General features: G+C 44.9%; 2 protein-coding genes across 3 annotated transcripts; one reads left to right on the plus strand and one right to left on the minus strand.

Moving 5' to 3' along the window:
• Positions 1–9,194: 9,194 nt before the first annotated feature.
• Positions 9,195–28,369, minus strand: Gvqw3 (GVQW motif containing 3). Its single transcript, XM_070035346.1, is given in 5 exon segments — positions 9,195–9,442; positions 27,289–27,396; positions 27,399–27,693; positions 27,937–28,002; positions 28,259–28,369. Coding segments are annotated over 5 exon segments (828 nt in total).
• Positions 28,370–28,526: 157 nt separating this feature from the next.
• On the plus strand, positions 28,527–49,421 carry Thap12 (THAP domain containing 12). 2 transcript variants are annotated; one of them, XM_070034981.1, is made up of 6 exons: positions 28,552–28,755; positions 38,051–38,171; positions 40,297–40,404; positions 42,598–42,634; positions 44,769–45,250; positions 45,644–49,421. In XM_070034981.1, the coding sequence occupies exons 1-6, from the start codon at positions 28,667–28,669 to the stop codon at positions 46,697–46,699; spliced, it is 1,893 nt and encodes a 630-aa protein (XP_069891082.1). In that variant the 5' UTR covers positions 28,552–28,666; the 3' UTR covers positions 46,700–49,421. The 2 variants fall into 2 exon arrangements, with proteins under 2 accessions (XP_069891080.1, XP_069891082.1); XM_070034979.1 differs by having other exon boundaries at positions 28,527–28,755; positions 44,769–49,421.
• Positions 49,422–137,575: the final 88,154 nt, after the last annotated feature.

Raw genomic sequence — 137,575 nt, forward strand, 5'->3', positions numbered from 1 at the left:
CACTTTGGCTGTAGATCTCCAACAAAAAAGTTCTTTTGGTTGACTTCACCCTGAAGAACTCAAAAGAATACTGATTAGAAACATTCCATACTTAGTGTTCTATAATTGTGAATCTGCATATTAATCTTCCAGACCCTAATCTTGGCAATACAGTTGTGCATGTCCAACAATTCTCCTGATATATTGTTCGTTTGTGCCAGCCCTGGGGCTTAAACTCCAGGCCCCTGTGCTGTTCCTGAGCTCTTTTTGCTCAAGGTTAGGGCTCTAGCACTTGAGCCACAGAAGCCATTTGAGCTTCTGGCTTTTTTGGTGCTTAATTGGAGATAAGAGTCTCATAGACTTTCCTGCCTAGGCTGGCTTTGAACCATGATCCTCAGATTTCAGCTTCCTGAGTAGCTAGGATTGCATGAGCTAGAAGTGCCTGGCCAGTGAAACAATGATCTCTGCGAAGTGTTCCACTGATCCTAGCTCCTAGAGATCATTTTAGGCAATCCTGCCTCCTCTACTGAAGAACTTCATAGCCTATCCAACATCAATAACTGAGAGCAGATCTGTTATTGAGTTCTCGACTCAGACCAGGAAGTTGATGGGCAAGAAAGCATAGATGCCCCTTACTCCTTCACAGATTTCAGGACTATGGCTATATCAAGTCATGGTTGCCATCCCAGCTCTACCACTTACCAGCAGTGTGACCTTAGGCAGAGTACCTCTCTTCGAGTGCTACTTCATCTTTTATCCCCTTAAACTCAGACCTCCAATTACTGTTCCTGAACAACTATACCTTCTTTCCCATCCTTTACCTATACTCTTCTACCAGGATCATTGCCAGTCCTCTACTCTGTAAGCCCTCCCCCCTTACCATTCAGGAAAGTACTTCCACCCTTCTTCTGCAGTGCAAGTGATCCTAAAGTGTCTTGCACTTACTTCTATTAAAATGATCTCCCCAAGACTGTAACTTTATTTACTTCCCTGTCTTCCCCATTGGATTATGAAACCACAAGTTAAAGCGAGGTCACCCCCATCCTGATTTATTCATTTACTCTAAGATGAGTAGAAAATGATGAAGTACCATCACTACACTGAAGTCAACCAGTGAAGGGGGAGAGCTTGCAGTGAAGTTTCCATGAGTGTTATGCAGAGCCCCAAAGAGCACCACAGTATCATTCACCCTCATTCCCTAGTCACTCCTGGAATCCCAACCATGACGGAATAACATGATGTCTTACTTCCTGGGGAGACTATCCAAGCAAGTGGATCATTTCAATAAACAAATAATAGAAGCATGGAATGAATGGGAGAGGGAAATGTAGGCCTCCCAAAAGGAGGATTGGAATCAGACTTGGCAAAAAGCTGTGAATACATTCAAAGCCAGTAGATTTACAATTGGGAATTTTGTTTCCACCTGGACTTCGTCTGCCTCCAATATAGTTAACAGGCAGGGTCGAACATAATGCCAGAGTGATTTGGAGGAAGTAGGACACCTAGATTCATTTACTTGGAAAGAGTTCTGAATTTTTACTTTCCATCTTCAAACATAGGTGTGTGGTTAGCTTAATGTACATGTTCTCTCCCTTTCCCCCCAACCATACACAACTATTAATATTTTAAGTAACCAAACTCCTGTGCTTCCTCAAGAAATTAGTTAGAAAATTAAAAAGATACTTAAGATAATTTTTAAGTTATTTTTCTGGAGTGCAGGAAGATTTAGGCTTTTTGGATACTCATATTTGTCTGAGTTGAGCCAAACTTTTGTATCCTATTCCTTTCCATTCAGTGCCCTAACTTCATATAAGAAACCTGAGGCATCTGTGATTTCTACTAACCTTATAATTCTGTGCCCACAGTATCAGAGTTTGATTCTGGCTTTTAATTATATTAATCCTATAACTATCATAGTTTTGCTTTTTAGGTTTGTGTGTATATATGCATGTATGTGTGTGCATCTATATGTATGTGTGTGCATGTGTCTTTGTATGTGTGCATACTGTTCCTGGGTCTTGAGCTCACTGTCTGGACACTGTCCCTGAGCATTTTTGCTCAATACTAGTGCTCTACCACTTGAGCCACAGCTTCACTACCAGCTTTTTAGTGATTAATTGGAGATAAGAGTCTCATAGACTTTCCAGCCCAGGCTGGTTTTGAACTGCATTCCTCAGATATTAGCCTCCAGAGTAGGATTATAGATATGAGCCAACATTTTTAATATTTTTAAAAAGTATTTACCTATCTAATATTTTTAAAAAGTATTTAAAGCTATAACCAGCGCTCTGATTCTGCCACTGACACCTGGCTAGTCTTTTTAAAAAATTATTTAGAGCTATAACCAAAACTCTGATTCTCTCAGCATACCTAGAACTCAGATTTTAGAATTCTTTGAAGTTTAATATTTTACCTCCCTTTTTAAAATTTTTATTGGCTTATATAAGTTATCAGGTGGGAGTTTCATTGTGATATCTCCAAATATGTTAAGGTTGTATTCCAATCAACCTCACCCCTTCTATCATACTCTTTTCCCCCTCCTTTCTAAGAAATAACTTCCCAACAGGTTTCCTGGTTCCATTTTCATAGTTGTAAATGGTCTAGTTCAACATTATTGGAATTTTATTTTGATGAGACCCTTAGCACAGTGAGAAGATAATCCATCTTAAAATCCTTTCAGTCATCTTAGTTTTCATCTTAATAGTGCCTTCCAGCAGTCATTTAGTTTTCCAAAGATGCCTTCAAAGGCATCACAGGTATTAACAGGTGACAGTTTAACTTTTTTGTGTGTGTCACATGGCATATAGCATTAGTTGCTGGGATATACAATCTACCAGAGGCTCCCAGTATCCCTGTACATCTTTGTCAAGTATGCCAAACTGCAAAAACCAACCAACTCTGCTGGAGTTATTCACAGTGGAATTAGAGCCTAGAACCATATGATTCGTATTCCAACAATTCATGCCCAAGGGGGAGGGGACTGAATTATTGACCACTTACTATAAAAGCTTCTAAACTATTGGCCTAGGGTATCATTCAGATAATTATATTGCCCTCTGAGACTTGGGAGGCAAGAAACTAGTTCTTTTTTGGCTTGAAACCAGAACTCAATCTCTGTATCTCTTTCACTCATTGCACCAGCCAATGGCTCTAACACCTGAGCTATGCCTCCAACCCCAAGAAATTATTTGTGTCAAAAGGTGGCCCAGCCATTTTCTATGCTGAGTAGTAAACTGTCTTTTTCTGATTTGATCTAGTGAGCCTTGGTGTGTACTTCCAGTACCAGTATGTTGAGCACCAGTGGGATTGTGTGAAGCCAAGTTAGAATTCCTCTTATTCCTTATCTCCCATGATACTGAGATTCTTCCCTGACACAGTATCCCATTTTCCAGTCACAATGAGATCATCACTGAATTCAAGCCCACTCAGGTCATGTTACAATTTCAGATTCCCCATTGTTAGGAGTCAGTTTTTCACAATCATTAGCTCTGTATCAGCAAATGTCCTGTCAGGAAAACCAATCATTTTAGGTCTGTGTTTTTCAATATGATAGCCATTAACCACATGTGGCTATTAGCATTTAAATTGTTACAAGAAGTTGAACTTTTAGTTCCTTAGTCACACAAGCCACATATTTCAAGATTTCACTGGCCAATATGGATCAGAGATACTGTACTGGTCAGCACAATCAGGTCATTTTTGTCATTACAGAAATGATAAATTATATAGCTGAAAATGATAAATTACCTAACAGATTTGGTTATTTAACTGATCTGTCAAATAGTTTGGGAGATTTAGGGTTGGGTATATAGAAACTAAGCAATGTAGTTTCCTATTTCATCTTGGATTTTTGGCAGATACTGGTGTTTGAACTCCAGGCTTCTGTCTTGCTATGGCAGGGAAGCTACTACTTGAGCCCTGCCACTAGATCTGGAGCTAAGCAAAAGAAAACTACAAGGTAATTATTAACTGTGGAAAAAACTAAAATGTTAATAAGAATGGAAATGTAATCATAGAGCCCTATACAATTTCGCTGAATTACATTAGACCATAGTAATTATGAACAGCTGAAATATTTCTATACTTGTTAGTATAGTATGATACCTAAGCTCTTGGAGAACTCTGCTGCTACCACTCTGTCTGCCCCTACTCCTCCATCTTACAACTCTCAAACTTTCAGGATCTTGTTTGAGCTGAAGAGCTGAGGGACAGTATCCAGGCCCAGAGTTCACACCCCACAACCAGCCAAAAAAACACAAACAAACAAACAAAAAAGCAAGCATTACCTGTATTGGTGGTGGGGAATCCAGAACTCTACCCAAAATAACTGTCTGATTAGATTTGTCAGTGCCTACACTGGTTAACAGTCTCTAGTCCTTCATGGGCTTTGCTTTAGGCTCTCCAAGAAGACTTACTAAAGCCGACTTGCTATGCCCACCTGCCTGGGGAACTCTATGCAAGCCATCTAGAGACTGTTCTAATACCTACCAGCTGATAGCCCACCTGCCTGAACTCACATCATCTCCTGTTCATGAATGTTCTGGATACCCCCAGAAGACTCAGGCCTCACCAAGAGCAATAGACTAAAGTTCTTTGTTTTTTGTTTCGTTTGGTTTTGTTTTAGTTCCAGTCCTGGGGCTGGAACCTCAGGGAGCTATCCCTGAACTTTTTTGCTCATGGTTAACTCTACCACTTGAGCCACAGCTCTACTTCTAGCTTTCTGGTGGTTAATTGGAGGTAAGAGTCTCACAGACTTTCCTGGCCAGGCTGGCTTCAAACTGCAATTCTCAATCTTAACTTCCTGAGTATCTAGGATTACAGAAGTGAGCAAATATTTTTAGTAGTATAAAAATATGGCACAATAATTTAACCAAATTTTTATATAATTATAAATCTAGTTATATTAGAGGATGGGGGAGGGTGTGGCATTAGAGAAATCTTCCATTGTTTAAAGTCAGTAAATCATGTTTGATCTTAAAGAAAAATACCAGTATATGTATTTTATAAGGAGAATAGAAGCACATAAAGGAAATAGCTGAAAGTTGCAAGTGATTAGTTTTCTCTAAGAAGCAAAGCTTGGGGAGGAGGAGGAATGTGAAAGAATCTACTATTTTCTGTTTTAAGCTATAAAGAAAAATTTGACTTTTGGACCATCTACATATATTGCCACTAGTGCTTCTGCTACTATTGTTGTTATTGTTATTACTATACTATTATTACTAGAGAGGTGATAACTAATAGTGATGGTAGTAAGAGAGAGATAGTGGTTCCAAGAATATTTAGGAGATTAATTGACATAACCTGGTGCTTGCCTATATAAGAGACAAAGGAGATAAGATAGGGTTTTGTTGCCTGACTTAGAGGAGAACTGTCTCTTAGTGATCACTTGGATGCCAAGGTACTACATGTAGGAAGAATGACTAACCCTACTTAGGAATTGACTCACAGAGAATGGGATACTCTTGAGCTGCTTTTGAAACAAATGGATATAGTTCTGTAGAGGTTAAGCTGTGAGGTAAGAGGATATCTTAATGAAAGGATACTCTTTTTTTTTTTTTTGGTCGGCCGTGGGGCTTGAACTCTGGGCCTGGGCGCTGTCCCTCAGCTCTTCAGCTCAAGGCGAGCGCTCTACCACTTGAGCTACAGCGCCACTTCCGGTTTTCTGGTGGTTTATTGGAGATAGGAGTCTCACGGTCTCTCCTGCCCGGGCTGGCTTTGAACTGCGATCCTCAGATCTCAGCCTCCTGAGTAGCTAGGATTACAGGCGTGAGCCACCAGCGCCCGGTGAAAGGATACTCTTTTACAGAGTTGGCAGAAAATAATAGAAAACACAAAAAGACAATGCACAGGAGCATCTTTCTGAGGGGAGACAGATGTCCCATGTGGTATAAGAATTCAGATGCATGCTGGGAGAAGAAAACAGGTAGAAGTCAAGTAAAAGCAAAAGCTTTCAACCAGAGCCAAGGGCCTCTCTTGTAGCCAAGTTGTCCTCTCCCTTGAACTGGTGACAGAATAACAGGTACAAGCCTTCTACAAACCATTTGGACCTTTCAGAAACTATCCAAATGTTTCTAACTTATCCTACTATTTCTACTCCTAGGATTGTTTCTAAGGATGTAGGATTTTTAAATGATAGAGTGAGCAATATATAACAATATATTTATTGTGTCATTATATTAGAAATAATGATAAGTTGGAAAACAACCAAAATTTCCATCACAGGAGAATACTAATGTAATCACTGAATGAATATGAATATGCAGACTGGTATTCCTGTCAGTTTAGATAAACTCACCCAGGAGGCCTAATGGGCCCAGAATTGGGAAATACGTTAAATTTGGACAAGAAAGGAAAAACCAAAGTGGACTCTAGGTCAGTTACCCAAAGGGAGTTCCTAATAGTTGAGCATTTCTATTTCGGTATCAACAGTTTTCACTGCAGTCCCATGAAGAAGAAAATAATGCCATTTTCATTTTGCAAATAAGGGCCTGAAAATGAAAGTGATCTTTTTTATATTGTGTTTGTTAGCTTTCCATAGCTGAGACCAAAAATACCTGAGAGAACAACTTTAAAGGGAAGAATCACTTATTTTGACTCATGGTTTCCAGGGGTTTCTGTCCATGGTCAGCTGACTCTGTTACATTGGACCTTTGTTGAGGCTGAACATCATGGTGATGGAAACATGTGGAGAAGGCTAGTCTCCTCATGAAAGGTAAAAATCAGAGGGACAGGAAATGTACAGGAACAAGATACCTGCCACCAAACACTTGCCCTCAATTGACCACTTTCTCTAGCTAGGCCCTACCTACAAAAGTTTCCAAAACCTGCCAGAACAGTACCAACAGATGGACACCAAGTATTCAATATATGAGTCTTTTGAAAGGATCCTTCATGTCCAAATCATAACATTATTTTAGTACTTATTTATTTTTGAGACTGGCATCTGGTTCAGGCCAAATCTTCCTGCCTCAATCTCCCCAGTGCTGGGATTGCAGGCATGTGCCACCACACCCAGTTTAGGGAAGACCTTTTTACCTGGGACCTTAGTTCAGTCCTGAGGGAATACAGCTAAACTTGTGTGGACACCATTGATTGCAAAGTTGAAAACAAGATGTATGATACAATGCTGAAGCAATAAAAATAGAGTGTGTAGTTATATCCATAATAAAAACACCCAAAGACAATTATACTCAGAGACAAAAGCAGGAAGGGCAAGAAGAAATGCAAACAGATAATGTGTGAGTGGGTGCTCTCTTTCTCTAACTTGTAGAGTTTCTGTTCTTATCACTGTATTATTTGCACCATAAAAAAAAGATTCACAGTGAAGGATGGAAAGACTGAGAAAATATGAGTCCCTGGGGTAGATCAGAACATGCCTGGAGTCCAGCTGCAAGCTTTGGGTCTGCCAAAGCCATTCTGACAGCAGTACTCATAAAGAATAAGCTGGTTCCTTCTGGACAAAAGGGAAGGAGAAAAATACAGAGCATGACCCAGGTCAAGAGGCTTCAGTCCTCTGTGGTCGTATACACCAGTGTTAGTATCCTTGCTGCATCCCGTATGGATCTCTTACCTAGGCTGAGAAGGCAGGGCTATGACCCAACATTTTTTTTGGCTAAACTTTTTTTATGTTCCCTGGTCATATGTTGTTGGCGCTTCTGGCTGGGACATCATGTGGCCCTGCTGGAGAAAGAGTCTGTATGAGATTCTGATTGAGGGATAGCAGCCAAGCTGACCTCAGCCAACAAAGAGAACAGTGAAACAGCAGCATCCCTGCATGGGTAATTCTGGTTTAAATTACCATTCCTTTTCAGAAGCCATACATTGACCTGTGTTGTTCCCTCAGCTGGAAGTGCTCCTTCTCATGCTTCTTCCTGAGGGAGCCAAACGCTACCAGTGTCTTAGTACCACTTCCACTTCCGTGATGAGACTTTCCCCACTCACCATTTGGAAAATGAATCATTCCATCCTCTGTACCTCAAAAGCACTTCATTTGTATTTTTTCCTGTGGCAATTGTATTTTTCTGCAATGCATAGTCATTTATGTCCATGTCTGTTTCTGCCACTAAATAGTAAGCTCAAGGTGGACAAGAAACATGTTTTATCCAACTTTGATTCCCCACACAGCATGGCCAATATCTGGCATATATGGTAGGTACTCAATCACTGTATGGACTAACATAAAATTACAATGGCTAAGTTCTTCCTCTTTAGGACTCTGGGAAAGCTGTTGAGATTATAGGCAGATGACCAATTGGTTTTATGTCCATTTCTTTCCCGTACATTCTGAAAGAGGCAGGAAAAGGAAAAGAGTTAAAGCTGTCTGTGGATCCATATTCCAGAGATTTCAGCCAGTGTTCCTTGGAGTAATAATATGAATAATAACTAACATATGCAGGTCTCTGGCTCTTTTCACACCCATTAAGGCTGTGGAGTCTCACAAGGATTAGAAAGTCAGCTGGGTGGGCAGAATTGGCTTGTTCTTTGTTACAGCTGAGAAAACCAAAGCTTAGAAGAAAAAAAAAAAAGTGATTTACTGAAGATTGCATCCACTTAAAATAAGGCTGAAACTCACTACCAGATCCGTTGACTTCAAATACTTGGCTCCTGGGACTTCTAGGGTGACAAGAGCATAGGCAACCCTTCATCCTGATAAAGGTTTATTGAAAGAAGGAAAGAATTCCATGGCTTAACCCCTGATAAGATATATTTGTGTTAAGTCCTGTTGTTACCTTCATATACACTTAACCAGGTTTAGTTCCTCAAGACCATGATTTTTGCCTTTCTTTCTCTCTCCAAAGTTCAGGTCTTTGGCAAGTCCCATGCTTTGCAGGTTTTCATCTTTGTAAAATGAGAAGATTGAGCTAGAAGTTTAAATTGGGTCACGTTCATGCTGGCACTCAGCACAGAACCTAACCCACAATTTCCACCAGCCCTCCCCCCCACCTCTTCTCCCCCTCCCCTCCCCTGCAATGGACAACTCCAAGCTCCAACACTAGAGGCCTCCAGGACTCCAGCTGACATGATGGAATGCGTATCCTGAACACTGTACGAACACTGTAGCCTCTTCCCAGGCTGGCTGTGGAAACTGAGCCTCCTCCAGACAGTAGGGCTGCTCTGCTCATAAGGATCAAGTCTGGAGCCTCATTAGTCATGTCAGATGACATAGTTAACACTTGGGGCCGGCACAGCTAGTTCATCAACAAGGTCCTATGTGCCTAACTCCATCCCTGCAGCTGAGGAACTACTGTATCTGGAGCCGGCAGCACATCAGAGGAGCAGCACCAGAGCGCTTCCAAATTGGTTTTGATTAATTGCATAGACATGTCTTTAATTGGTGCCAGGGTAGCGGCCAGAGAACTTATGGGAAAGCAGGATGTTATGCTTTCATTCCCTGAAGTCTCATAAAGCAATGAAAGATGAGGAACAGAATCACTGCTCGTTGAAAATTTATCGACCATGCAGACTCAGAAAACACAAATAACTATCTGAATAAAAACCTAACCTCATTTTCCCAACTCATTGGAAGCTATACATGTTCCCTTCTGCCCTGCTGCCTGCCTGCCTGCCTGCAGAGAGATGCAATTGAGGAAAACGTGTGATTTCTAAGAAATGCATGCTTTAGCAATGAAACAGAGTTCCTCAGCTCTCCTCAGCTGCCTTGGATAGACACCTGGGCTTACTTAGAAGTACCTTCCTCTCCAGCCCTCCACCAGACTATGAGTTGATATCAGAAGCATTCATTCCCCACATTTGTTCTCCCTTTTATACTCCTTGGAGATTTAAGACACATGTATTGCGTGTGTACTGAATACAAAACACTCTTCTGGTTCCACAGGAATACAGAATTAGAGTCAAGTACAGAGCCTCCCTTCAGGGAATGGTAACCTAAGAGAAAATAGGTCCACAAGTGAATTAATGTCAGACTAGTGGCATCACATAGAAGACAAAGCACTGGATGTGGCATCAAGAAATCTCAGGAGTAGGGATAGTTATGACATATACCTATAATCTCAGCTACTCAGGAAATAAAAGTAGGAGGATTGAGTTATGAGGCCAGCCTGAGCAAAAAGTTATCAAGGCCCTGTCTCAAAAAACAAGTCAGAGCAAGGTGCTGGTGGCTCCCTCTTGTAATCCTAGCTACTCAGGAGGCTGAGATCTGAGGATCACAGTTTAAAGCCAGCCTGGGCAGGAAAGTCTGTGAGACTTTTACCTCCAATAAACTATTCCCCCAAAGCAAGAAGTGAGCTGTAGCTCAAGTGGTAGCCTTGAGCAAAAAAAAGCTTAGGGACAGTGCCAGCTTAGGTCCTGAGTTTAAGTTCAGACTGGCAAAAAATAAAAAAGCCAGGTTCCAGTGGCTCATACCTATAACCCTAGCTGTTAGGAGGCTAAGAGTAGATGACTGAGGGTAACCCAAGCAGAAAAGTTAATAAGACTCTATCTCAAAACAAACCAACAAAAACGGCTGGACTCATGGCTGAAGAGGTAGAGTGTCAGCCCCGCAAGTTTAAGGCCCTGAGTTCAAAGCTCACTACCAAAAAAAAAAAAAAAAAAAAAATATGCACCAGCATGGTGATGCACATCTATAGTCTCAGTTACTCAGGAGGAAGAGGTAGGAGGATCACAGTCCCAGGCTGGCCCAGGCAAATAGTACTAGACTTTATCTGAAAAACTCTGGAAGCATGACTCAAGTAGTAGAATGTTTACCTAGCAAGCATAAAGCCCTGATTTTAGTCCCCTCAGCTCTGACTTGCATTATTGACCTGCTTCAGATACTCTATCTGATGGTCTTAACTTTACTATAGAAGAACATAATAATTCTTTCTTCACATGGCAATTTTGAGGCCTGGAAGAGTTAGCAGGCTGGAAAGTACCCAGCACAAAGCCTGACACTGATCAGTTGCCAAGTCTGAATAAACATCACTGGCAAAATTTTTAGAAGAGAGCTATGTGAGAGTTCATATGTTCCAGAACAAATGACTACTGATTACAGATCCTCTGCTGAGCATTGAAGACTTACCCAGAAAGCTGAATGTCATCTCTGGGATGACCTGGATATCTACTAGAGAGTAACTATGATCTGGTATGATAATAATGGCAAAGCAGCTATGTGCAATGTTGCACATATGTACTTCAAGCACTCAGAGGGCTACGGCAGGAAGATCAAGAGTTTGAGGCCAGCCTGGGATTCATAGTGCCACCTGTCTCAAATAAATAAAAGAAAAAGGAATAACAAACCATCCCAGTTGTGGTGACACAAGCCCATTCAGGGTTATCAAAGAAGAAAGAAAGGTGGCAGTGGTCACTTCTAATCTAGGTCAGCCAGGATATATTTGCCTGAAGAGGCAATTTTGAACTAAGTCCTAACAAAAGAGTTTATTTTGTAGAATAGCTCACATCCAAAGCCACAGATTATATGGCATTGTAAACTGTATCTGCTATGGTTTGGATGTGGTTTGCCCCCAGGTTCTTGCACAAGAAGCTTAGTCCCTAGTGTGGTAGGTTTAAGAAGTGGGCCTCTTGGGAGGCTTTTTTTCAACATTAATAAACTGATACTTTCTTATTTTTTAAGTTAATTTTCTCCTGCACTCAAATGACAGCTCATGAGAACCTGAGGTTCTGCCTGTTTTTTCCACCAAACTTTGTAGATGTTCAATATGTTTGTTACATGAATAAACAATTTTTTGCAAAACAGGAAGCACAGTAGGGCATACTATAATTGGTACAGTACCTATCACACCGTAGGCACTGAATTTTTCCCATAAACAATAAGGTTACCTGTCATATAACTATTACCCCTCTATATGTCACTTTTATAAAAACAATAAAAAAATTAAACAATAAGGATTGTTCAAATTATAGGCCAGAAGAATTAAAGTGGGAGGTGATGGACGATAGATGTTCAGAGCTATACCCTGAAGACAGACACATGACAATGATAAGGTTGTTGGGAAAGAATCGGAAGTATTAAAAATCTTTTTAGTGGGGCACTGGTGGCTCACTTCTGTAATCCTAGCTACTTAGGAGGCTGAGATCCAAGTATCCGCAGTTTAAAGCCAGCACAGACAAGAAAGTCCTGAGACTCTTATCTCTAGTTAATCACAGAAAAAAGTGGCAGTGGCATTATGGCTCAAAATGGTAGAACACTACTAGCATTGAGCAGAAAAGCTCGGAACAGTGTCCAGGCCCTGAGTTCAAGCTCCACGACTGACCAATGAAATAATAATAATAAAATAAAAATAATAAATATATATACACACACACACATACATACGTGTACATATATAAATCCCATCCCAATCTTGACGCAAGTACAATGGTATACTACTATAATCTCAGCTACTCAAGGCAGAGATAGGGAAGGATTATGCTTTGAGGTCAGCCCATCAAAAAGCAGGACATCCCATCTCAACAAAGAAACTAGTGACGCATCTCTATTACTCCAGATACAAGGGAGGTTTAAGAAGAACATGACTGTCATCCCAACTACCTGAGAAATATAAATAAGAGAATTACTGTCCATCCTGGCCATGGCAGGGGGGCGGGGGAGACAAGCCACCCTACCTGAAAAAGAACTAAAGCAGAATAGGCTGGCATAATGGCTCAAGTGGTATAGTACTTGCCTAGTTAGCACAAGGCCCCAAGTTCAAGCCCTAGTGCTGCCAAAAAAATTAAATCCCTTCCAATCTTAAGCTTCAGATCATCTCTTGCCACCCTTCCTGGTCCCCTCACTCACACCTCTTCTTTCCACTCCACCCTGTCTGGAGTCAGTTAGACATCTGACACATCATTTCCTGCCCATGTAAATCACACACTAGGGTGTGATACTCAGCTTTAACCATCCCCCAGGTGGAGATGGCCCCATCAGTCAGGGTGGAGGCCCCAAGCAAAGGCTTTCCATGGGGAGGCAAGCAGGGGACTGTTTACCCACCAGTACCTCCTGGCTGTGCTCCCAGATAATTTTATGTCCTTTGGTCCTGGATCTGCTCCTTCATTGGATGCACCTCAGTTCACTTGCTGGAGCACTGAGGTGTGACTGTTAAACTGCTGCTGCTTCCTGTCCCAGGGATCCTGGGCTTTAGAGAGCATGAGAAACAGACAAGAAAGAGGGCTTTATATGAGGTAAACTTTGACAATGATGATAAGGCCAAAGACTTGCACTTATATAGTGCCTAACAGTTTACAGAGCCCTAGAGAACTCTTATTCATCCTTTGAGACTGAACAAATGTTACTTCTTTTCACCAAACTACAATACTGACTAGAGGGGCCAATTCTTTGCCTTTATTCTTCGTAAAACTTCTATTATCATCCTTATTGCCCTGTAATAAAGTTTTTTTTTGTGTACATGCCTCCTTTCCTCCTTTAAATCAGCTCCTTGGAGACAGATCTCTTCCATCCAAGTAAAGAAAGCACTAGGGGCTCACATTGGTAAATCCTAGCTAGTCAGCAGGCTGAGACCTAAGGATCATAGTTTGAGGCCCACCCAGGCAGGAAAAAAAATAACCAGCAAAAAGCTGGAAGTACAGCTGTGGCTCAAATGGAGGAGCACTACCCATAAGCATAAAAAGCTCAGGGACAATATCTAGGCCCTGAGTTCAAGCCCCAGGACCAGCACACACACACACACACACACACACACACACACACACACACACAAGTGGCAATAGCTGGGTACTGGTGGCTCAGGCTTATAATCTTCACTACTCAGGAGACTGAGATCTGAGGATTGCAATTTGAAGCCAGCCCAGGCAGAAAAGTCTGTGAGAATCTTATCGCAGACTTTAACTAGCAAAAAGCCAGAAGTTGAGCTGTGGCTTAAATGGTAGAGCACCAGCCTTGAGTGAAAAAGCTAACTGAGGGTACAAGACCCTGAATTTAAACTCCAGCACCAACCCATATATCCACCTACACCCACCCCCTGCACGCGTGTGCATGCACACACACGCACATACCTGCACACACACACAGAGGCTTGAGTTTAAAAAAAAAAACTACTTCAATATCACTTAAAAAAAAAAAAAAAACAAGAAAGCAACCAAAATAACGAGAGCTCAGCAACAAAAGATGAATAACAAATAAAAAGTGGGCAATGAATTTGAATAGAAATGTCTCCAAAGAAGACTTAATAGCAAGCACATGCCAATATGTTCAACATCAGTAGACATTAGGAAATGAAGTCAAAAGCATAAAGAAATACCTCTTCTTAATCACAGGATGGACATAAGAAAAACATAAAAGGAAAATAACAAGTGCTGAAGGAATATGGATAGATAAGAATGCTTACCTCATGCATTGCCAGTGGGAATGTAAAATGGTGCAGTTGTTATGAAAAATAGTCTGTCAATCCCTCAGCAATATAACAATTACTATACAGTCCAGCAATCCCATTCTTAGGAATATACACAAGAGAACTGAAAGCCAATGTGAAAATATGAGCATGCACATATATATTCATAACACCACTACTCACAATAGTAAAAATTGGAGACAATCCAGACTGCCTTTCATAGTTGAAAATAAGCAAAATGTGGTACATCAAAACAATTGGATACTGTTCAACCCTAAAAAGAGATGAAGTATTGATATATAGTACAATGTGAATTTTGAAAACATGATGCCATTATGAAAGAAGTCAGAAACAAATTATTGCATTTGTATGAAATTTCCAGAATAGAAAAGTCAGTAAAAGTAAAATTTGATTAATGGTTGCCATGGATGAGAGGTAAGGGGATGGAGAGGAACTGCCTAATGCATATGAAGGTTCCAAGTGAGAATGTTCTGCAATTACAGAGTGATGATGATTGTGCAACATTATGAACATACTAGGGGAGAGGGAGAAATGTACACTTTAAATTAGTGAGTTTTGCCACAATAGGAAAAAGTTACCATAAAAGTTCTTTCTTCATCCATCAAACATGAGCAATTCCAGGCAAATCTAATCCTGGATGCCAGGAATACAGAGAATTGTATGAGGTTGGTTGCCTTTTGAGTTTGTGGGCTAGTAGGGCAGAAAAAAAATAATCCTATAAACATTAGATTCAGTTAAATGTCACAGTTCTTTAACAAAGGAATGTGCATTGCCCACAGGTAATGGCTGCTTTTCCATTAGAGATGACAGGACATCAGCAATGGCAAGTCTGAAGGTAGAGTACAGAGTAGTGGTTTTGCCAGGTATCCAGCAGCAGATAATTCTGGGAGTAGCTGTACAAGCTCAAATAGTTGTCTGTGTCTTGTTTTCAGCAAACTCCAAATAAATACCACATGTGCACTGTAGGGGATGAGGCTTGGGTGACCACCTGTCCAGTTGCAGTAGGATATGTTAGGGAAAAGAAATGTGCCTGCTAGAGTATTAGAGCTACTTAGAGGTGGTGAATACAGCCAGTCCTGAAGGTAAGCTTGCAGAACACTGTGCTCTTAAGAGTATTTCAAATTAGAATAGAACATACAATATATAACTCCCTTACTCTACTTTCCTCAATCCATCTTATGTGTTCTACTATTGTTTATTCTCTCTTGCTTTCTCTGTCTCCCTTATTTCCCTCCTTCTCCCTCTTCTCTCTCTTCCTTTCTCCCACTTGAAACTTCTTTTTCTTGAGCTTCCTCTGTTTTCTGTTTGAAATTTGTTACCATGGCAATGTCATGGCACAATATAGTGGCATTTCCAAGTGAAGTGTAAAGAATTTTCGGGACATGTAGAAATATAAGACTGGGGTTTAGGGATACAAGCCCTAATTATGGGATAGAACACATGATTTCAGACACTGTCGTGAATACAAACACTCAGAAATTTGAGATAGCACACAGGAGATAGTTGAAAGCTTTATTAAGATTTATGTGCCCAGATTTTTAAACAGTATATGAGAAATATTTAAAACACAAAACATAACACTCTACTTGGGAAGAACATCTGGGGAAAAAAAGTGACAGAATGCCAACTTTTACACACACACACACACACACACACACCTCTGGAAAAGAAAAGGACCTGAAGACTTAGACACCCCAGAGAACTTCGGAAAAACCTTCTATACTATGTTTTATGCTATAAATATGCTTCTTGAAAATTGCAAATATATCTATTGCTAGTAAATCATTTGTTATAGGTATGAGTGAGCAGTATTTTTAAAGTATATTAAAAATGAGCTGGACACCAGTGACTCATGCCTGTAATCCTAGCTACTCGGGAGGCTAACATGATTGCAGTTCAAAGCCAGCCCATGCTGGACTATTACCTCCAATAAGCTACCAAAAAGTCAGAGCTGTGACTCAAGTAGTAGAGTGTTAGCCTTCTGCAAAAAGTAGCTCAGAGGCAGTGGCTAGGCCCTGAGTTCAAGCTTCTGGACTAGCACAGAAAGAAAAAAAATAGGAAAAATGATAGCCAGGCACCAGTGGCTGAGGCTTGTAATCTTAGCTACTCAGGAGGCTGAGATCTGTGGATCATGGTTTGAAGCCAGCAGGGACAGAAAAGCCCATGAGACTCTTACCTTCAATAAGCTACTAAAAATCTAGAAGTGGAGCTATGGCAGAAGAGCTTAGGGGTACCCAGGCTATGAGTTCAAGCTTTAGGACCACTACATGCGCACACACATGTACACACGAAGATTAAGAATGAACATTTTAGTTGGGTGTGGTGGCACATACCTATAATCTCAGCTATTCAGGAGATGGTGGCAGAAGGATTACAAATTTGAAGCTAGTCCTCATAAGGTTAAGGAAACTTAAGTGGGAGGGGCACAGCTGGGTACCAGTTGTTCACACCTATAATCCTAGAGAATTGCAGATTGTGGTCAAGAGTTAGTCCAAGCAGAAAAGTTTATGAGACTTATCTCCAATTAATAGCCGTAAATTGGAAATGGGGCTGTGGCTCAAGTGGTAGAGCACTAGTTTGAGCTAACGAGGTAAGGGCTGGTGCTCAATACCTCAATTCAAGCTTCAAGTGATGGAGGGCCCCCAGCAAGCACAAGGCTGTATGTTCAATTCCAGATCTGGGGGGGAGCATTTAGGCAAAGGAAATTATTACCAGAGACATAATAGAAAAACTGGATTAAGAGGTTCAAAGACATTTTTATCCTGACTCTGTCACCAACTAGATGTGTGTTCCAGGAGATGATTTCCTCATCTTCTCTTAGCTGTACTTATGAATTCTCACTTAAATTCTTAAAGTAAGGTAAGGTGTTTTAAAAGTATATTTAAAAGGGAACAGTAGGAACACACCCTAGTGTTCAATTTTCTTTCAAGAGGTAATATTCCAGACCTAATCCTTGTGAATGGAGCTCAAGGCCTTTCTACATAAAAGGAGCTAGGTATGGCACAGCCAGCTGACTACTACTGTGTTGTGCATTTTGTTTCTTCATGCCCCACTTTCTCATTTCCACAATCAACCTGTGACATTCCAACATTTTGTTCCAAATTCTTTACAAAAGCTTATTCCTTAGAGATTCCTTCTGGGAAGGATTGAGTCAGGTCATTCCTGGCCAATCTTAAACCTCTTCCTGGTTCATTTTTCTACATCTCATCCTTCTTCTCCTGTCCCTTTAGTAGGGACTGTCTAACCAAAAGGTGAACCCTCTATGCCTAATCTCGGGCTGGCCCAAAGAAGGAATTCAGTAAATGACTGTTCACAAGGTATTTTTGAGGCAAAAAGCTGAGGCAGAGAGATGAGTCTGGTGAAAGACTTATATACTAAGGTTGAACTTCTGGCTGCTTCTTTGAGCACTTGTGAACTTTCCAATTTTCTAGCATGAGCAAAAACATCAACAAACCACAAGTGTTAAACCCTCCTTTTCCTGGCTTTTTGTCAATGCCCTGGTCTCCCATAAATAATGCAGTAGTCAGTCCCTTCTAATACTGGAAATTTGCTCAGTTCTCCAATGTCTGGCACAGGATGCAGGGCACACAGTTTGTCTTTAAGAGAAACAGGCATTAAAAGTCTTCTAGCTTGTTATGCTTAAAAAGCAATGATATTCTACATCTGTCTTTGTGGACCTAACACCTGCCATCCAGCCCCACTCAAGGACTCCTGCCAACTGGCTCCAGAAAAGGCTGTTTATAACAGTGTTTAGACACTACTTTGGTTAATCTGTCATACAGGAAATACAAAACACAACTGTAAGAATTCATTTGTCTTCTTAAGCAAAAACAGGTTCCTGCCTTATTAGCTAGCAGAAGACAGAAAGCAATAGTGGATTCAGCTTTTTGCAGATTATCATTTTGCAAAATAGTTCAAGAGTTGTCAGGAAGACTACCCAGGAAACACCTTCTATGGGCCATATCTGTGCCATGCACCTTCTATGCGTTAATGTGAGCTTCATGCTTCACATATAATCACTAAGATACCCGATTTTGACACATTTATTATATGCTCATGTGGAAGTAGTTTGTGGCTTGTTTACTGTTACATCCTATGTCTGGACCTGTGTCAGACATACAAGCATTCAATAAGTATTTGTTAAAAAATAAACAACTAAAAAAGCCGAAGTGGCGCTGTGGCTCAAGTGGTAGAATGCTAGCCTTGAGCTGAAGAGCTGAGGGACAGCGCCCAGGCCCAGAGTTCAGGCCCCACTACCGGACCCCCAAAAAAAAATTAACAAAAATAAACAACTATGAAATAAATAGTATTATTTTCTTCTTATAGATGAATCACTGAGTCACTTAGAAGGTGTATATGAACTGTCAGTTACATGGCTAAGGAGTATTAGCAAAACCACAAGTCTTACTGTTCTTTAGGGATTTCTTATTTTTAATACACAAAAGGCTGTCTATGGAAGTTACAGCTTAACCTATCAATTTATATGTACAGTGCATCTTGACCTGAGTCCCTTCTTCAGGAATTTTTTTCCCTTAGATCTTAATGAACCCAGTTTGACAAATCTATAACCAATATGCCTATAAAACATGGATTTTGCCAACTGCTTGTAGCTCATGCTTATAATACTAAGACGGCTGAGATTAGAGGATTATGGTTTAGTGCCAGCCCACATAGACAAATCATCCCATGAAAAGCTGAAACTAGAGGCATGAATCAAGTAATAGAGAGTGAGCCATGAGCAGAGAGAGGGGCTGGGAAGATGGCTCAGTGGTAGAGTGCTTGCTTTGCATGCATGAGGCCCTGTGTTCGATTCCTCAGCACCACATAAGAGAAAAAGCCAGAAGTTGTGCTGTGGCTCAAGTGGTAGAGAACTAGCCTTGAACTGAATTGCTCAGGGACAGTGCCCAGACCCAGAGTTCAGGCCACACGACCAACAAAAGAAAAAAAAAGTATAGTAATTCTAGACAACACAGTAAGATTTGAAAACCTTAAGGGTTTTGTAAGTTGCAGCATTCGATGACTAATGATCTTAGTGTCACTTTCTCAATGTGGAATACCAAATATTTCAGTGTATATGTTCAAGTATGGGAGGAGGTAGACTTGACACATTGAAAGCTATTCCTAAAGAAATTAAATGGAATAGTCAAGAATTCTTCAGAGATTCAGCTGTAATAAAATTCATCTTAAGAATTCATTTTGTATGAGAGAATGTGACAGTGAAATCTAAAGGAAGTTAATTTTACCCAGGAGAGAATTTCATATCCTTTTTCATTTGTCAGAACATATTTCATTCTTAAGTTCTCTTTTACCTAACTAAAGCCACACAATTGTAGTATGTCACTCATTGTCTTTTTCTTCTCTTTTCTTTTTTGTCAGTTGTGGGGCTTGGGTGCTGTCCCTCAGCTCTTTATCTCTCTACCACTTGAACCACAGCACTACTTCCGGTTTTCTGAGTGTTTTATTGGAGTTAAGAGTCTCATGGACTTTCCTGCCAGGGCTGGCTTTGAATCTTGAGCCTCAGATCTCAGCCTTCTGAGTAGCTAGGATTAAAGTTGTGAGTCACCAGGCATAGTGTCTTCTTATAATCACTGGTTTCTTCTCTCTTTTTTTTTTTTTTTTTTTTTGTAGAGATTCTGGTCACATATTTGAGGCAAATCCTTTTTCCTTCTGTCCCACTCCAGCCATCATCACAATATCTTACACACTCCATGTTGACCTAGCCAATTTATTCTCATGGATCAATGATGTGGTCTCAGTCTCACCACTGCCAACTTTTTCTTTTTTGTGCCAGTCCTGAGGCTCAAATTCAGGATTTTAGCACTGTCCCTGAGCTTTTTTTTTTTTCCTCAAGGCTAGTGCTCTACCATTTGAGCTACAGCTCTAGTTTCTGGCTTTTTAATGGTTAATTGGCAATAAGGGTCTCATGGACTTCCCTGCCAAGATTAGGTTTGAACCACAGTTCTCAGTTCTCATCCTTGTAAGTATCTAGGATTACAGGGATGAGTCACTGTTGCCCAGTAGAAATATTTTAATATTTTCTTAATTTATTTTTATTACAGAAGTGATATACAGAGGGATTACGTGAATTAGGTAATGAGTGCATTTCCCTTTCTACAGTGTTTTCTGTTCCTCATTCCTTCCCAGTCCCTCCCTTCCACCTCTAACCATTCATTCTCATCAGTGTCCACTGCTGCACTTTTTCACCCTTTTTCCCCTCGTTATCCTCCCCCCAACCCTTCTGAAGATGTACTATTGAATACATCATATATAAAGACAGAATCATCAAAAACTAAAAAAAAAAAAAAAAAAGAAAGTGAGGGGGGGAGGAAGTCTCACTTTTTTTCATAACATATATTTTATTTTTTATATAACTATCAAGAGGCACTTTGGCATTGCAACTTTGTGTTTCTCTCCTAAGAGTATCCTCTTTTGGTCTCACTTGTGTGTGAGTATCTAGATTACTGTATACTTCTTTATCATATCCCCATGCATTTTAGATCTAATTTCCACATTAGAGAGAACATGCATGTCTCTCTGAGCTTAGCTTATCTCACTTAACATGATTTATTCTAGTTCCATCCATTTCCCTGCAAATGACATTTATTTCTAATAACTGTGTGAAATTCCATTGTGTATAGATACCACATTTTTCTGATCTACTCATCTGTTGTGTGGCATCTGGATTGGTTCCCTGTCTTGGTTATTGTGAATAGTACAACAATAAACATGAATGTACAGGTGTCCTTATCATATCCTGGCTCATGCTGTTCAGGGTATATGCCCAGGAGTGATATGGCTGGGTTATAGGGAAAGTCTATGTTTAAAAATAGTTTTTAAATATTGTAAAAATATTTAAAAATATTTTTAAATTATTTTATTTTGTGCTTTTAAAAACTATTTTTAAAGCATAAAAACAATTTTAAACACCTAACAACAAAATTTAAAACACTTGTAATTCAACAAGCCAGAGTTTGTTTATGTTTTGGATTTATATATACATTAGTGTGTGTGTATGTACCTGTGTATGTGCTGGTATTGGGGCTTGGGGCTTGAACTCAAGGCCTATGTACTGACTCAGCTTATTCACTTAAGGCTGGCACTCTACCACTTGAGCTCATAACTCTACTTCCAGCTTTCTGTTAATTGGAGATAAAAGTCTCTTGGACTTCTCTCGGACATCTGCCCAGTCCAACTTTGAACCATGATCTCAGATCTCAGCCTCCTGAGTAGCTAGGACTAAAGGTATGAGCCAGTAGTGCCCAGCACAGATTTGTAAGTACAATTTTGTATGGCTCTTGTCACTAAATATTGTAAGCATTTTTCCATGCTGTTAAATAGTCTTCACTAACATTCATTATGTTGACTATATACTAGTCTATTATTGTATAGTTACAAGTTTTATATATAGCTATAAACTACAGTTTATTTAACCAATTTTCAACAGTTGAACTTTTAGATTATTAAGCATAAATTTTATACACATTTTTGACTGTTTCTTTAGGATGGATTCCCAGAAGTGGAATTAGGGGATCAAAGGATATATACATTCTTAAAGCTCCTAAAAGATACTGCCAAATTGCTTTTCAGAAAGCTGTTGCCAATTTATACTTCCAACATTGTCCAGCATGTTTTTCTACCAATATAGATTTGTATAAAGTATAATTAAAGTGGAACATACAATACTTGAATTATTGTTGCAGTTGGAGAAGCATGATGACTACAACACAGACATATGACAAAGAAGTGAAGCGATACACTTAGATTTTTAAACTTGTCAAAATTAGCCTTGTTATAACCTCTGTTTTCACTGTATTTGATGTTGATATAATTTGGGGAAGGGAAGGGGAAAAAAACATTGTTTAAATAGGGATAGGGATACAGGTAGACCCATTGCAACAGCGAGATGTACAAAATGCTATGTTGAAAAACGAACTTTACAACTTTGGTGGGGGGAGTGTAGTCATGGAGATGGGAGGGCAGGGATGGTAAGGGAAAAACAAAGGAGGAAGCAACAATGCTTGATAAGAAGTGTACTTATTACTTTGCTCATGTAATTGTAACCCCTCTGTATGGTATTTTCACAATAAAAAAAAACTTATTAATAATAAAAAAAACTAAGTCTTGCACCTGTTTTGTCTATTGCTCTATTCCAGCATGCAGAACAGCATCTGGCAATAACTTTCACTTAATAAACATTTGTTGAATGAATTAACACAGAATCTTCTCTTTCAAATGGTTTTTCAGCCTGAAGTAGGTTTAAACACTCTTAGTTCAGAGGAAATATGGCTAACTGATCAACAGTCAACTCAATCCTGAAATTCTATTGCAACTTTGCAAACTCAGTTTTAATGGTGATACAGAAAGAGAGGCTGAGCTTAAAGATGAATAGACATACTTACATGTACATACCTCAGTACTAGTTACCAAATGTGTTTCTGTGAGTGTGCGTGTTTGTGTGTGTCCATCCATTCTGGTTGCAATTTGTCAACATTTTTAGTACTGCCCAAATAGGTGTTTTGTTTCGTTTTGCTGTTCTGGGGATTGAACACAGTGCATGCCAACCCAGTATTCTACCACTTGACCCACCTTGCACCACAAAAAGCCTTTGATATATTTCATAGGAAGTATGTAGGTAGCAGTTTGTGTAATACAATTTTTTTAGTCAAAAACAGCACAAAATTCATTTTGTAAACCATAATATGATCAAAACAAAGTAGTAGTCAATCATTCAGCTTTAGTTCATTCTCCTGGTCTCATTAAGATTCCCTCGAATGTTCCACAGTTTCTATGTAGTACATTGTGGGTACTGCCCGATCAACTTGGCATTAACAATGCTATTGGTGGAAAGCAATCAACCATCTGTTATTTTTATATACACACTTGAGCTACACGAGATGAGGGATAGGCAAGTTATATTCCATGATGTAAGTCATTTTTAAATGGTTGGGGAAAAATCAAATACTTTGTGAAATCTATGAAATTCAAAATCCAGTATCTACTATAAAGTTTCATGAGAACACAGCCATGTTCATGTTTCCATACTAGCTATCTGCTTTTGGACTAAAATACTGAGTTGTAACAGAGACACATGACCCGAAGTGGCGCTGTGGCTCAAGCAGTAGAGCACTGGCCTAGAGCTGAAGAGTGCAGGGACAGCGCCTAAGCCCAGAGTTCAAGCCCCGTGACCAACAACAACAACAACAACAAAAAAAAAAAAAAAACAGACACATGACCCACAAGTTCAGGATATATATCTTTTATGAAAATCTGCTGACACCCTTAAATGGGTCCTTGGAGGCAATGAAGCTCCCTACTAGGTTGTTGGGGGTTTTTTTTGGTAAGTTTATGGATATTAACACAGGGAGGATGATACATCTTGCATAGTATATACAAGGATCAGATAAGGCAGAGACATAAATCCATGAGGGTTGCCTTAGAAAGGATGTACAAGCCTGGAAAATATGAGGGGGCTAATTCAACTGAAGCTGCACCTGAGGAATGCAAAGCAACATACATTTCAGAAGCTAAGGGATACCTACTGGATACCCAGAGACCTAAAAGCCAAGTGGAGCATGACCAATGGTATCTTTGACAACAGGCAAACTGAAGTGTATATGATTCAGTGCCAGACAAGTTCCCCATAGTGCTCTATTCCCTCAGTAGATATCCACATAATAAATGCAGACTTTGATCAAGACTGGATCTGAAAGGAATGCTCTAGGAAGGAGGTACAGGTTAATTTCTTCTCAATTATAGCTTTTTTTTTATTTTATTTTTTGATACAGGCTCTTACAATGTAGCCCACACTTCCTTGTAACTCGCAAACCACCTGCCTTAACTAGCAATCCTCCTGCCTTATTACAGGCATGTGCCACCATGCCCAGCTAAATGATGCCATTTTAATAAGGAATTCAGAGCCAGGGGTAGAATTCAGACACTGTAGAAACATCCTCATGTTTTTCTAAGTTAAAGATTTGGTGAACATTTTTTTGTCTTTCTTTGATCATTATTATTGGAGTAAATGGAACAAAGTAGGGTGGAATGATGGGAGACCAGGAAGAATTACATAAAATCAATGATGGATGTTGTGACCTAAAAGGTACTTTCAGTCATCTAACTTTCTATTTGAATTTTGAATAAGAATAGGGTGAGATGGAGGTGAAAAGGAAGACAAACCTGAAAGCCAAAGAGAGCCCCAGGTTACATTAAGCTTGAGAATTAGTCAAGGTTTACAGATAGCCAGCTCTCCTCCTAACATTCCATAGAAATCCTGGCTTTATGTTCTGCAGTTAGGTGGAACATCTGCCAGGCAAAACAGAGCTATTGAGAGAACAGTGTCAGTGTGTTATAGCTCTGTATCTCTTCCTTGAGAAACTGGTAACAATGGTCCAATCTAGGGAGTATAACAAAAACAAAGACAGGCGCTGGTAGCTTAAGCCTGTACTCCTAGCTCCTCTGGAGGCTGAGATCTAGGGATTGATGTTGGAAGCCGGCTCGAAAGTATGTGAGATTATTTCTATTTATATTTTTTGGAAGTTCATCAGAAATGGCATGCATTTTAGAATGGCCTAGGACTGGCCAGCGTGCGCGCGCGCACACACACACACACACACACACACACACGACCAAGAACATAAGAACAGGTCATCTCTCTATGTAACCCTCCTCCACTTCTTGAAGCTAGGAAGGCAACATGAGGCTAAAGGTTCCAGTGGACCACAGATGAAGTCAAGAGCTGAAAGGACAATCCAAAAATCCAAGGAAAGAGGAGTTGTGAGGTGGATGGGTTAAAAAAAAAAAAAAAAAAAAAAAAAAAGGCAATTCAGTATAGCCAGTGGTCAAAAGCAGCTATTGGAGGTAAAGTCTACAACCAGAAAACAAAGTACCAAAGAATCAGAGAACAGCCAGCCAACTAACTGGTGAAGAATAAATTGACAGATACCTGCAGATCCTATCATGAGAGCCACAGCTGGATCTGCAGATGCCTGGGAAACAAGGTGCAGATCGGTAAGAAAGTGGATTTGGTGGGTGGCACATAAAGAGCACTTTTATAAAAGAACTCTCCTGTTTGGGGTTATTCCTAAGAGCTCATATTTAGCTTGGGTTTAATGATTCGTAACATCCACAATGAGCATGTTTTTCTCTAGGTGAATATTACAGCAGTTATGTTACTTCCCCCAAATCTGAGATAATTATATAAGTGAGTTATTATAAACCTATTCACAGACTCAGGGGAAGCAATTATAAACTATTGGTATAAAGACATAATATCAGTGGCAGAAGACAGGAAACAAATTATCCCAAATTGCTCATCTCCAACACCTTTATCTTCCTCTGGGCCAAGCTGGGCTTAACTCATGATCTTTCTGTTTCATCCTTCCAACTGTTGGGATTACTAGTGTGCATCACCATGTCTGGCTCTATCTTTCCCTTTAAAACTTCACTATTTTAGCCGATGATGCCATCATTTCCTACTGATAAAGTTCCAAGTTTCATGCTGTTCCACTTCTTGGGAAGTTCTCCTAATCTCAAAGCCCTTCTTCATGAATCTGGTTCAAGAACTACCTCCTCCATGAAGCCTATACACCACTGGTGATCTTGTTTCAGAATTTTACACTGGATGCCCAGTAGTGTTCTAAAAACAGCACATTCTCAAAAGACACTTCATATTATTGGAGTCAGTTACTAAAACCAGGTCATTGTGTGGGAACTGGTACTAGACCCCAGATTTCCTTACATCAGGGTCTGGAATGTCACCTGGTCTTTCTCTTTTAAAAAAGAATTTTATTTTATTGTAAAGGTGATGTACAGATGGATTACAGTTACATAAGTAAGGTAATGAGTACATTTTTGTCAAACTGGTCTTTCTGTCCGTCTGTCTGTCTGTCTGTCTTTTTTTTTGGGGGGGGGTGGTTGTAGGGCTTGAACTCTGGGCCTGGGCACTGTCCCTGAGCTCTTCAGCTCAAGGCTAGCACTCTATCACTTTGAACCACAACACTACTTCCAGTTTTCTGGTAGTTAATTGGGTAAGAGTCTCACAGACTTTCCTGCCCAGGCTGGCTTTGAACCTTGCTCCTCAGATCTAAGTCTCCTAAGTAGCTTTACTGCTAAGTAGGATTACAGGTGTGAGCCACCAGCACCCAGCTGGTCTTTCTCTTAAAATACCACAGTGTTGGCCTATAACCTGACTTACATATTGTAGAGCCTTCTCTTCCAGCAGAGGGGACACTCAAGTAAATAGAGGGCCAAAGCACAGAACTACAGTGAAATAAACACAGCTCTTCTGTGAGAAGGTCTGTGAGAAGATCAGTATTGGAGGGCAACCTCTGGGTTCTGGGGGGCTTCCACTAAGTCATTTGTGTCAGATCAGCTATTAGGCCCAGCCTGGTTCAATATACCAGCATATTACTGTCTTCTGCAATATACCTTGGGCCCTAACTTCAAAGCAGACTGAAACTGTAGGCCTTCTTTAGGCATCCTCCCAGAAGAACCAGGACTCTAGGAGATCCAATCCCCAACTTCTCACTGGCATGGGCAGAATGATGAACACAAAGGAACAAGACATCCCTGGCAAGCTGAGGAAGGAGAAATAAAGAGATTCAAATTTTGTGAAGCCAAGAAAATCGAGAATAACCAAACCCCAGAAGTCAACCATCAAAAACATTCCAAAGTGGAGAAGGATGAGGATGGCCCCATAGTCCAGCACAAATTAAGTAGCAGGTTCATAACAGGGAGAACAGTAGATGAGGGTGCCTAACAAGAGACAGCTTCCTTGTTGGAGGTTCAACTACCTCTAGTTCCTTTCACCAGGGTGTAAACCAATCCTGAGCAACCTTGTGGGAAGGCTTGCTGCAGATGACCCCTGACGACGTCAGATGGTAGGGTAGTAGGTTCAGGGATGTGATAACAGAGACATTACCCCATCAGATCCGTTCTGCAGATAACTCAATGCTCCAGAATTTGTCACCTTTCCCCTTACACATACGTTATTTTTCCTAGTTTCAGATCCGATCGCGTTTGCCAGATGTAGGCTCATCCTTCAAAATACCTGCCATAACTTGGTAAGAAACGTTCATGTTCAAGTTTTCTTTCAGGATGAGTCCAACAGTTTATCTAAATTTAATTCTTCAGTCATCATCCGCATCATTAACTGCCTGTTTAAACAAACCAAGTTTTTGACCTTCCGTATGTTTTAATCGGTCCTGTGGGTGACTGGACCACCAGTGCGTACTTCAAACTCGAACATCTTCTTGCCCTTCTTTAAATGCCAATCAAAAACTCGGGCCCATGTCATAACTTCATCTCCACAGGCTTCTTTTAAAAGGTGGTTGTTCTCACTCTCAGATTTGTTCAATTTCACACAAAATCTGTTACTAATCCTTTGCTCTAAGTAGTGGTCACTCTGGCACTACACAACACAGGAAGGTTAACAGGCCACGATGGTGAGCAGAAAAGAGAAGGTAGGATCAATCTTTAAGGTGCTGTAGGTGTGATCATGTTATTCTTGCTCTGGAAGCCTCACAAGGAAAAAGTAATTGCTTTTCTGAGTTTTTCGTCCTTCAGTGTCTAGATATCGCTAGGGAGGCCCCGATGTGAGAAGCCGATAGGGCCAAAGGCGATGTTGAGGAAAGTAAAATCCCATACAACCCACGTCTGTGCGTCCTGGTGCAGCCAGCTCGGCCGCCAGTTTACAAGTCGTCCGGATTCCGCGGCCCGCCTAAGCGTCTTATGGAAATTTCCACAACAGATGCCTAAGTGGTGGCAACTTAAGCAAACCAGGAGAGACGCAACAGCTTTGCAATGTGCACGCTTGCCCCAAATCTGCAAAAACCAGCGCACGCCAAACCTACCGAAGCAACGCCGAGCTCGCCCACTAGCCTCTGGAGACTGACCCGCGTGCGCAGTTCCGGCCCGAGCTTGGCGCAGGCGCACTGCTGCAGCTACTCCAGGCCCCGCCCTTTTCCCCGCCACACCCCGGCAGGCGTTCCTCTGTGCGCGCGGCCGCCCGCGGAGAGGTCGGCCCAAAGGAAGGCGGAGGAGGAAGGCTGAGGGAAGAGAGGGCACCCCCGGACGCCGGGGTGCATTGTGGGAAGGAGGCGGCAGCGTCCCGGGCGGGCGGGAGGTGCACCAGCGGCGACGGCGGCGGCGGTGGCGGTAAATCCTCCCGGCCGCTCACAGCACTGTGGAGCTGCGTCCCCAGCCCGGCCTCGGACCGCGCGCCCCTCCTGCCCCTCGCGGCTGCTCACGCGCCGCCCCTCCCCGCGCGTCGCCCTGCCGAGCCTGCCGGCCGGCCCGGCTCCCCTCCCCGGCCCCGACGGGCGGGCCGACGGCCCCGAGGCGGCGGGGAGGGGAGAGCGGGACCGGCCGGCGGGCGAGCGACGATGCCGAACTTCTGCGCGGCCCCCAACTGTACGCGGAAGAGCACGCAGTCCGACCTGGCCTTCTTCAGGTTCCCGCGGGACCCGGCCAGGTAAGGGCGGGTCGGAGCCGGCCGCGGGGCCCAGGGCGCCGGGCGCGCTGCCGGCCGCAGGCTGGAGCCGAGGGGCGTGGGGAGCGGCTGGGAGCACGTGCGCCCGCGGGGGGACCCGCGTCCAGGCTGCCTCCCGGAATGTGAAGCCGCTGGGGGGACGCGGTGGGCTCCCGTCCTGGTTCTCTGGCGCTGTGACTTCGGGGCGCCGTTCTTCTCCCCCCCCCCCGGCCTCAGTTTCCTCAGCTGTCAAAGAAGGAATTGGAATCCAGCATTGTGGTCTTCAGGGCCTGGCGCTGCCCCCTCCTCTTCCCCCCCCCTCCCCCGACGGTGTTTCTGTCTGCAGCCGGGCTGCCTTCCTTCATCTCAAGTCTGGTCACAGCTGCCGCCTCCCTCCGACTTGTCATTTACACAGTGCTCAAATTCAGGCCTTGACCGTTACTCATCAGCCTTGGTTATTGTGAGGATAACGGAGGGGGACACTTGTGAGGGCGTGGGAATCGATGTGAAAATGAGTGAGATAGTTTCCTAGGAGTGAATTCGGAGCTTAGAGGCTTTTACTTTAACAAAATCACTGGCTGGTTATTAAATGCAAGGAAGCAAAAGTGAAAGCAGGAAGATCAATGAAAGATTAGTGCAGTAATCAAGATTAGTAGAAGAGGAGGTGTAAATTGTTGCATTTCAGATAAGGTTTGAAGGTGAGGCCAACAACTCACTAAAGATTTTTAGATGTGGATTGTAAGAGAAAAAGGAGTGAAAAATGGCTCCTAAGATTTTTAAAGTAAGCTTTACTGAGATAAACTGAGAAAAGCGGGCTCGGTGAAATGTTTACAATTTGATCTAGGACATGTAACATTTGAAGGGTTTGATGGACTCTCAAGAATAGATGTCTTTTTTCATACAATATACAGAAATGGATTTAAAATATCCTATAGTTAGGCAGATGACCTAAAGCTAATACTGAAACACAGTGAAAGGAAAACAGTTGATTGTCATCAAAACTACTTTTGTGTATCAAAAGATATACCAAGAGAGTAGAAAAGCATGAACGCGATGTTTGCAAATAATACAACTTGATAATGATCTAGTACCCAATATATAAAAATATGTATATTTATTTAAAGACTTCTTACAGTTAAGGGGAAAATAACTTAGTGACTCACAGCACATGAAAAAATGCTCCACATCATTAGTTGTTAAGATAGTTCAAAATCAGAACCAAAAGCAGAATTACCATATCACCCAGTACTCCCTTAGGTGTACATCCAAAAGCATTGTAAACAGGCACTAATAGAAAAAACAAAAGTATAGATATTCATAGCACTACTCTCAATAGTCAAAAGATGGAAATTGTCCAAATGTCTATTAACAGATAAATGGATAAACAAAATGTATACTAATCCAATAGAATGTTCTAAAAAAATGAAGTATCAATATGTGCTACACCATGGATGAATCTCAGGCATTATTTATACTAAGTGAAAGAAATCAGATACAAAGGCTTCTATTTTATATAATTTAATTTATATGAAATATCCAGAATAGAGCAATCCATAGATAGATTGGTGGTTGCCTGGGGCTAGAAGAAAGGAGTAACAGGGAACACTGATTAAGGAATACAGGTCATTTCTGTCCATTTATAGTTGAGTGCCCTTTTCATCATCCTGGGGAGATGCATGGCCTATATCTACTCAGGCTGCGATCTGGAGGATTGCTGTTTAAAACAGTGTGGTTGGAAAAATCCACTAGACTCCATCTCTAACCAGCAAAAAAATGAATTAGGGGCATGGCTTAGGCAGTAGTGCAGCAGCTAAGCAAGCAGAGTGAGCTTGAGGCCCTGAGTTCAAACTACAGTACTACAAAAACAAAAAGTTGAAATTGTGGGGTTTGGGTATCATCATAGTTCTTACTAGTTTGGGGCCCTTTTTTGTGTACCTCTCTGGGTTTTGAACTCAGGGCCAAGGTTCTGTCCCTGAGATTCTTTTTCTCTAGGTTAGTGCTTTACCATTTGAGCCACAGGGCTATTTCCAACTTTTTTGAGTATTGGAGAGAAGAATCTCACAGACTTTCCTGCTTGAGCCGGCTTTGATCCACAATCTTCAGATCTTAGTCTCCTGGTATCTAGAATTATAGGTGTGAGCCACCAGCACCTGGCATAATGTGCCTTTAAAGTGAAATATTATAAGGGTTAACTCAACTTAGGGCCATGCATGGAAGTCATTCATACCTAAAATTGGTCGTTGGTTACCAACCTATTATCCTAGGGTGGCTTGCCTAATAAAAAGTCCTGGTGGAAACATGTGGGCAACTTACTCATTCCCAAATCAGGTAAAAATTACTTGTGGAGCTAATTAATTGCACCCAGAGTAAGTTGGGCAATTGAAGCTCTTTTCCTCCTTAGGCAATTAATGCTACCTCAACCTTAAGAGTAAAGACTTCCAAGGTTCTTTTTTTTTCTTTTCTTGGTGCTGGTCCTTTGGGCCTGGACACTGTCTCTGAGATTTTGTGCTTAAGGCCAGCACCCTACCACTTTTAGCCACAGCTCCATTTCTGGGTTTTTAGTAGTTCATTGGAAATAAGAGTCACAAACTTGCCTGCCCTGCTGATTTCAAACTGCAATCCTTAGATCTCAGCTCCTCAGGTGCTAGGATTACAGGCATGAGGCATGGTGTCCTGCTCTTCCAAGGTTCTTTGGTAGATTTAATCAAGATTATTTGAAATTTGTTCTGTCTTGTAAAATGAAAAACAATAGCCTTTATGGGGATTTATGAACATCTTTATCTTAGTCCATGTGGGCTGCTGGAACAAAATAGCTTAGACAGGGTAATTTATCAATAACAGGACTTTAATTTCTCATAGTTTTGGATGCTGGGAATTCTGAAGCCAGGTCTTCGACAGATTTGGTGTCTAGCCAGAGGATTTGTTCTTAGCTTCATAAAGTACCTTCTTGCTGTTTCCTCACATGGCAGAAGAGGAAACAAAATCTCTTGGGCCTTTTTTTTTTTTTGGCTGGTCCTAGAGCTTGAACTCTGGGCTTAGACACTGTCCCTGAGCTCTTTTGGCTCAAGACTATCACTCTACCACTTGAGCCACAGCACTACTTCTGGCTTTTTCTTTGATTAATTGGAGATAAGAGTCTCAAGGACTTTCCTGCCCAGATTGGCTTTGAACTGAGATCCTCAGATCTCAGCCTCCTGAGTAGCTAGAATTACAGGCATGAGCCACTAGAGCCTGACACTTTGGCATCTTTTATACAAGTATTAAACCCATTTTAAAGGACTCTTCCCTTTTGACCTAGTCTCCCTGCAGATGTCCCACTTCCCAACACCATTGCACTGAGAATTAAGTCTCAACATGTGAGTTGGGAGGTGGGGAGACACATTCAGATCATAGCCGTTCCCAAGGTCCTTTAAGAGAATTTGCAGTGTCGAAGCTATTTTCATAACAGCACTGATGTTATTTTTTTTTTAATGTGTGTCCTTTCAGGAGTATATAGGGTGAGTTGGCTGGGGTGGGGGTGGGATAGAAACATTAAAGCATCATTGCTCAGATAATTTGAATATTGTGTTTTCTAGAGTTAAAAAATATATATGATCAGATCTGGTTGTTCGATAGACATTTTCTCAAAAATATATGAAGTAAGCCTGTTGCTTTTTTTTTTTTTTTTTTAGACAAGATCTTGTTATATAGACTGACATAAACTCTCAGTCTTGCTTCTTCAACCACCAAATGCTGGGATTACAAGCAGTTCCACCATACCCAGCTAATAAGTTTATCACTTAAGGAAAATAACTAACATTGTAGAATTGAGGTGAAAATTACAATGTTGGAAAATTGATATATGCTATCACGAACTTGACAGCTCTAATCCTAAATAATTTTCTGATGAAGTCATTGACAACATTGAATCTAATAATTTTTATGTTGTATGTAATGTTAGCCATTGGATGGTTTGTATATTTAAGTCATTGTTTAAAATAATAATTTATGATTTTATTTATTTTTTTTGGTCAGTCATGGGGGCTGAACTCTGGGCCTGGGCACTGTCCCTCAGCTCTTCAGCTCAAGGCTAGCCCCCTACCACTTGAGCCACAGCACCACTTCCAGCTTTTTTCTGTTTATGTGGTGCTGAGGAATCGAACCCAATGCCTCATGCATGCGAGGCAAGCACTCTACCACTGAGCCAACTTCTCAGACCTAATTTATGATTTTTATAGACACATGAATAGATAAAAGATCTGTTGAAACTATAAGATAGAACAATAACCAAGTGTGAAAAGGCTGATTTTGAAGATACTGTCATTTGTGTATTTTGATGACTATCTAAAATTACATTATAAAGGGGAATATATGTGTATGTTTATGTCTTCATTTTGTGCCATTTCTAAAGGGGCTTGAAGTGAGGGTCTGGGTGCTGTCCTTAAGCTTTTTTTTTTTTTTTTTTTTTTTTAAGACTAGCTATCTACCCCTTGAGCCACAGCTCCACTTCTAACTTTTTGGTGGTTAATTTGAGATGTCTCATGGACTTTCCTGTTTAGGCTGGCTTTGAAAAGCAATCCTCAGATCTCAGCTTCCTGAGTAATTAAGATTACAGGTGTAAGCCACCGGTGCCCTGTGGGAAATGTGCTTTAATAGTCTTAAACTGGCTGAAACTGTCAGGCTGGATTTATGGCAACTGAGTAAATACAAAAGCAGATATGAGAATCCCACTTTTTTTCTGTTAAGCTAGACTTTAAATTTGCAAAGATGAAAACTGTCATTTCTTGTAAAACATTGTTTATTTTGAAAATGCATTTTTCATTAGAATATTATGTTAATGGACAGTGATGTTGCTTTTTTTTTTTTTTTTTTTTTTTTTTGGTCAGTCATGGAGATTGAACTCAGGGCCTAGACACTGTCCTAGAGCTTTTGTGATCAAGGCCAGCACTCTACCACTTTGAGCCACAGCTCTACTTTTGGTTTTCTGGTGGTTAATTGGAGATAAGAATCTTAACAGCCTTTCCTGCCCTGGGCTGGCTTTGAACTACAATCACTCCTGAGTAGCTAGGATTACAGGTGTGAGCCACTGGGGCTGGCCAATGTTGCTGTTGTTTAATGAATTAAATAAAAGATTGTTCAGGAGAGAGAGAGAGAGAGAGAGAGAGAGAGAGAGATTCAGGATATCACTCTACAAAAGGAAAAGGCTAGTCTAGAGTACATGGAACAGAGAATAACAAGGGAGAGACATGGGTAAAAATCTGAGAGATATGTAAGTGTGTACTCTATATATGTATATAAATAACATCCATACATGCATAGAAGAAAGTTACTTGTTGTCATAGGTAACTTAAATCTTATTGATGCAAAAACATACATACACTGGTCAGAAATCATAAATGTATATGAAGCACATTGGGTTTTCAGTGACATGTGAATGAAATTTTTGAAAAACACTGTTAGCATCCCAACCTCCTTTTCATACCTCCATTGCCTTCCCAGTCATTATCCCACTACCCTCAATAGTGTGACTTCAAATACCTTATATTAAGTTTTGGAGGTAGGGAGAAGAATGAGGGGAATCTTGAATGTGACCTAGACCTCAGAAACTACTTTGTACCTACTCTCAGGTGATTCTCCCTAATGTATCTACTGTTCTATCACTATATTGAGGAGTCTCAAGATCAATCCCTATTTAGAAGTTCACTAGGACTCTAAGACTCCTTATCTAGTTGCATTCAAAGCTAAGCTGTATCATAGCAATGTAGTAAAGTTACATATACCTGGATTGTCAGGGGCGGGAATCGGGGAGTTAAGAGATATTCATTATACGCTCTACCTCCTGTCACACTTAGCCCATTTTTTTCCTCAGCAATGAAAATGGAGCTGCCATTAGAGACCCAGAACCCAGGGTTTTTAATTGGGGCCTAGTCAGCTAGGCAGTTTCTGCCTAGCATGTACTAAAACTTCACATTCCCAGAAGGAAGCAGTTGTTCAATATTGTCTATACAGTCTAGGTACCTTACCAGTCAGGAAATATTTTATGTCTGTGTAGGAAACCATGTACCAGCCAAGTTCTCAGACACCTTCCAAAGGCCCTTAACAAAGAGGCCTTTCCAAGGATACCAATTTCAAGCCTCATGTGTTAGCTCTTTTTTTTTTTTAGTATCTTTTAAAAAATATTTTTATTATCTTTAAGTAGTTGTACATGGGAGTTCCATTCATGTGTTAACTCTTCAACTGAACAAAACCATTGCTTCATTTGGCTGTTCTTGAATTTCATATAATAAGAATCATAAAACATTTTCTCTTGGCTTCTTCATTTTACGTATTTTTGAGCCCATAGGTAGTTTGTTATTTCCATGGCAGATAGGATTCTATTGAACACTACTACTTACCTTTTCTACTATGAGGGGCAAAGTGGATTGTTTTGTTTCTGCTTAAGGTTGGTGCTGTGTACCATTTGAGCTACAGTTCTATTTCTGGCAGACAATCTGTTGGATTTGTCTGCTTGAATTGGCTTTGAACTTTTAATCTCATATCTCAGCCTCCTGATTAACTATGGTTATAGGCATGAGTCACCAGCATTCGGATGGTACTGGTTTCTTTCAGTGAAGGAAAATTGCTGGTCTTTTCTGCACTTTTTTTTTTTTTTTTTTGTCGGTTGTGGGGCTTGAACTCTGGGGCTGGGCGCTGTCCCTCAGCTCTTCAGCTCAAGGCAAGCACTCTACCACTTGAGCTACAGCGCCACTTCCAGTTTTCTGGTGGTTTACTGGAGATAGGAGTCTCTCAGTCTTTCCTGCCCAGGCTGGCTTTGAACCTCGATCTTCAGGTCTCAGCCTCCTGAGTAGCTAGAATTACAGGCATGAGCCACCGGTGCCCGCCTTCTGCACTGTCTTTTAAAGGCTTTATTATTTTGTATTTATTTTAAAACTCTGATCACTTCGAATTTATTTTCATCTTCATAATTATATGTAACTGACCGTGTTTATTGAAGAAAATCCATTTTCACTGCTTGTATTTTGTTTCATTGTTCTATCCTTGGACAATACTAAATTTTCTTTTTTCTTCTTTTTTTTTTTTTGGCAGCATTAAGGTTTGAACTCAGGACCTCACACTTGCTAATCAGGCATTTGAACCACACCTTTACCTTACTTTATAAGGTTTTCAACTTAATTTCCTTTCTTGTTTGTCTTAACTATTTTGGGGCCTTTGAATGTCTGTATAAAAAGTTGTAGAATTTTCTCTCAACCCTCCCCCAATTTTGTCCCTTCTTCTCTTTCTCCTACATACATATGTTCACTCATGAACATACTGGGATTATTTTGAATTAATAAATCAATTTGGGAAGAATTGATGCATCCTTTGAAAGAGATCTTGTATGTTTCTCACTAGATTTATTTCTAAGATATATATATACCTATATATATATAGGTATAATTAGTTGGGCTGTCCCATAATCAACCTGTTCTTTTTGGTTTTTGGAATTAGTTGTTATTAGTATCAAAATCCATTTTAACTTAGTTCAGAGGTAGTAGTCTATGTAGAAGATCTCCAGAGATTAAGAATTTAAAAACTGTAGTAATTAACTGTAGTAGTATAGCATGATTTTATAGTAAGACAGGTTTAATACTTAATATTTGGATTTTGAAACATGAAGTGTTTATAGTGTTTAACTGTAAAATGCTAAGATACATCATTATACTGAGCAGTATAATACTTCTTGGTTAAATGAAATGTATAGTTTACATGTGTGATTGTAGCTTAAAAATTATATATATATATATATATATATATATATCACCATGATTTTACATATTTAGCATAGAGGAAATGAATGTAAGAGTACAAATGGGGGGACAATAGTGTTAAGACATGAGAAAGTATACTATTATATAATTATATATAAATATATTCAAATTTGTGACTATCCATTGAGTGAAGAGTATCTACTTGTGACTTTTCGCTAATCAGCATTTCTGTGCCTTGGTTTCTTCATCTGTAGAGGTCAGATAATAATATCCACCTTTAGAGAGGACTTGACTAGTTTCTTAGCTCTTATGTGCTTAGTAAGCATTATTATCATTATTTTTCTGAGTAAATTTAAACACCAAGAGTGTATGTATTCACTATCAATATTATGTATTAGATATGTAAACAGCCTGCATTCCTAGAGCTTGCAGTCTCATTTGTATATTTATAATTGTAGATAATAAATAATATTTATGATGAGTAAATGAGTATAGCCTTCATGCTTTCACCAGAAACTCTAGTCATTAGTATAACTCTACCTGCTAATTATCTGCAATGATGGTATTGCTTCATTTGATTAATTCCCATGAGCAGATTCCCTAAGGGAAGGTTAGCTTGATGGCTTTATGGGTTGTGAAACTTTTCATTTGTTCTGCTGATCATTGAGTTCTTTCTGGTGCTGGGATGATCTGGGAGTTGAGATACAAGTTTAAGTTCTAGTTTTGCTACTGATTTTATACATACTTTCAGCAAGTTTTATTAACTTTGTCTGAAATTAAAGAGTTTATATTGAAAGAATCGTAAGGTTTCTTCTAAATCTCATTTTGCTATTCATCAGCTTCTTCAAATTGTTTTAAGGAAAAGAATCCATTGCAGAAATTTACCTAGTTTTTGTGCATGTATGTATATGTGTGTATAATCATAGGATTTTGAACTTGGGGTTTTGCTCTTAAACAAGTGCTCATTTAAGCTGACTTCAAGCCCTTTGTTAGTTATTTTTCAGATAGGGGTCTTAAATTATTTCTTTTACTCATGTTTTTGTTTTTTTATTAGCTTATATCTGTTATGTTGGGGGGGGGGGAAATCATTGTTATATCTCCACACATTTACACTGTGTTCCAAACAATTTCATCCTCTCAACATGAACTTAGGATTTTTGCTTGGAACTGTCCTTAACCTTGATCCTCTTTACCTATGCCTCAGTTATACCTGGGAGGTATAGCTAGAACCTTGGACCTAGGACCATCATACCTAGCTTATTCATTTAGATAAGAGTTTGCTCACTTTTTGTCTGTGCTAGCTTGAACCTTGAATGTCCTGATTTCTGCCTCTTGTAAAGCTGGGTTTATATGTGTGCTCCTGGCTGTCTTGTTCTCTCTCTCTCTCTCTCTCTCTCTCTCTCTCTCTCTTTCTCTCTCTCTCTCTCTTTGACAAACTCTTGCTTGGTGTGTTCTAAGCTTGCCTCAAACTTGTAATTCTCCTTTTACCTCATGCTAGGGTTACAGGTGTGTAATCCAAATGCTGAAATTTAAATGTTGAGCTCATATTCCATATTTGGTTTTGCCTGTAGATGCCAGAAGTGGGTAGAGAATTGTAGAAGAGCAGATTTGGAAGACAAAACACCTGATCAGCTGAATAAACATTATCGACTATGTGCCAAACACTTTGAGACCTCCATGATCTGTAGAACTGTAAGTAATAGAAGGACTCAGCTTTTCTCCCTCCCTCTCTCTGGTTGGAAATGCAAATTTTAATCTATTAATTGAAGGTGTACCTATGTCCTGACACTCTAAAATGAAGATAAATTTGAAACTGAGTATTTACTTTTATTTTGTTCTTTATTTTGTTTTAACCTCCTATTCTTGATATCCCATTCCCACTCAGAGATAACCATTTTTGAACTGACAAAAAATTCTAGTGATTGTAACAGTGTAAGTTTAAGTTAATGTCTTGTGTTTTTATTTAGAGCAGTTTATCTAGAGGTTTTTTTTTTTTAATGAATGATGTCTTCGTTTAGGAATAATACTCTTTGCCATTTTATAGATTTAGTGTTAGAACCAATACTTTTGTGTGCTACATACAGGAAGAAACAAAATCATACAGATAATGTGAAAACACATTTCCATCAGTAATTTTTTTTTTTTTTTTGGTCGGTCATAGGGCTTGAACTCTGGGCCTGGGCATTGTCCCTCAGCTCTTCAGCTCAAGGTGAGTGCTCTACCACTTGAGCCACAGCACCACTTCTGGTCTTCATATGGTTAATTGGAGAATAAGAGTCTCATGGACTTTCCTGCTCAGGCTGGCTTTGAAGCTCAGTCCTCACATCTCAGCCTCCTGAGTAGCTAGGATTACAGGCATGAGCCACTGGCGCCCAGCTCCATCACTAATTTTTAATTTCATGCCCAAACCTTCCCTTTCTAGACGTCACTTTTTTTTTTTTTTTTTTTTTTTTTGGTTGGTCGTGGGACCTGAACTCTGGGCCTAGGCACTGTTCCTCAGCTCTTCAGCTCAAGGCTAGTGTTCTACCACTTGAGCCACAGAGTCACTTCCAGCCTTTTCTGCTTATGTGGTGCTGAGGAATCAAACCCAGGGCTTCATGCATGCAAGGCAAGCACTCCACCACTGAGTCACCTTCCCAGCCTCTGTTTGTTGTTGTTTTTTTGTTTGTTTTTGTTTTGTTGTTTTTGTTGATTTGGGTCATGGGGCTTGTCTTGAGCACTAGGCTAGTGCTCTACCATTTGAGCCACAGTGCCACTTCCAGTTTTCTGGTAGCTGATTGGAGAATAAAGCCTGGGCTGGCTTTAAACCTTGATCCTCATATCTCAGCCTCCTGTGTAGCTAGGGTTACAGGAGTGAGCCACCAGCACCCAGCTATGGATCTGTTTTTATATTAGAAAACTTGTAATTTGTGACAATATAATTTAGACTACCAGAGATGATGATGATGATGCTTCTGCTGCTGCTGCTGCTGCTGCTTCTGCTTCTTTCTTCTTCTTGCTTAGGACAATGTTGATTTTAAAACATACATAGCCAGGTGCCAATGGCTTATGCCTATAATCCCAGCTACTCAGGAGGCTGAAATCTGAGGATTGTAGTTTGAAGCCAGCTTGAGCAGGAAAGTCCATGAGACTCTTATCTTTAGTAAACTACTAAAAATCCAGAATTGGAACTGTGGCTCAAGTGGTAGAGCACTAGCCTTGAGCAAAAGAAGCTCAGGGACTTCAAAACTCCTGGCCCAGCACACAAAAAAAGATAAGAATATTATATAAAAATACATACGGTGATATAATGGAAACAGTTATCATTATGATCATTATTGGTATGTGAATGTTTTCATTTGGGGAAATAATTATCTCAATACTTGAATGAACAAAGGAAACAGGTCTAAAATGAGGAGGAAGCACTAGTTAGTCTTTTAGGTGTCATTGGTAGGGACTGGACTAGTTTCTCGATGTTTGGGTTTGGATCCCAATCCAATATTTTTATCTTCACTAAGCCTTGATGTTTCTCAGTAATACTGGCCACAGTGGTGTGAATAGCAGGTAATGAGGGAAGCATTGCTTTAGGACATACAGTAGGGTAGCTTATTGGGAGACCTGCAAGTCCTCTAGACTTGATAGATTCTAGAAGTACAGAATAGATAAAGATTGCCAGAAGGACAAATGCAGAAACAAATAGTAACTGACCTGAACTGACTCCATTCCCAGGAGTAAGATTAAATTTTCAAGTGTATATATTTTAGAGACATAATTGAAATACTGAGGAGTTCACTTTTTGGAAGGATCATTTCTGAATTAACACATTTTTCTTTTGTAGAGTCCTTACAGGACCGTTCTTCGAGATAATGCAATACCAACAATATTTGATCTTACCAGTCATTTGAACAATCCACATAGCAGACATAGAAAACGAATAAAAGAATTGGTATGTCTTTGGACCTTCAATTTTCATAATACTGTGAAATTAAATATAAGCACATCTGTGTTATAAATTGATCTAAGTTGTCCTCTGTTTCAAAGATAACATGATGGGAAATGTATGCTGTGTTTATTAACTATCCTGGATATAAGATGATTTGTTTACTTTAGTACTATTCACATTTGGAAAACTCCCTCAAATATAGCCAGTTAATACTTGTTGACTTGGGCCAAAGTGTACTGTTCTTTTCCTTGGGATCGGGGGCAGGGAGAGTTACCTTTGTTTGATAATAAAGGAAATGGAATTGAGGTATAGTTCTAGAATTCAGCACAATTTTTTAAAATAAGAATGCTATCCTTATTAAAGGTTTAGAAAAATCTTTCAGTGCTGATTATTGAAACCTGTTTTTTTTTTTTTGCCCTTAGGTAAAAAAATTTCTTAGCCCACTTAGTCCATGGTCTTCTATCCTCTTTGCTGCTAGCGAGGCTCTTACTTTCTTTTACTATTTTTATTTCTTCCACTATTACCATTCTTACTCTTTCCCTTCCTGTTTGTACCCATGTCAGTGTATTTAATTTACAGCATATTAATCCACATACTATATATTTTTCTGTGCATATGTGTATGTGTGTATACACCAGAACTGGGACTTGAACTCAGGGCCTCATGTTCTCACTTGACATGTTCTGCTCAGTATGCACTAGAAATGTTGAAACTATGAGTCACAAAATAAAATAAGTCCTTTTAAATTGTTGTTTTAGATATTTTGTTATAGAGACACAAAGCTAACTTACTATGTGTGCTTTATTCAAATTATTTTTTAGTTTTTGCCTAATATTTTTTTTCTTTTCCAGCATCCTATTTGGATGCCATGTTACATTTAGTGATGGCTTTTAGAATCATATAGATTAACTTCTTTTCTCAGTTGTCCTATTTATTTGGTATATCATTTCAATATGACAGTCTGTTAAGACATCATTATTGATGTTCATCTTGTTCACCTGGCTGAGGAAAAGGTTGTCAGATTTCTCCAATTTTCCTTGTTTTTATACTGCTCATTTTGGAAGGAATTTTCTCTAAGAGTCCACTCCCCTAAGCAACTTATCTTAAGTTTTTTGGAATTAAGCTTCTCATCTTCTGGAAGACAGGATTCAGAATTATTTCGTACATATTTATAGCTTTATAATCTCCTACAACTTCATTGGGGTAATTGGACACAAATTGTGTGTGTGTGTGTGTGTGTGTGTGTGTGTGTGTGTGTGTGTGTGTGTAAGTAGAATGAGGCATATATCATGAAATAGTTGTCAAAATTAGGTTAATTAATAGTTATCACCTCATCTAATCTGTCCTGTTTACTTTCTTATTCAACCATTTAAGTATGGGTCCATGGAAATTTATTTTATGTCTCAGGTTATAATGCAATACTTTCTCTTGTCTTTCAGACTTTTCTAGGCTTTGATATGGAATTGCCCATTTCTTTACAGATTAATTTTTTTTTCTGTTAATAATGGTACAGGAAGACAAGATCTGAGTGTTGGTTGTGTTCATCATTTTTAGGATCTCTCAGCAGATAGCTTTCAAGCACATCGATATATAAAGACATATGTGTATAGATTGACAAGTACATATAACTACATAGTTACTGACGTTACATCCATCTAATGTATATTGGTATATGAGACATGTACAGATTGATAAATACATATAATTAATATTACATCTAAATTCATAATAAACATTTTTTTAATTATGGTTGGACATGGTAGGTCATTCTTATAACATTAGTTATACAGGAGGCTGAGATTGGGTGGATCACAGTCCAAGACCAGTCTGGGTAGAAAGTTTGTAAGACTCCCATCTTAACCAATAACATGCTAGGCATGGTGGTTCACTCCTGTCATACCAGCTACATGGAAAATAGATAAGAGAACCACGGTCCTCACTGGCCCAGTAGAAAGAAAGACCCTATTTGAAAAACAAAAATAAAACAAAGTAAAAAGAATTGGGTATGTGGCTCAAATAGTAAAACACCTGCCCAGCAAATGCAAGGCCCTGATGAGTTCAATCTCAGTACTAGCAAACATAAAGAACTTAGGCTCTTGAATGAGTAAAATTTAGCTCGAAAACAGGCCTTTTGTGATTGTATAATGATATACTAGAGGTCAGCTTTCTTAAAGAATTTTTCTTCTTATTATTTAGAGTGAAGATGAAATCAGGACACTGAAACAGAAAAAAAGTAAGTGATAGTGTTAATGACTGAGCTTCTGAATGTCTTTTTAAAAGGCCTTGTCCTGGTAAGGACAAATAAATATGTTTTGTATCCAAAACCTAATGTGAAAATGGATGTAAGAGTGGTTGGCTTTGTCCTGTGGCTAGGAACTATGAAAGACTGAATTCTTAGATTATTTTGTCTTTTCGGAATGCAATTGTGCCACACACACTACCACATACAGACAGTGCAGAGTTGACTACTTCCTTCTGGGTGCTCTCTGTGGTAAGAGTGGCAGGTCACAGAATATTCTAGGACAGGGAAGGAAGAGTAGCAGTTTGTGATGCAAAATTAGTTCTTGGTAAATGTTTAAGAAATAAATGTGATACATTGCTCATAGTGGTCATAGTAGTCTTAACTGCAGGTGCTGAGTCACCAAAAGATGAGCACTGGAAATTATTTTGTTCTTGTCAGTTTGACAGGTACTCTTCATTATCTCTTCCTTTTGTTATTAGTAGTCATACAATTCTTGATTAATGCCAAGTCCTTAACATAAATTCATATAAATCTCACAGGCTCTATGTTCAACAATATTGTTTGGCTTCTTTACATATGAGGAAACATGGATTCAGACAAAGAAGGGAGGCAAAAGGTATTCCATGCAGAAGTAGACTGGTGCTAGATTTAGGGAATTATACTTATTTGGTGTTGGAGTTTCTGGTAACCCATGGTGCTTAGAAAATGAGCCAGAAATTAACTGATTGCAGGCTGCTGGTGGTTGGAACTGTTGAAGGGGGGTGTAAGTAGGTGATAACGTGGGCCTAGTTTCCATGTTATGTGGTTACGTGGAGCACTGTTCAAATCAGGTAGGGAAGGCAGCAATGCAAGGTGAGAGAACTCAGTGAACTTGCATATGAATGACTTCTACATAGAAAGATAACCAAAAGTAGAGGTACTGGCTTTATACTTGATACTATTCTATGCTCTTTAGTAAACATCTTTATGGAAATATAGAAATGGTAAACTTGGCATGTGTTGATAGCTAGTAATGGAGGAGAGGAAAAATAGGAAGGAAGTGGGGAGGAGGCAAGCAAGCAGGTGTCCAGCATAACCTTGCATTTTGGCTGGGAAAACCTAAAACCATAGAATACTTGCTTCATTGTGTGTGACGAACAGAGGTGTCATCTGAGCCTAGGGGAGTGTGGGAAGGGTGTTCCTCACTTTTTCTGAAGTTCTGAGGACCTGGATCACCTGGAAGCATAGCTTACACGGACTCCAGCCAGACTGGACTTAACTGTATATTTGACAGCTTTCTTCTTTTCTCCCTCAGTGCTTTTGCTGGATTACTTTCTGCTATATGATGTCCTTGCTGTGTCTTTCGTATCTGTAAAAGAATAAATTTTTCTGTTCTCCCTCCTTCCAGTGAAACCCTACCATTTTTGATGGCCTGATTGTAGTCTATGAGAACTAGGTTCTAGCCATGACTTCAGATTTAAATTCTTTGCCTGGTGCCACCAGTGATCGATATGACTGTAAACACTTAACCTGTAGATCTTATTTTGGATCACCATCCAAATATGAAGAGATAAGGCTAAGATTTCTAATATACTAATATTAAATTGCAAATTACATGAATCTATATTACATTGGCTTTTGTGTAGCCATCTTATCTCCCATACAAAAGTGTGGCTTAATGGTTTGATAGAAAAATCTTAGAGCTAAACAAGTTTGGATTTGAATTTCACTTCTATCTTTCTTACCCCACTTTGGCAAGTGGGGTCAATAGCATCTGCCTGAAAAAAAGTAATGTGATGCATATGAAATATTTAATGCCTTAGTTAATGTCACCTATTCACCTTCCTTTTTCTGGGGACATGATTTGTTATTGTTCCGAATGACAGGTGAAATGCCTTAAATTGATATGAAATTGTTCCCACTTTATTACTGGATTTTATTTGTAGAACTATATATGTTTATAGTGTTTGTCTTCCACACTAGTGTCTTACTTTAATCTTTCTATCCTGGGATCAATGGCTTATGAATGTTGAATGAATGAGTTTGTGGATTTTAATTATTTACCTAATCAAAATTGTGAATTTCGTTGTTGTTTTTGTTTAGTTCCTCAAGAGTCTATTTGTCAAATTAACTCTTTGTTTTTCAGTTGATGAAACTTCTGAACAGGAACAAAAACACAAAGAAACAAACAACAGCAATGCTCAGAACCCCAGTGCAGAGGAGGGTGACCAGCAAGATGAAGACATTTTACCTTTAACCCTTGAAGAGAAGGAAAACAAGGAATACCTAAAGTCTCTATTTGAAATTTTGATTCTTATGGGAAAACAAAACATTCCTCTAGACGGGCATGAGGCTGATGAAATCCCAGATGGTCTCTTTACTCCTGATAATTTCCAGGCCCTGCTGGAGTGCCGGATAAATTCTGGTGAGGAAGTCCTGAGAAAGCGCTTCGAGACCACAGCAGTGAACACGTTGTTCTGCTCTAAAACACAGCAGAAACAGATGCTAGAGATCTGTGAGAGTTGCATTCGGGAAGAAACCCTCAGGGAAGTAAGAGATTCCCACTTCTTTTCCATTATCACTGATGATGTGGTGGACATAGCAGGAGAAGAGCACCTACCGGTATTGGTAAGGTTTGTTGATGAATCACATAACCTAAGAGAGGAATTTGTGGGCTTTCTGCCTTATGAAGCCGATGCAGAAATTCTGGCAGTGAAATTTCATACTACAATAACTGAGAAGTGGGGACTAAATATGGAGTATTGTCGTGGCCAGGCTTACATTGTGTCTAGTGGATTTTCTTCCAAAATGAAAATTGTTGCTTCAAGACTTTTAGAGAAATATCCTCAAGCTATCTACACACTCTGCTCTTCCTGTGCCTTAAACATGTGGTTGGCAAAGTCAGTCCCTGTGATAGGGGTATCCGTTGCATTAGGAACAATTGAGGAAATTTGTTCTTTTTTCCATCGATCACCACAACTGCTTTTAGAACTTGACAATGTAATTTCTGTTCTTTTTCAGAATAGTGAAGAACGAGGCAAGGAACTGAAGGAAATTTGCCATTCTCAGTGGACAGGCAGGCATGATGCTTTTGAAATTTTAGTGGATCTCCTGCAAGCACTTGTTTTGTGTTTAGATGGTATAAATAGTGACACAAATACTAGATGGAACAACTGTATAGCTGGCCGAGCATTTGTTCTCTGTAGTGCAGTGACAGACTTTGATTTCATTGTTACCGTTGTTGTTCTTAAAAATGTCTTATCTTTTACAAGAGCCTTTGGAAAAAATCTCCAGGGACAAACTTCTGATGTCTTCTTTGCAGCCAGTAGCCTGACTGCAGTGCTTCATTCACTCAACGAAGTGATGGAAAACATTGAAGTTTATCATGAGTTTTGGTTTGAGGAAGCCACAAATTTGGCAACCAAGCTTGATATCCAAATGAAACTCCCTGGAAAATTCCGTAGGGCCCAGCAAGGTAACGTGGAATCCCAGCTAACCTCTGAGAGTTACTATAAAGAAACCCTAAGTGTTCCTACAGTGGAGCATATTATTCAGGAACTTAAAGATATATTCTCAGAACAACACCTCAAAGCTCTTAAATGCTTATCTCTGGTTCCCTCAGTCATGGGCCAGCTCAAATTCAACACATCAGAGGAACACCATGCTGACATGTACCGAAGTGACTTACCCAACCCTGATACCCTCTCAGCTGAGCTTCATTGTTGGAGAATTAAGTGGAAACACAGAGGGAAAGATATAGAGCTCCCATCTACTATATATGAAGCCCTCCATCTGCCTGACATCAAGTTTTTTCCTAATGTATATGCCTTGCTAAAGGTCCTATGTATTCTTCCTGTGATGAAGGTTGAAAATGAGCGCTATGAAAATGGACGAAAACGCCTCAAAGCATACTTAAGGAACACTTTAACAGACCAAAGGTCAAGTAACTTGGCTTTGCTTAACATAAATTTTGATATAAAACATGATCTGGATCTAATGGTGGACACATATATCAAACTTTATACAACTAAGTCAGAGCTTCCTACAGATAATTCAGAAACCATTGAAAATACTTAAAAGACTTTTAAAATGGGCTTTCTCTTATTTGATATTTGGAAGAAGAGTGGTTTAGGTGTTCAGGCCACATTGCCTCTAGGCCTCCAAATGAATATACTAGCCATTGATAATCTGCTTATATAAGTGGCCCCTGTTTGAATTTTCATGCTTTGAATACCTGTCTCTTCTTCCAGAAAATGGCATTGGAAGTGCCGTGCTTCACCTCTCAGTGACCTCTGATAGTGTCACTGTGGAACTGTTTTAGTTAAGTCATTTTAGATACATCATTATCACTGTGGATCTAGTTGCCAGGTAGTTACTCATCATTTGATGAAAATGAATTTGAGGAAGTATGGAAAAGGAAGGAATTCATTTTATGAAATGTTAAAATGAAGCTCACCATTGGCTTTTGACTGATAGGAGTTTTAAGTATAATGTTAAAACTCTGTTTTGGCAGCACGGGGTAGATGGAGGCAGGAAAATGTCAAATTCAAGACCAGCCTGGGCTACATATGAGATCCTGTCTCAAAGAACCAGGGGCTAGGGATGTAGCTCAGGGGTAGAGCACTTACCTAGCATGCACAAAGCTTCTGGGTTCAATGCCCAGCACAAAGGTAAAAAAAATCTTAACAGATAGTTAAGGGAATTACCAGAGAGGGAAATGTGTAAGCTCACCCAAAGGTTTCCATGTAGATTTTTGTCTATCAAGGGAACTCAGAAACAAGCCACAGTTGAAGTTTGAATGGAAGAGCTTGCTCTTGCTGCTTTACATCTGATTGTTGCTGTTTACATTCCTTTGTTGAGCCTACATTTTCATAAGCTTTTCAGCAGGTAAATGTTGAACATTTCTGCTTCATGGTCAAGACAGAATCCAAGGCCAGCTACACAGGCAACTGACTTGTCTGTTTGCTTCTGTCTTTTTCCGTGATTATATCTACTGCCTCGTCTTGATTTACAAGAAAAACCTACAAAAATAAATGTTTTGTGGTTTATCTAGAAACAATACAGAAAAAGATTGCTGTTATTTTTGGTGAAGAAAATCAATTTTGTATAGTTTATTTCAATCTAAATAAAATGTGAATTTTGTTTAAAGTTCAAATACTTTTTTTTCCCAGAGCTGAGGACCAAACTCAGGGCCTTTACACTTGCCAGGCAAGTGTTCTTCCACTGAGCTAAATCCCCAGATACATTATTTTTGATGAGTCAAAACACATTCTTGTAAATTCTCTTACAATAATCAGTTATACAATTCAAATGAAGTGTTTTGTGGCTTTTTTTATATGAGGTGTATTACTCAAGGTATATAAAATATTAAAAGTAAGAGCTTATTACCATTTACCTGACTTTAAATATTATGTATTCTGTGGCTCCTAATATAAATGGTCTTAAGTTTGTCCTATTAGTGCTAGTTAAATGAATTCAGTTGCATGGCTACCATTGGATTACTTTGTGTTGGGATAAGTTAGTGTCATTCAAACTGCAGAAACTGCACTTAGTGTTAATGGAGTGCATTTACTGAAGAACTGAATCTTAGTGACAGTTGGCAGAGCATTCCTGTTGTGGGTAAATTTAGTAGATATGTTAACTCAGGACACAGAACCCATGCAGATTATAAAAAGACAGCAAGATTTAAAAAAAAAAAAATCATTTCCACAGCTCTGAAAGATGCCTCTGTCCTTGGCAGAAAGAACTGACCAAGTTCATGATGACAAGATGACAGTGAAGGAGAGAGCTGGCCTTTCAGGACCTGCATCCAGTTCTTAGGAAACTTGATGGTCATAGGACTTTGACAGCCTACATACTCGGTCTGTTTCCTTAACTACACAACCAACCTTAAGATTGTGCTGTGAGAATTGTGTGCTGTATGATTAGTAACCTCATCACAATCATAACCTAAAGCTTCTTACTACCATTCAAATATGGCGTAAGGACTTTTTTTCTTGAGTTTTAAAACAGCATATGAAAGCCATACAAAATTATTAATACAGGCAGACTGGCCATGAGCAGCTGGTGTGTCTATCCTGTAATGTACCAAATGATTTTGCAGGCCATATATGACTAGAGCTAGACATTTCCAACCCTGGAAAGAAACCATTTAATCACATCTCACAGATTTATGGTTTTGTAAGTCTCATCTGGGCTTTTTGCATTGGCAGGTCAGCTAGGATCTGAATGGGATACTTACTTGGCCTTTCCATGTGGTCATTTATCTTGGGTTTATGAAATGGTAGTCTTAGAGTACTAAGAAGACAGATGAAGCAGTAGCTTTAAAACCTGGGCTCAGGAACTCACAAAATGTCATTTAAACCACAGTCTTCTGGTCAAAGCAATCATTTGGCCAGCCTAGATTCTTGAAGGATGAGGAAATGAAGGAAGGAGCTGGTTTTCAGGTACCACATTGTGTGCAAAAGTGTCTATGCAACAAACACTAAACATTTTAAGCTTTAAGAATATTGAATGCTTAAAAGTACTAATTTATGAATTATCTATGGATGAAAACAGTTATGAAAAGTTTGATGTAATTTCTGTTTAATTCCTAGAAGAACTAGGGTGAGGTAAGTAGTGCTTTGAGTTGAAAGAGCCCTCCAGAGACCAGCTTCTCTGCAGTAGGTAGAGTCTGGTTTATTTTTTGTTTCATTTTAAGAGCAGACTTCTTAAGTACTGTTTAAAGTAGTCATTCATAAGTCACAGGAAAATTGTACTTACAGTGTTTATTAATATTTATATGATACTTCAGAGCTTACAGAGCATCTTGATTATCTCATTCAAGTTTCCAGAAAAACCTACGCAGGCATTATCCTCGCTTTTCAGTTGAGAAACCAACCCTGCTTAGAGGTAAATTAATTCCCTCAAATTACATAGCTAATGAGTGCCAGAGCCAGGTACTTCAATCCAGGCCTTCAGTTTTAAAATTGATTATGAAAGCCACTTCATTCTTAAAGGTTTGTAAAAGAAATATTTGCTTTGGGAATAGGCTTCTTTTATGTTCTTGCTTTATCCATTGCCAGCTTTTCAGCACAGCATCTAAAATGTACTTATTATAGTCGACATGGGTTCCCTGAAAAAAAAAAAAAATCACAGCCTGAAACTTCTGAGGCTTTACAAACTGGGTGTAGAAATGCTGCCACCTTTGTTTGGCTGCCAAGACACTACCACAAAGGACTGTAGATCCAGGTCCATTTATTTCACAAGAGTGGGTGCAGCTGTCTTTTTGCCATAATCAAATGCTCCTCTGCCGCCAGCTTTTTGCGGCCAGAAAAAACAAAGTCATTTTTAGTACAGATTAGCATAAAAATATCCACTAGATCAGTTTCAGGAAACAATTACTAGCTTAGAAACAACAATAAGTGTGATCTATAGGTTGGCTAAAGTAGTAGTAAGTTTCCAGACCTTTTTATGCACCTTATTTCTTACCATAAATACTATATAAATAGAATACATGCCACTGTATTTGGTTCCATAAATTATTTGGACAAAGTGAACAACAGACTTCAAAACTAAGTAGAGGTAGTAAATCTGCCCCGTTTTTAATGAGTTTAAATTTACAGTAGTACTTTAAACATCTGGAAGTTTAAAGTCTTAATTCATTCCAAATGTTCAACAAGGATACACTGCAAAAGAGGATATTGTAATTGGGGGATCAAGAACACTTTTAACTCAATCTAAGGCTTTTCTACTTTTCTCCATATACATTAATCACATAAAACTTGAGAGGCTGACAATTCAGAAGGAGAAGAGATGGATCCAGATATCCAAGTTGGCATGCTTTTATAAAGAACTTTCATGAGAATTTTTAGGAAACGAGTGAGGTTTAAATGCTGTTAATTAACAACACTTAACATCTAGGATACAACCAGAAAGTTCTGCTGTCTTCTGTAATCTGCTTAGGAAAGTTGTGAGGTGGGGTTTGTTTTCTTTTGTTTTTTAAGTACTAAAACTAGACTTAGAGGAATCAAAACAATTGGCTTCTAAATTGTAATTTTGATGAATCTTGTAATCTAAAAAAGGTCTGCAGTCTGCAGGTCATACTAGACTACTTGTATACTCACACTCCCTATATGTTTGTTTGGAGCTGATTTGGTCGGTCATGGGGCCTGAACTCTGGGCCTGGGTGCTGTACCTCAGCTTTTCAGCTCAAGGCTGGCACTCTACCATTTGAGCCACAGCACCACTTCCGGCTTTTTCTGTTTATGTGGTGCTGAGGAATTGAACCTAGGGCCTCATGTCTGCAAGGCAAGCACTGTACCACTGAGCCACCTTCCTGGCCCCTGATTGGATTTTCTTAAAGAACAGGATGTGACAGAAGAGTCCCTGTCCACAGCAGCAGCTGCTACTAACAGTGCTGTGTGCCAGGCACATGCAAAGTACATCATATGACATACCTCATTTAAACCTCTGCCCTATGAAGAAGTGTCATCCCAATTTTTCAGGTGAAAACCTAAGAATCTGGAGGTCACACTGCTCACGGCAGAAACAGGATTCTCACATGTTTCTTGTATTTATTTGCTTTAGTCAAATTTCAAATATAGTTTTGCATGGTTTTGGTACTCCCATCTTAATGAGCTTAATGCTAGGTCCCATGGATACAAAGGTGAATAAATGGAGTGTAAGCCCTCAGCTCAGTCAAGTGGGTTCATGCAAGCTAGGGACTGATTACAGTGGCTTAAAATTGATTGTTCTAACCAAGATATATTTGAAAGTATCCGGTAAACTGGGACTGTTCAGAACAGACCAGCACTTAAGGTCATGGTCACCTTAGAAGGAACCCCAGGTTATGTGTGAGAAGGGCCTAAACTTACCAAAGTGCATGAGACAGGTATAGTGGCTCACCTGTAATGCTAGCCACTCAGGAAGCAAAAGTAGGGTCATGGAACAGGGCCAGCCCTAGCAAAAGCCAGCAAATTCTGAAAATAAAAATGCTGAGGGCATGGCTCAAATAGTAGAGTGCCTGCCTAGGAAGCAAGGTCCTGAGTTAAATCCCCAGTACCACCCAAACCCTCAGAATATAAGCATGTAGCATATCACTACTCACCCTTCATACCATAACTGGGATGTCCCTCTGGGAGCCTCTTAAGCCCTCCCTCTACCCCCCCCCCAAAAAAAACTGTCAAGTGACCCTTGTATATACTTCCAGATTTGCCTCAGTCTTCACTGGAGGTCAGCCCTGTGAGAAACTGGTTCTCCAGTGGCTACCAGCTTGAAGTTCAGAAATAGTAGACAATATTCAATGAGGTCAAAGGAGTGAGCTAACAGTAGGAACCTATAAAAATAGCAATAGTGTTTCTCCATGTATTACTTCATTAAGTTAGTAACGGTGGTGTTTGCATCTGCTAAGACTAGATAAACTTTTGGAAATAGTACAAACTGTATGACTTCATGAACCACATGTCTTTAAGTTAGGCTTATATTTCCTCAGTGAAAAGATGGCAGTTACTTTGGTATTAGATAATTGTCCTTAAGATGTGTAATTTATTTCCTCCCAAAGGACATAATAGGTGATAATTAGCATAACTCGATATGCTCATTTAGGTTCAAGACACCTGCCTAACAGGTAACATTTTATCCTCATACCAGTATTTGGCATGATAAACTATAAATTCTTCATAGTGGTAGAGATTGAGAGCCAGGGGAGTCTTGGAAACCTCATAGATGGTCCCCCATTTTATAGAGAACTGGAGAGGACAACTGGTTGAGGATCACACTGTTAGATGGTGGTAGAAGCCATGGTTGACCAGAAGTGTCCCAATTCAGTGCTGTGTGCTCTGTCTACCACAGAACTAAGTGAAGACAAATTTGAAGTAATCATTTCTTGGCAGGTGAGCAGTGTCTGCCCTTTAAGCCATTATTAAAATGTAAACAGTAATTCTACAAGTATGTCAGCTTTACAAGAGAGAAATTTATTAAACACACCTAGGTCTGGGGTGAGTGCTTGGCACATACCTAGCTTTCCTTTATCATAAAGTTTGGGTTTTAAAAATACCTAGTATTGGGGCTGGGATTTTGGCTCAGTGGTAGTGCTTGCCTCACATGCCCTGGGTTTGATTCCTCAGCACTACATAAGCAGAAAAAAGCTGAAGTAGTGCTGTGGCTCAAGTGGTAGAGCACTAGCCTTGAGCTGAAGAGCTGAGGGACAGCGCCCAGGCCCAGAGTTCAGCCCCCATGACCAAAAATAAATAAAATCTGTTATTGCTTACATTTGATTTGGCAAATTCCTACTCTTGGTAAAATTACCTTTAGAAAATACATGTGGTAAGATTGTAGATATACAATAAGCCTCTTTCCTAAGGAATGAGATGTTGATAGTTTCTTTATAAACACAGTTTGTATTTGGACTTCCTCTTCTTATTAAGAGCAGCTACCATATATTGAGCACCTTCTAGGTACTTTAGCCACTTCATTTAGGTTCACAGTAGGATGCAGCAGATGCCTTCACCCCCAACTTGTGGATCAGAGAGTGTTAAGAATACATGGTAGGGGGCTGGGAAGGTGGCTCAGTGGTAGAGTGCTTGCCTTGCATGCATGAGGCCCTGGGTTCGATTCCTCAGCACCACATAAACAGAAAAGCTGGAAGTGGCGCTGTAGCTCAAGTGGTAGAGTGCTAGCCGTGAACTGAAGTGCTGAAAGACAGTGCCCAGGCCCAGAGTTCAGACCCTACAACTGAGGGAAAAAAAAGTTCATGGTGAGTCTAACGCTTTTCAGTGTAGGAGTTAGATTTAAATCTAACTGGTAGGCCAATTCTGGTAGTCCAATCTGTTACTCACAGTGGAAATACCCACCTTTTAAGAAAGGAATATGAGGAGCTAAGCTCCAGTGGCTCACGCCTATAATCCTAGCTACTTAGGAGGCAGGTACCTGAGGATCATGGTTCACAGCCAGCCCAGGCAGGAAAGTCCATGAGACTCCTATCTCCAGTTAACCACCAGAAAACCAGAAGTGGCCCTGTGGTTCAAAGTGATACAATACTAGCCTTAAGTAAAAGAGTAGAGTGTCAGTGCCCAGGCCCTGAGTTAAAGCCCCACAACCAATAAAAATAACCCCCCAAAAGGAGTATGAGGCAGAATGCAGTGTCCCTTGCCTGTAATCTTAACTACTCAGGAAGTAGGGATTGGGAGGATTGTGGTTTGAGGCTAATTGAGGCAAAAAAGTATCAAGACCTTCCTCAACCAATAAAAATCTGGGCCTGCTGGTACATGCTTGCCATCCCAGCTACAAAGAACACATAAGTAAGCAAGTCTCGGTCTGAGCTGACCTAGGCAAAAAGCAAGACCTTATTTGAAAGATAACACAAAAAGGAGCTAAGGAGCTGGAGGTGTGCCTATCTAGTGAGTATGAGGCCCCGAGTTCAAACTCCAGTTCCACCACCACCACTACCCCAAAAAAAAAGCAACAAACTGTGAAGGAAAAATATGCCAAAATATCAATGTTGTCTCTGGGTGGTGTGACTATCAGGAATTATTAATTTTCCTTTTTGAGCATTCCTATTTTACCTATTTTCTATAATAGTTGCTTTTCCCATTTTGAAAAGCATCAGCATTCTGAAATTGAGAAGTCAAGATTACTTACATGACAGCATTTTTCTTCCAGAATATTTTTTCCTGCTTTTCCAGTTCATTTAATACACATAACTACAGTTACTATGCTAGATGTTTCACCTAGAGATAAGACATTGATTCTAGAATGGCAAGTTGTTTTCACTGCTAATTCTTCAAGGTCCAGCTCAAGTGTCTTATCCGGACACCCCTGCCTCTTGCCCCCAGTTACCACCCTAGTCCAAACCTCCCCCACCTCCCACTTTTCCTTTCCCTCTGAGCTTGTTTTCCATCCAACAGAGTGATCATGGAGACTTCCTCACCCCTTGGTGGTAGTCTGCACATTGAGGGCAGGCTTAAGGTCTGTGAGCTGGTCCATGCCAGTGTCTGGCCTTATCCTTAATCATGTTTGGTTTTTCTCACTACATCCATGTGGAAAAGCTTGTTGAAGATGGCCTTTGAAAGCTGGCAGCCTCACCAGCTTTTCGCTCACTTTTCATATCATTCGAGGCTTTGCTTTCCAAACTTAACCTCCACAGAGAAGCTTTCTCTGCTTACTCTTTTAGAACTAAACTACTTTCCTAGAAATAATTTGTTTTCTTACACTAGTGCATGGATTCTTTTAAGTTCTGGAATCTTTGTTCGGTTCACTGTAGTTGTTTCCCCACTGTGTAAACCTGGTGAATGAATGGAGGAAACCAGTGAGGGAATTCAAAGTGAATAGAGAATTGGAAGAGATAAGAGAAAGAAACTTAGGAGCCAGCACATGAAAACACTAGGGAGGTTCTGGCCATTATTTTCTGGTCAAGGAGAATCCAAGAGAAACTAAGCCTAGAGCTGACTATGTTTACTCACCGTAGAAATGGTGTCCTTCATATACAAGATGTATTTATTTGGTAATGCCCAGCCCGCAGTTCCTAGGCATGTTTAGAAGATGACAGGACAAACTGAAAGGCAAACCCACCTTTCTGTTATTGATAATCATAATAACATTTGTGGCTGGTATATTTCTCCCAAAATATTACAGATCTCCAGACATGATCCCTTTGGTTTCCCTAGACACTTGCCATAATAATGACCTTGGCATGTGACTCGCCCCCTTCCCTGCTATATACTACCCTCCTATTTATCACCGTCTTACCCTTCCTTTCCAAGTCAAGTAATTCCAGCCTTTTTTCTTCTCTTCCTTCCTTTCTCAAACCACAACCCATATAATTTTCATTGCCCTCTTTAGAGCCTGCTTGTGTCTGAGCTGCCTTTTTATAGAGAAGGAGAACAGGCCTAACATGGGTGTGGGCAAAGAGCTATGCATCTCTAAATGACCCTGTTCCACAGTGGCTTTTCCTTCTAGGCTGCAATTCCTTTCCCAGCTTTGCAGGCTCCCTACAAGAGAGTTGACTAAATATAAAGAAGCCTGCTGGTACTAATAATCTAATAAACTGGTACTAATAATCTCTAGTGCTCATTTGAAGTTAAGTTCCCTGATGAATTTAATCTCATGAGATGTATCTATGTGCTTAAATACTAGAATTAGGTGTGGTTGGCTTCTGCAGTACTTTATGGAATGACACTTGCACATAAGAAGGATAGTAGTATTCATTGATTACCTCTGCCATGCAAGGCACTGTGATTAATGTGTACTATCTCATTGAAGACTCACAATTTGACAAGGTTAATATCCTCACAAGAGAACTGCATGTCAAAAGAATCATTTGCCTAGGACACAAAGCTATGACTTGCAAATCCAGAGGTACTGTCTTCATACTATTGTGCTACAGCCTACACCCCACCACAGCACACTTCAGATCTGCCCAGCCCTCATGACAACTGAGAGCCAGGTGTTAATGCCCAAGGGACACTCCAAGATGTAGCACCCCTGGGACTTGGCATCATGCCTCCTCTCCTTTGGCTCTGTAGCTCAAGGTTAGAGTCCTTCCTATGCCCATCGCTAGGTAAGTTGGAGGAATTTGAGTCCTGCTCTTGAAGGATAAGGGCAGTAGGTGGGTATACTGGGGAGAAATCTACAGTTGGACAGAGCCGCAGCAAGGAAATGTAGGAGTTGCATCTTGGGAGCCTAAGTGCACTACTGGGCATCTATGTTAGCCAACTTTTCATTGCTGTTATAAAATGGCTGAGAAAATCAACTTAAAGATGAAAGGATTTATTTTGGCTATAGTTTCAAAGATTTCATTGCACAGTCACCCGGTACCATTGTTTGTGGGCTTGTGGTAAGGTGTGTGTGGTGGAAAATTGCTACCTCATGACAGCCTGAAGTGGAACAGAAGGGACTGGGTACAAACTATGTCCTTCAAGGGCATGCTCCCAGAGACCTGCTTCCCCAACTAAACCATGCTTCTAAAGTTTTTGCCACCTCCCAGTGGTTAGAGACCTCAAGATCCAGTTATCTCCTAGAGGCTCCTTGGATACTGCTATATTGGGGACCAAGCATTAGCTTTCAGACATTTCAGATCAAAGCCATAACACAGCATGGGGAACCTCGAGTGAACCCTTTCACCTCTTTGAGCTCAGATGTCACCGTTTTTTAGTGGAATCATCTTGGAATGCTACTTTCCCCCCAAAAAAAATAAAAAAGAGCTTGGCTAAGCTGATGGCCCCAGAACAAGCTTGGAATACTAATGTGAAGAATTTGAAGACTCACTTTTCTCTGCCCATTGCTGACCTTGAGGGAGATCTTGGACAAGTTGCTGCCCCTTTCTGGACCTCAATTTCCCCATCTATAAAGCGAGGATAATACATGCCCATAATGATGGAGAGTGTAATTAGTCAGTCCAACACTCATACAACAGAAATGGTCTGATAAAAGGAAAGTTTCTAAGTGGAATTAGAGAAAGGGGAAACAGTCACAGACCTGGAAAAGGCTTCTTTGCTGTGTGGTGAGAGCTGGGTAGGCTCAGCAGGTAAGGATGTAGGCTGGCCTAGACAGCAGGGCAGAGGAGCAGGCTGGAAGTAGGGCAGAGTGGCCCGCCACTCTCCTTTCCCATCTACCTCCATTAGTGTCTTCCACACAGTGCAAGCCCTCTTCTGAATTTTAGGAGACTGTTGAGACATGCTTTCAATTGAATAATAGCTTTTAGGGGAATTGCAGATATTTCCACTATAAACATACACTAGTTTTAAGTTGCATCTCAATTTTACAACCATTAAATTGTGTGTATCTTAGAACGGAGAAAATATGGTTCTGTCATTTCAAAATGAACTCTACCAGAAAGAGTTAAGTTATGTAGACTTTGAGACCAATATTCAAGTTCCTGTTCTCCCACATATTAGCTATGTTATTCTGGGCAAGTCACTTGATTTCTCTAAGCTTCAATTCATTCTTAAGATGGCCTATAAATTGCCTGTATAATAGGGTGAGCAGTTAAGGTTGATTGAATTTGAATGTTGATTCACTTAGGAAAGAGGTCTATGGGAACATATTTTGTCTAAAATTACTGATTACCATATGTTTTTAAACAACTGTATGCCATCATTTAGGGTAATATGCCGCAGCAATGGGTTCCAATTGGAGGCTATTTTCCCTCTTGTGTGATGTTTGGTGATGTCTAGAGACCTGTTTGGTTGACACAGCCATGGGAAGGGCAGTACCACCAGCAGCTGGGGCACAGATGCCACAGAGGTTACTGTATCCTACTGAGAAAGACTGTCCCTCAGCTCAGGGTACTCTGCCCCAAATGATCATTGAGGTTCAGAAGGTAGACTGTTGTGGCTCAAGTGATAGAGCACCACCCTGAGTGGAAGAAGCCAAGTAAGGGCTTGAAGATCCCTGAACTCAAGCTCCAGTATCAACACTCATATGTGCACACACACAAACATGAAGAAGAAAAGGAAGAAGGAGGAGGAGGAAGAAGAGGATGAGGACAAGAAGAATGAGGAGAATGAAGAAGACCAGAAGAAAAAAGAAAGGTAGGTGATGCTAATTTACCTGTAATCCCAGTGACTCATGCTAAAACCTGGAAGATTGAGATTCAATGCCATTCCAGCCAGAAAAGTCTTCAGAAGTCCATCTCCAACTGATGAGAAAAATGCTGGACTGGAGGTGTGCCCAACTGGTAGAGCACCAGTCATGAGCAAAAAAAAAAAAAAAAAAAGCCACGAGAGCACAAGCCTCAGTACTGACTTATAGGTATGCATGTACATGCACGCACACACATATACATATGCAATAGACTATAGATTCTGATTGCCCAGGTTTGAATCCTGGCTCTGCAAATCTACCTGTGACTCACTGGATCAATTCCTTGACATCTGAACCTCGGCATTTTGTCTGTGAGAGGACCAGTCACCATGAATGAATGAAGTGGTTGTGATTGTTAGGACAGCATGTGGGTGGAGCCTTTCAGACACTGACTTCTGGGAACTTTTGAGTGCTGAATGAACCCTAGATTTAGAAAAAACAAAATACCTTGGCAAGTACCAAGATCTAACATAAATTACTCAACTCCTTGAGCCAAAGTGTGTGTGTGTGTGTGTATCCACTGGGGCTTAAGGTCAGGGCCTGGGTGCTGTCCCTGAGCTATTTTGCTCAAGGCTAGCACTCTAATCACTTGAGCCACAGCTTCATTGCAAGCATTTTTGGTAGTTTATTAGAGATAAGAGTCACATAGACTTTCTTCCCCAAGCTGGCTTTGAACCATGATCTTCAAATCTCAGCCTCCTAAGTAGCTAGGATTACAGGCATGAGCCACCAGGGCCTAGCAATCCATTTATTAAAAGAAACAAGGAAAGGAAGGAAGGGAGGGAGGAAGGGCCAGCGGGAGGGAGGGAGAGAAGAAGAGGGAGGGCTGGAGGGAGGGAGGAAGGAAGGGAGGTTCAGGGGTCAAATGAAATCAAGTATATGCTAGCACCGTGGAAACAGAGGGAAATCTTACAGATACACTTGTATCGATGATACTGCCTCAGTCTCCATTATGTAAGAGTATGTTGTGTCCTGAAGCAACACTCTCCCCAGCCAGGCTGTAACTCAACATCAGGGAAAGCAAAGAGAGGCGGGGTTCAGAGCACATGGCAGGCCCACAGCAGGCCATTCTTTAAGTATATCCTCAGCTGTGCATCCAGGAAGCCGCCTGGGTTATACCATTATGTTCAAACTGAGCCCAGTTTCACATAACACTTTTCCCGAAGGAGTGCTTTGGGGACCAGTGTACATGTTGGCTCCACAGACTCTAAACTAAGGGGAAAATAGCATGTACATTGAAAGAGAGGGCCCTGCAAGCCCCTGACTGGGAATCGGTTCCTACTCTACATCTGTCTTCTCTCAGTTGTCAAATGAAGGAGCTGAATTGGTTTAGACCCCTGCCCCCCAGGCCTGCTTGGAGACCTTGCTATAAGCCACACAGAGCCAAATGAGGACTGTTGTCTTTAGCAGTTATATTTTATCTAGCAGGGACTGTGAGGAGGAATATGCATACATAAACTCAAGCAATCCTCCTTTTGAAACCAGGTGCTGGTGGCTCAAGCCTGTAATCCTAGCTACTCAGGAGGCTGAGATCTGAAGATCATAATGTGAAACCAGCCCAAGCAGAAAAGTCTGTGAAACTCTTTTTTTGTGTGTGTGTGTTTTTTTTGGGGGGAGGGAGGTCCAGTCGTGGGGCCTGAACTCTGGGCCTGGGCGCTGTCCCTCAGCTCTTCAGCTCAAGGCTAGCGCTCTACCACTTGAGCCACAGCGCCACTTCCAGCTTTTTTCTTTTTGCTTATGTGGTGCTGAGGAATCGAACCCAGGGCCTCAGGCATGCAAGGCAAGCACTCTACCACTGAGCCACCTTCCCAGCCCATAGTCTGTGAAACTCTTATCTCCAATTAATCAACAAAAAGCTAGATGTGGAAGTGTGGCTCAAGTGGTAGAACATCAGTCTTGAGCAAAAGCATTAAAGAAGAGTGTCTTGGCCCTGATTTCAAGCCCCACTACTGACACCAAAATAAAATAAAAAAGAATATCTACTTTTTGAAACCGTGGGTAGTATGGCCATCGTGCAGATGGTAGCACCAGAGCTCAGGCACATTAACTAACTTGCCCAAGGAACCACATCATTCTTGCCAATAAACCACAACACCGCAAGCCAGAATGGGGGGGAAAGGTCCTGGCAAGGCTAGGCACTTAATACTTATGGACTGAGTTTCATGAATGAATGCCCAAAGCAAATTGCTAAATAACTTGTTCCTCTCTGAGCTCTGAGCATTGCTGCCTCTCAACCACCACTTCCCCAGCCTCCCAGTGCCTGTTCACTCTTGCCAAGAGCTCCACATCCTCTCCACAGCAAGCAAAACTGCCCTCCAACTGCCCTTCATCAACAACTGCAAATAACAACTTGTCCAAAATCCTGAAGAGGCTTAGTGACATACAGCTGCGTTGCCCCTGGTACTTGATCTGAGGGGGACCACATTTGTACGGGTGAGGGGAGATCGGCAAGAAATCCAGCTAGCTACAAGAGAACAAGGCAAAAGCAGTGCCCAGAAGGGGAGGCTTAGGGAAGTTGTCCCTGGTAGGTGAGTTTGCTTTGCAATAGGCAGATCTGAATCTGGCATAGTCTAAGCCGCAACTCCTCTCTCTCAACTTAGCTTCCATGCAGTGTCCACACTAGAAAATGAAGAAACATTTCGTCACTAGCACCTCAGAATCAGCTCTGGGGGAAAAAAGCAGGAAAGTATCTGCTGCCCCATGCCCATTGCTTGCTATTATTTTCTACTTTATTTTATTTTTTTTTGCCAGACCTGGGACTTTTACTCTGGGTCTGGGCACTGTCCCTGAGCTTTAGTGCTCAGGATTAGTGCTCTTTTATTTTTATTTTTATTTTTATTTTTTGGGGGTCCGGTTGTGGGGCCTGAACTCTGGGCATGGGCACTGTCCCTCAGCTTTTCAGCTCAAGGCTAGCACTCTACCACTTGAGCCACAGCGCCACTTCCGGCTTTTTTTCTTTTTGCTTATGTGGTGCTGGGGAATCCAACCCAGGGCCTCATGCATGCAAGGCAAGCGCTCTACCACTGAGCCACCTTCACAGCCCCAGGATTAGTGCTCTTGAGCTACAATTTCACTTCTGGCTTCTCATGGTTAACTGGAGATAAAGAGTCTCATGGATTTTTATGCCAGTGCTGGCTTTGAACCCCAAGCCTCAGATCCCAGCCTCCGGAGTAGCTAGGATTACAGTCTTGAGCCACCAGCACCCCCCCCCCGTTTACTTTGTACTTTATTTAACCTAACACCCCAAAGGTAGATGTGTCTATTATAGAGTTAGGGTACATGAGGTTCAAAGAGGTTATACAGTTTGCTGAAGCTCCAGGAGAAATTGCTTCTAAGGAAACTTAAGGTTACGCAGGTCAGTTGGCTACTTACTATCTTGTTTCAAATGGCCCCGAAGAGGGGCACTGTTGGATTGTCCAGTGAGCTTCAGAATCTGGGTGGAAAGTTCCTTCAGGCTCTATGAGCAAACTCAAGCACCTCTGCCTGCAGTGCCCATGGGGGAGAGCCTAAATGGCAGACAAGTCACACAGCAAAGCACTCCCAGATTCATATCCAGAGGTATTTTGGGTAAGGTTTGGAACAGAGCTGAGAACCTGAGAAGGGGCTGAGGCAAGAGGAGCCTCTCAGTTGTCCCTGGGAGCTGTCCAAGAGCTGGCTAGAAAGTTGCTCTGGGACTCTGGATTAGAGCTCCAGAGCTCAAGCGCCTGTACCACCACAGTGAGGAGAATTGTGGACAGGGGTTTAACACGTGTTTGCAAGCTTCTTACTAACCCAGTCTCATGCAGTCACCATGAATCCAGCCCTCCACCCAGCCATCCCTCTCTCCCTTCTTCTCCCTCCAATCAATCCTCGCTTGCACTCAGCAATTTTTTTCTTTCTTTTCTTTTCTTTTCTTTTCTTTTTTTTTGGTCAGTCATAGAACTTGAACTCTGGGCCTGGGCGCTGTCCCTCAGCTCTTCAGCTCAAGGGGAGCTCTCTACCACTTGAGCCACAGCGCTACTTTTGATTTTCTGAGTGGTTTATTGGAGATAAGAGTATCACAGACTTTCCTGCCAGGGCTGGCTTTGAACCGCGATCCTCAGATCTCAGCCTCCTGAGTAGCTAGTATTACAGGCGTGAGCCACCAGCACCTGGCTTGCATTCAGCAAATTTTCTTCTAGTTACTATCTGGGACAGATGTTAAGGAACTCTCATAATCTTGTCAGGATCTAAGAAGCTTTGGTCATGGGGCAGGAAGCGAGAGACCCAAGCTCTGACACATGAGCTACAATTTGGCCAGAGAAATATGTTAACATAAAGAGCAGTCAATTGGCAGGCGTGATCTGAGCAAAAGCAGAAAAGAAGTCAGATCTGGAAGAAGTAAGAGCAGGAGTCATCTGTCATCTACTTTAGCAGAGCAGCATTTCCTGAAAACATGACAATAGAGCATCTCCTGGGAATGGTGAGCTGAGAGAGGCACTTCAGAAAGTGTTACAGTGTGGCCTGCTGTGCAAGTATGTGATAAGAGGAAGGAATTCATTTCTCCAACCTCCATTCCACAGAATGCTACCCACCGATGCTCCCTGGACAAATGGTCCCAGCCATCTGCAGTTGGAGTCACAAGGCCCCACAGCCTATCCAAGGCTACCCCACTCAATTCCTAATGCACATTACTTTAATCCTGCCTACCTCTGTGCATGCCAAGCTTATCTCACAACAAATTCCTTTGTTTCAGGGAGCATCTTTATTTAGGAAAACAGAGGATTGTTCATTGACAACATTACTGTGTGCTATGATCGTAATCTGTTTTAAACAGAGCAGTGGTACATGCATCAGGAAAATCCAGCCCAGAACCTGTTTTCCTATGACCCTCAAGCTATCAATTTTTTTAAATTTTTTTTCTTTCTTGAACTCAGGGCATGATGCTGTACCTTAGCTCTTTTGTTCAAGGCTGGCACTCTGCCTCCTGAGCTACAGCTCCACTTCCTGCTTTTTGCTAGTTAATTGGAGATAAGAGTGTCACAGAGTTTCCTGTCCAGGATGGCTTCAAACTGTGATCCTCAGATCTCACCTCCTGAGCAGCTTGGATTATAGGTGTGAGGCACCAGCACCCCACTTCTTTATGTTTCTAAATAATTTTAAGGGCACATGAAAGTCTATGAAATTTAAGTTTTGGTGTTCATAAAGAAGAGTTTACTGGACACCCTTATGCATTGTGCTTATTGGTGACTGATTTTGAGTTCCAGCTGTGATAGTTACACTTAGTTCCTCAAGCTGAAATCCTTACTATATGGTCCTTTACTGAGGGCACTGCCAACTTCTGCAGGACCTATTCTCATTCACTGTAGCCACCAGCATGTGCAAGGAGAGTATTCATAGACATCAGCCTATTTGACCTAAGCTAGTCTGAGAGGTACAACTCATATAGTACATTTCACTGTTCATTTATTTGTTTTGTTTGTTTTGTGTGAGAAATTGCCTCTCTCTCTCTCTCTCTCTCTCTCTCTCTCTCTCTCTCTCTCTCTCTCTCTCTCTCTCTCTCTCTCTCTCTCTCTCTCTCTCTCTCTCTCTCTCAGCTTGAACTCAGGACCTGGGCACTATCCCTGAGTTCTTTTGCTAGTGTTCTACCACTTTGAGCCAGAGGTCTCTTTCCAGTTTTCTGGTGGTTAATTGGAGTTGAGTCTCAGACTTTCCTGCCCAGGCAGGCTTTGAACCATAATCCTCACATCTCAGCCTCCTGAGTAGTTAAGATTACAGGTATGAGCCATCAGCACCTAGCTTGAGAAGTACGTTTTTTAAAATAAAAACAAAAAAAGTTTTGCTCTCTTTCTTTCTATAAAATTTCCTTTTTCCAATTGGACAAAGAATATTTGTTTTTAAAAGGTGTTTTTCTTACTGCTTTATAAAAAGTTGGCACTTTTGTCTGTCTTCCTTGTAGATGTCACCATTTATTGTTTGAACGTGGGCAGTGTGTTGTTGTTTTTGTGTTTCCCAAGGAGAAATGCTTGGGAATGGTGAGGTTAAGGTGGGTGCAGGGGCTGTTGGTCAAGAAGTGGCAGGGGGAAGTGGAGGAGTAGGTCAAGCCAGCAGGAGTTGATTGTGGATCCCCTACCTTATTCCCAGCCCTGAAGAACCAATGGTAAGTGATAAAGTGGTGGTGATGGGGAAATGGGACAATGACAGTGAGGATGCCACATTGTCTCTGTTCTGATCCATGAGCTGGCCTTCACAGAGGTGGAGCTTTCAGAGTTCCATGTTTCAGAGCCCAAGCTGAACATGTAGGTGATGTGGTATAGCCACATGTGGGTATGGGGAAACCCTGGCCCTCCACAGCCTTCAGCTTAAAGAGAACCCAAGGGAGAGAAGCATATGTGCAAAGTCAGAGCCATAGCCGAGGAGGGGATGGAGGGCTGGCAGGAGATCAGACTGGAAACTAGACCTTTCACCCCTAAAAGTTTGGCTAGAGCAGTCAGAAATGGCTAGAGCTTCTGGGGAGCAGAGCAGCCTGAGTACTCCCCTCCTGCCTACAGCTCAGCCTCGGGGTTTGCCTGCAGGTGATGACAGGATGGGAGGAGCCATGTGGTGGGCCAAGATCTCACAAAGATTCCGCTGTGCTTGGCCAGGGCCTCCGCCAGAGCTGGCTTGCTTGCTTTTAGGGAGGGAAGGATCTGATTTAGGAAAGTGGTGGCCCTGGGGCTCAGGGCCAGGGCTGCTGGCTGCCAGCCCTGCACAGCACCTCCACCCCAAACTCCCCATCCCAGGACCTCCTCATTCCTCGTAACTGATGCTACTAGTTAAACCCAAGTAGGACTCCACACTCTTACACTGAAGCCTCTCCGGCTAGGGCGCCCTGAAGCCTAGAAGCACTTCATGGAGAAGGATGGCATGGAGGCTGCCTGTCACTGAGTGCTTGCATGTGCCAAGTCTGAGGCCATTCAATTGAGTGTGTGTGTGTGTGTGTGTGTGTGTGTGTGTGTGTGTGTGTGTGTGTGTGTGTGTGTGTATGTGCTCATACTGGGCCTCATACTCTTACTTGGCTTTTTCACTCAAGGTTGGCATTCTACCACTTGAGCCACACCTCCACTTCTGACTTTTTTTTTAAATAGTTAATTGGAGATGAGAATTACAGATTTTGCTGCATAGGCTTGCATCCAACCAGGATCCTTGGATCTCGACCTCTGGAGTAGCCAGGATTACAAGTGTGGGCTACCAACCCTGCTTTGAGGCTACTTATTTTTTTGCTGTCTACACTGTATCTTCTCAGCAACCTGCCATAGGCGGTACTGTCTCCACTTTACGGGTGAGAAAAAAGACGCTCCTAGAAATGTCACGTGACCTACCCAGGATCACACAGGGTGTCAATCAGTGATAAAGCAAGAATCCTCCTTCAGATCCTCACCTTTCATTTCAGAATCTGATAAACTTTCTTCCCCCAGACTGGCTTTGAGCTGTTATTCTCAACTCTCAGCCTCCTGAGTAGCTAGCTATGATATAGTCTGAGCTACTTACACCCAGCTAATGTTCACTTTTATTATGGCTTTTTTGTCTGTGTCATGGGGCTTGAACTCAGGCCGTGGGCCCTATACCTGCGTTTTTTTTGTTTTTTGTTTTTGTCAATCATCGTTTTTATTAATTGGCTTTATAGGTTAAAGTGCATAGTAAAGACAAAAAAGGAAATGCGTACATAGGAAAGGGTTTGTTCCTGGCTGACATTAGAAAGGACCTGAGTTGCCTAAGTGTTCTAGTGAACCCTGGGGCTGGCTTCTGGCCTGTGGTTGGGGCCTGCAGAAGCGGCTGGCATGCTCCCCTGCCCGGTATACCTGCGTTTTTTGTTCAAGACTAATGCTTTGAGCCATAGCTCCACTTCTGGCATTCAGATGGTTCATTGGAGATAAGAGTCTCATTGACTTTCCTGCCTGGCTGGCTATGAACTGTAATCCTCAGATCCCAGCCTCCTTAGTAGCTAGAATTACTGTCCTGTGCCACCAGCACCTGGCTCACGCACATTCTTTACTGGAGCCTTGAGCCACTCAAGAATGTCGGGGGTCAGTAATGTACCTTTCTCTTGCACGAGGAGGCTCAGGCCAGAGGAGGCTGAGCAACTTGCTAGCCACAGAGATCAGGGAAGTTGGAAGAGTTCAATGAAATGTGGATTGGAATGAGGTCCACAAGAGAAAAGATAGGAATTTTCAAGAAACTGGAAGCAGCAGCTTTTTTATAGTGAACTTAGCCATGAGAATAGCAGTAAACAGCTGGACTTAAAACACCAGCCGGACTTAGGTCCCCATGTGCAGCTCCCAGTGACCCTCAGCCAGAAGAAGACATTATTGGGCCTCCTCTGTCAGATGAGGGCAGCCTTTGTTTTATTGAAACAGTTGACAACTTTTTTTTTTTTTGCCAGTCTTGGGGCTTGAACTCAGAGCTTGGGCACTGTCCCTGCTCAAGGCTGGCATTCTACCACCTGAGCCACAGCACCACTTCCGACCTTTTCTGTTTATGTGGTACTGAAGAATTGAACCCAGGGATTCATGCATGCTAGGCAAGCACGCTACTACTAAGCCACATTTCTAGTCCAGTTGACAACTTTCTTTAAAATAAGCTAGAGCTGAACTTCATGGATAAATGTTTCCTCCATTCCACAAACATTGACACGTGCTGGGTGCCTAGAACACATACTTGCCTGGGTTTTCTTCCTGCACCTGACACAAATTTAGGGGACCTAAAGGTGGCTACTGCTCTTCTCATGTAGGACTGAGCCACTGGAGATGGCAAGGGCAAGGGTCCTCATCTGGAAGCTCCCTCCCCACACACCCCAACTTCATCCCAGTACTAAGTGGAAAAATGCAGCCCTGGTACTAATAGTAACTTGGAGGTTTTCAAATACTTATCAGAGGCCATTTCACAGACTATAAAATAAAGGTCCCAAATGCAGCTTTGGCCCTGGGCTCCTAAAGCAGTCCCTTCATGGCCTCATTAATTAAAGAGGCCTTTTGTAATTGGTGGAAACTGGGCATGTCTGTGAGGAGAGAGAGGCAGGGAGGAGGCAGGTCCTGAGCAAAGCCCTTAGGCAGAGAAAGCCCTACTTTGCAGAGGCCAAGCATCCCACCCCCACTCTGCCTGGCAGAGAACTGACTCAACAACCTACCCTCCTGCACCCGTCCTGGTCCCTGCCAGAGCCAGGGTTCTAGCTTGGCTTTGGTGACAGCAGTCCTAAAGGAGGCATCGGATGGCTGAAGCCCTCTATCACAGCAGCGCTGGAGTCTTGCAGGAGGCCAGCCATCCTAAGCTGTTTTCCTGCCAAGCTGCCAAGCCCTTGCTGGTTCCTCAGGGGGCCTCTCCATTCAGGTAACTTGAGTGCCTACAGCCCAGCACTAGCCCTGGAGCTCTGGAGAGTTTATAGCAGTATGGAGAACCTGAGAGCAGTTTTCAGAGTCAGTAGAGGGTGATGACCACGGCCCCAGAGTTTATAAGTAGAGAAAACAAGGCTGGCTGGAAGTAACCAAGTTCTAGCCTCCTCTTTCTCCTCCTCCTCTTCCCCTTTCTCCCTCACTCCCTCTCCCTCTCCCCTTGGCCGCCCTCTCTCTTTCTTCCTTCCTTCTTCCTTTATTTCTCTTTCTTTCTTTCTCTTTCTTTCTTTCTTTCTCTTTCTCTCTCTCTTTCTCTCTTTTCTTTCTCTCTTTTCTTTCTCTCTCTCTTTCTTTCTTTCTCTCCCTCTCTCTCTCCCTCCCTCTTTCCCTCTCTCCCTTTTCTTTTTTTGTGTCAGTACCAAGGCTTAAACTCAGGGGCTCCTACTGTGGCTCAGTTTCTTATTCTAGCTGGTACTCTACCACTTGAGTCACACCCCTTTCTTTCTTTTTGCTGTTTCTTGTGGAAGTGAAATCTGAGATTATTCTGCCTGGGCTGGCTTCAAACCATGATCCTCAGATCTCAGCTGCCTGAGTAGCTAGGATTTCAGGTGTGAGTCCAGAATCCTGGTTCTAGCCTTGGTTTTCAAATAAGGTACTCTGGCAGATGCTTACAGCCAGACTCACAGGCCAGGATCTCCCTGACCTGCAGCATCCCTTTTAAACAAAAATCTATTTGGGGTCATGTGATTAGAATGCCTGATAACCTGTGAGTTCCCCCACCTGGCCTGGCCCTTCTTGGTTCTTAGCTTCTATCAGCAGTCAGAGAATACTGCAAATTTAGTGCAATCCTATAGGGCATGGCTTCCATTTCTCTCAAGATGACCAAGTAAAACTGGATTTTCCTCTCTCTCTGTCTCTCTCTCTCTCCCCCCCTCTATATTTCCTCTATATATTGCTTTAACATATATATTCCCTAACATAATAATAATAATTCTTTTTGGGGAGGGGGATACAGGTCCTGGGACTTGAACGCAGGGCCTGAGTGCTGTCCCTGAGCATTTTTATACAAAGCTAATATTTTCCCTCTTCCATTTGAGCCACAGCTCCACTTCCTGCTTTTTGGTGGTTAATTGGAGTTGAGTCTTTCTTGTCTAGGCTGGCTTTGAACCATGATCCTCAGACCTCAGCCTCCTAAGTAGTTATGATTACAGGCACAAGCCACAGGCATCAAGGTTTTTTTAACAGGAGTGTGGGGGGTAGGCCAGGGGTAGGGGTGTGTGTGTATGGAATGTGGAGTATGTATGTGTGTGTGTACTGGGATTTGTATTCTGGGCCTCGTGTTCTCATTCAGCTTTTTTGTTCACTGCTGGTAATTGAGCCAAACTTCTACTTCTGGTTTTAATACTGAAGTATTATTATTTTTTGGTAGTACTGGGGCTTGAACTCAAGGCTACAAGTTTGACAGGCAGGTACATGACCACCTGAGCCACTCCACCAGGAAAATGCTCTCTTCTTAGCAAAATAAAGACTTGGTCGCTTTATGTTGACTGGCTTTTAACTTCAGTCCTTTATATCTCAGCCTCCTGAGTAGCTATGATTAGAGGCGTGAGCCACTGGCATCAGTCCCTAAAATCTAAAGTTTGGGAATCTTCTGGACTAGATGATCTAATCGTGTCACATGCAGGGTGACCACTTCACAATTTGGCTGGACCTGAGTCCCTACTCGCCCAGTCCCAGAGGTAAGAAGAATCTGCTGAAACACCCCTCCAGCTGTGGGACTCAGCACAGCTGGCCCCTGAAAGCCAGACCAAGGTTGGTGAAGAATAATGGCTGCGGGTGGGGCAGGCCGAGGCCACAACAGGCCTTTCTGCTATTGCTGTGGTCAGCCATTACTCCCCATACCTCCCATGACCAGATCTTTAAGATATCAATGAAACCCCACCACCATATCCTCTTTCTCCTACTTAACTCCCTGGCCATACTTCCCAGACTCAGAGGTCATTCTCTATTCTTTCTATCCCACTGGCATGTGAAGAAGTCCTGGCATCTTTCTAAAGAGTTATGAGATTTCGTTGAGTGCCAGTGGTTCACACCTGTAATCCTAGCTACTCAGGAGATGGAGATCTGAGGATCATGGTTCAAAGCCAGCATGGGCAACAAAGGCTGTAAGACTCTTATCCCTAATTAATCGCCGAAATGCCAGAAGAGGAGGTGTGGCTCAAGTAGTGGAGTACTAGCCTTGAGCAAAAAATACAGGGACAGTGCCCAAGCTCTGACTTCAAGCCCCAGGATCAGGACACACACACACACACACACACACACACACACACACACACACACACACGGTTATGTGATTTTCTCAAATCACACAGCAGCAGGCTGGGGAACCAGGGGAGCATACCCAATCACACAGCATAGTGAACATTTATCAAGGACTTGCAATGGTAGGGAGATTCTAAGGAAGGAAAATCGATCAGTAAGCCTGAAGGATTAGTCTCTATGTGCCCAGGTCTTCATGCATTCAGCAAAATGAGAAGTTTCTCAGTGTTGAATTTAGTGCCCTTAGGAAGTTGGGAGCCTGGCAAGTGAAATGACACTAAAAAAAATAGTAGGAATAAAGTGGAAGATGAAGTATCACATGAGGTTGCACAGAGGGGACACAAAAGGCTTCTCAGAGTCATGGTATTTGAATCTGGTTTTGTTTTTGTTTGGCTGGTCCTGTGGTCCTCAGGGCCTTGGAGCAGTCTCCCAGCCTTTTCAGCTTGAGGCTAGCGCTCTACTACTTGAGCCACAGCTCTGCTTCCAGCGTGTGTGTGTGTGTGTGTGTGTGTGTGTGTGTGTGTGTGTGTGTGTGTGTGTGTGTGTGTGTGTGTGTGGTGATTAATTGGAAATAAAGAGTTTCATGGACTTTCCTGCCTCAGATCGAAGTCTCCTGAGTAGCTAGGATTACAGGTGTGAGCCTTTGGCAACTGGGTTTGAGTCTGTTTTTGACAGATGAATTGTCTTCTACCCACTCAGCTTTGCAACTACAACCTTCCCCACTACACTCCACTCTTGCTGATGTTGTATTGGTCTCTGTCAGTGTGGGACATCAACTTAAAATCATCCTCATTTTACTACTGGCCTTAGCTTGGGAACTTGTTTACTCAGTTAACAAAAAAGTTTGTCTTTATTCAGTTAACAACCTACTCAGGAGACTGAAATCCAAAGGACTGCCATTCAAAGCCAGCTCAGACAGAAAAGTTTATTAGACTTCATGTCCAAAATAACCAGCAAAAAGAGGGCTGAAGGCATGGCTCAAGTTGTTGATCATCAACTTCATGAGTACAAGATCCTCAGTTCAAATTACAGTACTGCTAAAAAAAAATTTAGCTATAGATACACATAGTTCAGAAAAACACCACTTGTAATAAAAATAATAAAACACAGCAGGCACCAGTGTCTCATGCCTATAATCTTAGCTACTCAGGAGGCTGAGATCTGAGGATTGTGGTTCAAAGCCAGCCCTGGCAGGAAAGTCTGTGAGACTCATCTCCAATTTACCACTAGAAAACAAAGTGGTGCTGTGGCTCAAGTGGTAGAGTGCTAGCCTTGAGCTGAAGAGCTGAGGGACAGCACCCAGGCCCTAAGATTAAAAGAAAAAAAAATCCCTCCATACCATCCCCTTCCACCCAACCCACATGTATATTTAGTGTCTCTCCACCTCTTCTTAGCATACCTGCTTCACAAATTTGATTGAAAGAATGTTTACATCATTAGACTGAGTAGGGAGCCATGCAGTAATCTATGATTCTTTTTTCTACACTGTGTAACAATAACAATTGAAGAAGCCTCGGTATGTTTCAATGCACTGGCTCTTCCATCAGTTTCATCTCCAAAGGACCACCCTCCAACCCCCAGTCTCCCACCTCGTGTGTCAGGATCAATTGATTTCTATTGTACACCCATGGGCCGGCACTCCACCCCTCTCCTGGATGCATTCTCCCTTCCTTAGATGCCAGATCTTCCTTTGTTGGTTTATATACTCATTTCTGCTGAAGCACATCTTCCTGAGAAAGTGTGTCAAGATACCTAAAGTGACTGAAAAATGTATCTGTTTTCTCTCCACCCTTGCTAATCATTGAGCTGTTTGCAGAATTATTCCCTGGGAAGAATCTCTTTCAGAATGTTGGAGGCACTTCCCCTGTGATCTCCTAGTTCCTGTTCTGCTGTTGAGAAATTGCATGACATTCTGAATTTTAGTCCTTTCTTCTATCTGGAAAATCTGTGATCTTTTCTTTGTCTTCAGGACTCTGAAATGGTGTCTTGAAGTTAATCTATTTCTATGCTTTGTGCCTAGTCCTTGCTGTGTATTCCAATCTCAAACTTTGCTAATCTCTCATTCTAGGATCTCTGCCATTCCAATGTTGAGTTCTCTTAACTACCTTCTAATTATCTCTTTTATTTTCCAGCTCTTTGCTTTTTAGCCTAATTCCTGCAAACTTGTCTTCTAACAATTCCTCTTAGACTTTGCTAGTATATTGTGTATTAATATGTGTGTATACACATATTTTGAAGTGTGAATTTGGGCAGTACTAAGGTTTGAACTCAGGGCTTCACATTTGATAGGCAGGTGCTCTGCCAGTTGAGCCACATGTACAACCCCTTGTGGCTCCTACTATTTTTGAGATAAGGTCTTGCTTTTTGCTGGGACCAGCCTGTACTAGGATCCTTCTCTTTATACACCATCCTGTACAGTTTTTTTTTCTGGAATCACCATCATCCCAATCTCCACCTCTGGAATAGCTAGGATTCCAGAAGTGAGCAACCAGCTATCCTGCTGCCTTTGTCTAAGTCCCAATAAATTTTTGTAGCATCCTATTCTTGGGCATGAATACAATATCTTATTTCTTAGGACATTAATTATAATTTCTCTTTTAAGTCTGCTTTTTGAGAGTTGTTATCCAGGTTCCTTTTCTGTCTCCTCTTACTGTTTTGATCTCTGTTTCTTAGAGACAACCCAAATCCTTTGCTAGTTACTTTTATTTAAGCAGGGGACACAAGCTGAGCATCAATGGAGCATGCCTGTAATCCTGGCTGCTCAGGAGGCTGAGATCTGAGGATCAAAACCAATCCAGGAAGAGAAGTCTGTGAGATTCTTGTCTCCAATTAAGCACCAAAGCTCAGAAGTGGAGCTGTGGCTCAAATGGTAGAAGGCTAACCTTGAGCACAAGAGCTAAGGTACAGAGCCTAGGCCCCGAGTTCAAGCCCTAGAACTGATACCCAATCAGAAAAGAAACAAAAAGGGGAGTCTGAATCACAGATCTGATGCCCTACGGGAATGACTGGGGTTGTATAGAAGGATTAGTTTGGGCAGTCTATGTATTTTTCTGCTGAGCTATCAAGGAAACAAACAAACCAAAAAACCTCCTCCAAATAGCTAGATTCATTTATTTCTCCTGGAGTATTAATATTTTTCAGCAGAGTAAGAGAGGGGAGTACCTGGGAGGCTGCTTCTTTTTGAGTAGGTTTCCAAGCAATCTTCCTGTATTTAGCCTCAACACCCACCCAATTCCACAAGTACCAGGTACAGAAAGTTCCAGAAGCACATGGGGTGGGGTTCCATGTTCACCGGGCTGCTTTTCCACTTTCTTGATTGCCTGTTTAAGACACTCAGTTACCAGTTCTTTGTTGGCTGGGTCTGGCTTCCAATATTTTGATAAATCTCTTTACTGTTGTTTTAGTTGGTTTCAGGAAAGACCACAGGGCAAGTTTAACTTGCTATCTTTATCCTACTTCCATTTTGAATTGAACAACACCACGTTTCAGCATTGGAATTCTTTGCTGCCAACTTGTAAACATCCACAGAGTGTACCCAGAATGCAGGGAAGGGCATTAGAGGTGCTCTGTAACCCTGGGTCAAAAGCCACCCCAATAACTTTCAGTCTCCCAAAGCTTCATCTTGTTTGACCAAGGGAGGCAAGGCATGACAGTCCCTTTCACAGGCTCCTCTGCTCAGACCTCCCAGCTTGCCTGTATAGCTAGAGGCTCAGAAGGCCAAAGCCCCACAGCTCTAAGTGATAGAACTCTACCATTCAGTGCCTCTGACATTATCACTGTCTTTGAGGTACAACAAAGGATGAGGCCCTCAAAGAGGAGGTTCCTGAACAGCCTTTGGAAGAGAAAAGCTGAGTTGTGCGTGGTTCTCACTGAGGTAAGCTAGGAAACTCAATGTCGTTTTTGTGAGTGGACGACTGGGCCTTGACCTCCGGGTCTTACGCGCTTGCTTACACTGGCACTCTACCAAATCGAGCCACAGCTCTACTTCCTACTTTTTGCTAGTTAATTAGAAGTCAGAGTACCACGATTTGTCTGCCTAGGCTGGTTTGGACCCTCCATCCTCGGGTCTCAGCTTCGGGAATGGCTAGGATGATGGGCGTGAGCCACTGGCACGAGGCTTCCGTGTCGTCTTGATGTGCAATTCCCCATACCCAAAGCTATGTCGTCGAGCATTTGTTCCATGTGTTCTTCGGTCATCGGTTGTGCTCAGCGCGCAGTGATGCCAACCAGCAGGGTGGGCAGAGGGGCCCCGGACGCAGCAGCAGCGCCTTCCTCGCTCCGCTCCGGCCACAGGGTCGCGTCTTGTTTCCCACCCTTGCAAGTGGGTGGGCCGAGTCACCAGTCTCGGGCACGGGCCAGCGTGACACCTCGCGGGCTCCTTCCTGCCTCCCTCTGCCCGCCCGCAGGGGTGGGAGGGAACGGCGGGGGGTCTCTTCGCTTTCGGGGATGCGTGGAGATCAGTGGAGGACAGGTGGCAAGGGTGGTGTTTTCCGACCCCGCCAGCCGAGGACCGCAGGGGCCGGAGCGAGCAAGTGGCGCTTCCCGCCCGCGGGGCAGCTGCGCCCTCCAGCAGCCCATACAATACTCCTGGGCCCGGCTTTCCAAAGCGCCTCCGGGGCCCAGCACACGCGCACGGACGGCGAGGCGAGGAGAACCCCGCGCACCGCGGGCGCCTTGGCGCCACGCCCACCGCGCTCAGGGCGCAGGCGCAGGGCCCCGTGGTGGGCGGGAGCGGCTCGCAGCCCAGGCTCCCACAGACCCAGGAGGGGCTTTGGGGGAAGAGGGCTTCCCACTCAGCCTAGGGGACAGGGAAATCTTCTTGGAGATATTTAAGAGAGATGAAAGAATGTAAGCGACAGAAGGAACAGAAGATGCAAAAGCCAAGAGGATGGCATTTGGGGGAAATTCCAGGTGTTGTGTTGTCACTGCAATACTGAGTTCGAGTTTGCAGAGTGTGTGAGAATCCCAGGAGGGCTTTGCAAATCCGTGCCGTCAAGGAGAACACACTCGGGTGTGCAGGTGTGGGCAGTGAATGGAGAGGCTGGGCTGGCATGAGGTCAGCTTAGTCCCTGTGAGAACACGGGAAAGGCATTGAAGGTATTTTCCCAGGTAGAATGGGCAGGACTATAGGAATTATAGGATGGATGTGGGCCAGACAGGGGTCAATGAATGAAGGGGCCTTTTCTAGTAGGAAGCCTTCTCCAAGTGTGTTCCTCCTGGAAAGAGTGCTGTGATCAGAGTCACTTTCTATAGTCAATGTAGTCAATGAGCCGCCTGCAGAGGCTTGGGGCAGTGAGGGTGTGTGTGTGTGTGTGTGTGTGTGTGTGTGTGTGTGTGTGTGTGTGTGTGTGTGTGTGTGTGTGTGTGTGTGTGTGTGTGTGTGTGTGTGTGTGTGTGTGTGTGATGTGGGGGTCCCCAGTTAAAAGTCTTTTGGTTAAGTTTCATTCCACGGAGACTTAGTTCCAGCAAGGTTCCTCAAACTGGTGGCCTTCTGGTAGACAGTAGGTGGCGCTGCAGCCCAGTGCATTTAGCTCCTGGGGGAGGCTACCTGTCCTCACCTGGGCTGAGAGTACTTCTGTACTGCTTGGCCCAGTAAGAGTCTGGGAGGAAGACTGGAGTGACATGGAGGTGAGCATTGCTCCTTCTTTCCCCAAAGTAAGGAATGTATCTGCTTTACAAACCACAGGGATATTTCACAGGAAAGGAAACTAAGGCTCAAAAAGGGAGTGGCTTGCCTGAGTTTTAAAGACGGGGTTCGTTGCTAAGGAAAGTTTCCAGTGTGCCAGATAGAGATTATGTCACCTGTCCCTTCCTCCTCCTGCATCCCTTACTAGCTCACCTTCCCATCATCCCCGTGGCTCTGTCCCCTTCTGCCTGGGCCTCTGGACCACTGTTCCAGCTTTCTCACAGGTCCTTGGCATTCTGGGTCATTCCCATGCCTGCGTGGGCCTCCCCACAGCCAGCACAGGGCCTTTTCTCACCCATAGCTCTAGCCATTACCCTCCCCCTGTCCTTTCCCTGGCCCTGCCCTCCCCAGGCTGCTCAGCCTGATCAGCAAGACCTTTGGCAAATGTCCTCATCCCTAAAGGCCTGAGCACACAAGTCTCTTCTGAGTCCCCAGCTGCTCATATGGTCCCTCCTGCTTCCCTCCTGCTAGCATACTCTCACCGTCTGTGACTCAATGAGGACCTCTGAGATATGGAGACTTAGGTGGTTTTCCTGGGCCTTGAAGGCTGGGGCACAGTGAGAGCTCACATTCATGTGTTCATCTCCTCTGCTTGTTCACCGGGCATGCCCTCCCTGGCACAGAGATTGGCACTGCAATGCAGCTCAGGATAACCTTTATCTCTGAAGGACTGGAAGAAACTACACTGGAAGGTCTTAGCAGAGTGCTGTGCTCCTGCTGTGGGCTAGGCTTTGGCCTGGCTGTTTTGCATGTAGCTCTCACAGCCTGGGAAGGTTGATTGGAATTATTTACCCTGGTTTGCCCAAGTGGGGACTAAAGCTCAAAGAAGAGAAATGATGAGTGCTGGCAACTTACTCCACAGGCTTCCTTGGCACTGCAAGGCCTTAGGCCACCACTGAAGAATTGGCTCCACTCAGTGGGCCACTCCAAAAGCTATAGGGCTGCAAAGGCTGTGGAGGCAACATCTCTGAGAGGGTCTGTGTAAGGCTGGTGTGGGGCTATCAGGACTCCAGCTGGCCAGCCCTGGGGCTTAAGAAGAGAGGTGCCTAGTCAGGCACTGGTGGTTGATACCTAGCTACTTAGGAGGCTGAGATCTGAGGATCATGATTTGAAGACAGTTCAGGCAGTAAAGTCCATGAGACTTATCTTTAATTAACTACCAAGAAGCTGCAAGTGTAACTGTGGCTCAGGTGGTAGAGTACTAGCCTTGAGTGAAAAAAGCTTATGGTATAGAACCCAAGCCCTGAATTCAAGTTCAGTATCAACAAGAGAAGGAGAAAACGGGGTCCCTGCCCTCCTTGCCTACTTGGGAACAAAGGGAGTCCCAACTGCTCCAATTTAGGCAGCCACCTGGGCAGACCTGAGAACCAGGGGCGTTTACCTGGCACAGGGCCAGTGAAGAGGCTGACCATGTAATGTGGGATGAGCGAGGCTCAGTGGGGGTGGCCAGGTGGCACATAGTCTGGAATCAGGCTAGGCCAAAATACCAAGACTTTCTAAGGAGCCCTGCAGTCATCAGGCTTCACGCCATGAGGCAAGAGGTAAGTGATGGCAGAGCTGCCACAAAAGACAGACAAACAGTACTTGGTAACAAGCTGCAAATATTTGCAGCAGAGAAACAGGGGAGTGATCAGGGGTGGGGGTGGGGAGGGACACGGTTTGCCAGAATGAACTCATGATTCCGGTTCCCAGTATAAATGATGAAAGGACCCTCAGCCTGCTGTGCAACCTTGGCGTGTTTCTTTTCCCCTTTGGAGCCAACAAGAAAGATTTTAGCTTGGAGTACCTGTCAGGTGTTTAAGTTCCTGGTGAGCTAAAGGAGACTGTGCCAGCTCCAGCACCACAGCGAGCCAGGCTCAGAACCCAGATCCCTTGTTTCCCAATCTCATTTGTGATGACCCAAAGCTACTCCTTCCTGTTCTTCCAAGGCTGCTAGTAGATTCTCTAGGAAATCCTTTGATTTGTGACCCTCCCACCCCCCCATGCCTGGGCAGCAAGACCATCCTTGCCTCTAGTAGGGATTATGCAGTGTTTTCCTTTCTGGTCCATGTCCACTACAGATAGCACTGGGCTGTCCTGGCAGCCATCCTGTTTGGGGAAAGGTGTGGGGGGGGCAGAGCATTGTGGGATTGCTGGGGAAAGAGAAGGCGGCTCCCACAGGGATCTTGTCAGGGCTTCTTGATGCAGCAAAAGGATCCAGTCACTTTTAGAAGGCAGCTGCCCCAGGTCATCCCATCTCTGGGTGGGGTACCGTTTCCCGTGTCAGCCAGTGGTGGACAGCAGAGCCTCTGGTCACTGCCTCCCAGCCATGGGCAGCAGGGAGATGCTGCTGGTTTCTTGGTGAGCAAAAATCAAATCAGCCGCTGGGATGGCGCCACCAACTTGCCTCAGAGACATGAGGGGTAAAGCATCATCCCACCCTGGTGGGAAATCTGGCAAGTCTTAGCCTGTCCTCCCTGCCTGGTCTCCCGGCTCTTCCTCAGGCCCTGTTTCATCTCTGAAATATTCACTCCCAGGGAAGGCCCATGGATGGCACAGCCTGGCTGCTTAGGAGCACAGAGACACGCTCCCCAGCTTTGCGACCTCTGAAGGCCCCTCACTGCAGCCAGGAATGGTGTGGGTGACACAGTGCCTCCTGCCCAGCTGAGACCCCATCCTCCCCCTCCCCCAACACAGAGCCACCCTATAGAACCAGTCCTTGAACGTAACTCCTGGAATCCAAATCCTCTCCTTTGCCCAGTTCTCCCAAGCTCTCCTCACTAGCATATAAGATCCTTAAAATGATCATAAGCCAGGCTTTGGTGGCTCACACCTGTAATCCTAGCTATTCAGGAGGCTGAGATCTGAGATTCTCCTAGTCCCCGGCCTGAGGCCTCCCCCCCCCCCCCCCCCTGCAGGTAGAAGCAAGACACATTACTTTGCCTTTAGCCCCAAGCTGCTTCTCATGGCTTTATCTAGGGAATGTCTACCTCAGCTCTGATCTCTTGCTTCAGGCCAGCCTGCGTGGCCAGCAACCCACTGACATCCCCCAGTGCCTGCTGGATGCAGAGGCCTAGAAGGCAGCAGGACCCCGTGGACCACCCTCAGGGTAGGAAGGACCACCATGCTCTGCAGGTTAGGGAGCTTGTACCATATCTTGCCCAGCTCCCCATTCTTGGAGGCTAGGTCTCTCTAACTTCATTTGGTCACTACAGAAAGAGAAACCCATAGAGGGAGAGGCTCAGTCACCAATGTGGGTGGGAAATCCCACCAGGGTGGGAATCCAGAATCAAATTCTAAACTTCCAAACAGGTCTGTTTGATCCCTCATGCTGCGGAAATCAGCAGATAATCTGTAGATCCATTTCTTTTCCTGATCCAAGGCCATTACTGTTGCCCATTATTACTGAAGATAAAGAGTCTCCTGGTGTAGCTGACCCTCATTCCTGCCCCTTTCCTCCTTACCCTCTTCATCCTCCTCACAGTGAGGGTTATGGTACTGTGGTATCCTGTGTACCCACTACCCTTTTTTTTTTTTTTTGGTACTGGGGTTTGAACTCAGGGCCTGTCCTTGCTTGGTAGGTGCTCTACCATTTCAGCCATTGCCTCCAATCTCTTTTTTCTTTTCTTTTTGTTTCTTTTCTTTTCTTTTTCCTTCCTTCCTTCCTTCCTTCCTTCCTTCCTTCCTTCCTTCCTTCCTTTCTTTCTTCCTTCCTTTCTTCCTTCCTTTCTTTCTTTCCTTTCTTTCTTTCTTTTTTTCTTTCTTTCTTTCTTTCTTTCTTTCTTTCTTTCTTTCTTTCTTTCTTTCTTTCTTTCTTTCTTTCTTTCTTTCTTTCTTTTTGCTGTAGTTATTTTTCAAGTAAGTGCTCCTGTTTTATACCTGGGGGTTGACCTGGACCTCCATCCTCCCACTTCTCTTACATAGCTGGAATGACAGGCTTGTTGGTTTAGATGTGTGTCTTGATAACTTTTTGCCTTGAGTGGCTTTAAAATAAAGTCCTAATCTCTATCTCCCAACTGGCTGGATGACAGGTGTGAGCCCTCACATGTGACTATTATACTGGCTGTTTTGGAAACCTGAGTTAGGCCTATGTTCCTGTTCCCACCATCAGGAAGCCTGGGGTTGTACAGGAAAGAACGTTATCTGTTTATCTATTTGTTCATCATCCTTCTGTTTGTCCATCTGACCACCTGTACATTTATTCATCCATCTGTCTGCTTATCTGTTGGTCCAGCCAGCCAACATTTACCCAGCATGGATTCTGTTCTAGGCCTAGACTATGTGGAGTTCACAGCAGGACCCTACCAGGTCCTTCCTTCAGATTCACAGATTGTCTTTAAACTGCCCCATATTTCTGTCTCTCCAACATGTCTTATGTTGGACAGATGTCTACACTTCACCCCATAGATGACCCCCTGGGTCCCTCTTGATCTGTATCTTCTCTCTCCTTCTATCCTTATCTTCTAGATTCCCCAGGACAGTAAATGTCCATTTAGTGCCCATCCAAAAATTGATTCCTGCCTTCCCTTGCTTACCCTGTACCAAATGTACCAGTCGTGAAACCTTTGTACACCATCTTCAATAAACTTCTGCCCTATCCAGTTCTTCCATCCTCCATCCAAACCCAATCTTCTCTGGATCACGACTGTTGCCTGACTGGTCTACTCTGATGGCCAAATGGCAGTGGATGTCTTTCCAAAACACACCTGTGATGGAAACCCTTCCAGGTTCCCCATGCCTTTAGGCGAAGGCCATGTTCTATGGGTCTGTGTCCCCCTGAGATCTATGTCTGGTGTTCTTTCAGCTCATAGGCTCTTATCTCCCGGTTTTTGCCTGGGAGAAAATGTCTTTGTGGCCCTCCCTCCCTAAGGTCACCCAAAACTCTATACTCCCTCTGTTCTTCCTGCCCATATTTACTAAGCTCCAACTCTAGACCAGGCCTGGGATTACAGAGACCCTGGTGGGTCATGCCTGTAATCCTAGCTACTCAGTGTTAAGTCTGCACAGGTACACCTCCCTACCTCTTGGCTAAGTTACCACCCAGTATCTGTTACCTAGATAACTGGCAGACCTGGAAGCTGTCACCTTCCCCTCCTGCTAGATCACACATCCTGGGCCAGCTCTGGTCACATGCCTCCCATCTGACCTTGAGGTCACATCTGGATCCAGTGTGGCCATACCTTTCCCCCACCTGGCCACACCTCTTCCTGTCCCTGGTCTAGATAAGTCCTGGCCCAGGGGTGTGTTGCCCCCTTTCCTTTTCAGCCATGCCTCTCCACCATGCAAGGCAGGGGCAGCAGTTCTGTAAATAAACTTCTTCTCCTGCCTGAATAGTGTGTGGTATTCTCTTCATCTGCTACCTAATGAAACCTACCTATACCTAATATACCTTACACTCAGGAGGCTGAGATCTAAGGATTGTGGTTGGAAGTCAGCTTGGGCAGGAAATTCCATGAGACTCCTACCTCAAATACTACAAAATAAAACAAAATAAAAAGTAAACATGGTCTTTGCCTTTATGGAGCTTGGAGTCTCCAGAAGGAGACTTACATTCACAGGGAAACACCAAGTGAATTGCTGCAAACTGAGACTCGTCATGCAGCACCTGTGGCAAGTTGCTTCCCCATGATGGAGATGGCATATGGACTGTGTGCTGGGATGCTCTTGGAATCTTTCTCTAGAATGGAAGGGAGATGCTGGGCTGTGATGTAGGCCTCCCCTGGCCTAGCAGAACCTCTAGGCCTGGGATGAGTGAGACCCAGAATTGTCCCAAGTTAGGGTGAGGGCTGGGCCTCCCCACCTTTGCAAGTCAACTAGTCCCTGGATGAAGGCTAATAAGAGAGAGTGATCTTGAAAATGAAAGAGGCAGCCACCAAGGCTTGGCTGAGTGGATGAGCTCCAGGGGATGATGTTTCTAACATAAGAACTTGGGTGACACATTCAAACATAGCATAGGACAGGTGGAGAAACACTCATGAAGATCATGAACTTTGCCTACGACCATGGTCATGGCTCCCATCAACCTCAGCTGGCCTGTGTACTCCCAGATTCTCTCCTTCTTTGGCATCTGCTTCACCTCTGAGGCACTGTGGAGATAATTGAGCATGGAAGACTCTGAGAGGTTCTCTAAAAGCTCCAACCATCCCATAGATGGCCTCCCCTGGTGCATGGAGGGGTGTTAGGACACTGCTTCCTAGACACAGCATGGGGGAGGAGGAGCTCTTGGGCCTCCTGCTGATGTTTCCCAGAATAGAATTGTCCTCTTTAGGGCCCATCAGCTGCACTGGACATTGAGGAAAATGAACTAAGCAACTCAAGGGTAGCGATGGGAAGGAGGGAATGAAAGGGAATGAGGGAACAGCTTACACTGAGCAAAAGGAAAGAAATGTACCTATCACTTGATGTGGAAGAAATAGTTGTATTGTCAAAGCTCATAGAATTCATAAACTTTATAGACTATGATAATGACAATTTGCCTTGTGAAGGTTAAAATGTGTTAGTGACTTTAACTCAGTATCATTATCCCACAATACCGAGGAATTTATATAATTACTTAATCTCAAAAAAATTATTTAAAAAATAACCTTATAGATCTGAAAAAAAAGAATTGTCCTCTCTAGGCCTCTGTGGTGTCCCTGGCCCCATGCTCTGCAGAGATACAGCCCAGGTCTTGGCTGAGAGCCATCAGATGATGTACATAATATGTTTTAAGGGAAAGGTGAGGCAGAGCTGGGCTCTGTCATTCCCAGGATCATGGATTAGACAAACAAAACAACAAAATAAAACAAAACACCCAACTGCCCAGCCATTTGTCCCCTGTTTCCCAAGTGTTTTATGCACTTCACAGGTGATTTCCACAGCTCTGCAAAGAGTACGGCTTATCAGTCCATTTACAAGATGAGGACATGGAGGCCTGGAGAGTTCCAATGAATTGCACAGTGATAATGGTGGATGAAAAATAAAACAAATGGTGAATGGTAGGAACCTAGCAGAGGGAGAAAACTCAAGGTGGAAAGCAAGAGTGGGATGGGGTAGAGTCCCTGACTTGAGGGGAAGGGGGGTTGCCAGCATTTTTCCAGAGCCCTGGCAGCCATTAGGAAGGGTGGAGAGGACATCTATCCCCCTCCCTTCAATCCCTGACCAATCAGGTGGTCTCAGGTCTACACTATAGTATGTTGGAGCTGGGACAGGTAAAATAGCCTGTGCCACAAAAGCCAACCAGGTTGTACTTGAACATTTTTGCCTGGATTCTGCTGAGCCCTGGGTGCTGAGGAAAGAGAAGGGGGAACAGAGTATCCCCCACCTCCCAACTACCTAGCCATGCCCTGGCTATCAAGCAAAGAAAGTTCCATGTTATTCCTTCGAAAGAGTTTGTGAAGTGCCACATTGTGATGAGCAAGGCAAAGTCAGAGGTAAGGAGAGGAGGGAAAATGTGCATAATTAGCCAATTAGATGAGGTGATTCAACAAAGATCACACAGGCTGTGATCCTGTGATCAGATTCTGTGGGAGAGTTTCTTTCTAGATGAAAACCAGGGCAATGTTTCCCTACCCCCAAACTTCTACTTCTAGGTTTAATTGGAGATAAGAGTCTCATGGACTTTCTTGCCCACCTGGCTTCAAAGCATAATCCATAGATCTTAGCTTCCTGAGAAGCTAGGAACAGGCATAGGGCATCAGCACTAAGCTCAGACAATCTTTATGTGCACTTAGGCATGTGCCAAGCCCCCTGTGTGGTTTGTAAGTCCCTGGGCCCATCTGATCTGCAAGGCAGCTCAGTGGGAGAGATGAGTTCACCTATTGATTGGAGAGGAAGATTGATGCCCTGAGAAGACTCACTCAGAACTCCTAACTCTCACTCTGGAATTCTCTCATTTTCCCCCAGCTACTTCTTCAAAGATAAGACTCTTATCCTACAGCCAGGCACTAGTAGCTCATGCCTGTAATCCTAGCTACTCAGGTGGCTGAGATCTGAGGATCGAGGTTCAAAGCCAGCCCAGGCAGGAAAGTCAACGAGACTCTTATGTCCAATTAACCACCAGAAAACTGGAAGTGAAACCGTGGCTCAAAGAGATAAGAGTGCTAGCCTTGAGCAAAAGAGCTCAGGGACAGTGCCTAGGCACTCACTGAGTTCAAGCCCATAATCCCCCAACCCCTCCAAAAAAGACTATATCCTATTATCTCTGAATTAGGGAGCAGATAAGAGGGAATAGAAGCCCTTGGTGCCACTTTTGTGTTTGTTAAGGAGAGATTTTAGTTAGATCTGCCATTTCCCCTTCTGCCCAGCCATGAATGGATGTTTATATCAGGGTGCCATGTAGCTTGGAGGCAGGGTTTAGTGCCAGCCAAGTGCTCAGAGCCCTGCAAAGGCTGGTTGGTGCTTCATGGTGAGGGAGGGAAAGGGGAAGGAGCTCCTTAATTCACCTGAACCCTGTAGGGCCAATGGCTGTGAGGAATCCTCTGTGGTGCCAGGCCCCAGCGGGGGAGGAAGGGGTGGGTAATGGGTGCATACTGCCTTCATGCATGAATGTCCTGTTTCTACCCTCAGGCCAGGGCTCCCAGGGCCCCCAAGGCCATGTCTCCCCCTCAGATTTGGGCTCAACTAGTAGGTTCATGGTGCCTGATTGCTTAATGAGCTTGGCATCAGAGTATGAATAATTGCACCATTAATTATGCAAATCGAACAACAACAACACTGTTCTGGGCAACTTGCATTCTCTCAGCTCTCAGGTGCCCTGAGTTTAGGACAAAGCTTTCGTGAGAACCCTATCATCCAGCTCCCTCCTACATTTCTGAAATTATAATCACAGTGTGTACTGGACCTCAGCAATTACAGCCACATCCCACAGTAAGAATGTGTGAGCACTTATGGAGTGCTTACTGTATATATCAGGTGTAGCTCTCCTCTCTTTCATTCTTTCCAACAACCCTAGTAGCCATTATGGGATTTACTTTCACAGGGGAGCAACTGAGTCTCACTGAGCTTTTATAACATGCTGAATGAAAATGAGAAGGCAGAAAGTTTCAGGAAGGCCAACTGAGGTACAGAACAAAAAGAATCTCATAGCAATTTGGGGATCACCCAGGTCTTTTGGGTTCTCCTCAGCCCACTTTTGTCCTCAGGGCCCACATGTCACATGTGTTGGTGTGGCTGAGTATACATGTTTTGGGGGTGTGGGGTATGGATAGGGCCTCATTCTGGGAAAATAAGGGGATGCAGCCAAGGCAAAGAGCTATTTTAAGGCCTCCCCTGCCTGCCCTGCTCCCAGCACAGCCCCTCTGCTGAGCCAGGCTGCAGTGGCCCGGGGTCTGGGCCAAGTGTAGAGAGGTTTGTTCCGTGAGCTGAGGGAAGTCTTGGCTCCAGGACACTTCACACCCAATGAATTACTTCAACGCTAGATTAGACTTGCAGGCTCAGAGCAAAGTGATAATAGGGCCCAATTAGATTAATTTATATGAACTCTATGCTTTGGCCCCTCCCACTGAACATTGGCCCCCTGGCCTGGCCCACACTGGGAGTTCTGGCTAGATAGCTAACATCAGGGTGCTACAAGGCTCTTTGTGTGGAGATTGTTCTTTTCTTATTGGGAACATTTGTCCCCAAGCAGTAGAGAGTAAGGTCAAGGTCTTTCCTTTCTTCCTTCCTTCCTTCCTTCCTTCCTTCCTTCCTTCTTTCCTTCCTTCCTTCTTTCTTTCTTTCTTTTCTTTTCTTTCTCTTTCTTTCTTTCTTTCTTTCCTTTCTTTCTTTCTTTCTTTCTTTCTTTCTTTCTTTCTTTCTTTCTTTCTTTCTTTCTTTCTTTCTTTCTTTCTTTCTTTCTTTCTTTCTTTCTTTCTTTCTTTCATCTATATTCAGTGTGTTGTGTAGAAAAATATGGTCCAAATTAGTAGACTTTGGGAAGCTAACTCTTGGTTAGTGAAGAAGGGACTCTGAAGAGATCACTGAGGGTGGCCTATTTCTGGGCATGTCCATGATAGATGTTGCTGCCCAGGTTGGGGACATGTGGCTTTTCCTGGTGAGTGGGTGGGTGAGCCACAGGCGTGGCTCTGTCACATCCAGCTGTGTGAGGGATGTACTTGAACCCTCCTTGGATTCCAAGGGAAAGCCCACTTCCTTCCTACTGCCTACAAACGCTCACTGGCCTAGCCTGGCCAACCCCTGATCAACTCCAGCTCTTTTCCTCCTTCTGCCCATCCTGACTCTACCCTACATCCTTGAAGCCCCCCCTGGCTTTGGACATGTTATCCCCAGGATTCCTCTCCCCATTTTCCCTTGAGAGCATGTCATCCTGTCCCTGCAGTTAACCCTCTCAATGTGGTAGGTCAGACCAGCCCTGGGGCTTTAGGGCCAGTTCAGGCCAGGGGCACAGGTGGCTTGACTCAGGTTGTCAGAGTGTCCCCTGAAGCTCTTCCTCTGTAAACCATGGACCCCATGGACCTCCAGGTGACCATTCTGTTGCCTAGATGGCATTGCATGATGAGCCAAGTGACTGCTGCGTGAAGTGTTTCCTTTCCCTTGTTTTCACTTCCACTTCCAGTTTTGGTGTCAGGGACCTTCCCCCTCCCCCTCCCCTCCCCGCCACCCCCCATAGCCCCCCTCCTGTATCTGGTGCTCAGGGATCTTACAGTTTCTGGTAATAAATATCACCTACCCAGTAGAGGGACTGACACTAAGTCCAGAGATTCCCTCCCCTCCCCAAAAGAAAAAGCTGAGGAAGGTGAAGGAGGCACAGAGTAGTAGCCCAGGCCTCCACGGCGGGGAGGATGCTTCCCCAGGGGCCGAGTCCCTCTTGTTTACTCCACAGGTCCTTCCTGTGCTTGCTGTGTCCAGAGGTTCCCCGGCTGCTGCTTCATACCTTCCCTTGGTGGGGGTGAGGGGTTGTGAGGGAGGGGAGGCTGACTGCCCTCTACCAGACTGGGAGGCCCCTGAGGGGAGGTCCTATTTCCCCAGGCTAGGCCCAGCTTTTTCCCCAGCATGGCTGAACCACTGTGTCTGGCTCAGACTTTCCAACCAGTTGTTGACTCTGTAGGGCAGTGGGGCCAGTGAGGATAAAAATGCCTCTCTTCCCCCCAGAACAGGGATTTTGGGGGGCTGTAAATTTATGGCGGAAGCTGAGGGCTGGCGCCTGCTGCAGGCGGCCTTTGAACCTCAGGCTTGCTCTCAGCACCCACCAGGGGCCTTTCCTCCAGCCAGCCGAGGAGCAGGCTTCTGGCCTGGGAAACCAGAGCGGCTGTGGGGAGGCAGAAGCCTCAGCAACTCCCCATGAACCTCGGCTCACCGCCCCCCAGGGCTCCTGAGCTCAGCAGCATGGTGTCTGAGTTTTGAGCAGAGAGTCCAAGGCCAGTGCAGGCGCCTGGACCACACCAAGTCTCTTCTTCATCCTGTTGGCCTTCTGACTTTGGGCAGGACATTTAAGGGACTGGAGCTTAGTGTTTGGAGTCCCAGCCTCCAAGGCCTTTCTTTGTCGCACCTCAATTTTCTCTTCTATCAGGTCCAAGTCACCTTTGAGTTCTGCTGAGAGTCCAAGGTTGCCTGACATTCCACATTCCTTTCTGAAATCCTTCTCTGTGCCCGTGTCGGGGTTGGGAAAGGTGCCAGGGCTGCTGGGTTGAATATGCAGGGCTGGGGGTGGGGCAAAAGTCCAGAACTAGCTGGCTCATGCCCCAGGAGGCCACTGCAGGGAGAGTTGAACTGAGGACTGGCATCACTGATGCAATCACGTATCGCTTACTCAAACATGGAGTGCCTACTGTTTGCAATCATATATCGCTTAGACAAACACAGAGCAGCTACTATATGTGGGAAAAGACAGAGTGGATAAGAAGGTTGGGGATTGGGGATGGGAAGCAGTGATCGAAAAGGACCAAGGATGGAGGTTTCTTTTCAGGCACAATGAGGCACAGGAAAAGGCTCATTTTCATGAGATTTTCATGGTTTTTGAGAAAAACAAGACATTCTGTGTGGCAGAATAGAAAAGAAGAGTGGGTGCCTTGGAGTATACGTGGCTTTGGAACCAGAAAGACTGACTCCTTGCTTTGCTTTTGCCAGCTGTGGTACTTTGGCAAACTTGACTGACCTGTCTAAGGCCAGAATTTCTAGAAATGAATTGTTAAGTTTTACCTCCCAGGATTGTGAGAATTAATGAAGAAAGATGGATAAATCACAGTATCTGGCAGAAGTGAGTACAGCTTCTGCGGTAGAGGGTACTACAAATGAACAGAAATCTCTATCAGCCAAAATCTTCTTACCTGTGAAGCTGGGCATAGTGGTGCATACCTATAATCCCCGTTTCTCAGGAGCCAGAGGTAGGAGGATTGAGAGTTTGAGCCCACTATCTGGCAAAGAAAGTGATTCTATAACTCGAACAAAAAAGAAAGGGCTGGAGAGATGTGTCTCAAACGGTAGAATGCTTGCTCGGTATGCACGAGGCTCTGAGTTCAATTCCCTCCCCCCCCCCATCACAAATACAAAAAACAAAAGCTTCCTGTGGAAGTCCTTGCTAGGAAGGTATAAACTCCTTACATCTCAGGAGCTGAACTAGGGTTATCAGTCAGCAAGACTGTGGGGAGACTGTAGAAACACTGAGTACTTCAAGTTCTTAGGACTACAATTCTCCCAAATATGGCCTCCTGTCCTAAGTTGTTCCTAGAAGCTTGCAACAAGTACTCTGGTCCCCTTCCAACTGGCCTGAGCCAACAACTTCAACATTCTCCACATATTCTAGGTTCCAGAACTCTCTGGTCATCTCCTCTATCCACACTCGGAATCTTGCTCCCGCACGGATCACTCTTCTCTAGAAATCTAGTCAGAATGGAGTAGAATGAGAAAAATCATCTCCCTGAATTTGAGAACATACCTCTATGGATGTGGCCAAAGAGGCCAATGGTTGTTTGGCAGCAAATCTTTCAGTGGCAGCAGGGAGACCCACCAGCTCTGGTTACATGCTTTTAGACATCTTAAGATTTATAGAAGCAGCAGAGAGCATTCCAGGGAAGCAGTAAATCCTTGTGAAAATGAATGAATGAATGAAGTATCTGGTTTTTTGGCTCAGGCCAGCCTTGTGCAGGGAAATCTAGAAAGTTAAGGGGCACAGAGGACTCCTCCAGGTTGGGGTGGTGTTGCAGTATTCTCTGGGGAGGTTGCTCTACTTCCTGTCTCCCTCCCTCCATTCATATCACACTCCCCCCTCCTCTCCTCCCACTTGCCCTGCAGGTCGCCTTTGGCCTTCACAGTGGAAGAGCCGGCTAATAGATGTACCGTGTCCCAGGCTGTCAGCTGGAAGGGCCTCCACTGAGGCCCAGGCCAGAGAGGAGAGAGGCTGGCCAAGTAGCCTAGGTAGGGAAACCCTGTGGGAGGATTGTACAGGGAGAGGGAAGAGGACCATGCTGGTGTCAGGCCAGTGGCCTCTGCTCCTGGGAGGACAGCATTTGCATCTATGTGAGCCCTACCCACCACCATACCCAGCAGCCCTGCAGTTCTAGTCTCAAAGTGGTAGTTGGGGGAATGGGGGGGGAGGCAGGGTAGCAAAGTTCTGGCTCCCCTTTCCTGATAGGAAAGCCCTCTCTATTCTGGTGTGTGTGTGTGTGTGTGTGTGTGTGTGTGTGTGTGTGTGTGTGTGTGTGTGTGTGTGCGTGTGTGTGTGTGTGTGTGTGATTATGAGGCTCATTTGGGAGAAAGGGCCTTCTAGCTCAGCTTCTGGTTCCTGCTTTGTGCCTGCTCCCCGGGATATCCCTCCCTGTAAGTGCCACCTTTCTCAGAGCCTCAGTTTCCCATTTGGAAAATGCTGGTGCCATGCCACACTGGAGGCTCCGAGCATTCATTGTGCTTCTTGGCAAGCTTGAGTGGGACAGAGTCTGCTCACCTTTAGTGCTTCCTGGCTTGGCACATGGCAAACCCCCTTTCCAATCCTGGGGTCCCAGGCCTGGTCTCTGGGGAGGAACTGCTGTGATTTAAAGGCCCAGGTTTCCTGGACCATTAGTGTCATGATCCTTTATATCTAGGCCTCGATTGCTTTTTAATTAAAAACGAATCCCTCCAACCCCTGGTTTTATATCCATTTCCAGGAGCCTGCAGCGGGGGAAGGGGGAAGAGGGACTTTCTCTCTGATGTTCTGCTAGCTGCACTTTGCTGTTTCCTTCCTAGAATCCCATCTTACCTTGCATTAAGATCAGAGGGGTCTGGAAGTCTTTATGGACAACTTCACGGTGTTAGGTGTGTGTGTGGGGGGGGGGGTGGGCTAGATTGCCTGTCAAGGATGCTCCACATCTCGCATTATAAGGCAGGCCTGTACAGGAAGGAGAAAGGATGGCCCCAAATCAGTTCTATGACCCACTCTTAGCCAAAAAGTGGATGAGACAGGGGCTGGAGGGGTCAGCCTGTCACCAAAGGACTGTCCTCTCCCCATGGGACAGTGACTCACACCGGAAGCCATTGAAGGCTTGGAGCTGGAGGGAGAGAAAGGAGGCTTTAGAGACCATCATTTTCCAGGACCAGTCTGGGAAGCTGGCTGCCTGCTATGATCAGGTTACCCCAACAGAAGCATCTGCACGGTGCTGGAGGAGAAAGTGAAGACAGGAGAAGAGGGAGGGACATATGTTAGCTCATAAGAGTGAGACTCCTCATTGGAATCTACCCTAGGTCCCTTTCAGGGTATGGAGGGAGGTCCTGTGGGGGCAGGTTCGGGTAATCAATGGAATTGGACTTTTATTTTCATGCCACAAGATAGTTTCTCTCCCTCCCTCCCTCCCTCCCTCCCTCCCTCCCTCCCTCCCTCCCTCCCTCCCTCCCTCCCTCCCTCCCTCCCTCCCTTCTTCTCTCCCTCCCTCCCTCTCTCTCTCCTCCCTCCCTCTCTCTCTCCCCTCCCTCCCTCTCTCTCTCTGTCTCTCTCTCTTGCTCCTCCCTCTTTCCTCCCTGGGCCCCCCTCCCTGCCCCCCCTCTGTCCCTCCCCCTCCCCCTCACACACACACACACACACACACACACACACACACACACACACACACACACACACACACACACACACACACACAAAGGCTCAGAGCAACCTAGGACTCACTTAAGGTTCCTTGATGCCATGTTTGAAGGAATGTTCATATTAGGCAGAGCTCTTTCTGGCTCAGCATCCCTTCCCTTCCCTTCCCTGAGAATCTAACTAAGGCTCCTGGTGATCCAGGGGCTTCCTGGACGAATACCAGCTCACCTTGTTGCCATAGGGGGCAAAAGCTCCAAAATGCTAGGGACCTCTGGATTCCTTTCCTTCTGTCCACTGAGCCCTAGCTTCTTGTCATTCCTCCACATCTGTGGACTCAGTGCCTTATCTGACAGCAGGCGTAGCAGTGGCACTGGTATTTGAGAGGCACACTTGGATGTGGATATCCAAATTGTAGAACCTTCAACCCCATGCCCACAATTCCCAGTCCCTCCACTTTCCCTTCACTTTTCATGAATGAATGCAATGCCAGTGGCATGAATGGCTATTGGCGGCTTGCAGTTGGACTTCACGAGTTTCAGTCTCAGCTTTACTACTTTTCAGTTTGGGTAGATTTGGAGCAAGTTACTTCTCCATCTCAGCTCTGTATCTGGAATATAGGATAACGGTGGTGCCTGTCCCATGATTGAGCTAGTGTCTGTAACTCACTTCTACAGCATGTCATACATGGGGAGTTAGCACCCCACAAAAGCTAGTCACCATCTTTGTTGTAATACATAAGCAGAATTGGTCAGATCAACGTCAGCTCAGGAAGTGTGAAGGAGCCATTTGGTATGAGTAGAGGATACTGGAGCAGAGGTTCCTTTATTTCTTTTTTTTTTTTCTTTGGCAGTTGGGATTTGAACTCAGGGTCTTGTGCAGATTAAGCAAGAACTCAACCCATTGATGAGCATTTCTAGCCCTTTTTGCTTTAGTTTTCAGACAGGGTGTTGTGCTTTTTGCCTGGGCCAGCCTTGAACTGCAATCCTCCTTCCTATCTATGCCTCTCAAGTAACTGGGATTACAGATATGAATCTCACTTTAGCCCCTCTGCCTGAGAAAAGATCCTTCTAAATGCTGGCCTGGTTTCCTGAATGTCCTTCCTGTCGTCTCTTTTATAAAGACTCCACTTACTTATTCATCCATATATCCATTCACTCATTCACTTGTTCATTCATCCATTCATTCATTTATTCAAATGTGTGTGAAGCCTGGGTCTGTTCCCTCTTCCTCACACACACACCTGGGATATGAGTGCTTTGAGTTCTCTTGAGTCCTGGGATGCTTCCTCTGATGATGCTGGTCAGTTCTTTCTCTACTCCCACCTCCTATCCATCCACTGCCCTAATTAGCAGTTATGAAGCAGCCCTGGGAAGCTATGGGAAGAGTACAAGGCCAGAGCCTAGGCTGTGAGTGAGGAGCCAGGCTATAGGCCCAGCTCTGCTTCTGCTTCCTACATTTTCTGTGGTCATCTATGCTACCTTCTCTTCAGTGGGTGACTTGAAGCAAATCACTTGAGGCTCTGTCCCCCAGGCTCTGTGCAGAGACCATCACCACTGTGGCCCTCCAAATCCAGCTGAGATTCTTCCAGTCCCTTCTCTTGGGGGTGAGGACTCCTTCCTCCTAGCACTCTATTGTTCTGTTTTGCCTAGGTAAGGCCAGGGTACTCTGCACGATACAGAAGTACTTGTGTATTTTATGAGAATTCACCCATAGACTGCCGTTGAATTCACTTGTATGCCCAGCGTCCCTCCTTGGGCTCCTAACCATGTGAAAAGGGCTTCAAGGACCCGAAAGGGTGGGGACCTGAGCAGCCTGTGTGGCCAGTGGCTAGCCATCCCAGCTAGACAGGCCTGGAACACTCTGTGACTGGGGGTTAGACAGCTGGCAGGACAGGTTAGGGAGTTGCGGGGAGCTAGGCTTCCTGCCAAGGTAAAGCAGGCTTTACCACTTTCCTCCGTCTTCCTGCCTAGCCAATTAAAAGGTTCCACCCCACTAGACTTGAAGCCCTGGGGCCGAGGAGCTACTGGGAGAGCAGGTTCTGGGGCCACAATTCAAACCTAAATATGTGTGGTTGCAGGACCTCATGAATTTCTGCCCCTGTACCAGGAATGATGGAGTCCCACCTAGGATATCCTCTCCCATCTTCTTGGCCTATTGCCCTATTGCTGTAAGCTTGGGGTGAGAGCTGGCACCATTGAGTTGTGCACTGGGTGCACAACTTCCCTGTTTCCCCCACAAGGGGAGCTCATTTCCAGCCCTGGTATTCTGTGAGAGCACTGTGAAGGTCTGGGCTTTGGGGGAGCCTGCATGTTTGGAAGTGGTATCATTCAATAGCTTGCAACTTTCATTAAACCTTTTCGATCAGTTCTAGAAGAGAGGTAGCCTTCAGCTGTAGGTAAAATACAACCAGATTTTAAAGGGAGAAGGGAAAGTCAGGACAGAAAACAAAACAAACAAAAAACCCAATATTGAAAATATCCTGCTGGAAAGTTCTCTGTGCTTACCAAATACCAGCCTTGAATATGGCTCAGAGCTTTTTAGAACCCACGGAAGACAAGAAGTACACTAGGGACTTTTAGTCGAATGTTTAGGATTGTATGACATTTTCCAAGTGAATTTGTATGGAGAACCTCACCTAATATATTAGGTAAAAGGGAAGGGATACTGCTTGAAGAGAGGTCAGGGGGCTTGGAGCCCCAACTGTTCACTGATGATCAGAAGAGGGTGAGTGCTCAGTTTAAGATCACTAAACTAGCCAGTTCGCACCTGTAATCCTACCTATTAGGGAGGCTGAGATCTGAGGATTGCAGTTCAAAGCCAACCAGGGCAAGAAAGTCTATGAGACTCATCTCCAATAAACTACTCAGAAAAAAACTAGAAATGGAGCAAAAAGAAACTCAGAGACAATGCTCTGAGTTCAAGCCCCAGGACCGGCAATAACAACAAAAAAAGGAATGAACACCGGTGGCTCATGCCTATAATCCTAACTACTCAGGAGATTGAAATCTGAGGGTTGTGGTTCAAAGTCAGATAGGGCAGATGCATTTGAGAGATTTTTCTAATTAAGTGATTAGAGATAAAATTAATATCCAATTAAATTTTCCAGGAAAAAGCCAGAAGTGGAGCTGTGGCTCAAATTATAGAGTTGTAGCCTAGAGCAGAAAAAGCTAAGGGACAATGCTCAGGGCCTGAGTTCAAGTCCCAGTACTGGCATACAAAAAAAGTGAAGGAACTCAGCTGTGCTACCATTTAGCTTGGTTCCCCTGGGAGACATATGAGCCAGGATCCTCCGGGGCATAGAGTAATTGATTGGCTGAATTGGACTCCAAATTAGACATATTGACCTTGTTGATGTTATCATATATCTGTTTATACTCTATACGTAGTAAATAGAAACTGTACTTTGAATAGTGTTTAATTTGCATGGGGGAGGGCAGCTCAGGGCTTCTCACTGTTAACTTTTTTTACTCAAGGCTGGCACTCTGCCCTTTGAATCAAGCCTTCAGATCTATCTTTTCATTGATTAATCAGAAATAAGAATCTCAAAGATTTGTCTGCTTGAGATGGCTCCAAATGTGTAGTTTCATATCTCAGCCTCCTGAGTACCTGGGATTATAGACAGGAGCTATGGTGCCAATTTGATTGATTGATTGATTGATTTTGTGGGTGTATGTGGTCTTTCTATGTAACCCACACCGGTTTCAAACTTGTGGGCTCAAATGACCTTCCTGTTCCAACCTCTCAAATAGTTGGGACTGCAGGCATGCTATCATGCCTCATTCTCCAACTTTTAGATGTTGATCTCTTTCTGGGTTGGTGATCAGTTCTATGCTATGTTGCTTGGCAGTGGTGGTAAGCCACAGCTCCAGGGAGCGATGGGATCAGGACGGTAAACAACTGATGCTCCACAGAGTCCTATGCTTAGCTCCACAAAGTACACTGTCTGCTTAGTTCATTGAGTTGGGTGTGTTAAATGCATTTTCAACTTAGGGTAAGTTTCTAGAAGTGTAACTATTAGTGGAACACGGAGCACCTGGAATTGCAAGTGGGAGGAGCCTTTGGATTCCACAGGGGGAGGAGCTAGGAAACCAGTTAGGATGGGAAGACCAAGCCAGAAATTTCCAGCTGTTAGTGAATCGGGCAGGGTTGAATCTAGTTTTGTGGGTCCTGAGACTCATAATTTGGGAGAGTTTAAGAAGAAAAATACAAAATAAAAAATTACAAAGTACAAAAGTGAATACTTATGTACAATGAGAAAAAAATCACAATCACACATTTTTAATTTAAAAATTAAAATCTAACAACGACCACAATTATTTTAAGTGCCAGAAATATATCTATAATACCTTTTCTCTTATGATTTCAGATCATATAGTGTTTATCTTTGTGCTGAACTCAGCCTTGTGTTTCTTTAACTGGTGTTTTACCAATTTAGCCATACCTACAGCCCTACTTTTTGCTACTTAATCTCAGCCTTCTGATCTCAGTCCCCTGAGTATCTCAGATTATGGGTGTGAGCCATTAGTATGCAGCTATCAGACATACACACACACACATGCACACACACACACACACACACACACACACACACACACACACACACACACACATGCCCCCCAGTCCTGGGGCTTGAACTCAGGGCCTAAACACTGTTCCTGGGCTTCTTTGCTCAAGGCTAGTACTCTACCACTTGAGCCACAGTGCCACTTCTGGCCTTTTCTGTTTATGTGGTACTAAGGAATTAAACCTGGGGCTTCACACATGCTAGTGGACTCTACCACTAAGCCACATTCCCAGCCCTCCCCCTCTTTTTGGTGCTAGTCTTAGGGCTTAAACTCAGGGCCTAGACACTATCCTTGAGCTTTTTTGTTCAAGGCTAGTGCTCTACCACTTGAGCCAAAGCTCTACTTCTGACTTTTGCTGATTAATTGGAGATGAGTCTCATAGACTTTCCTGCCCAGGCTGGCTTCAAACCACAAACCTCAGAGCTCAACCTCCTGAGTAGCTAGGATTACGGAATGGGCCACTGGCACCCAGCTTTATCAATCATATTCTCGACAGAACAGAATTTAAAGCCAAACTTCTTTGCTTATAGTGTGGCTCATTTTGATGCCTGATGCCTAAAAGAATACTCCACAGCCTAGACTAGCCTCTGGCTTTGTACATTTAAAACTGAGTTCCTTTTCTTAGCCACAGATTTCCAGAGTCTGTCACATTATAATGCCAAATAAGTCATCGTGGTGGGCAGTAGGGGTGTTCATTCAGTGAGATGTTTAGTAGTAACTATGCTTATAGGTGACCACAAACCATACAAATACAGACTGTGAATCCCAAATCACTGTAAAAGGATCCTCAACTCAGCATCTCTTAGCTAAATCCCCCCAAACGCCTTGGTCACTCAACACCCTCTGACAGGACAGGAAGATGGAGGAGAATTCAGAATGAAAAGAAACAGTGATCCAATCCTTTGCGGGTAACATGGATTACTTTGTACCACACTTTACAAAAGCATGTGACCATGGGAACACACTGTGAGGATCTCTTCCAGAGAAGAAACAGACACCAGAACAGGCTCTTAATTGTAGACGTCACCTGCTTTCTGGTAAATTCACCTCAGTGCCAGACATGTTGTAACTGATCATTTGTGTAGTCTTGATAGATCTCCATCAATGGGATCCAGAGAGTTAGAGAAACCAAAGGTCACATGACAGGGGACAGTCAAAACCATGTGATTCTAGAATCTTTACTGGTGGAGTTGATGGTTGAAAGAATAGATGGAAAGAATGGACAGATGGATGGTAGATGGATAGATGGATGGATGGATGGACAGTGGATGGATGAATAGATGGATTTTGGCCACGTTATCCAATTCATTGCTGACCTAGCTGTTTTTCCAGCAAGACCTGGACTCCTCAAGGGTAATAAAGATTCTGATGCTTTCATTGTCCTGGGAGCTCAGGACAGGGCAGGGAACAAAAGCAAAACTTGGACTGGATGTTGGTGGCTCACACCTGTAATCCTAGTTACTCAGAAGGCTATCAGGAGGCTGTGATCTGAGGATCACAGTTGGAAGCTAGCCTGGGCAACAAAATCCGAGACTCTTAGCTCCAATTAACCACCAGAAAACCAGAAGTGGTGCTATAGTTCAAAGTGGTAGAGCACTAGCTTTGAGCAAAAAGAGCTCAGGTCCCAAGTTCAAGTCCCATGACTAACAAAAAATAAAAGGAAAGCTAGGGAAAGGGCCAAGCTGGAGTAGAGAGAGATTAGCCTTCTTCCCTCAGAATGCCACAAATGTGAGAAAAGAGTATATTAACCAGGCAGAGGTCACATGTCATAGATCCTGACCCATGGGTACCAGCACAGGGTTCTGCTGAGAGGCAACAAGATGAATCCAAAAGTCTCCCCCCCCCCGTCCCACCCCCACCACCCCAGAGAGATAATGAAGTCTGCAGAGGACCCTAGTATGGGGTAGAAGCCTAGACAAGTTGATCTCTCAGGACCCCAAACCCTGCAACCCATCCTGGTCCATTCTTTGACTTCAAGGCATTCCTGAGCTTCCTTCTGGAGTTTTCCAAGGCATTTAGGGAACAAGATGCCCACACAGGTGGTCCATTCCAAGGTTCAGCAGCCGGAACGAACAAGGCCACAGTGCTCCAAGCCTAGCTCAGTTCCACTTGAGGCATTTTATGGGACCAGCCTAGGTAAACATGGCCCCATTAATGCACAGGGTATCACCTCTGCTGCCAGCCTCCCACAGCTGCAGGCGCCAGAGCATGAGCCCCAGGGCAGCTTGGAGAAGGGGAGCTATAGTCAGGGTCACCTCAATGTAGGACTGTCAGATACATTCCAGTCCATTCACAGACTGAGGAAGGGGAGGGAGCAGGATCCACTAAGGCAGAGGCAGAGTTGGCTCACCAGCCCATTGTGGACAGCCATTTTAGCCTGATTTTTAGTCTGACCTTCTCCAAGTCCAGGCCTTCTCCTATAACTAGATGAGGAGCATCTGAAGCAACAGCTGAGACATATGGTCTGATAAGAGTTAGGTTCTTCAGGGAGCAACTAGAAAGAAACTAAAACTAGAGCTATTAAAAACCCCAGGGTTGCTCTCCCTGAATTCTTCTACTTGCTTCTAGTTTCCTGGTGCCAACTCCCCTCTGCTCTTAAGGACTAGGAACCCTGAGATGAGTCAGACCTGGCCTTTAGCCAGGATGAATCACAGTCTGGTAGGGAGACAGGTGTGGACACAAGCAATGACAATGACAAACCAGTATTCTGGGCACTGAGACAAAAGGAAGCCCCTAGGACAGCCTCTGTCACAGCCGGGGTCAGGAGGGGCAAGGAGTCCCCGAAGGGGGGGGAGGGAAGGCTTGACCTGTGAATTGTGAAGATGAGTTGGTCAGGCACCAAGGTAGAGGATAAGCACCTCCAAAGGTTACTCCTTTAGAGAGACCTGTGAGACTGAGGAAACATTCTGTCAATATCCTCTGAATGAATGGACAGATGAATGGATGGATGAATGAGTGTTCAGGAGCTTTCTGTAACTGGTTTGGGAGTGAGCTTTGGAAGTGTCTGGAAGTTGAGAAAGTCTTGAGCACCATGGCTAGGTGCCATGGTTGGGGAGCTGGGATTTAAGCAGGAAAGGATGTGATTTGCCTTTAGGATCCTTCAGGAGGATGAGGGTAGCTGTGTTAGGACACTCCATCGAACTGCATTTCAGTCAACAGCCAATACTGTCTTTGGTACGTGTATTTTTATTGCTAAGTCTAGCAATTCTAATTTAGAACAGAGGTGGGGACAAGGCCATGGCAGTGGTCCAGGGGACAGGACGATGCCTGTATGGACCAAAGGCCATGGAGAAGTAGAAGGCTGGTTGTGAGGTTTTTCTTTTCTTTTCTTTTTTCTTTTCTTGCTTTTGAAATACAACAGAGAAAAGTATACAAGCTCTAAATATACCACTCTCAATAAACTGTCATGAGAACAGCTCTGCTTACAGAATGATGTTCTTGTGTGCCTTGGGCACTGGTTGGTTTTTTTTTTTTTTAACTTGTTTAGCTTTTAGTTCCATCTGGCTTGTGTGGTGTGTGAGTCACGTTCATGGTGCTGCGCCATGATGTTGGGTCTCTCTGCAAAATGGCTGTCCCTGTGTGAAGAGACAACAGTTTATTCCCTTCTGACTGTGGTGGGCATTGGGTCATCTGGGTCTGTTTGGATAGTATTGCTGTGAGCATTCTAACATGTGTGTCTTGGTATTCATTTTTGTATGTACTCAGTGATGTTCTGGAGCTGGTTGGCAGGAAGAAGTGGAAATTGCCTCTGCACTGGGCTCCAGTGGCTCACACTTGTAATCTTAGCTATTCAGGAGGCTGACATCTGAGGATTGTGGTTTGAAGTTGGCCTAGGCAGGAATGCTTGTGAGAGTCTTATCTCCAATTAACCACCAAAAAACAAAAAAACAAAAAAACCCCACCAGAGATGAAGGTATGGGTCAAGTGGTAGAGTATCCAGCCTTGAGTAAAATAGCTAAGGGACAGTATTCAGGCCCTGAATTCAAGCCCCAGTACTGGCATATAAAGAAGGAAAGAAAAGAGAAAGAAAGAAAGAAAGAAAGAAAGAAAGAAAGAAAGAAAGAAAGAAAGAAAGAAAGAAAGAAAGAAAGAAAGAAAGAAAGAAAGAAAGAAAGAAAGGGAGAGAGAAAAGAAGAGGAAGAGAAGAGGAAGGAAGGAAGGAAGGAAGGAAGAAGGAGAGAGAGAAAGAAAGAAAGAGAGAGAGAAAGAAGGGAGGAAGGAAAGAAGGAAAGAAGGAAAGAAGGGAGAAGGAAGGAAGTGTTTTGCTAAAAAAGCTGACACCCTACCTGGGCCCTTCCCACCCAGCTGCTGCCATGACTCCATGCGGGACCTAAGACAAGGTCCTTTTGACCTTGGCTCTATGACCTCCAAGCCTTTTCAACATGACATGGTTTGCAAAGCTCTTCTGCTGTTCCACAGAGAGAGAGAGAGAGAGCTTCTTGAGCATTCTGACCATTTGTAGCTTTGTGGCCTCTTTAGGTAAGGCTTGCCTGCCTTCACAGTAAGAAGCACCCCAACCTGCCCCTCGGCTCCCCTTACAGCCTTGTGCTATCCACCCCTAGAACTGAGGCCAGGGGACTTTCCAGGGCCATGATGCCTTGGGAATGGCTGGGTCAAGATGCATACCCCCAACAGAGACAGCATCTGTCTTCTTTTCTCCAGGCCTTGGGCAAGGGCAAAGCATGGTATCACCTCTGCCCCAGCCTAGACCCTTGGTTGGAAGTCTGCTGAACTCTGAGCCTGTCCCTACCTTTGCTCAGGGCCAGACAGGAACAGCTCGCTGACAAGTCTGTACGTGCGCTGATTGTGTGCATGTGTTGGAGAGGGGCCGTCTCTGACCAGCTGGACTCTGGGGAGCACAGACTTTCCTCACATCATGGCCCATTTCAGCCAGGTGGGACTCTGCAAAGTCAGGAAGTGTTTGTATTTTCAGAAGGAAATGAACAGGTTTTGCTTGTGGGGAGCAGACAGCTCTGGGAAAGGGCTCCAAGGGAAACAGGCCACCAGTGGGAAAGCCAGAGTCAGGCAAGTGTTGACCAGTAGGGCTGACAAGCTGACCGTGTCTTTCCCCTGGTACTGTTGAGAGATGTCTACCTCCCTTCCCTTACCCCCCAAAGACTTTCCTAGGGTAGACTCTAAGAGGTGTTCATGGGCCCAGTGGGAAGGTAAAAGGCAAAAAAGTACCCAGATTTTCTTCACCACCTCAGAGACCTCACAGATCAGAGCTGGGAGGGGAGGGGAGGCCCACAGTGCCCTGCCTGGGAGGTGCTGGGGGCAGGGAAAACTGGCTGGGGTTGCTAGGAGACTGAAGAGTTCCTTCAGTTTTATCATTCATTGGCCCTTTCTCCCATCATCTGTTCAATACCCAACCCAGCTGAGGCCCCCAGGCTGGGAGCAGAGGATGTGAGATGGAGCAGTCTCAGGTCCTGTTTCCAAGGGGCTCCAGACCTGGTGTGTGTGTGTGTGTGTGTGTGTGTGTATGTGTGTGTATGTGTGTGGGGTGTGGTGTGTATGCATATAGGACAAGAGGAGAGGGATGACTATTACATAACCAATGGCGCATAAGTGACCCAATTTAGGTTAAAACACCTTGGGGGTATCTTAGTTTGGATCACTATTTCAAAGCACCATGCACTGGTGGATTAACCAAGGGGCTTTCTTTGCTGACAGTTCTGGAGGCTGGAAGTCCCAGATCTATGTCCAGTGAGGCCTAGCTTCTTAGTTCCTAGATGGCCATCTGCTTGCAATGTCATTACACAGCACAGACAAAATGGAAGAAAGTTCTCCCCATCCAACTTTCTCTTTTCTCTCTCTTGGCAGTATTATAGTTAGAACCCAGGTCCCCTTGAACCTGGTGAAGTAAGGAGGTCAGGTCTGGATGGTGCCATATTGGCAATGGTTGGATGGTAGGGTCTGGCATCTTGTCTTCATACTGGGGGAGGGAAAAGCCCCCTACCCATCACCTGCCTCCCAGGTGATGGGCGTGTCAGAACCTGAGAGGCAGGGGCGGGCAGTTGGCCGATAGGTTACTAAATCTGTCAGTCGAGTGCCTGGGACTGGGAATTTCCTGTGGATCTGCCCCCTGGTCTGGGCCCTTAGGCCCAGACCAGCCCAGCCTCCATGATGCCATGCCACAAGTGTCTCTGTGGTCTTGTCTTACGTCCTGTCTCCTGGCTCATCTCCAGTCATCATGGCATCCCAATTCATCTCTTCATCAGAGCTGAATTGGATTGTTGGTATAGTTTTTGTTCTTTTTTTCCTCTTTAGCCTGTTTCCTAGCTGTGTTATGTGAATCTGGGGGCTACAGGCCTTTGTAACAACTGACTGCCTGCAACCTGCTAACTGTATAATAAAGACTCCAATATTCCTTATTTCAAAAATGTGGTGTCTGGAATGCGTCACCTTATAACACTAGACCCCTATCTCTTTTGGAAAGGGCACTAATCTTGCTATGAGGATTCTACCCTCAAGACTTAATTGCCTCCCCGAAGCCTTTGATCAACATTGTGGTTAGGGGTTCAACAAGTGAATTGAGAGGGCATAAACATGTAGGCCACAACACTGGGGTGTCCGCACAGCTCATCTAACCCTAGATCTGACAGAGAAGAAACATGAAATAGGAAATAGGAAGAGGCCCAAAAGGTCTTCATGGGTCAAAGCCTATCCACGACTGACTGCAAAGCTCATGATCTGCTCATGACCACACCCTGCAGTCTCTGCTCCTCTTCACAGAGGAGGAAACTGCAGTCACAAGTGGCCAGTGGCTTACCTGGAACTGCCAAGCAAGTCCAAGGCAGATCCTGGCTCCAGCCAGGTAAGTTGAGCTGGACGACCCTGATCAGGCCTCTCCCAGCTGCACCCCCACCATAAGATCCTTCCTCAGGGTCACTAGAAGAACTTCGGAGACCCTAACCTGGAGGAGGTGTGGAGGCTCATGAATGGGACATGCACCCTGGCACCTCAGCAGGGACAGACCCTCAGCTCCCGGCCTCTTTGATGTAGGCTAAGGGCAAAGGGTGGGGGCAGCGGAATTCTTGGAATGTAATGTGCATTGTCCCCAGCGCTCCAGTCTAGGAGGGCCAGCTGGGGGAAAGGCTCTGAGAACAATGCAGGCTAGGAGACCCAGCTTCTACACAGACAGGGCAGGGGAGGGAGAGGCAGGCTGGGTAAAGCTGCAGGTGGCTCAATGAAATCACAGAACAAACAGGGAGAGGCCTCCCTACTCTGCTGAGCCCCCTGGAGCCCAGTACCACCACTCTCCCACTGCTGTGGGGAGGGGGCTGGTGGGGATTTCCCAGCCTGTGCAAGGGGTGATCTGACCCACAGTCTCTGCAGGCCCTGCAGCTCATGGGATGGGCAGAGGGTGGTTACCACATTGCTCAGACTGAGCAACTGAGGCCCAGAGGCCATGGCGTACCCATAGTCACTCAGCCTGTAGCAGACCTGCATTCCTTGTCCAGCAGCTATCTGCACAATATGGGTCTTCCCTTTGGGCGTTTCCATGGTGATCTCCTGTCCCTCCTTTTGACCTCACAGAACCTGGGCGAGAGCAGTCACCTCAGACAAATGTCTCATCAACCCTGGAAGGGTACCATGGTTCCCTGGACCCACATCTGAGTGCCAGGCAGGGGCTTTCACACCCTTCTACTAACTCTGCCTCTCCCTCTCACCTCCCTCACACCTCCTCCTCCCTCCGGGGGTCACAGCTCCACACTTTGGTTACCCTGGCAACTTGGCAGAGCCAGTAGCCTGGTGACAGGATGGCTTCAGTCTCCCTCTCGCCTCCCCTTTGGAGGCAGCAGCCCAGGGCCAGGGCTTTGAGGTCAAGTCCAAGTCCAGCTCTGCCACTTCCTCTAGCATGCCTTTGGGCAAATCACCACCTCTCCTTCCTCTTTGACAGCTAGTGTGAAGAATTTATGAGATGCATGTGGTGTCCAATCTCTTCCTTGTCTTAACCTTTGGCCCTCCCTCGTGACCTTTGTTCCATGGCCTCTCTGTCCTCCAGTCAGCAGAGCCAAGGTTATGCTAGGGAGAGAAGGATTCATGTTGTAACAGCCTCTAGCCTCTGTCTCAGATGGGTGCTCTGGGGTATCTGCTGAGGCCCTGCTTAGTGTCCCCAGTGGGTTTTCTGCCACAGAATGGACTGGAGCCCCCTTGTTCCCAGTCCAGAGCTGCTTCCTGGGATTCCGATACACTGGGAGCTGAACACATATATTGTCTCATTTCCACAACTTCCTCCCCTAATTCCCACATTGTATCATACTGTCACGTGCTCTCTCACACACAAATTTTAAAAAAAACCAACAAACTTTTGAATTACTTTCTCATCAACCCATCCACCTATCCATCCATCCACCTACCCCTCCATCCATCATTTCTTTATCCATCTATCCATCCATCCAACTCACCAATCCACCCCTCTAAATCACCTATCCATTCACCCACCCATTCACTTAAACATCCATCCACCCATCTATCTACTCATCCATTCACCCATAGGTCTAGCCACTCAGTCTACTTTTAGTCTACTTTTATTGAAAGCTCACTATGTTCTAGACCCAGTGCTGGGGGTTCTGGAAATAGGAGTTGCAGACTTCAGAGGTTTCCCAGCTCACAAGGCCAATGGCACAGACCGGTCATCAACAATGTGCTGTGATTGGAGTTACGGAGTTTCAAGATTGGAAAAGCCAGAATGGGAGGCTACCAGAAAGAGATGTTCTTGATCTGTGTTGCAAAGCTTGCAGATGAGTTCTAGGATATAGGGAAGGGGCTTCTGGGAAGGAGGAGTCTGGGGAAAGGTGCCAATGTGCACTGGATGTTGGAAAAGAGATCAAGGAGAAGCTGTGTGCCAGCCTTGGTCCAGGGCAGAACAAGGCCATGTTAGCTGAGAGAGAGGGCTTACCACCATACCTGAAGTCCCATTCAGGTGGGCTGTGTTAGCCTGTGGCTTTGTCCACACCTTCAGACTGGACCCTTCTTCACTACCTCCCTATTGTGAGCCCAGCAAGGCTCCCATCCTGTCCATAGAGTATGTTCACTTATTCTGTACCCCCCACCCCCAACACTCTGTCAAAGCACTGGAATATTCTCCTCCCTACCACCTCCCTGTCATCATTTCTGGCATCTCTGCTTCTGGTCTTGGTCCTATGCTGTGGCCTCTGTGCTGAGAGCATCATAGCCCCAGCTGGCATTCAAATGCCCTCTCAGCTCTGTTTCCCCTCTCCCCCTGTCCCCAACCCACCTTGACCTTGAGCCACACCAGGGATGCTTTGGTGTCCAACTGGGCAGATCTTCTCAAGGCTCAAACATGTCTAACTGTTCTCTCTACCTGGAGCCTTCCCAGAAGTAGACATTTCCTAGGCATGTCCTCTCTGCCAACCCCAGCCGAGAGCTGCCCTGGAAGAGATCTGTGCCCCTCTGGAAGGAGCAAAGCAGATGCAGGGAGGCAGGAAGCCTGAAGAGGACAAGGCATAGTCCAGATGAGGGATGAAGGAACAGTTGAGTCCAACTCCTCCCTGGGCTCGGTTCAGCCACAGAGCCCCGCAGATGTTCACCCCTAGGTCCCCATCACAGAGTCAGAGGCCCCTGGTATGTACATGGCAAGCCAAGCTTCCAGAGAGTGCCGGGAAGCTCCAAGCCCATGGGCAGATGGGGTCAGGTTCCCTCCCAGTGCAACCCAGCAAAGCCTCTAGGTGCTCCTGATGAAGTACCAGAGGGCAGTCCCTGTCGGGGCCAGTGCACAGAGTCCCCGACCTGGTGGGCACTGTCAGCAGGCCTTCTCCAGTCCCTGCCACAGCCCCACCCCTGGCACATCCGCCACATCTGCCATCTTGAAGCAGGAAGACTTGGCTTCATCATTGTTGATTTCCTGTTTTGCCTTTAGGATGGCTCCACAATCACCCAGTGGAGCCACTTCCATCCTGTTTGGGAGCCATGGAACCCCTTATCTGAGCAGCCCACACCCCTGCCTCCCACCTGGAGCACTGCCAGCCCAGCTGGATGGTGCCAGCTACGTCGGTAGGAAGGACACACAGGGTGTCTCACACACCTCAGGGCTATCAGGCTCTGAGAGGGCTGGGGCTTGCCACAGACACCCATAGATCCCAAGCCTCCAGACTTGGCACCCTTGCCTCTGACCTCACGTGGGATGGTGAAAGAAGGGGGTGCAGTGTCTGGCCCCTTTCCCTGCAGAACCCTTGATTCCTCTTCCTACCTCTCCCTTCTCTACAGCTTGGTATACTAGCCGAGGATCAGGCCTGGGGCCTCACTGGTTCTGAGCATGGCAAACTGTATGACTTCCCCTCTGAGTTCTGGATTCTTGGACACCCTGAGTCCTTCAGCAAGGGAAGATCTTTATTCAGGCTAACAAGAGGCTTAGGCTCTCCCTGCCCAGAGTGGGTGCCTGAGGGAGGGCTCTGGTCTCTGTTCTACCTGCAGGACTGGTGGGCAGACCTCCTGCTAGCAGCTCTAAGCAAAACAGAAGACTGATGGCCATTCTGGCCCAAGGAGTGATGCAGATGACTAGCTGTGAGGATGGTGGTGGCAGTGGACCAGCCAGAGGGGCTCTGCAGTGGGAAGTTTCATCAGTGCCCCATCTTCTGCATCCTCCGCATCTCTCAGGAAGCAGCAAGGCTATATTCATGTTGCACAGTTACCTTGAGAACCCCTATTGGGGTTTGCAGATGCTTAATGATGCAGTCAGTATCATAATAAACATTGCTTCCCAGTACTGGAGCTTGTACTCAGGGTTTCATGCATAGTCGGCAAGTATCCTGCCAATTCAGCTACATTCCCTCACCACTCCCACTCCAACCCCTTCTATTTGTTTGCTGATTAATTAATTAATAGCCTGTTGTTCTTGGGCCTTGAACTCAGGGCCTGGGCACTGTCCCTGAGCTTTTTTGTTCAAAGCTTAAGCTACAGCTCCACTTCTAGCTTTTTTGTTGTTGTTAACTGGAGATAAGAGTTTCAAGAACTTTCCTGCTCAGGCTGGCTTTGAACTGTGATCCTCAGATCTCAGCCTCCTGAGTAGCTAAGATTGCAGGCATGAGCCACTGGCACCTGGCATTACTTTGTTTTATTTTGGGGGGCCTGATCTATCCTTGAACTCTTTTTTTTGGCCGTGGGGCTTGAATTCTGGGTTTGGGCGCTGTCCCTGTGCTCTTCAGCTCAAGATGAGCGCTCTACCGCTGGAGCCACAGTGCCACTTCCGGTTTTCTAGTGGTTTATTGGAGATAAGAGTCTCACGGATTTTCCTGCCCGGGCTGGCTTTGAACCACGATCCTCAGATCTCAGCCTCCTGAGTAGCTAGGATTACAGGCATGAGCCACCGGTGCCGGGCTAGCCTTGAACTCTTGATCTACCTCCCTCCCTCTCCAAGGGCTGGGATTCTGGCTTTTTGCTGGTTAATTGGAGATCAGAGTTTCACAGACTTTCCTGTTTGGGCTGGTTTCAAACCAGGATCTTCAGTTTTCAATCTCCCAACTAGCTAGGATTACAGGCGTGAGTCACTAGCTCTTGGTTTATTATGATCATATTTGTCACAATGTGGGTAGGGCCTGCTTGAGCCAAGAGCAGCCCAGGGCAAGAGATGAAGCCTGACTTAGGTATGAGTGGGTTCCTTTCTCCTGGGCACCCCTGTAGCCATCCCCATCTGCCATTGTCTTCAGAACTGTGGGATAGCCCAGTTGATAGCATCTTGGCCTGGAGGAATGGAATGGAAGGGCACCCAGAGAAGGGAGGTGTCCTAGCTGAGGCTGCAGAGATTCAGGGGTGGTCCTGGGACACCAGGGGCCCTTGTCCAATACACTGTACCATCCCACCCCCAGCATGTCCCTGGCATTTCACAGTCCCCCCCCCCCACACACTCCTACCTCTCATGCTCAGCTCCTGCCCTGGTTCCTGTGGACATGGCTTTCCCATCTCCTACTCTGCTGTTTGGACCTGGCCTATCTTTTCATGTCCAGCTCAGATACAGCGGTAGAGCAGTCATCCAGCCTTTGATGACCTCTTTGCTTTTGATTCCCATAGATCTGGTCTTCTGCTTCAGCCTTGAACGTGACCTGGGTTGGGGCAGGATCACCACTAGCTGGGGCCTTCACAGGTCATTCCTTCCCCAGTCACTGCCCTTCCTGTGACCTGTGGATGCACACACACAGACACCTGCTAAACGGTCTTCAGTGACAATGCATTCCCTCGGTCAGTAAATATTTGCCATCTGGGGTTCAGCCCACCTGCAGGCCACCCAGGATAGGAGCACAAGGAAGAATGACTCTCACCCAGGGGTGGGGGCAGAAGAGGAAGCCTGCTGTCATCTCTGTCTGCATCACTAGAAGCATGAGGGGCCAGTGCCAGGGAGGGGATGTCCTTGGAACTACTGCCAGCTCTGTGCTCCATGGAATGGCTCACCTGTCCACAGGAGAAGGTTTGATAGAGCTCAAATGCACCTTACAAAGTCCAGTGGATTGGTGGTCACATTTGAGATGATTTTAGATGATTTGTGAAATCTAAAACAACAACAACAACAACAACTGTGGAACATTGAAAACATAAGACAAAATTATACAGAATAGTATTATGGTGGTCATCCAATGTCAGCACTTCAAGAAGAACATCACCTCTTCCAACTCCAGCATAAACCCTCCTTTTTCCCAACATCTGAGGCCACAACTTTGGCTTCCCTGGGACCCCTGGGGCTCATGGAAAGCAAGATTTGAGGCTGGACTTTGTGGGTTTCTGGCCCACACCGGGGCCTCTCCACATGCCAGTGCACACGCAAGGTGGTTGGATTGAGTCATAGGAGGAGAAGGAGCCAGCACCCTCTGAATACCACCCCAGCCTCCTGTAGTGGGGGCTTTGAGCCCCACTTCTCATATGAGGAAATAAAAGCACAGAGACAGTGGCTGTGATACCCAAGGTCACACAGCATTAAATAGGAAAGATAGGATGGAAACCTATACCTGTCTGGTCCCAAGCCATACCGCAATCTTTGGCAACCCACACCAAAGAGCTAACTTCTGTCATGCTTGTTAGCTGGGTGCCTGTGGCTCACATCTGTAATCCTAGCTACTCAGGAAGCTGAGATCTGAGGATCGAAATTTAGAGCTAGCTCAAGTAGGAAAGTCCATGAGACTCTTTATTTCCAACCAACTACCAAAAATGTTGGAAGAGAAGCTTTGAGCACAAAAGTTCAGGGTTGGTGCCTAGATCCTGGGTTCAAGCCCCAGGACCAACACACACACACACACACACACACACACACACACACACACACACACACACACACAGAGTTGATCTGGGAAGCAGCTATATTTCACAGTCCTTGTCCTGTATCTACTGCCTGAGGTCCTGGCCTCAGTGAGCCAAGTGACAGGAGGATTCAATCCCACCACCCACCCCCTCTATTATGGCCTTGAGACCCTAAGGGAGTCTTTCCTTCCTTCCCTGGGCCAGGGGATATTCTGCCCCTGCTGGTAACCCTTGAAATCTCTAGGGGCACAGGGCACCCTTGGAGACAGTGGCTGAGCTGCTCCTTGCAGATAGAAAGATGGAGACCAGAGAGGGGAGGAATGTGAGAGGATTCTGAATGAAGCCCATGTCACACCTCTAGTGAGAGGAGTCAGGGTCCATTCCGAGCCCCACCATGCCATGTGACTTTCAAGGTTGGGGTTAGATCATCTTCATGGCTCTCTGGGAACAAACGGTCACGTTAGCCCATTTTATGGATGGGATGCTTGAGGTGATCTACTTTGCCCAGTGTCACAAACAGATGAGATCTGAACTCAGGAACATTGACTACTCCACCCATGTCAGCTCTCTACCTTCCTAGAGGACTGGGGAAGGCAGCCCTAACTCTGGAGACCCCCTGGTCAACCGTTACCCACTCTTCATCCAGCCCCTCCGCCCTCCAGCAGGAAGGGGAGGTAGCAGAGGTGCACCAGGCCTTCCTGCCTCCCCTTTCAGTGCTTCTGGGAGTCCCCTGCCCATGCAGGCCCCCAGTCCAGGCCTGTCTGGCCCAGGTAGGCCTCCCCAGTTCATCCTGCTCCCAGAGCCAACAGACCGTGGCGTCTGCAGACCGTGACCCCTCCCAGCAGACGGCAGCTCAGTCGTCACTGCCAACACCAACGCCTCAGTGCACTTGACAGGCCTGGCCTCCTGCCTCCCCGAGCCCACCCGGGTGAGCTGGAGAGAGGCTGGGGGTGGGGGTGGCAAAGGAGACCTGGGATGGAGATGCAGGATGGGGCTGCAAAGGTGGCTGTGTGACCTTGGATACTTTCCTGAGGCTCTCTGAGCCTCCCTTTCTTTAGTCCGTCTTTCTCCAAGGCTCAGCTGCCTGGGATAACCCAAGCGGAGCTGCCGCTCTCTCCCATGACCCCTTTCTCCCTCCCTTCCCAAGAGACCCCTTTGGTCACGTCACATTGACAAGGAATGCTCGTGTGCACTTCAAGGCCCATTGCCCTGGCTCGAAGGCCAGGTCTTGCACGTACTCCCACACACAGAGCCCAGACCCACTCTCCCAGGCAGGTAGGGCCCCAGGGACCCCTCCAGCTCCTGCCTGTGCAAGAGGCCAAGGCCAGGTTAGGGGAAAAGCAAGGACAGGGTGTGGGATGCTAGGAGAGGGACAGCAGAGCTGCAGGAAAATCACAGCTTTGGAGCAGAAGCCATGGCTTGGCTTGCCCTGGAGATGGGGAGGGGAGCAGAAGGGTCAGGCAGATGCCCATCCTTGACCCACCCTTGGGATCACCCCTAGGATTTGCATTTCTATGATTGTGCTTTGAGGAGGGGACACCTGTGTGCAAAGTGCCACTCCCCCAGGGCTGCCCTAGGGCAGGTCTGATCCTCTCTGTCTTCAGAGGCCAGGACTGGGCCTGCCACAGAAAGGATCTCGACTGAGCTTTTGCTGAGTAACCAAGGTCTCTACAGCTGGAGAATCTGTTCAGAGCTGCACCAAAAAAAAAGCAGCAGACTAAGTAGACATGAGAAATGCCCAGGTAGGAAAGGGCAGTGGTGGCTAGGAAGGACATGCCCTCTGGACCAAATCCCACCAGGCAGTGGTGTCTCTCCTGCCTGCCCTGTGCCCCAGCCAGGATTGTTTACGGGGCTTTAGGATGTGCACTGCATAAGGTCCAACTGAAGAGCTGGGGCCTGAGTCTGTCCTATATCCAGACTCCCTAGACCTGTGGCTGTGGCTCAACTAGTAGAGCACTAGCCTTGAGCTGAAGAGCTGAGGGACAGCGCCCAGGCCCAGAGTTCAAAACCCATGACTGACTGGAAAAAAAAAAAGATATGGATTCTCAAGCTGGGTGCTATGGTTCATGCGTGCAATCCTAGCTGGTGTCAGAAGACTGAGACTAGGAGGATCACAATTCAAGTCTAGCCTGGGAGAAAGTTCATCAATAAAAAGCCGGGCTTGATGGCATGCACCTGTGGTCTCAGCTCTACAGGAAGCATAAATAGGAGGGTTGTAATCTGGGCCGGCCTGAAAAAAAACTGCTGGGTCCATGGCTCAAGTGGTAGAACTCCTGCCTAGTAAACATAAGGGCCTGAGTTCATGGGGGAAAAACCATCAGTTTCTTATTCTGTAATATGGGGAGAATGATATCTTCATGGTATTACAGGATAAAATGAGAAGAGGCTTGTCAAGCCTTGAGCCCAGCGTCTGGCACATAGGCTTAGTCCAGGGTGGGCTGTTTCTGTTTCCTTCTCCTGTCCACTTAGCACTTGCTGCCTCATTTGAGCTTCTCAACAAGCCTGCATTTTACCCTTGGGAAATAGTCTTGATGAGGCAGCAGTCCTGAGTTTTCTGTTCAGCCTTCAGAAAGTTATGTCCCTTCTCTGGGCCAATGAAGAGGTCAGATTAAGTCTACCCCTAGCCATCCGGCCTCTTCAGTTTGGTTTTCTGCTGGGCTCTGGGACACTTGACTGTTCCCACTTAGTCAGAGGGTGTGGCCTGGGCCTCTGTATGGGTTGTGTGTGTTGGGGACCAGGAAGGCAGCTGTTTTTGCATGTCAGCTGGCTGGGACAGCCCTGGAGTGACCTCCCACCCCCCAGGAGCCCTATCTCTATGTGAACTTACTCTCAGCTCCAAATTGCACACAAGGCATTTTTAGGCATTTATCTCCCCTGCGGCCCCCGTCCCATTTCCCATTTGTCAGGAAGAAACTAGAAGAGCCTGAGTTGCCTTTCCTCTCTTTGACTACCTCCTGGGACTTCGCTGGATCAGATGAGAGTGGAGGTGACAACAGAGAGAAGGATAAATCCTGCAAGGCAAAGCTCCACATTTCCTCCACTTAGTACAAGCGGTGAGGACGCCGTCCAATACCCTTTAGGCTGAGCCAGAGGCAGGGGAAGAGAGCAGCAGCCCCTGCCCTCCATCCAGGGGGTGGGAGACCCTAGCTTCAGCCTCTGACAAGCCCAGGCGTCTGGATTTATTATGGCAGACCCACAGACATTCTAGCTACCATCCATTGGGCTGAGTCACAAATGGGAACCATGCAGAGAGGTCTGGAGCCTTGCAGGGTATGAACTTTCCCCTTCCCACTAGAAAGCTCCAGAAGTGAGGTGAGCAAGGGTGTGGTGGGGAGGGGGAGGTCAGGCAGGGGAAAATGTACATTTTGGCTTCCTCCTCCTGTAGCTGGTTGACTTTGGATAACTTAGCCCTTATGTCAATCTGTTTTCTCTTTTCTCACCTGAGGTTGATCATATTCCATTCCTAAGATTGTTAGGAGAACCAAATGTGGCATCAAAATAGGATCAAGGGTTGTGTGTTGTGGTACATTCCTATCATCCCAGCTACTTGGGAGGCAGGGGCAAGAGGCTCACAATATGAGGTCAGTCTGTGCAAAGCAGTGAGAACTTACTAAAAACAAATTAAAAAAAAAAAAAGAGTTAGAAATGTGGTTCAAGTGGTACAGTACCTTCCAAGTAAAGGTGAGGCTCTAAGTTCAAACTCCAGAGCCATAAAAAGGGGGAACATACGATCAAAAGGAGAATTGGTAGGACCTTTATTGTCTATAGAATTGAAACAGAGATTTCAATTCTCTAGAGCTATTAGAACAAATGATCTCAAACTTAGTGCCTTAACACAACCCACACGTATTATCTAACTTTTCTCCAGGCCAGCAATCCCAAATGGATCTATTGAGCTAAAATCAATGTGTCCACAGGGCTGCATTCCTTTCTGGGGCTCTGGGGAGGGCCTGTCATTTGCCTTGTCCAGCCTCTAGAGGCTGCTGCATTCCTAGGCTTGTGGCTTCTCTCTTTCTTCAGAGCAGTGCCTGATCAAGTCTTTCTTGTATTCTAACATTTGCCCTGCTTCTGCCTCCCCCTTCCACGTTTTTTTTTTTTTGGGGGGGTGGGGAAGGTAGTCAGTCGTGGGGCTTGAACTCAGGGCCTGGGCACTGCACCTGAGCTCTTTTGCTCAAGGTTAGCGCTCTATCACTTTGGACCACAGCTCCACTTCTGGATTTCTGGTGGTTAATTGGAGATAAGAGTCTCATGGTTTTTCCTGCCCAGGCTGGCTTTAAACCACAATCGTCAGAACTCAGCTTCCTGAGTAGCGAGGATCACAGGCATGAGCCACCAGCCACTGGCCCCTTTCCACTTCTGAGAACACTCACAGGTAATCCACGGCTGTCTCCCTGTGTGAGATTGCTGTGATTTGGACAGGGTCTAAGTGAGCATGTCTCCCAAAGGTTCATGTATTGGGAGCTAGGTGCCAGTTATGGTGATATTAAGAAGTGATGGATCTTTAAGAGGCGGGGCCTATGAGAGGTCATTACTGGCTTTCCCCTCTCTGCTGTCCAGTCTGTTCTCGTGTTCTCTACTGAGGCCATTCATCCTGAGGTAAAGTGGAGGTGAGGGGGAAATGGTCTCATCAGATACTGCAATGCTGTTTGGATTTTCATCCTTCAATCTTGTGATTTAAATAAATCTCTTTTTATTTGTCACCCAGTCTCTGGTATTTCATTATAATAATGGGAAATGAACTAATACACAACCTTTAACGCCATCTGTGATTTTAATTCCCCTTTGCCATTTAACATAACGTAGGCACAGGTTCCAGGGATTAGGGTGTGGAAATCCCAGGGTGGGAATTCTATCACTCCATCAAGCTAGCAACGGAGGCTTTGCTATCCTTCATCAGGAACTGATGAACGACCCAGGCAGGGAGTCTCATGTATTCATTTTCTCTTTTCTTCCCTCTTTTAAATAGAAATTTTTACCTCTGTTACCAAATTTTCTCACTGCTATTGGAGAGCTATGGTGTGCTGAGGCTAGTTATTCAGCTGCAGATAGTGGGTTTTCTAGAACACATCTAAGAAATAAGTATAAATAAATAAAAGAACACATTGTTTTCTTTATGTCTTGTGAGTTCATTTATCTGTCTTTGGGAGGGTAAGGGGGCACAGAAATGGAGGGACAACGGGTGAACAAATGCAGCAGTGGTATTCATTAGACACTATGTTAAAAATGAACTATACAACTTATGGGTGGTGACAGGAGGGAAAAATTGGGAGAGAGTGAGGGAAGGGGTGACATTGTCCAAAAAGAAATGTATTCTTTATCTAACTTGTGTAACTATAACCCCTCTTTATATCAACTTTATAATAACAATTGAAAAAATAAATCTCAATCTCAAAAAAAAGAACACATCTAATTCTGAAGGAAAAACTACAAAGCCCTCAGAGATTCTGAATTCAGTAATTATGAGTCTTGGATTTGTCTTCTGTTTGGGGGAAGGGAGGAAATGGGAAGGTATTGTGTCCTGAAACAGGCATGGACAGCTGTTAGTCCAATCAAAGGAGTGGACAGTGTGGTGTGAAGTCAGTTTATTTTTAAAATTTATTTATTTTTGCCAGTCCTGAGGCTTGAACTCAGGATCTGGACACTGTCACTGAGATTCTTTTGCTCAAGGCTAGCACTACCACTTGAGCCATAGTACCACTTCCAGCTTTTTCTGTGTATGTGGTACTGAGGAATTGAACCCAGGGCCTCATATATGCAAGGCAAGCAGTCTACCACTGAGCCACATTCCCAGCCCAAAAGTCGTTTTATTTTTGCCATCAACAACTTCCTTTCTCCTTTAAATCTGGGAACGGCATGTTGGTTTTTCTACTCTTCCCCACATATTGGCTCATCTACTTCAGATAGTGTGGTCTTCATCTCCCCTGTTCTAGAGCTGATGGTAAGAGATAGGCCTGGCCAATCAGAAATCATCATCATTCTGGTCACAAGGATTTGTTCAGGAAGTGACATGTGGCCTATCAGAAGTAATGAGATTATACATTTGAATACATTTTGGAACTGCTTAGAAAAGGGACTTTGGATGGAGGGAGGGGTGGAAGTTGGACCTGAACCTAAGCTCACTTTACAGTTTTCTTTCCATCACATGGAGCCTAAAGGTGAAGTAAATACAGAGACCAGAAGGACTCAGAGATGGGCAGACAGACCCCCGAGTACAAAACTTGAGCCCCTGGCTGAAGTTACGCCTGAAATTCTCACACCCTTGGAATTTTTGGTGACATGAGTCAATATTTCTTTTTCTGTGCTTAAGCCAATGTTTGTCATTATATGACAATGAGATCATTGATAATAAATAATATCCTGACAGCACTATGTCAAGAATAGTGAACTTGATTAGGAGAAGATCTTTACAAGCAATATATCCAACAAAGTTCTAAAAACCAAAATATGCAAAATATACAAGGAGTTCAAAAAATTAACCCCTCTCAGAGCTAATACACCAATTACTAAAGGAAACTAAGGAGGGACCTCTCAGAAGAAGAAGTAAGAATGGCAAAAAAAAACACAGAAATGCTCAATATCCCTTGCCATAAGGGAAGTGCAAAACAAAACTCTGAGATTCTAACTCACCCTAGTTAGACTGACCAACATGATTAATTCAAACAACAACAAATGTTGGTGGGGATGTGAGGAAAAAGGAATCCCACTGCACTATTGATGGGAATGTAAACTAGTACAACTACTCTGGATAGGAGTCTGGATGGTCCTCAAAAAAACTAAACATAGATCTTCCCTATGACCATACCATTCCTGGGCATCTACTCAGAATATCACAAGCCGGAATGCTGTAAAGACATTTGCACATCCATGTTCATTGCTGCACTATTCACAATAGCCAAGTTATAGAAACAGTCCTGGTGCCCTACAATAGACAAGTGGATCAAAAAACAATGTGTTATACACAATGGAATTTTACACAGCCATTAGAAAGACTAATATTATGTCATTAGCAGGGAAATGGATGAAGCTAGAACAAATCATGTTAAGTGAGGTAAGCCAAGCTCAGAGAGACAAACAGTAGAAACTTTCTCTCATGTGTGGAAGCTAGATCTAAAACACACCAGGACATGATAAAGGATACAGGACTCTAGACATTCACACAGAAACTAAAGGAGGATACTCTTGGGAAGGAAGGAACACAAAGACACAATGCCTCTATGTATCTGATCATAAAAATAATATTTATCAAAATGAACTAAAAAAAATAGTGAACTTTTTTCAGTGGTATTTGGGTTTGAACTCAGGACCTTCTACCTCCTGGGCAAGCATTCCACTATCTGGGCCATACCCCTAGTCCTTTGTGCTTGCAATATTTTTCAGACTGAGACTCAGTTTTTCCCCAGGGCCAGCCTTGAAGTGCAGTGTTCTTATCTACAGTCTCAAGGTAGCCAGGATGACTGGACTCCATCACAACATTCAACTTGTTTTGTTTAGATGGAATCTCACTAAGTTTCCGCTTGCACCAGCCTTGAACTGTGATCCAAGAACTGCCTCCTGAGTAGCTGGGATTATAGTAATGACCCACTAAGACTAGCCCTACAAAGAACTTTTGTATCCATATCTCATCTAACCATCATACTAAGTTTATGAATAAGGATTGCTAGCCCTATTTTGTAGCTTAGAAATTAAGCCTGACAGAAATGAATCCACAGAAATAGCCACCTAATTTTCAATAAGGGAGCTAAAAAAATAGAATGGAAGAAAGACAGCCTCTTCAGTAAATGGTGCTGGTAAAATTGGTTAATCACCTGTAGAAAACTAAAGCTAGATCTTTATGTATCACCCTGCACCAGAATCAACTCCAAATGGATCAAAGACCTCAAAGTCAAAGCAGACACTCTGAAAACATTACAGGAAGGAACAAGAGAAACTCTAGGGCTCCTTGGCACAGGCCGAAATTTTCTTAATAGAGACCCAGAAACACAACAAATCAAAGAAAGGTTTGATAAATGGGATTGCATGAAACTGTAGAGCTTCTGCATGGCAAAGGACATAACTAGCAAGATCAATAGAAAGCCCACAGATTGAGAGAAGAGCTTCACTAGCCATACAACAGATAAGGGTCTCATATCTAAAATATACTTAGAATTCAAAAAATTAAATCCCCCAACAACAAATCCTCAAAGAAATAACTGCCCGATAAATAAGTGGGCTAAAGACTTAGAGAAACCTCTCTGAAGAGGAAATAAGGATGGCCAATAGACACAAAAAGAAATGCTCAACTTCTCTAGCCATAAAAGAAATACAAATCAAAACAACATTGAGATTCCACCTGACCCCAGTTAGAATGGCTATAATCAATTACTCTAATAACAACAGATGCTGGAGGGGATGTGGCTAAAAGGGAACCCTACTGCATTGTTGGTGGGAGTGTAAACTTGTTCAACCTCTTTGGAAAGCACTATGGAGGTTCCTCAAAAGACTCCACATAGAGCTCCCCTATGACTCAGCAATCCCACTTTTGGGCATTTACCCAAACAACCACAAACAAGGCTATACTAAAGCTACCAGCACAACTATGTTTATTGCTGCATTATTTACAATAGCTAAAATATGGAACCAACCCAGATGCCCCTCAGTAGATGAATGGATCAAGAAAATGTGGCATATATATATATATATATATATATATATATATATATATATATATATATATATATATATAGTGGAATTCTATGCCTCCATCAGAAAGAATGATATTGCCCCAATTGTTAGGAAATGGTAAGACTTGGAAAAAATTATATTAAGTGAAGTAAGCCAGGCCCAAAGAAACATAGGCCCCATGGTGTCCCTTGTTTGCAATAACTAGTATATGTTTAGGACAAGCAGAAAAGGTCAAAAGCTATGACCATATAAGATTATGTTAAGTGAAATGAACCCCAAGACAGGGACACAAGTGGTTTTTTCTTTCTTGCTATTGTTTTTTAACATACTTATAATGTACTATGTGATTTTTTTGTTTCTTTGGCATGTTCTTCCCCCATGCTATAACCCTTGTTTTCACTGTATTTGATTCCAGTGCCCTGCATCTTGTATATAATATACATTCTTCTAATTTGGGGAAGAGAAAGGAAAGAACAAAATGCTTAAATAGGGATACAGATTGACCTATTGTAGCAATGAGATGTACACGACACTATGTTGAAAATGAACTTTACAACTTGTGGCGGGGGAGGGAGGGAACAGTTGGGAAGGTTGGGAAGGAAGGGATGGTAGGGGAAAAACAAAGGAGGAGGTAACAATGCTCCATAGGAAATGTACTCATTACCTTAATCATGAAACTGTAACCCATCTGTACACTATTTTTACAATAAAAAATGTATTTAAAAATAAAAGAAAATTGAGCCTGGGAGAGGAAATGTAACTCCTTCCTGATAGCATACTGGTTAAGTGACGGCCAGATTTCCTAGGATGAAAATTTTTCCTTTTTCTTCCTTCTTCTTATGTCAGCTTCCTGGCAAATAAGGAATCAGAGTAAGGTCTTGGGAAGAAGTGAAGTTCTAGCAAGGGGTACTGGGTGCTGGTGGCTCACACCTATAACCCAAGCAACTGAGAGGCTAAAATCTGAGGATCAACATTTGGAAGCCAGCCAGGGCAGAAAAATCTGTGAGACACTTATCTCCAATTAAGCAACTGGAAGCCAGAAATGCAGGTGTGACTCAAATAGTAGAGTGCCAGCCTAAAGCAAAAAAGCTAAGAAAGAGTCTGAGGCCATAAGTTCAAGACCCAGTACTTACACACACACACACACACACACACACACACACACACACACACACACACACACACACACACACACACACACACACACACACACACACACACACACACTTACCCCCAAAGCAGGGTGAAGCACTTTTCTGGGGGAAGGAATAGTATAAGCAAAATCCTGGAGGTAGCAGCAAGCTTCCTGGGGCCAGATGAAACATGCCATGTGAAGACAGGGGACAGGCCTCATATACCAACTTAGGGACTTTCTCCTAAACAGTCCCCTGATCCCCAGAGATGTAAGGGTCTGAGATGCCTGAAGACCATGCTAAGCACAGCGGGGTCAGGGCACTGATGGAAGAGATCCAGCTCCCTAGAAGACAGGCTTGGATGAGCCTGTGGGGTCTGTCCCGAGTCCCCCAGATCACACACTGGGGTAATGCCCATTGGGATTGATTTCTAGGGATGATTTCTCAGTTATAGATCTGGAAAGGGGATTTTCTCTAATTTTACTTTAAAGTTGGCCATGGGTACATCCTGAGTTTGCGTGTAGGTCCTTCTTGCTTCTAACACATGTGATGTCGGGCAATGAACTTGCACCTTTCTGGACCTTGGAGTCCTGTCTGTAATGGGGATTTGCAGTGAAGAAGACAAAGCAAGCTGGGAGCTAGGAACTCATGCCTATAAATGTAGCTATTCAAGAGGCTGAGATGTGAGGATCTCAGTTCACAGCCAGTCTGGGCAGGAAAGTCCATGAGTCTCTTATTATCAATCACCAAAAAGTTGGAACTGTGGCTCAAGCAGTAGAGCATCAGCTTTGAGTGAAGAGCTAAGGGACAGCTCTCAGAACCTGAGTTCAAGCCCCAGTAGGCATGCAAAAAAAGGAGAAAGCAAAGCACAGTGTTGAGTAGGTCTCTCTGCCACTGGTTTCTTCTTATTGAGGTCTTTGGGCCTAGATTTCTGGTTTCCTGCAGCTTTGAGCCTGGAATTTGATCTCTGATTTCTGTCCTGCAGTCTTTTGTTGCCAGTCCTGGGCTTGAACTAAGGGCTTGGCAGTGTCCCTGACTGTTTTTTATTCAAGGCTAGCTCTCCTCCACTTGAGCCACAGCTTCATTTCCAATTTTATTCGTAGTTAATTGGAGATCGTAGTTCATTGGAGTCTCCAGGACCTTCCTGCCTGAGTTGGCTTTGAACTTTGGTCCTCAGATCTCAGCGTCCTAAGTAGGTAGGATTACAGGCATGAGTCACCAGCATTGGGCAAGCCCCACAGTCTTTGACTCAGGGACATTGTTGCTGCTACTACAACACAATTTATTGCTTATCCTTTTATGCTGTCCTCTTCTCTGCCTTGGCCAGCATTCTGCTGAGGGCCTGGTATCTACAAAAACTCCTTAAATAGACTCAAAGAAAGATTCACCCCGCATCCTACGTTTGAAGTGCTGGAGTGGACAGTAGCATCTGGTGCCATGGGTAAATCCCAGGCCTCTGAGTCCCCACTGACCATGGGTGAGGGCAAAGGGAAGGTGTGGACAGCGCTCTCCTGGAAGCACTCTGGCACAGGCGGGACTTGCTCCCATTCAAGTGGAAGAGCTGAGGTTTGGAATTTGACCTAAGATCTGTGTCCACAGCCTTTCTGTGCCTCTCCAAGCCCATCAATTGTTCATTTTCACGCCCGTCCATCGACACTTGCTTTATTTTCATCTGAATGCTTGATTTATTTCACCAATAAATCCTGTTTGTACCAGAGCTTTTGTTGTTGTTGTTGTTGTTGTTGTTTTTCAGAAATAATATTGGACAGCACTAGAAAAGGGAGAGATCATTCTTGAAATGTTTTCCAAGCCATTTATGATGGAGAATGAGATTGGAGGGCCAGCCAGCCCATGCCATTGTTCTCAAAGACCCAAAGGAAAGTCATTACCCCAGCAAGCTGCGAACCCAGAGACAAACGTGTCAACTTCTGAACAATCCAGTCATTCCCCAGTCCTCTCTGGATATCAGCCAGCAGCTGGATATCAGCCAGCTCTGAACGAGTTGCACAATGCTCTCCCTGGAGGGGGATTGTTGGATGGGAGGGATTTTCCAGCTCGTGACTTGGATGAACCTGAACTTCTTTCCCTGCTGAGTAGTCCCAGCCTAAGAGGCACCAGCAGCCTCAGCTGAGGGGTGCTTGGGACAGAGCAGGGGTGTGGATTGACCCATTCTGTCCAGGCCTGGCCTGATGCTGTCTGTGACCCTTAGAAATTGCAGAAGGATTGAGGCCTCCACACAGCCAGGAGAAGCCCTGGAAATCTAGCAGCTGGGGCAGGGGGGTGGGGGGGGGAGCAGGTTTCCAGGGAAGTAGGGGGCACCCTTTGCCCAACAGGAAGAGAGAACCAAAGCCTGAGGAGAGGCCCAGCACATCACAGGAGACCCCAGCCCTTGGAGCTGAAGGGCTTGGAGTGGGGGAGGAGGAGGCCACATGGGAAGAGGGCAGGAAGGGGGATTTGGCGCAGGCCTCTGCTGCCTGGTCTCAATTTACTTGTGAGGAGCCTCCTAATAGCCGGGTGAGAGCTGTGCACGCTTTCCTGAGAGCCTGCTAAGTGTTTATGGAATGATTTGTGAGGAGAAGTTTCTTTGGAAGCAGCTTGGGGAAGGTATGTTATTAAGAGCTCTTTCTCCAAGTTCCCCTTGGCCCGCTTCCCCCAGGCCCCTGGGGTCTGGGCAGCCCATGGTCACAGCAGCTGTTTGCTATTTTGTAGGCTGTGGGGCTACAAAATAGGATCGTACTGGGGCTGGAGGAAGAGAGGAGAACAGGGCAATTTCCTCCTCCCCAAGGGGGCATAATGCAACCAAGAGCACTGGAACCAGGCAGGAGCTTCCTTCTGAGGGAACACAGAGTCTGCCATGGAGCCCAGGAGGAGATGGACAACAAGACAGAGGTGTCTGGGATGCAGGGCTGGGGTATGGCCATGGCAGAAGTCACTGGAGAATGACATGGACAAGCCAAAGATGGGGAGAGTTGGTGACTCTCTGCAACGAGGCTGCAGCATCCTGGGATCGGGGCTGTGTGTGCCTTCATATCCCCAGCCATCTAGTGGGAAGGTCCCAAGGGGCCCCTGGTGGATGTTGATCTACCCTCACCCCACCCAGGTGGGGTCACCCCAGCCAAGGGTGGGGGCACAGACAGGAATCTGGGCCAACCCTGGAAGTTAAGTTCACTGTGAACTTTGGTCTGGGAAGCTCAGGACCATCTAGAAATCATCCCAATGGCAAAAACCTGTCCAACCTGCTGTCACAGAGAGCCTCTGTACCCTCAGAGTCAGCAGCTGGCTACATAGATCCACTAGGAAGGAGCCAGGGACTGGGCATCTGAACTCTCTGAGACCGGTGTCCAGGAATGGGGGTGGCCCACTGTGATCTTCATCTCAATGTCTTAAGTACAACAGCCCTGAGATGTTAGGCTTTTATCTCTCTCTTTTTTGGGGGGGGGTTTCTTTTCGCTTATGTGGTGCTGAGGAATCGAACCCAGGGCCTCATGCATGCAAGGCAAGCACTCTACCACTGAGCCATCTTCCCAGCCCCATCTCTCTCTCTCTTTTTGTAGTGTGTGCCAGTGCCGGGGCTTGAACCTAGGGTCTGGCACTATCTCTCAGTTTTTTCACTCAAGGCTGATGCTCTACCACTTGAGTCACACCTCTATTTCTTGATTTTGGTGGTTAATTGGAGATAGTCCCATGGATTTTCCTTATCAGGCTATGAACTCTGATCCTCAGATCTCAGCCTCCTGTGTAGCTAGAATGAGCCACCAACATCGGGCTATCTCCTTGATTTTATAATGGAAATAACGGAAGTCCAAATATTGAAGCTACACTCCTGAAGTACCTATCCAGGTAGAAATCGAAGTCAGCTGTTCAAGGCCAAAGCTTATTCTCTTAACCTTTATACTGGCCAAAGAGACATACTTCCAACATCTCATTTGGTACACCACATTAAAATGGTATGTGATGTCTACCTAATACAGTGGACTCCCATTTACCAAGAAGTTCTCTGAGAATAGGGGTCAAATTGGCTTTATTCTGGGACCTTAGGTGACAATACTGGGCCTGGCTAAATGAGATGGGTGGATGGATGGATGAACAGATGGACAGATGATGGAGGGAGGAGGAATAGATGAGTAGTAGGTAGATGTTTGGATAGATGGTGGGTAACGGATGGTTAGGAGGGATGGATGGAAGGGATGGATGGGAGGGATGGATGCTGGATAGACGGTTGGTAGGCAGTGGATAGATAGATGATAGATACAAGGATAGATAATGGATGGAGGGACGATAAAGGAATGGCAGATGATAGTAGATAGATGGATGATAGATGGATGGGTAGATGGTAGATGGATGGTTGGTAGATGGAGGGACAGATGCTTGCTGGTGGATAGATGGATGGTTAAACTACAGATCATAATTTGGAAGCAACTATATGAGCAACTTAACAATGTCCATAATGGCAAGGTCTTGGAGAGTGGCTACTGGGGTTAAGGAATGTGTTTGGGGAACAGTAGATCTCAACAGGTTCCGACTATCAAACTGAGGGGCTATATAAACAAACGTCTGCGGGCATGACTTCTGGGTGTCCCATGACTGGGAGTTTCCATTGGCATTTTGGGAATGGGAACATTTGAAAGTCTTACAGAACATGTGAGTGAATGAAAAGCCTGTTTATAATGACCTGTGGCTTTAAGTCTCTTTTACCTAAACTATTTTGTGTGTGATTCTTATCCACCCCGAGTTTTTCACAAATGCAACTGCCTTGTAGGCCAGGGAAGATGACTGACATATTTCCCCGACCATTTCACCCTTCCCAAAATATCAAGGACTGGCTGGCATACCTAGCTCTGCCTTCACCCATCCTGGCAAGCCTACATTTAGGCATTTTGGGTACTTCTAGGCTAGTCAGCCTGAGCACAAACCCAGGGAAATGTGGATGTTGATGAGAAGTTACTTTCCATTTATTTCGTTTCATCCAGTGGTAGGCTGGAGTTGGAGTCACAAGAAGATTTTCTAGCTCTGTGTCAGGGTTGTCATATGGGTATTTGGAAATCAGCCATGAAAGAAATATTTACACCACGGAAATTGGCAAATGATATAAATCAACATTTCTGTTTCCTTCAGAGAAATGACTGTTAAACATTTACCAGCTCACCATCCGCTACCCTGGCTTGTTTTAGTGTGTGAGGAGGTCTCTGGGCTGTCTATGAAGATCAGCTCAGTGGAGAGTTGGGGCTTTGGGCCCTCAGGCTGAAGAGTCACAGAGGGAAGGAGGGAGCCTGCAGCTGTTAGGGAGGTGAGGCTCCCCTGCCTGTGGCAGGAGATAATGTGGACCCTGAAGAAGCCAGGGAGCTTTGATCTGAGGCCTGGGAGGGGAGTCACACCACCATGGAAAGTTCAGCCCTCCTTCTCCCTGCCCTGAGAGGCAGGCCCCGCTTCCTCCCTCTAAAGAATTTAGCAATAAGTAATGAGTAATTTTGCAGGATAGACAGACCCTGGGGGTCTCCTGAGGTTGCTGTGTGATCTGGGGCTATTTTGTTCCTTGCAATCCGGACAGATAAATTGGACAGAGTTTATCTTGTGCTTCGACAGTAACCCTCAGTTTACCCTGCTGAGCAATGATCTTGGGTGTTGGTGCTTCCATCAAGGGCCCCTAGGCTGTCAGTCCCAACCCTCTGCATCCAGCTGACTTCCTGCCCACTGCCCAGGGCTCAACATTAATCTCTCATCAACAACTCAGCTCTGAGCACTTATTATGTACCAAGTGCTTCTTGCACAGTACTTCCTCCAATACCATCTCCCCCAAGCCCTATGGTGGGAGGTCAGCTTATGCCTCTCCCCTCTTTTTCTTTTCTTTTCTTTTTCTCTTTCAAATAAGAAGACAAGAGCAGAGAAAGGATATGGTTTGCCCAAGGTCACCAGCCAGCAGGAGGTAGAGCCAGGACCCAAAGCCAGGCTGTCTGCCTCTCGGGCAGGCTCTTAACCTCACACTCAACCTTTGAAAGCAAAGATGGTATCTGCCTAGCCCTCCCTTTGAGGAGGTCCAATACGCAGGTCAGAGCTGGAAGGGATCGAAGAGATGACCTAATCGTATGATTCTCAGCAGTTCATAAATCCACCCCAGCCCCCACCACACCAACTTCATCATCCAGGCTACTGGCCCTGCTTTGAGAGGCCTGGGTCCTCTTTTGCTAAGGGATGTTTCTGTGGCTCTGTTTATTATGTAGGTAGGGGCAGGCTGAATAATGGTGATTTCAGTGCTGTTACTGAGAGCCAATGTTATTGCTATGGCTTTAAAACACAAACAGAAGAAGAATCTATTAGTCACTAAGGAGTGTAATAAGCCTGTTGAGTAATCAGCCTGCCGGCCTTGGTACCTGTGAGCCACAGGATGATAAATGAAATACGCAAAGCCAAATTCTTGGACACTTGTGGGAGGGTGTGGATCTGTGGCTTAGGGAGGTCATGGGCTTTGCTCTGGAAACCTTGCTTCCTAACCGTGCACCATGCCTGAGCCTTTATTCAACTTCCCATTTCACAGACAGGGAAACTGAGGCCAGAAAAAGGAGCAATGGTTTATCCCAGTCACCCAGCAGGTTCAAGATGGGTCTAGGCTAGAAGCCAGTTGATGCTGGCTAGCTGCAGGCTGGGAGGACAGTAAATGCTCTTGAGAGAACTATGGCTGAGGTTCCATGGGGGTGTTTTCCACCCGTCTCTGATCCACTCTCCTGATAGTCCCCCACCAGGGCCAGCCAATCCCAAGCCTTTCCCCTTCCCCTGTACAGATAAAGCTGCCAATGTTTTCAGAGAGGCTTGGGGATAGGGTGTGGCTTTTTGAGTGTCCAGCACTGGGAATGAGCTGGAGAGAGCTGGGGTTTGCGTCTCCTCTCCCCCAGTCCAGGCTATCCACTCACAGCTGTGTGGGTGGATCCAGACAGTATCTGAGATTTGCCAGATGGGCAGAGACCCCAAAGATTTCTCCAAAGTCCAATCAGGAAGGGCCTCTTTGTGAGGAGGACTCAGCACTGAGAGACATGGTGGCCAAGCATTGACTTTCAGCATTCAAGATCCTAACTGTTAGTGTGAGCCAGTCATTTTCCTGGCCCCAGCCTCAGTCTTCCTCTTGTATAAAATGGGTATAGGAATACTTTTCCATTCAGCATACCCTGCTGAGTAGGCAAGTGACCAAAAATTAACACTATCATACTTACTATGTCCCGGGTACTGAACTCTTAAGTCACCCTCCATGCAGTCTCTCATTTAATTCTCACAACCACTTTTTATTTAAAGCTAAGTTTTCTTTCTACCTACTATTTTTTAACAATAAAGCAACTAAGACTCAGAAAGTTTTAGTAACTTTTCCAGGATACCACAGCAGACCTTGATCTCTACCCAGTGATGAGCTGCCTTCTGAAATACTTCTCCCTCTGCAGCAGGAATCCTAAACCTATCTTAGAGAACTCAAGGCCACCCTTAAAGGAGAATGCTTCACACTGGCTGCAGAGTGAAGTCTTGGGCCGGGTGTCTCTTTTCCACAGGAGGACATCTGGCTCCCTCCACTGTGACACCCCTGGTCACCAGCCTGCCAGAGCTGCAACGTATAGGGAGGGGTTGCTTCTCAGTCCCTGCATGGCTGGGCGAGTGCCGTGTGGGAGCCAGGTTCTCAGAACAGCAGCAGAGCGGAGGCAATGAGGAGATTCCAGAGGTTGCAAGACATTTGTAGATTTGGTCCCTGGCACAGTCCTACAAAGTGGTGATACTCAGGAGACTGAGGCCTGGAGACAAGTGACCGGCACTCCAAGCTACCCAGGACCATGAGCTTGACCTGGGGCCCTCTGCCCAGCACCAGTCCACACTTTTTGCAGAACATCATCGTATACATCTCCACACCTTCACGGGCCTCAGTTTCTATGAAACGAGACACTTTCTTCCTTTTCCTGTTAAAAAGTATTAAAAGATTTCAGCTGGGGGCCCGTAGCTCACACCTATACTCCTAGCTACTTAAGAAGCTGAGATCAGAGGATTACTGTTTGAGATCAACAAAGGCAGAAAAGACCATGAGACGATTACCTCCAATTAACCAGTAAAAAGTCAAGTGTGGCTCAAGTGGAAGAGCGCCAGCCTACCCAAAAAGCAAAGAGATGGCATCCAAGCCCTGAGATCAAGCGGGAGGCAGAGATAGTAGGTCAGAAATGGTTTCTGTTTGACCTCTGGAAGTCCAGGGCGGACCTGCTGCTGCAAGCCAAAATAGCCTCATATTGAGGAGACTGTGTGACCCAGCTTGAACCATCAACCTCATGACTTGGCCACAAAGCCAAGTCATTTGGGTCACCCCAAATGGACAGGAGAGACTACCATGATGCCATCATCTACCATGCTGCCAGGAAAGAAAGGCAAGCGTTCACATCACTGAGCCTCTCGTACTCAATCTGGAAAATAATAGAGAAGGTCTTCCTACTTCTACCTCCCCTGGCCCTGGCTGGCTGGGTGCCCTCAGAGAGGCCAGAATTGCTGCCTCCATCTTTTCCCACCATCCTGTGTCTTTTTGAATTTTTTAACTTAAAATTATAGAATTATATATGCACAGAAGTTGGTCTTTAGGTTTAATTAACGCTATTCCTAGGAAAAATCTCAGCAAGAATTTTCTTTTTGGTAAGTATAACAAGATTGTTCTGAAAGTTATATGGAAAGGCAAAAATAACTAGAATAAAACAATTCTGCAAAAGCAATAATACAGGAGATAGAATTGTCTTCCAGCTTGCAGGACTCAGTCTACTGTAGCACTCATCATGTCCACAGGTTACAGAATGAAGGACAGACAGACAGACCCATAGTCTTGTTAGCGGCAGATGAAGCGTCTCACAACATAGGCACTGGATTGTTTTTTTTTTATTTTGTTTTGTGTGCTGGTCTAGGAGCTTGAACTCAGGGCCTGTGCTGAGCTTCTTTGCTTAAGGCTAGCATTCTACCACTGGAGCCATAGCTTTAAAAAAATTAATTAACTAGTTTATTTGGTAGTTAATTGGAGATGAATCTCACAGGCTTTCCTTCCTGGGCTGGCTTTGAACCACAATCCTCAGATTTCAGTCTCCTGGGTAGCTAGGATTACAGGCCACTGGCGCCTGGCACTGGATTGTTTTTTGAAAGCTTTGTTTTGAAATAATTCATCATAGGAAGTTGTAAAGAGAGCACGGGAAAATCCTGCACACCACAACCGTTTCCACCAACAGTCCCATCTCTGAGATGATTACTACACACTCCATGTGCTGTTTGAGTCGGTCATTTCAGCATGTGTGTATTGAGTCACGTAGCCACCATTGTAGTCAGGACCCCATGGCCCTTATCCCCACAAAGGGCTTGCTCATGCTGCTACTCAGTGCCACCCCACCCCACCCACTCACCAGCCTTTTGTGGTTGCCACCTTGCTCTTCTCCATCTGCCTGAAGTCTCACCCTCCTTGAAACCTGGCTGCACCTCATGGTCCCATCCATGCTGCCAGGCTTCCTACCATCCAGTCTGATCTTCATCAACCCCTAGCAACTACTAACCGATGCTCTACCTCAGTGATCAAATCATTCAAGAACATGATGTAATGGAATGAAACAGTGTGGGACCTTTTGACTGTACTCTTTTCCTCCCTATATAACTCAGGCTGGCCTTGAACTCAAGATCCTCCTGCTTCAGCTTCCTGAATACTGGGATCATAGGTGTATACCACTCTACCTTGCTGATATTGGCTTTGGGGGATTTTTTGGTGGTTTTTTTTTTTTCCAATCAGCATCAGACCCTTGAGGCCCACCCAAGGGATTGTGTCAATAATTCCATTGTTTTATTGTTGAGTAGTATTCCATGGTCCTTTCTGGATTTGAACACTTTCCTTATCCCTTCTTCTTCTTCCTCCTCTTTCTCCTTCTTCTACAACCCCCTCCTCCTCTACCTCCTTCAAGATTTTATCGGCATTTATTGCTTGTACAAGGAAGAGAAGCTGTTTCTTTTCTGTCTCTGGGCAGCAATTCCCACCTATGGCCCCTTGTTGGAGCCACTGTCCGTCTCCTCCCTCAGGGTCCTTCCAGAAGCAGCTGTCACCTCCAGACTTATAGGGAAACTTTTCTCTGATGAACTATTGCCCTCAACTCCCTAGGCAGAGGGCTGTTTCTGCATTCCAACTGAGTAAACTACTGCCACCTGCTTTGGTTCTCATCCAAGCTCCATACTGTTCTTGGCTTCTATCCTTGTATCTGGCTGGCCACTCCTGGCACATGGGACCAAGGAAGAGGGACATAGGACCCTGGTGACTGACAAGAGTGCCAGGTACAACACAGAGCCTCACAGAAGAGGATGGAATTCTGCCACTTCTAGCCCAGGAGGATGGATGGTACTTCCTCTCCTCCTTTTCCCCCTTCCAGTTCCATGGGCTGTTCTGCTTAGAGTGAATGAACTCACACTCTGAAGTGGCTTGGCCAAGTTCAATGCTTTCCTTCAAACACAATGAAAATCAAACAACACATTGCTCTGTCATTGTTAGAAAAGACAGGATGGAAAGACACCTCTTTTCTCCCCATTTACTGCCCACCCCCACCAGCTTTTTCTATTCTTCAGAGTCCAAGCTCTAAGGGAAACTTAGAATCCTGGGATCCTGGAATCACAGGATAATGGAAGCTTAGAATGATGTAATCCTAGATGCCTACAATCATCGAATCATAGGAAGCCACAATAACGATATCTGAGTATTCTGTTATGTTAAAACCAGAGATTCCATTTGCAGTGTGGAATCTCTGCATTTGGAATTCTACAATCTTCGGCATGTTGGTGCCAAAGATGTCAAGTTGCTCCCAAGTCCTCTCCCATGGCATCCGTGAAAGGCCCTCTTCCAGGATCACACAGCAAGCAAGGCGGGGAAAGCTGTGGGCCTCCCAACAGAAGAAAAGTCCACTTGACCTGGCACGACAGCTCTGCCACCCCTTCAGCTTCTCTGACCCCAGTTCATGGAGGCAAGCGCAGCATAGCTATGGGTGAGGTTCCGAAGCGCTCAGCTTGTTTCTGATCTGTGTCCTCGGCCCTCTCTTGGGACAGGCATGTCAGGTCCTTAACAGTGCCAAGCTCTCTGGCCTACTGAGATTCAGAGATGGGCGGCAGGAAATACAGATAGGTGTGTGGGGACAAAGTGGAGGCTGAGCATGCCTGCCTCAGACCCACCAGGAAAAGGCACCAGTAAGTCCTCTAGTTAAGTCTTTCTTGGACATCCACTCTCCCTGATTGTAAATCTGCAGTGTTTATGCAATTGCTTAGGCCTGTTTCCTCATCTGTGAACAGATAGAGCAGCACTCTTGGCTTCTGTGTCCAGCTCATTCAGTGCTGGAATTTCTTTCCCTGGAGCTGGGTAAACTTATCTCGGATTTAGTCCCCAGGCCTATAAACTCTTTGAGGGCAGGACTAATTTACTTTTAAATTGAAAGCACAGTATATATTTAAAAAAAGGGCAGGACTTGCTGGGAACCAGTGACTCAAGCCTGTAAACCTAGCTATTCAAAAGATCTTGAGAGTTGTGGTTTGAATCCAGCCTAGGCAGGAAAGTCCATGAGACTCTTAGGCCCAATTAACCAGCAAAAAGCCAGAAATGGAGCTGTGGTTCAAGTAGTAAAGTGCTAGCCTTCAGTGAAAAAGCTAAGGGACAGCACCTATGCCCTGAGTTCGAGCCCCAGTACTGGTACAAAAATAAACAAAACAAAAAACCCAAAGGACTTTAATCTTTTGTGCACTAGAAGACACAGTAGTAGCCATCTTTTCCATCTGCAAGTGTCTCCTCTTCATGGATCGTCCTTTTAGGTGCCATCGGAGCCACCTTTCCACAGGGTTGGATGTGGCTTCTGGGTCACAGAATGAAGAACTGACCAAGAGGTGAACAGGCCCAATGATTCCATCTCACTGTGTGTGCTTCTCTTTCTCATCTTCTTCCACAGGGTGGCATTTGGTCTCCACCGTCTCTGCCTTATTTATGTTTTGAGGGAGAAGAGCTTGTGGCCTGGGGCCCTCCTTTCGGGACATCAAAGCCCACCAAGCCTCCCCTGCCCTTGGTGGGAGGTCTAAGAAGCCTGCCCTGTCAGCATGTGGCAAAGTCAAGCTCCCTCCAGAGGAACAGGCATGCTAAGGACAAAGGGGGGCTGGAGGCTGGGTTTGGATCAAGTTGCCCTGAATGGAAACAAACTCCAACCCCAAACCAAACCCAAATAGAGATTCCAGGAGGAATCTGGGTGTCCCAAGCAGCCCCAAGCTAGGATGGGACAGGGAGGTCAAATCATTAACTCAGGGCTCCAGGCTTCCCAAGGGGCATGCTGTTCCCAGGCCTATGAGAGGCATTCCCTGGGAGACTGAGGCAGATGGAATTCTATCTGTGAGCCAGCAGCCAGCCATAGGGGGCAGGTAGCCCAGGCCTCTGTTTACAGCCATCAAACAAACATCCACAAAGGGCTTTGCTGTGTCCTAGCCTTGCTGCAGGTGAGGAAACCAGGCCAGCACCAGTGGATCTATGATGGCAGCATGACATGGGAGGGGGTGCTCTGATAATAGTCGAGCCCTTGGCACCCTATGGCACTGGTATAGGCAGAAAGCAATGCTTGCTGGAGGAGCCTTGTCTGGTCTATCTAAGCTCACTCATATTTCCATGAGCTTCTGGCTTCCAAGAGAAAAAGCAATACTAGGTGAAACAGGCCTGGATACTCAAGACGGTGCTAAACTCTGGTTCTTTTATCTGTGCTAGTACTAGGGCTTGAACCAGGGCCTGGGTGCTGGCCCTTCGCTTTTTTGCTCAAGGCTGGCATTCTACCACTTGAACCACAGCTCCATTTCTGGCTTTCTAATGGTTAATTGGAGATTAAGAGTCTGCCTGGGCTTCACCATGATCTTCGAGTCTCCGAGTAGCTAGGATTATAGGCATGGGCCACAGGCACAAAAATGGAGCTGTGGCTCAAATGGTAGAGCAATAACCTTGAGTGCATAAGCTCAGGAACAGTGCCCAGGCCCTGAGTTCAAGCCCCAGGACCTGCACAAACAAACAAAAACACAAAACAAAACAACAATAACTAAAAATATCTTCTTCTCTACTTTCCCCTCGATCCTGTCCTGTTAATGGGCCCTCACTTGGCCGATGAGGGGAGGGTGGTTTAGCTGGGTGCTCAGATAGCAGAAGGCACAGTGTTGCGTGGGGCAGACAGGGGTCACAGGGGAAAAGGAAGTAAGAGGAGGGGTTCCTCAGACATCTGTATCTTCTCCCTGCTCCTTTCTCCTTCACCAAGAGTGTGGAACGCCAGCCCCCTTCAGAGCCCAGGGTCTGTTGCGGTAGGGCTATGGAATGTGCCTGTGGCTCTGTCTTTATTCTGGTTTGTCTTCCTTCTGTGCCTCCAGTTTTTACATAGACTGTATATTCTTTAGTCTTGCTGTGACGTGGTGGCACCTCTTAGTTTGATCCTTAATGTTCACTAGTAGGTAGACAACTCCTGGGGTAAGCTTAGCAGCCTTCCCACCGTGCTGAGAACTGGGCCCCTCAGTACCATGTTCATTCAATATTGGTCCTGGCTCCTGGCCAGGGTGGGTACGTGATCGATGATGGACCAATCACATAATGTCTCACTGAGTTGCTGGTTCAGGGTTCAGGTCTTGAGGGCTCCTTGAGAAAATGGCTGGGGGTGGTCCATGCCAGGCTACCAGCCCAGAACACCAGCTGCACAGAGAGGCAGTGAAAAAATACGCCTGGTCCCGCCCTGCTTGGCCTTGGCTGCATTTCTAGCCCTCAAGAGATGGAGGCTGTCCTTAACAACTTAGGCTCCACAGAATGCACTTTCTGGCCTGCCCTTTCCTGAAGTATTCACCTAACAGTTGATTCACAGTCCAGTTAAAACTGGGACAACTGCCAGGTGCTAGTGGCTCACACCTGTAATCCTAGCTAATCAGGAAGCAGAGATCTGAGGATTACAGTTCAAAGTCAGCCTGGGCAGGAAAGTCCACAAGACTCATCTCTCCAGCAAACTACTCAGAAAAAGCTGGCTCAAGTGGTAGAGCACTCGCCTGGAGAAAAAAGAATCTCAGAGACAGAACCCAAGCCCTGAGTTCAAACTCCAGGACCATTACACATGTACATACGTGTGCATGCGCATGAACCACACACACATACATGCACACAATCTCTCTGGGGCAAATCACTTCTTCCAGAAATCATTTCTTCCAGAAATAATAGCTAATACTTTCCTGAGCTTTTCCATGGGCCAACTACTGTGCTTTCTATGAATTCTCTCATTCGGTTTTTATATCTTGGAGGTAGGTGGCCTTATCCCCAATTTTTAGGTAGGCCAATAGGGCTCTGTGATGTCACCCTGTTGCAGGGCAATGGGTCAGGACCAGGGATGCCTGGCAGAAGCCGTGTTCCACTGCTGTCCCAGGATGCCACCATCCCGTCCTGGGGAGTCCTCACCTCCCCCTGGGAACATCTGCTCCTCCGGCCTTCCAGCTGCCACACCGTTCAGGATAACAAATTATGCTGTAACAAGAGGTGAAATCAAATGCGGACAAAATAGTTTTCCGCAGCAATTTCATGCAAAATAATTCCAAGGCATCCATCTTCCTTGCCACGTGGGGTTAGAGGAGCCAGAACCCAACTGGTTGTCACAAATAAATAAACAAAGCACAGACGAGATCATCGCAAGAGAGTGGCTGGAGCATAAATCAGGGCTTTTATGGGGCCAGTGGCATGTCAGGGACCAGACCCCACCCCCACCCCCACCCCTGCCTGGCCTCTGAAGGAGAATACCAGTGGACATGCTGATAATCTGAGCCAGGGCTGTTCACCAATATGGCCACCCAGGGTTCCCTGACGGGCCCTCCCCCCCTCCTGGCAGCCTCCTGGCATTTATCATTAGTCTGCTTCCACATGCACACCTCATTAATTGATTCATGGATTCATTCATTTATTCACTGGGTACTTCGTGTGTAGAAAGCACTCAGTAAAACTTTCCTGAATGAATAAATTTGCTCATTTCTTTTCTCCATCCACCACCCACTCCCCACCTGCCTCCCCAAGACTCTGCATGTGTCTGTGGTGCTCAGGATTCTCCTGCAAGTCGAGGAGCCCTTGGCCAGTGCACTGAGGGGAGAGCTGGGTCTTGGAAGCCTGTGGGGCAGAGAAGGGTAAGCTGAGGGGAGAAGGGACTGTGCGGCCCCCTCCTCATTATCTAGTTCCAGAACATTCCAGCAGCCCAAAAGCAACCTCATCCTATCCCCAGCCCATCTCCCCTTCCCCCAGCCCCTGACAACTATTACCTCCCCTAGCTTTATTTGTTTTCCCTCTCTAGCTTGTTGTGTATGTGCATGCATACTGGAACTCAGGGCCTAGATGCTGTCCCTGAGCTTTTTTGCTCGAAGCTGGTATCCTACCACTTCCAGCTTTTTCTTGCTTCTTTAACTTTTTTGCTGCTTAACTTCCTGTCCAGCCTGGCCTCAAACTTCAACTGTCAGATCTCAGCCCCCTGAGTAGTTAGGATTACAGGTGTGAGTCACCCACTTCTGCCTTCCTGTAGCCTTTCAATTATCCTAACCTGAACAAAAGAGAATGTACTATCCCCACATAACAATAAGAATGCTCACACCTGAAATCAGGAGGCTGAGATGTGAGGATTGTGGTTCAAAGACAGCCCAAGCAGGAAAGCCCAGGAGACTCTTATCTCCAATAAACTACTAAAAATGCTGAAAGTGGTGAACACTGGCGAGCAAAAATTGCCAGTGATAACACCCAGGCCCTGAGTTCAAGCGCCAGGACCAGCACATATATACATGCACAAATAAAAGAATGCTGAGGGTGTGGACAGTGTGTATATACCACATACTCGCGTGCGTGTGCATGCGCGCGCACGAACACACACACACACACACACACACACACACACACACACACACACACACACACAGCTGGCACAGCTGGACCCAACCCAGTATCTACAGAGCACCGGGCCCTGGGTCTCCTCCCAAGCTACTCTGGCATCAAGGCGCAGCAAATGCCTGCTTGAGTAATACTGGGCCTCTTTGCTTTGTACGTGTGAAGGAAGGGATGGGCTTTCAGTTCAGCATACAGTCTTGGTCACCCAGTAAATTTAGGCTGTTGATTGATGGGCTGAGAAGGCCTTAGGGCACAGAGAGGGTCAGGCAGAGAAGGTGGCAGGGAGGTGCCTGTGGGCATGTTGGTTTTGGCCCCTGGGCTGAAGTTGACACTGTTCTCCAGGCCTGGCTGGCAAGCTTTGATTACACAGCCCAACCCCCTAGCTCACACCTCTAGGCATCTGCACAATCATTTCCTCTAGCTAGACTCTTTTTTTTCTTCCCTGAAACTTCAACTTGTAGCTCCTATTCATCCTTCAGAACCCACTCAGTGTTACCCTTGCCATGAGTAGGGTAGTACTCTCAGGCCTGGTGTATCAGCAGCAGACCTTCCAGGCTGGAGACAAAATATTAGGGGCCATCAAAGAGACCAGCCTGTGGCATTCAGTGTCTTCCCTATGTTTCCCTGTCAGAATACCATTCTCCCTACTGGAGGATTCTAATCCTCTTGCTGTCCTATGAGCTCTAAGTCAAAGTCTCCCAGCATCCTAGTAAAAAGGCCAAGGGAGGAAAAAAAAAGAACAATCACACATGCACACGCACATGCACACACACACACACACACACACTATATATATATATATATATATATATATATATATATATATATATATATATATATATGTGTGTGTGTGTGTGTGGCTAAGTATGTATGTGTGTGGCTAAGTCCCATTATAGAGCTCCAGAGGACTGAGCTAAGGCAGAAGGGGGCTGTTGGACTTCAATAGGGTCTTCAGGCCCCTCACAGAGCTTTAGTTTTCCCCTCTGGCAGGGAGGTCTGACTTGGGGATACCCCTATTCATCTAGCACTGATCACTCTTGGCTGTGGAGTCCCAAGCAACCCCTCCTATCATGACATGTAGGCAAGTCTGACCCCAAGGAGCAGAGCTTGAGATTTTCAGGAGTCTCCTCAGGACAGGACAGGGGGGTCTGATAAGTCCCTGAGCCAGTATGGGGGCTGCAGCCTTGGGCCAGGTCAGGCAGAGGCTTCCTCTGGGTCTATAGAGTTGCAGACACAGCTGAGAGCTGGTTCAAGATGCTCCTGTGCCACAGCTAGTGAACCAGGATCCCATGTGGTCCAGAAGGTAGTGCCTCCTGGCTTCCCTGAGGCCCAGTACCAGTCCATCTGTCCTGAGAGTCAGAGGTTGGGCCTGTGCACCGGGCCATGTTTATTGCATCAGTGTTTGCTTGCTTGACTTGAGGCTGTGACTTAATCTCTTTGGGTCTCTATTTCTATCTCAGTTCACTGGGAATAACAAGTTCTAACCCTCATGGAGCTTTAGTGAAGCCTGAATGAGATCATGTTTAGCGAGGGCTCTGGTGACCTCAGTGCTTTCAAAATGGCAGACCACACTCCAGAAATCCTGGCCAGGCCCTCTAGACTTTCAAGTGTGCAGGAGACAGGGCCTGGGAGAGAAGGGAGATGGAGAGATATGCTGGGTTGTGGGGATGGGCATAGGAGGAAGAGAAAGCACCCTCATTTAGGGTGATGGATCTCTTAGTTTTTAGCCCTTTCCAGCTTCAGCCTTACCCAAACTTTCCTCACCACTGACCCTGTGTGGTACTTAAGGATATCTGCTGCTCCCTGCAGTCACCAGACACCATGAGGCAGGTTCTTTACCCTAGCTCCATCACCTATGCATGTGTGGTCTTGTGCCTCAGTTCTCTGTCAAATGGCACTGCTATTTAGGACCATGTGTAAGTTTATGCACCTTCCAGAACTTTTCAGTTTGGTTCCTGTTTTGTAGTTCCAGACTTCACCTCTGAGGGAGCTCGTCTGGCTGAAGAGGCTCCACGGCTGGGGCTGGGAAGGTGGCTCAGTGGTAGAGCTCTTGCCTTGCATGCATGAGGCCCTGGGTTCGATTCCTTAGCACCACATAAGCAGAAAAAGCCGGAAGTGGCGCTGTGGCTCAAGTGGTAGAGCGCTAGCCTCGAGCTGAAGAGCTGAGGGACAGTGCCCAGGCCCAGAGCTCAGGCCCCATGACCGGACCCCCCCCCCCCCAAAAAAAAGAGGCTCCACGGCCCTTTCCCCTAAGGATTTCTCTTATATTCCAGAGGATGTCTTGTGAGTTCCCCCGACTTCACTTTGACCATCACTCAAGGCCCTCTCCTTACCTCTGGGCCAAGACAGAGAAGTCCTTGGATCCCCCAAGGCTCCAGGCAGCACTGAACCCTCATGATGCTTCCTTCACAGAGCCCCTGGTTCTAGAGGCCCAGTCACGCTCACTACCTCAGGAAAGGGCAACCAGGTGGGTTTAAAAAAAACAAAGAAAAAAGTCCATGTCACTTCCTGTGGCATCTAGCAATGTTCTTGCTCACGGATGCAGGATGAACGAAGGCTAGATATTCTGGGCTGCAGGATGAGTTGAGAGGTGGATAGGATGGTGTCTTCATCCATCACAGTTGTTATAAACAAAATACCATAGAGACTATGTATCACATGGGAGAAGGGTAAGGGTCTCCCAGGGTCCCTTCATGATGGTAATACCATCATGAAGTCTCTACCCTCATGACCTCAGTGCTTGTGAAAGACCTGACCTCCTGACAACCTCCACACTGGGAAACTGCATTTGCCATGTGGCTTGGGAACACATAGTCAGACCACAGTAGATGGCACATGGGCATATATCGATAGGTGAGGGAATGGCTGGCTTGGTTGGGTGGACAGGGACTGGCAGCCAGCAATCTCTGGAGACCAGAAGGAGGAGAAGAGCCTCCCTCCCTCACTCCAATCCCAAAAGAACTTCCGTTTCCATGGGAGATACAATCAACAGAGCCATCAAAGGAGACTGGGAGGCAGTGCCTTGGTGTGGGGCAGGTTAGAGATGCTGCAACACCTCCATCAGACTAGGGGTTCTGGGCCAGCTTCCTTCTGCTTTCCTGAGCCCCAGTGCCCCTCCGCACAGTCCTCCCCTCCAAAGCTAGGGCTATGAGGGAAGGAGGAGTCTGTGCTCCAGGCTCTTCTCTGCCATATGGGAGACTTTCAGCCTTGGTCTCCTCAGTTTTCCTCTCCGAGCACTGAATGGACTGGCTTTCTAAGGGGATCGAAGGGCCTCCATGCGTCCTGTCCTTGGATCTGAATATCACTTGGCCAGCCTCACCAGCCATCCCAGAGCCAACAGTGGGAGTGGTAAAGGGGGTGCCAGAGGGCTGTACTGGGCTTAGAGACCTCCTCCTGCAGGTACATCCCAGCCCAGCCACCTCAGAAACCAACGCAGTGGCCCCACATAGCACAGAAGACCCAGGGACCCTAGAACATCTTCCAAGAGTGGTTGAGCTGGCAGGGCAGCAGCTCTGCCTTACCAGCAGGAGACCAGGCCCCAGGGAGAAGGGTCAGTCCAGACTCACCTGTGGCAGAACACCTGTGGGAACTGCA

This window comes from Dipodomys merriami, unplaced genomic scaffold (assembly GCF_024711535.1).
Source record: "Dipodomys merriami isolate MVZ:Mamm:240054 unplaced genomic scaffold, mDipMer1.0.p SCAF_25, whole genome shotgun sequence".
Classification (NCBI taxonomy): Eukaryota; Metazoa; Chordata; class Mammalia; order Rodentia; family Heteromyidae; genus Dipodomys; species Dipodomys merriami.

Excerpts from the sequence above, each read along its gene's own strand:
- Thap12 (XM_070034979.1), top strand. The coding sequence starts at position 28,667 with ATGCCGAACTTCTGCGCGGCCCCCAACTGTACGCGGAAGAGCACGCAG. Across the intron at positions 38,172-40,296 it reads CCTCCATGATCTGTAGAACT|AGTCCTTACAGGACCGTTCT; the intron begins GTAAGTAATAGA and ends TTTCTTTTGTAG. Across the intron at positions 42,635-44,768 it reads GACACTGAAACAGAAAAAAA|TTGATGAAACTTCTGAACAG; the intron begins GTAAGTGATAGT and ends TTTGTTTTTCAG.